A 144179-nucleotide genomic window follows, 5' to 3' on the forward strand; every position below is an offset into this window, starting at 1 on the left:
CTTTTGTTAAGAATGTTACCAGGCAAGTTGATATGACGTCAATTTGCAAATTCTTCCAATTTGCCAACATATTTTGTTTTAGTTCAATGCAAAAACATTTTCTTTAGCTATGTCTTTGAATATTAGTTCTGTTCATTTTTTCTTACTTGATCTCCACATATTTATCTTCCCTTTCATTGTGCTCATTTGTATTTATCTCTGCATAATGGATTTTAACATTAATATATTATTTTAACATTATAGAATTCTTTCTTTTTTTAAAACATGCTTTCTGTTTTTCTCATCCTGTTATCCTTAAATATATTTTTAAAATGGTTTTCTGGTCCTTTTTTGTTTGTTTGTTTTTATGGAATCTGACTTTTTTTTTTTTTTTTTTTTTTTTTTGCAAAGGACATGTAATAGTCTCCAGACTGAATTTTCTTCTCTTAATAAATCAATCTGAAAAGTGTATTATTCTACTGAGTCCTCTAGCCCTTGTATTAATAAAACTAGGCTAGGCTATACTGCAGAAAAAAATGATGTCCATATTTAAGTGGCTCATTAAAAACAAAGTTTGCCTGTTGTAACCATCACAGTCAAGTGATAAGAGCTCTGTGTCTCTTCTCTCTCTGACTTACATAGTCAGAATGTCTTCTATCTAAAATTAACATATCAGTGGCAGAGGCAAAGAAAGGGCCCAGGAAATCATAAAGTGGTTACTTGCTATGTTTCATTGTTTCAAGAGTCATATTCCCAGACCCAATTTCAAGGAAACAGTGTCATAAAGAAGATAGAGACAAAATTTTTCCTGAACAGAAAAATATTAAAAAATTACCACTATTGTGTCTTGTTTTCTTCTTCAAAATATTGTTTAGACTATATATATATATATATATATATATATATATATATTTTTTTTTTTTTTTCTATTGTGGTATATTTGTAAATGGATATAGTATAAGCAAATAAATTTTTATGAGAAAAGGAAATGAAATGTAAATATTAAAGACCTTTAAATGGGAATACTAAAAGAGAACCACTATGATAGGTATTAATTGTTTGCCTCTGCAGTTTTAAGATTTACTCACAGGTTTACATACATACATGCCAGTGTACATTTTCTACAAACACATACGAAGGATTCTATCTTATTTTCATTCATGGCCCACACATCATTCTAATTGATCTCTTAGCATCTGGCCTCTCCGTCCTGCAACCCAGCCTACACACCAGTACTGTACTAAACTTCCTCAAGTTCTAGGTTGCCCATTTACTCTTGTTCAGACTTTGATTGTCTCCTTTTGCTTCAGATTTCCAAAAATTTGAGTCTGATAATCAATAGCTTTTTATAACATAACCTTAATTGACCCAAAGACCTTGAAGTTCATCCAGCTGACTTGTTTTCCTATTCTCACTATTCCTGACCCCAGGACACTGGTCTCTTTTATTCAGCGATCCCACCCGCTTCCTCTCTATTGGTGAGCTTCTCTATTCCATGAAGTCTCTCTGATCACCACAGCCCCAAACAGCCCCTCACATTCAGAGCTATGACTTCCCTAAAGTGGATGCAAGTGTGGGTCCCAAGCTACCAGCCATCGAGTGATCAAACAAAAATGGTCCTTGGCTGCTGCCAGATGAAAGACATCTTTCCCAGAAGGCTTTGGGATAATCATGTTTTATGCAAAGGAAGAAGCTGATTTCACTGAAGAATCCAAATAGAAAACAAATCTTCCATTCTCATTGCAATTCCCCTCACCTAGGAGAAGAGCAGAACACTGATTCAGGCAGATGCTAAGGGCACCAATTGCAGGCTGAGCACTTGGGTTATAGAGAAAAGAGCTGTGGTGTTAGATAAATTAATTAACAGGAAGGCAGGCAGCCAACATTTCTAAAACATATTAAAAGGGGATGAAACCTTCTATTGAGGGTTGTGTGTATGTATGAACATGCTTTAATAATCCCATTTTTTTTTGCCAAGTCAAAGACAAAAATAAAAAATATCTCCTGAGTGGGGAATAGGCACATCCAGGTTGAACTATGGAAAAGGAATGAGACAGCTAATATAGAAGAAAAGACTCAGATGGCCCTGAAATTTTTTTTTTTTTTTTTTGTGGCTACACTGATACAGAATTATCCAACTCGAATTTCTAACTGAGGCAAAATTGAAAATAGGTGTCAGAATCTCTGGTAAATCATTTTAGTTTTTATTATTTAAACACAGAGGGTAAGCTGTATCTACTTCTCCTAGTAAGTATGTGTTAAATCTCATATCTTTTGTATTAGTTGGGTAAACTGTAGACTAATTGCTCCTAGACCCAGGTTCTTTTTTTTTTTTTTTTTAAATTAAAGTCTTATTAGAACCCAGTCATGTCCATTTGTTTACAAATTGTCTCTGGTTGTTTTCATCCTACAAGGACAGAATGGATTAATTGCAATAGAATCTGTGTGGTACATAAAGCTAAAAATAATCACTATCTGGGTTTTTCCAGAAAACAAACAAACAAACAATTATTCTACCTCAAGAATCTCTCTTGCTATTGACTTTTCAGTAATGATTCTCAATGATGTAATGATGATGTTACTAGGTGGCACTCAATCAGTATACTATAGGTTTATGTTTCAGTGGCTTAACACAGTTTAATTTTTATTTAAGCAAAATTTGCTGAGGTAGCATGTTTCTCCAGGGTGCCTGTCCTCCAAGTGATCCAGGCTGCTTTGATCTTACGTCTCCACTGTCTCAGGTCACTTCTGCCAACAGTCCCATTGGCCAGAACCAATCATATGACCCTGCCTGACCATGTAACTAGACTGGGAAATGTGCTCTTCTTGGAAGAGGAGAGAGAGAAATTGATGATCATCAACAATACTTATCATAGTGATAGAGAAAAAAAAAGATTACTGTCAAAAGATATTGAGTTAACCAGAATTCTATAGGTCTCAAGTTATGATTTCTCAGTGACTTTGCTCTGTTTACATTGTTGTGAATGACCAAAATGGAGACATGTATTGCAGGCCACCATATGTCTTACTTATAATTGTATAAACATTTCTTGTGCAAGGACCACAGCTCTGTGGAGCATACTTGGAAGATGCTGTTCTCTCTCTCTGCCCTTTTCTTCTTCTCTCCCTCTCTCCCTTTCTCTGAGGATCAGGTATTTCCTGCATAGTATTGAAGATTCAGATACCTTTGTGTGGGTGAAAATACAAACAACAACAATAAAACACAACACATGAAGCTAAAAACCCCCCACCCTCCAAACAAAGAGGATTTCTTCCTAAAGAGGTTTACCTCTAAGTGTACCTAAGATTAAATTAACAGTGTACAAGGCCCCAAAACCATGGTGCCTGCTTATACACATCTGGATAGAAAACAAAGGGTGCTGACTTCAGAGTGAAGTTCATGAAGATTACCTTCAAAAACTGGAGTTTTTGTACCCTTCATGATTTTATGATATCTATCTCATTAAATACATTCAATGTTGTGCTTGATTCTTTTCTCCACTAGTAAAACCTGGAGGGATTGGATTTCAGCTGTTCCTACTCATTTGTTAATTTGAACAATTGTAGCTTTCAAGCAAGGGGCTTCAGGCCCTCAGAACATTTTGCCAGGCTGGTATGGAAAGGAGAGCAGAGAGAGAGAGATGCTGGGCAGTGAAGAAAAAGGGGCTGAAGTTGATGAAAAGCTACCCAAGGCTTGCCTTGGAGGTTGCTAAGATTAAATGGGTCTTCTCCAGATCCATGTTGAAATCCTCACCCTGATGCAATTGTGTTTTGAGATAGCCCTTTAGGAGCTAATGAAGGTTAAATGAGGTCATGAGCATGGGGCTCTAACTGACTGTCATTAGTGGGTTTATAACAAGGGGAAGACAAACCAAGCTCTCTTTCTTTCTGTCCACATCCCCAGCAGGGCAAGAGTCTAAGAGGAGCTGAGGTTGGGGCTCCAAGTGGAGGGACTTCCCAAGAAAACTGCATGTTAATGTAACAATGGAAAAAGATGGCCAGGAAGAAGAGCACTCCTTAAATGTTGGGTAATAACACCCACACCCTGCTGTAAAATAAAGCACATGAGGTGTTTGGGGTGCCAGCATGCATAGCTGAGCTCTGAGAGAATTGTGAACATTGGTTATAGATGTTAAATAATGCAGAAATACAGAAGATAAAATGGGCTAAAGTTTTGTTTGGTTATATACAAGTAACACAGAGAACAGTCACTTATGTGTTTACTTAGCATTTATGCCTTTTTTTTAACCATGTAGCAAAATAAATATCATGCATTTCATTAAATTGATGTTGAATTAACTGGGTAAACTGCCTTCAACTAAACATCACAGTTAGTGTTTTATAGCTCACAATTTCAGAAAACTACAGGGAACATTGCTGCATATCCTTTTTTTTTTTTTTGTCACTGACTTGGTGTTTATCTTGCAAGTTTTGCATGTGCAGTAGTTATTTTGTCTTCTCAAACATAGAAGAAACAGATGAAAGACATGGTTATATCCTTGTTTTGATCTTTTCCTAATAACTAACTCTTAGCAGATCCTCAATAAATATATATATTTAATGAACACAATCTGTATAACAAAGATTAATTTATTTTTTTGTGCTTAGTTTTTTTCATAAATATTTTAAACTAATCTTTAAATGCAAAATAGAATTTTTTAAAATATATGTTTTGAATCAGATGTACTTTAGATATTATTCGATTCAGCCTCTCAATTCTGGATCAAATTGTGCTTTTAAGGCAATTGGCTGGCTAAGTTGAAAAGCAAACAATTTAGTAATATTATTTTCAGGCCTTGTAATTCTTACCAGAAACGGATATATTCTCAAGAGGTCATTCACCATGGGCTTTGAATAGTACCATATTAAATATATTTGTTTTAAATGCCTTTGTTATTTCTTTTGGAATGAATCATTATATCCTGAAATTTTTTAGCAGCCTTTCTTGTGGTAATTATATCTTGCCTTTACTAACTTTTTGTTTTTTAATAATAATAATAATAAAAATTGAACTCCTGAAAGACAAAGATCATGTTTATGCTTATACTTCAGTAAAATATCTGCTGACTTCTGGGAGTTTGTTCTTTTTTAAAAAAAATTAATTAATTCTTTATATTGACAAATGAAAATTGAATATATTGTATACAATTGTACACATAGTATATTACAAAATTGTATATACTGTGGTATAAAACTTGATGTGTGTATACATATGTATGTGTGTACAACTTTGATGTTTGTATATACATTATGGAAAGGCTCAATCAAGCTAATTAACATCATCACCTCGTGTGCTTATTTTTTTTGTATGGTGGTAACATTTAAAACCTACTCAACAATTTTTAAATATACAGCATGTTGTTATTAGGTATAGTTAACATGTTGCTCAATAGATCTCTTGAATTTGTTTCTCCTATCTAGCTGAAGTATTGTTTCCTTTGGCTGTCATATCCTCAACCTGGCACACTCAAGAGAACCTCAGGTGTTAGAGATTTTAATTTACTGACGGTCTCACTTCATTTTCCTGACATCTTTAATAAAAGAGGTTAAGAGAAGTAGACCATGGAACAAAATTCATTTTTGCTGAAAAAAACCCATAATTTTTGGTAAAAGATATTTTATGCTTATATGTTTTATGTATATGATATTTTCATAATTGTATATTTTAATCAAATTTAAATTCAATTTTTAGTTCCATCTTAATTATCCTATTTCTTGTAACCTCCAACTTAGTCCTTGTCCCCCTCCCATATGTTTGCTGACTGGTGTCTATCATTGACATCCAAGTTCAAAGGTCATCTTTACATTTACAAGACCATTTCTGATAGCTCAGCCAAGAAAAAAAAAATTAAAACAAAATGACAACAGAGTAAGTCCTCATCCTTATTCTAGTCCCTCCATGGTGAAGCTGTGTGTTGCTTTCTTAATTGAAAAGTATAAAAAATTACTTTAGTAGTATTTTTCCTTATTCTATACCATAGATTCTCTTTATCTGCCATTCGCTTTTCATGGTTTCAGTTACTCATGGTGAATTGTAGCTGGAAAATATTAAATGGAAAATTTTAGAAATAAACAATTCATAAGTTTCAAACTCTATGCTGTTCTGAGCAGCATGACAGAATCTGATGTCTTCCCACTCCATCTGGCCTGGTGCATGAACTATCTATCCCTCATGCAGCCTGTCCACACTGTACTATATGCATGTGTAGGAAAGAAGTAGTGTATGTAGGGTTAGACACTATGTGGTTTCAGGCATCCACTGGGGTAAGGGGAAATTACTGTCTCTCCCTATCCCCCACAAGCTCACACACTAGAATGGAAAGGTGCATGCAAGCCAAGTCCTTGTCTTTCTGGTTTCAAGGCTGGAGTTCAGAGTGTGGACAAGTGCCTGCCACATTGTAAGCCTTTAATAAGGTTTGTTGAATGAAGGGAGTATAAGATCACACTCCCCAAATGTCAATGAATCTGAAGGGATGTGTTTGAATTTATGATGAAGGATGGGTTATCGTAAGTGATAAACCAACTTAAGACCAGGGCAAGCCTTTGCTAAAATCCTATTAAAATAAATGAAGGCCTCAGGGCTTTTGTGGGATGGCAGCTGCTCTCCTTTTAGCACCGGCCTAGTTTCTTATTCAGCCAGGGGCCTTAGACACAATCTCTTCCCCCATAGCTCATTCCTTCTATAATCCTTTTTGACTGGGTTCCCTGCAACATTTCTTTCATGGCTGGGCTGACTGCCAGTGGCCCAGGTAAAGGTAAAAACTTCCATGGAATATTCTGTTCTGGGTTAGCTTTAACCTTCTGGCTGTTAAAGTTTGCATTATCTTCTAGGACAATGATGGGTCTGTTCTTGTGGTGGGCATGGAGGGGTGTTAATGCATCCGAATAGCCTAACTGGTGCAAGAAACAGATCCTTGAGCAGCCAGGGGGAAGATCTGGTCTTCCCGAAACCCTGGAAATGCGACAAGTCTTCCCAATTGTGCTATTCTTCCTTCAGCTGCTCAGAAACAAAGCTTTTATACTCCTGTGTAAATTGCATTTCCTGGCCAAGACTGACTTCCGGGATTCTCTGAGTAATAAGTACAGAAAGACAGTTTTCTTTAAACTCTCACTTAGGCATCTGAGTAAAGCAGTAGTCAGAGGCAACAAATTTCTCTGACCTCAGCAAAGCTGAAATAAGGGCCATTTGAAGTCATTCAATTGGAAAAATAACATTAAAGCTCCTCTGAGAATATATAAGAATTATGAATGGTGAAACTCTGGGACTGTAATTTCTGCAAATGGCCTGGTCATTTTAAGAAAGGTTCTCTCTGGGGGCTTCTCCAAGGGCCCTGCATGAGGATGGGAAAAGGTGGGGGAATGGAAGGGGTGTGGGGAGGATGCGGGAGGATCATCTGGGCATAGGCACTTGGCCTCTGATGCATGAAGAGCATCTTTAATATTGAGTCATTTAACTTAGTGATTCAGCCTCTCTCCATCTTTATGAGATTTTAAAATCATGTTTTAAAGGAAATGAACTATGAGCATTAAAAATTCTATTTTGTAGGGACTAGGGGAAACAAAACAAAACAAAACCTAAGGTAGATTTTTCCCATCCCATGTTTTAAGAGTGGTCATTTATGATTTCAGACTTTCCCATGGACTGTTTCATACATTTTATATTTTGGTCAAGCTTCCTGACATTCTCACAGTACTATTCTGGAGGGGATAAAAAGTTAATTTGAGTTTTCTGCTATTTGAGGCATTTTCCCCCCTTATAGAATTACTTTGTATCTCCCCTTCTCACAAAATGCTAGCAATCCAGATATTGTGGCGATCCTTTTTGGAGAATTGACCTTTCTAGGTTGTTAAATGCTTTCAGCTCCTGGAAAAATAGATTACTTTAGATGAGGGGTAAAGGGCTGATGGAAGTCTTAAACCTACTACAATTCCCATGACTAATGATATTTGTAGATGTCTTTCTCTGGCTTCATTGTTTGAATGAATAAGGAAGGGACAGAAGAATAGACTTGGTTGTTTGTCCTCGTGCATATTAATTCATAAATCTGAAGAACTGAAGGAACAGTCTCAGATAAAACCTTTCAAGCCCCTGCCTCTAGGGAAGAATTCATTTGGATAATTCTAGACAGAAAGTCAACTGCAGGGAATAGTCTCTGTAAGAAACTCTAACACTTCCTTTAGTAATATGCCCCAGAGTCTTATGAATCCTTGCAGACAGGTGATTCTTCATCAACTCTAACCTAAGTAATTCTAAAACCGGGTTTAAAAAAAAGATGGTTTTGCCCGTTTAGTTCACCTATGTGTCCTCAATTTCTTGAGAAAATAACTGGCATCTAGTAGGACCTAATTAAATACTTTTTGAATAAATGAATAAATAGTTGAATAAATAATTTATACAACAGAAAAAGTGGAGTAATCATTCACATTATCAAAAATTATTTGAGAACTTATTTTGTGCATAGTAGTGTTTTGGTGCCATATAGAATTCAAAGATGTAAAAGGGAAAGAGTCTGTTAATTCCAGATTTGACTCCTTAACCACATCCAAAGCAGATTGTAAGAGGTATAATCCAAAGTATACTGATATAGCATGAAAAGAGCACCTGCATTTGTATTAGGACAAATAATAGTGACCTAGAAATAAAATTAGCAGGGGTTTTGAGTTACTGGTGGGACTCAGAGGATGGAGGTGGTCCTTTGTAGGTAGAAGTCACACAGCAAAGGCATGGGGATTGGACCCAGAACCTTCATCAGGTGCCTTGAGAGCTGTGCACATCTGTAGATGTGTTTGGCAGTGGTGACAGAATTGGCAGGAGCAGGTGAGAAAAGGCTGGGAAAATTTGCTAGAGCCCCCAGGGACAGTTGCCACAGAGTTCAGAGTGGCAAAATTATTTGTGCCCTGTACATGCTATGGGCAAGAGGAAATCTGGAGATTGTATCCATTTTTTTTTTTTTTTTTTTTTGCTAGTATTTGTGGTCCCTGGAATGGTTCCTAGAACATGGCGGCACTGAATAAAAATTTGCTACAAAGAACAAGAAATATTACTCTGAGGATGCAAACATAGGTCATGTCTTTGTGGGATTATTTAACTCTTATTTTGTTTACATTTTCTCTGCCAGAGAGTCAAAATTCAAATAGAAAAGGTGGAATAGTCATCAATAAAGGGTATTTAATGCAAAGACAATAAAATCATAATTAGCCTTTTGGAATAATTTCAATAGTTTGGGTTATTGAAAAGTATTTATTTGAGTATTGAAATAATTTCAGATATAATTGCACACTACTATCAATATTTTTTGAGAACATTTGAAGAATAACAAAGGTGATAACAAAATGTATTGATCAATGTTGGCCCAAGTCTTAAAAACAAATTCTATAAAATAATGTACAAATCCCAATTAAAGTTTAGAATTCTAAATCATTATAAAAAGGCTTATTTGTAACCACTTGGGGATGATAATTGTGATAGGTACCCTATGCTACCCTTAGCAGCTGGAAGGTGCCTAGGGCAAAAAGTTACAGATGAGGTTATGTTTTGGTATTGGGGATTGAATCCAGGGGCTCTTTAATACTGAGCCATATCCCCAAACCTTTTTATTTTTATTTTTAAATTTTGAGACAGAGTCTTAATAAGTTGCTTAAGACCTTGCTAAATTGCTGAGGCTGCCTTTGAACTTGTGATCCTCCTGGCTCAGCCTCACAAATCACTGGGATTATATCCGTGCACCCAATACCTGGGAAAAGGAGCAAAGATTTAAGTGTGCTTTGGCTATGAACTTTAAGAAGAACATAACAGTAAAATCATCATGGTGTACAGTCATTGATCGGAATTGCATTAAATCTGTATAGTGCTTTTGGAAGTATGGTCATTTTGATAATACTAATTCTGCCTATCCAAGAGTAAGGTAGATCTTTCCAAATGGGATAGACTCAAACTAAAAGGTTTCTTCTCAACAAAAGAAATAATCTGTGAGGTGCATAGAGAGCCTACAGCTTGGGAGTAAATCTTTACCCTTCACACATCAGATAGAGCAGTAATCTTTAAGGTATATAAAGAACTCAAAAAGTTAAACACACACACACACACACACACACACACACAACCAACCCAATCAATAAATGGGCCGAGGACCTGAACAGACATTTCTCAGAAGATGATATACAATCAATCAATAAACATATGAAAAAATGTCCATCATCACTAGCAATTAAAGAAATGCAAATCAAAACCACTCTAAGATTTCATCTCACTCCAATCAGAATAGCAACTATTATGAAAACAAACAGCAATAAGTGTTGGCAAGGATGTGGAGAAAAATGTACACTCATACACTGCTGGTGGGACTGCAAATTGGTGCTATCAATATGGAAAGCAGTATGGAGATTTCTTGGAAAATTGGAAATGGAACCACCATTTGACCAGCTCTCCCTCTCCTCGGTCTAAACCCAAAGTACTTAAAAACAGCATATTACAGGGACACTGCCACATCAATGTTTATAGCAGCACAATTCTCAGTAGCTAAACTATGGAACCAACCTAGATGCCCTTCAATAGATGAATGGATTAAAAAAATGTGGCATATATACACAATGGAATAATTATTACTCAGCAATAAAAGAGAATAAAATCATGGCATTTGAAGGTAAATGGATGGAGTTAGAGAAGATAATGCTAAGTAAAGTTAGCCAATCCCAAAAAAAACAAATGCTGAATGTTTTCTCTGATGTAGGGAGGATGATTCATAGTGGGGTAGTGAGAGGGAGCATGGGAGGAATAGACAAACTCTAGATAGGGAAGAGGGATTGGAGAGGAAGGGAGGGGGCATGGGGTTAGAAATGATGGTGGAATGTGATCAGCATTATTATCCAAAGTACATGTATGAAGTCATGTATGAAGATGTTGATGTGAACATACTTTGTATACAACCAGAGATATGAAAAATGGTGCTCTATATGTGCAATAAGAATTGTAATGCATTCCGCTGTCATATATAAATAAAAAATTAATTTAAAAAACTAAAAATAAAAGTTAATTTAACTTATAAAAATAAATAAATGCTTATTGAGCTTGAAAGAGAAGTGAAATTCCACAGTTGTGAAGATGGAATGTGGATTGGAAAACCAGAGCTGTAAGCTGATGAATTGGTGCCCCAGTGACTGGCTGATGGTGCTGGTCTTAACACCATGAGGCCTTGAAGTGAATAACTAAACAATGAACTTCATAAGAAAGAAAGTCAACACCAGAGGAATGATTGGGAGGTAAGAAACAATCGTAAGTCAGAAACTTCATAAAGATTGGCCAATATAAATAACCACTGACTGCACAAAATATGATTTATACATTTGTCAGAGGGACAAAGTAGTGAGATGAATCAAAATATGAACAAAAATAGCATTTAAGAGGGGAGGAAAAGTGTTCTGAAAAAGAAGTGAATGATCAAATTTCGACTTTGTTAGGTCAAGCACACAATCTGAAAATTTAAACATAACCTTTAATAAAACTTTCAAACCAGTAGAGTTTAAAAAAAAAGGAATGAGATAAAAATAATCAATAGAAGGCAGGAAAGAAGGAAAAACAGGGAAAAAAAGTATGGTAAGTAGAAAATACTAAATAAGGTTGTAGAAATAAATCCCAATTGCACTTTTTAAACCAAACAAGTGCAGATGGCTTAAATTTGCAATTAAAAATAGAGAATTTTGAGATTGGATTTCAAAAAGCTAGGGTATATTATTTAAAGATATACTTAAAACAAAAGAGCTTGGAAAAGATGTGGAAATTTTAAAAAAAGAGATAACAAGCAAATTCTAAATAAAAGATTATATATATGTATATATATGTGTGTGTACATATATAAATATATGTACATATATAAATATATATATGCACACATATATATTTACACACATATCTCAGAAAAAAACATGCATTAAATTTTAAGTGTATGTAAAATGTTATGAGGTCAATTATAGTTTGAGTCTCATGTAAGTTACACTTGTAACATAAGTATATTATTAGTGGGAATTACTGTTTTTCAGAGCAAAGAACTTGGACTTTTACATGATTTAGACTCTGAGTATGAAATACAATCAAATGTGCTAATATTAATAATTTTACACAAACTATAATTTATCTTTTGGTTACTATATTGGTACATTCTGCAACTTAAACTTTAAACAATCCTCAGAGAAAGGCATTCCTACTAATTCCCATTTTATTTTTTCCCTTCTATTTTATAAAATCATTTTTTTCTATTTTTAAAAATTTTTAAATCTATTTTCTTCTAATTAGTTGTACATGACAGTAGAATGCATTTTGGCACATTGTACACAAATGGAGCACAACTTCTCATTCCTCTGGCTGTACATGGTGCTGAGTCACTCCAGTAGTGTAATCATACATGTAGGTAGGGTAATAATGTCTGTCTCATTTCACTGTCCTTTCCATCCCACAGCCCTACCCCTCAGCTCACTCCCCTCTGCACAATCCAAAGTTCCTTCATTCTTCCCTACCCCACTCCCACTATGGATCAGTATCCACTTATCAGAGAAAACATTTGGCCTGTTTTTCGGGATTGACTTATTTCACTTAGCATGATGTTCTCTAGTTCCATCCATTTACTTGCAAATGCCATGATTTCGTTTTTCTTTAAGGCTGACTAGCTCTTATTTGAAGGTGAAGAAACTGAGGCTGATGGAAATGAAAAGACGTGCTCAATGACAGGAGCCAACTCTGCTGAAATCTATGCTTGTCTGGTTGTCTTCACAGTGACCCTCACCATGATGCTCCTGTGGCCTCAGTTGGCACATAAACTTCTTGGCAGATAAAAAGCCTTGGAGACAGGTGGGGGCAGTGGAAAGTGGATAGGATGACTTCAAACACCAGGTGATTTGACTGAGTCCACCTATGGGTTATCCAAGCACTGTAGGAGGAGCTGGGGAAGAAGGACCTTTGTCGCTGTTAAGAGTCCTTTATTCAGTCTGGGGAACTCAAAACAGCTGGAATCTCAGAGGTGTGGATATCTCTGGAAATAGAAGTTGCCAGGGCCTGCAACAGATTCATTCTCTTCTGAAATATCCCTGCTACCTAGGGCCATACTCACAGCTGTCCTCTGTATAAGGGTTACTGGAAAACAGACCAAGTAAGTACCTGAGTCCAGAACTCCATCTTCCTGGGAGGAAGGCTGCCTCTTTCTGACTTCACACTAAGGGTTGGATGGGCTAGTAGCATTTCTGAATGTTCGTTTTAATCCCGAGAGCACAAGCACCAGAGAGCTGTATGTATCTCTGTCCTGTCCATGTAGACAGCCTTTGGTATTCTGTAAACTCTATTTGGAAGATTTGTCTCAGTAGGATGCATACAAAAGTCTGCTTTAGTTGTAATATCTTAAAAATGGATGCCTTCTGATTGGCATAAATCCATTCGGGCCCTTCCGGATTTCCCAGTGTAAATGTCTAACATGCTTGAAATTATGGTTGCCTCAGACAGCAGTGGGAGCTGCTGGAAGCATCATTACCATCAATCACTGGATAGGGGAGGGATTTTAAATGCCTCATGCATCTGGCCTCCTCTCCTGTCCCCATTTTTCAGGCAGGGATCTAATATAAGCCACACCACTGACACTTGGGAACACATTCAGCATTTCAATTTCTAACTTTAAGCTTGTCTTGTTTCATACTGAGCCCATGCGCAACCCTTCCCTCTGGTTCCACTTCTCTTGGAACAAGGCTTCGTCTTCATTATTTATTTGTCTTGGAGGCAAGAGAGGGTAACTTCATTCACTAATTCAGCAATTTTTTCCTTGGCACCTATTATGCACCTGGCCCTCCTCTAGGTTCTAAGCATATAGTGGCAAATTTATTATTGAGCTTCCCTTTCAGAGGACAGATACAGAGGACAGACATGTAGTCAAGCAAATACTATGTGAGCTGCTGATAAATGCTATGTAGGAAAATAGAGTTGGGTAAAGAATAGAGGCAACTCCTGGGGAGGGCAATGCTATTTTACACTGGGTACCTGGGAAGGTATTACTGACATTTTAGGGATGGGAAGGGGGTAGGGGGGTGAGGAGGAGAGGGTGGTGAGGGGAGGGGAGAAGAGGGGAGAGTAAAGAGCAAGAGAGAGAGAAGAGGAGAGGAAAGAGAAGAAATCAATCAATCAATCAATCAATCAATCCAAGCAGAAATACAGAATTACTGGGGTCCTAAGACAGAAGGATGGGCGGGCTGCTATACCTAAAAGAGAAGGAGAAATGGAAGAGAGATTGAAGTATGAGAAGGCGCTAGACTGTGCCGGAAAGATGCTTGATGTGAGAGAGTCATTTCAGCATTTTGATTTCCAACTTTATTGTTGTCTCCAGGTCAATTTCTATAAACCTTAGTTTCTTCACCTTTGATTTTCACCCTTTAACGAGAGGTAAAACCACCAGGATATTTGAGCAGAAGAAAGACAAGACCTGACTTAGCTCTAAGAGATCCCTCTGGCCATAGCTCAGCAACGTTTAAATCCTCCCCTGGATGAAGCATACTACATTACACAGAAGAGACTTATTAAATAAATACATTAAGTTAAAAGGAGAGTCTAATTTTCCACAGTCATTTCTATGCACCCTTATTCTGGATTTACCAGTGACATGTGCACTGATATTTAAAATGGCTCCTAATACTAATGATTGGCATGAAATAAGTAAACCCACCAAAACAATGTAGTCGGTCTGATTCTCCATTTTTAGGTTTTCATCCTTTATTTTATAATGCAATCAAACTTTCCTTTAAGAGAGTAAAATATATTTGAGCTGAATAACAGGTATGGTACCAAATTATGAGGGTATCAAATTATGTGTTCAGTTATTTCTGAAAGAGGCTGTTAAAATATAGGATGAATTACAATTAAGTCAAGGATAAAAGCTGGAACTTGAACAAATACCTGAAAATCTATGAAATTTATGAAACTCTCAGTGTTCATCAGTTTGAGAAATATTGGTTATTTAGAGTTAGACCCAATTTGAAACTCAAACAGAAAATTCTTTCTTTTCCTTTGGAGCTTGATCAAAGTTGATATTTCAAAATACCAAAAACATTCTTCTCTCTCTTTTTTTTTTTGGATTTTTGAGAATTATCTACGTCCTTATATTTAGGGAGTTAATTGAAATGGAAAGTCAAAGTATGTGGCCCCAAAAGGTTATTAATAATTGTGACAATGCTTTCATTGAACTGCACTGTAGGGAAATTATATTTTTATGCCTGAACATTTTTTCCATGTTACTATTTTCTCAAAATGTTTTCTTTGTAATTAATTTAATTCTGTGCAGATTGATATTCACATTTTGAATTCTGACTGTTTTATATTATAGCATGGATACTGGTAGAAGATTGAGGAAAAGGGAAAGGGTCTGTGGAAAAGCAGCTGTCTAGTGCTCCCGTGAGAAAGAAATTTTAAAACAAGAAACATTCATTTAGATTTTAAGATGTCTTGTCAAAAAAACTGCTGCCAATAAACTGTGGAAGTGCCAACAACAGACTCTGGGAGACCAGAGGAAAGAGAGAAGGTTGGCAAAATTGCTGACGGTGCTAAAAAGAGCAAAAGGGATTTAAAGGAATGAAAGCTTTTTCAAATATATTGAAAAAAAGAGATACACCAGAAAGTAAGTGCAAATGAATAGGGAGGGAGAAATCCATGTTAGCTAAAGTGGCTCAAGACTGAACTGCTTTTAAAAATCTGTGTCTGACAAGGCGAACACACTTTGGGCGACTGGGGTGTAATGAAGACCTGGTTTATTAGAAAATGATTTAGGCAGCTGATGGCATGTCTGCATACTAATGGGCAGAACTTAGAATCCTCCAACATGCCTGCTGCTACCTGTACTAAAATGTCTATGAAGTAATTTGCCATCTAAGCTACTACCTCTTTATCCGGGACGGGAGCCTGATTCTGCCTTCAGCTCCTGAACACCTCCATGAAATTAAAAAATCAAGTGGAACATGTGAAGTCTTGGAGGCTGATGAACATACCTGGTTACCAAGGCTGTGAATTTTAACCCCATTCTTGCCCTTGACTTCCTCAGTGTCGCTGCAGCCTATGTATACATCTGTTTTCTGGTTCATCATAAAAATGATTATCTCACTTACCATCAATATGTGGCTCAAGTGAGTTTAGTGTCATGAACATAATAAACATAAAGTTTTTATAAAATGTACAATTACATTTTGGAGATCAAGAGAAGTCAGCTACTGGGTACAAGGTAATCCATGCCAATTTGTCACAATTAGGAAATGTAATGGGTTTAAGTTCATAAGAATTTCTTTTCTTTTTCTTTTTTTTTAACTGATTCTTTTTAGTTATACATGACAGTAGAGTTTTGTTATTTGTTCAGTAGTCCAGAAAGGCAACATAGTTAAGTGGGTAAGTACATAGACCATGGAGATGAATGAATGCCTCAGTTTGAACTCCTTTCTTGCTGGCTGTGTGACTCAAGACAAATTACTTTTCTGGATCTTATTTTCCCCATTTGTAAAGTTAGATATATCTACTATAAGGATTATAAAAGATAAAACATGCTTTGCTCCATAATGCCAGTTACTATTATCAGAACAAAATCTTCTTTGACTCAAGAGAATGCTGAAATTCCATCACTACATTTGTATAAGTGAAAAGAAAGTGAGTTTATGTGAGTTGGGCGTAAAACATACTTAAGAACATGCTCACTCTAAAGAGAAGTGGAATCTCTCTAATCAAAACCAGGAGTGTTTCACAGCTTGGTGTATGTCTGTAGCCCTCAAAGGTGAAGATTAAGCACTGAGATTTGCCTTAGGGTTCAGAAAGATGACTGGGAAGTGTAATAACACTGAAGAGTTACAATTATGTTTGGGAACCAAAAAGATAGACCATGAATGCACACAGCTGATGGAGATCATGAGAAGTCAGCTACTGGGTACATGGTAATCCATGCCAATTTGTCACCCCTACACTCGCACACTTGGGAAGATTGCACTGGATGCCTTCCATAATGGACAATTTACTTGCACCAAGTTACCCAGGGTCTGGGTCAGAGCAAAGTTCTGGACCCAGGGCCCCAACTCTCTGTTGGCCACAGCCCATATAGTCCATAATTGAGGAACCTCTCATACAATACTTCAAAGAGGACTCACATTTCCACTAAGAACAGGATCCAGTGGTGACCCTAGAACTTAAGGGGCTACCTTAAGAACTCTAGGAATTCTGTGGACAAACTTACATGAATCAGATTAAAGAATTCTTGAGCTTTTAATTGAATGACAGTGAGCAAGAGCCAAGGAACATGCAGGAGAATGAGAAAACTTCTGTCTCAAGACATCTCAAAGTCTGAAATAATGTGTCAGAATGAGGAGCAAGACTCATTCATTCAACATTTATTTATTAAAATCTAGCTGTATTCCAGCCAGTATTGGGCACCTGAAATTAAGGGACAACACAAACACAGGCCTCTGCCTTCATGAGGTTTGCTTGCCATTCATGGTGGTGTGGGGGTCACCAAATGATAAACATGATTGTCTCCAATGTACTTGTAGAATTTTACCATATTTTAATGAATAGCAGTGAGTGTGTGATGGCATGCAGAGGCTAATGTTATTGAAAGATTTCCCTTACATTTTCCAAGAGGGGGTGCATACCATATCATGCAAGTCCACACCAGAAAGCCCCAGTGTCCAACAGGGGGCAGAAAGGAGTGAAAGAGTATACAACAAACTTTATTGGGTTTTGTGTGGGCAAGGCAAGGCAGGACAGGAATTTAGACCATATGGTCTGACTTAGCTCTGAGAATGGATATTGGTAAAACAGTGAGAAGTCTGGAGTTCAAATGAGAGATGATGATGGCTGGGATCGGGAAGATTGTGGTGCAGAGAAAGAACAGGAAGGATTTTGGTGATGGATCAGACATGAGGTGAAGAAAAATGCGTCATCATGGGTAACTTCCTGGTGTCTGATGTGTGCAAATGGGAATGTGGTACCATTCGCTAAGATGAGGAACAATGAAAGACAATTGAGTCTTACAGGGAAGATCCATGGGACTGATTTTGCATATGATATGGTTGAGATTCTTTAGAGTCATGTATTTAGAGGACTCAAATAGGAGGTTGTTCATGTGGGTCTGTACTTCTGAGGAGAGATGCAGCCTAGAGACCCCTCCCAAAAAAAGGGGGGAGGAGTTACTAGTATCTCTGTGAGTGTCTGTGTGTCTGTTTGTATATAGATAAGATTTGAATGTGTCTCCTACACTTTATGTTTGGGAACTTATTCTCCAAATTCACATGGTATTTGGAGGTGGAACTTTGGGGAGGTAACTGGGTCATCAGGCTGTGTCCTCATAAATGGATTAAAAGATTAATGGGTTGTACAGAGGGTGGCTTTGGTATAAAGGTGAGCTCTCTCTGCCATGATTGCTCTGTCTTACCGTGTGATGTCCTCCACAATACTATGCCACAACAAGAAGGCCCTGAGCCAGATGCCAGGAAGATTCTGGGTTCTTGGATTTCCTAACCTCCAGAACCATGAGCTAACAAATCTCCATTGCTCATAGATTTTTTTTTTTGTGGTATTCAGGTATAGCAATAGAAAAAAGAGATTAAGGAAAAAACTATATATCTGATGAAAAGGTTTGGGGTCAGATTCCCATGAGGGAAACCACAGAGAGAGAGAAAAGGGACTCTTTGGATCCTGGGGCATCTAATACTTCACATGAGTAGAGAAAGGCAACTCTGCAAAAGAAACCCGTGTCCAATATCACAAGCCTGTCTTGTTCTGGTTCTGCGAACTTCACAGCCCAGGAGAAAGCTTGGACACATCAAAAGTATCTGTCCCTGGAGCAAAACCAAGTCTAGTAGACTAGAGCAAGGAGAAGGGGGAGGGGGAGGATGGGAGAGAAAAGGGGGAGGGAAAAAAGGGGATCATAAACTGAAGTTGATTTCCGTGCATGTGTGAGTATGTCAAGATGAACCCAACTACTCTATATGCCCATAAAGCTCTAATAAAAAATGTAAATGAGTAAATTCAGAATGCATAGCTTCTAATCCCAAAGAGGAAGAAAAGGAAACCACAGGCATTTTTATGAAATTAATAGGAAAGGGCTGGCAAATACAAATTTCAAAATCCCCTTGAAAAATTCACCTTTTCATAGACAGAAATTTTCAGATAATACAAGGAAAAAAATTGACAAAATCCAGCTACCATAGATCCCCCCATCTTACCCCACACTTACACTTCCCACAATTCTGTGGCTCATGGCTAACTGATTTTTTCACTCAGAATAATTGTTTTGAAATTCACCTTTCTTGTTTCATGTATCAGTCATTTGTTCCTTTTCATTATCAAGTAGTACTCCATTGTGTGGCCCTTCTGCCACAACACAAAAGTCATTTTTCCAGTAACTTTTAAAAATCTGAGAAAAGATTTTGGTGTTATGTTTTGAAGAAAATGCAACACAAAACTACTTACTGGGTGTTTCTCACTTATTGAGATGGACTATAGAACTAAAATTATTAACATCCATAGATGGTAGTTTTGAAAGAGGTAGAGGTGTGTGTGTGTGTGTGTGTGTTTTCTCAAGGTTTTTTGCAGTGAATGTGTCTTATGATGAAAATGAAAGTGCTATGTAGAACTGTTGTTAATTTTACTTCTCTTTAAAACCACTTTTATATTTCACCACACAGCAACAAATGTCTTCTTTAAGCATTAAAAAGAGCCAGGTATGGTGGTGTATGCCTGTAATCCCAGTGGCTCTGGAGGCTGAGGCAGGAGGATCATGAGTTCAAAGCCAGTCTCAGCAAAAGTGAGGCACTGAACAACTCAGAGAGATCCTGTCTTTAAATGAAATACAAAATAGGGCTGGGGATGTGGCTCAGTGGTCAAGTGCCCCAAGTTCAATCCACGGTACACTCTCTCCCTCTGGAAAAAAAAAGGATTAAAAGTATATCTCCTGAGGAAACTGATTCGACCTGGTTAAACTCTTCTAGATCGGAACCCTGAGCCTCATATGCTTATACAGGAAACCCCACAGAATTCTAGACTTTCTGTCCACTGACTGCCTTAAATACTCCATTGTTTGTAAACTAGCTACTTAAAAGGACTTTCTTGCCACTGAGACAAGAGCAATTCTTGGTGCCCTAGAGTGATCCCTCACTTCTCTTATCTGCCATGTTCAGATAAGAGAAATGAGGACTATCTTCTCTTCCCCACTATGAGGTAATGGTGTACCCCTTGAACACTCTCACTTCTTGGCCCATTATGATGCTCACTGTCTGACTGTTGACATCCTACTGGGAGCTTCCCACAGGTTGGACATCCAAAACAAAACATAGGCCTTGTAGGTAGACAAGACTTGGTTTAAATCTCAGATCTGCCATCAATTTAATTACTTGAAGCTTTAATTTCTTCATCAATAAGATGGAACAGATCATAGTCACCTAATAGTTTTGTTTTGAGGATTAAAGAAGATAATACAAAGTGCTTTAGTGTGAAAATGCTAAAGCATGACGTGTTCAACAAGGTGAAAATCATGCCTTCTTAATCATGCATTCTCATTCTGTGCAATGTTCATCGAATCTAAAAATTGCCATCCCATTGTAGAATTGAAACAATGGAGTGAAATAGAAAGTCAATATTCTCACAAAGTATAAAATTTTATGGAAAAAAGAATGCATGCTTGAAGATTGAATTTTTATTTATTGCAGTTTATCTCAGAGTTTTATCCATAGACTCACATGCATACAAACGTACCTGGGCCCATGCTTATGTTTGTCTTTTCATATAAGAGGTTTGTGGGAGCATAATGATCCTTAAGGTACCAGCTCTGACACAGGATTTATTACCAGAATCCTAGGCCAGAGGCCTGATTCCAGGGGTTCCAACAAACCAGGTCCAGCACTGGTCCCTAGAACCACACAGAAAGGGTAATGGTGAAAAGCAGGAAAGAAGCTTTAATCAACATGGCCATATTGGGAAGGCAAAGAGAGATCAAGTAATTCAGCCCTGTCTTTGGGATTAAATAGAAAAAAAATGGGGGTGGGGTGAGAGATATGAAAATTAAGCAGTCTTGGTCAAACTATGGTCTGGTTGATCAGATCTGTTTCTGAGAGGTGGTTCCGAAGAAGTTCTTTATTACTTGAGAGGGTGCTCTCCATTTGCTGCTCAGCATGTTCATCTATTGGACTTGTGATCTTGGAAGGAGGCAATTCAGTTCTCATGATTTGATTACTACTGTTTGGGGCGGGGGCAGTCTTATCATGGAGCCAAGCGCCTGCAATCTCTACTGTTCCTAGAAAGTTTAGGACAATGACTAGAGACTCTCAGGCATCAATCCAAGGGCTGGAACAGGATACTGTCAATGCTGACAGTTGGATGCCCCTGTAAATCTTGCCTCAGTCTTGAAGGGACACAAGGTAGGTCAGATGAATTTAGGACTAATAACCTTTGTATTGCCAGTTTTTAGATAAACGATCCTTATATTATTAACATTTCTATGTGAAAAGCTGAGCTGCTCAAAAAATTTAAGGTAATAAAGGAGACATAAAATGAAGGCAGAGACACCAACCTTCATCCTGCTTTTAGTTGCCCCTTGGGCACGCAGGCCTAAGTAAAGAGTCACTGCTATTAGCAAAGGCAGCCTCTCTAAGTCCCTGTTATAGTCTCCGAGAAGAACCTGCCTTGGGATTTTGATTGGAAGATCTCCAAACCCTAGATCCTTTTGATGCCTTTTTCTTTATGACATTTAAGGATTTTTCCCAGATCTCTCCATTTAGCTTATTTTCCATTTTATGGATGATAATTTTACCAGCTCATTGTAAGATGATAAGCTTACCAGTTGTATCAGAATCTATTCAATCTCACATCACTCTTATTAACCTGTGCTTAGCTAATGCTGACATACAATTGATCTTTGATAATCTTTTGACTCTAGGACAATATGGCCCCAATGTTTGTTATCCATTCTTTCCTAGTCAAATTTCAATCTCAGAATCCATATGCTAAGTAATGTTTTCAGGCAGTGTCTGAAAAACCATTCATTAATTATGTTTCCAATCTTTCATGATGAATTATTAGTAACGGTAAGACTATTAAATCATTATTCTCTAACCACTATTAATACTCAGTAACATGTTTTACAAGGGTAATTGCTGTTCTTAACTTTCATGATTTATCATCAGTGATAACTGCTACTATTGCATTTGAAAAGTTAGCATTAGAAGGGCCTCTGTAATGATTTGATGATTTTTTCCTTTGTTCCAGACTTTTTATGTAAGCTCCAACTAATCTGATATAATCTTTGTCAGTGGAAGACACACAAGGTAGTGTTCAATTGATTCAAATTTCAATTTAAGCCAACCCCCCAAAACAAACAAGAGCCACAATGACAACAAAAAACCCTTCTCTTCCCCACGTACTGACCTATTATAAAACAGATATTTTAATCCTCCTGCTCATTCATAACCAAGCAGCCTTCAGGTAGTGACAAAATCTTTAAGTGGGTCCTCAAAGGCATGCTAATCTTTTAAAATCTGTAGGCCCTAGTTCTGGGATCAGAACTGCTAGGATGTAACCTTGCACAAATCATTTAGCCACTCCAATCCCCTACAATCCATAAGAACTAGATCACCTCTTCTCCAATTGCTCAGATTTATAGAGTACGGACCTTCTATAAGTTACTATTAGTAGATGTTCTTTTTAATAAATATGTCAGGAATTTAGCTCACATATGCACATACATATATGCAAATCATTGTTATCTCTCTGCAGTTTTTACTGTCTTTCTCTAATTACCTCTGTTGTCACCCTTAACCATTTCCTTCCATTGCTTCTGGTGACCCCACATATAAATTGGTGGACCATGAGGCTCTTCCTAGCATTCTCTCCAGCACAGCTACCCATCAAAATCTCATTATAAAGGAATCTGAATATCTAGCCTAGATTTCTATTTATCCCACTGCCTTGTGTTGGTTATTGTTACCTTCATTTCTGGACAACTTGAGCCTTGGGTTTAGAATTTTCCTCAGCGATTACTTTTCCAAATGCAATCATTTTTCTGTTGTGAAAGAAACTAAAACCAAGAAAATGCTCAAATTTTTCAATGATTTCTTTCTTTCTTTTATTACTTTCCCTTTCATCATCTCTCATGCACTTTACACTTCATCTCTTAAGAATTTCTCATATTTGGGTAATACTCAATATACTCTTTCTGGCACAGAATCAGAACTTCGAAATGGCAACCTAATGTAAGAAAGTGAGGAATGACTAAATTTTTAGTTATTTTGGTGAGCAGAGAGTGTCAGTTTTGCTCCTTGGTCAGTTATTTTCAGAATATGGATTAGAATCCTCTTGACCAGAGTTAATGTTTTTAACTGGGTATAACATTGGGCAAACTACTTCATCTCTCTTATTCACTTTCTTCATTTGCAAACATAATAGATGATGTCCAAGATCATTTCAGTGCTTTTATCTTTAAATCTGAGTTGTATTTGCCATGTTCTGTGGGTAGTGATTCTATTTCTAGAGATACAAAGAATTCTAAGGGACCCTCCCTGTCTTCTAATAGTTTATAATGCCGCTAGAGGACAGCAGGTAATGAGAAGATAAAGGAGGTTCAAGGTCTAACTTGCTAATGTCCTATTCAACTGAGACACAAAAGTAAGTGGTATAGGAGAGAAGGAAGGTCATTATTTCTCCAGGCTATTGGCAAATGAATTGACATCTAGACACTGGAGTTTCAAAGAAAATGAGAAGCCCCTGGCCTTGATATTGGCTACAGGCCAATAATAAGAAGAGAAAAAATTGCATCCACTGATAAAAGAAGATAGTTCTCATATAAAAAGTCAATAGAAGAAAAAAATGTATTTGTGGGTGGTGGGAACTGTGCTCATTCAGTTTGAAAGCTAGTATAAAGCGCATCATAAAAAAAAAAGCTTTAATAAAGAACCTCTAACCAATTTTTCACCTGTTTCAGAGTTCTGTTTTCCTTGAGCATTGGAATGAAAACAAAAATTGGAAACCAAACTTTAAGGGAACAGAGATATACAAGTTGATGGACAATTTATCTGGGGGAAACAGCTTTTAGGGCTGAAATCTCTCTCTCTGTATATTTTTCCTGAGTTTGGTGCATTTAAAGATGGCGCCCTTTGAGTTACCATGGCAACCTGTAGGAATCATGTTTAGAAGTCTAAAGCTACAGATCTCAGCCCAAAGTATTTTGTCTATATGCCTTTAGACATAGCCTGTTGATGCATTTTAGATGAACTGAACAAAACAGGGGGTTCTTGTTGCTATTACAATTTCTTTGAAATATTATTAGTATGGCCAAAGCTGCTTCTCCAATATTGAAGGACACTCTCTCCCTCTCATTTAATCATTACCTTTAAAATCTGGTGCATACTTTATTTTCAGCTCTTTATTGAGCCTCTCTCAAGGTGAGGTGAAAAAATAAAGGCTAAAGCTCATTTCCTATTTTCATGGTTCTTTTAAAAGGGAGAAAGATTTAAGAGATGGTCATACTTCAATTTTTGAATTTTTCTCTGTTCTTGCACTGTGTTGTCTCAGGGTAATATCTTTAGAAACAAAACGGGACAAAAGACTGACAACTAACTTCCTGTTTTAAAGAAAAGACTAGAAACTATAGATAAGGCTAAAGGTCCCCAGAGCATAGTTGGTTTTTTGTCAGGGTTGTAATGAAAGGTGGAAACCTGGGGCACCAACACTTAGGGTAGCTGCTAAATAGTCACCTATTACAGTCATTCAAACTGCAAATTTCCTAGATGCAGTAATCATTCTAATGTGTTGTCTAGTGTTTGTGCTGATTAAACAATGGACTGGGAGATTGAGATTCTTTGTTGAGTAATGGGAAACAAATAAATTCAACAAATTCAGACAGATGAAATATTAAAATGTTACTATTTCAAAAGGCATTCATAATGCTAATTGTTCAGTATGATTATCAGGTAAGCAATCTAAAATTCACACTGAGGAATTAATATAGAATGGAGTGACAGGAATTTTATTTTATTTTTCAAAGTATCATTATATGCACTTTTATGTTAGGAGACTGCTCTGTACATTTAGGATGACAGATTTTGATTTCAGATTTCAAATAGGCTTCTGAACTGTGCTGGATAGGAAGCACATGGCCATGTTCACCAGCACTGATGGATTGTGATGCATTAAATTGCCTTAGCAGCCCAGTATTTTGTAGTTTATAGCAGTGGTAATCTCATATCCCAAGAATGTAAAGTTATTTATTGAATGCATAATAATTTTCCCTTGTTTTCAGTTAAAAATTTATTTTTGGCTATTACTGTTCCTATTGCCTTGAAGATTGAATTACGCACAGCTTGAGTACCCAATATTGGTTATTTGTAAGAATAATCTTAAGTATACATTGCATAATAGCTCTGCAAAGAGTTAATGAGATCAGGTAAATGGTCATATAATTAATGCAGAGAAAAGCCCTTGTTAGATTGTTTAACTAATGTGGATGTTGAAGTAATTGAACCAATTTTAATGGGCTTTCATATTTTCTTAGCATAAATCAATGTTCATAAAAGTTAATGGTAATTATATTTTTACTTATGAGAATTCATTTAACAAGTGGTTTTTACAAAATAAACTCCTTTCACAAGGCAGAGCAGGACTGTATTCATGAAGATCATTTACATAGGTAAGAAAACTTAAAAATGAGTCTATATTCCATTTGAAAACTTATTGCTACTAAAAACATGTACAGACCTTAAGTTACATAAAAAGATTCTATTTGAAATAATTTCCAAAGTTCAACCTAGTAAAAGTTAAAACACCAAATTGTTATAAGGCAAAAATAGCATCAGGCAAGATGAAACTAAGAGCCCAGAGTTATTCTCCTCCTCTCTTTTTATGTCTCTGCCTCTCTAATGATACTTGAAAATAAGCACTTGATATAATAGAATCACTTTATGTAAGTGACCTGACATAACAGTTGAAAAATAAGGCATGAGTGAGATTTTGACAATAATAGTTTTTAATTCATTCAGTCAAAATTTTACTTTGAATTCTAACAGGGAACCTGATTTTTACCTTGTCCCTTTTTCTCTAAATATTCACAGAAGAGATCACTCTCAGTCAAGAAGGGTATAAGCAATACATTACCACTAGCAAACTGGACAGTTCTATCCTTGCAAGGATGCTCATAGATTAACACATGCCAATGACAGGAAAGAGGAATAGATTAAGAACTAATGGATGAGAATAGTAGCATTGGTTTTGAAAAAACTTAAGCTTTTCTTCTAACAATATGTATTGAATATTTGTTCTTTACTTCCATGCTGCTTGATGATAGCCTAAAATTTTGTTTGAAAATCTGTCATTCAACTAGACCAGTAGGGCTCTATAATAGGAGTAGATAGAACACATCATCAAAGTGAATTAGTATTTTCCTGCCATATGATTGGTTAATTTTGAGCACATGACTCAAGACAGACCAATCAGAGTGAATCTGTTTTGCTGTGCATGTGCACTTGAACTTGGGAATATAGATCATTAGCACTGTGACTCCCAAGGAAAGACCATTAGTGAGAAGAGTCAACACAGAAAGTGAAATTTAGAAGAGAAAGAGAATCCTGATAAACTCGTTGGACTCCAGTGTTTAGACACTCTTGAGGCAATGTATAACCCAGCATCTGGGATAGAAAGCCAATAAATTTCTGATATTTCTTACATTTGTGTAGTTGAGCTGCAGTCAGATAAATATTAATTAATACATTACTAAGAAGCAAATTAGAAAATAAAGATACAAAAATTCTATAATCACCTTTGATCTGATTTTGATGCCTTTATTTCCCATTCTTTATATTGTCTCTACATGAACAAAGGTTACTTGGATCAAAAGTCTATTGTATTTTCCAATTATTTTTCTTATCTAAGAATAGAAATATGAATTTTAATTTTGATCAATTTGGGATTATTTTTTACCAATATATGTGGATATGTTTTTTTTAAGTGGAATCAAATTATATTAATAATTTTAAATTCTTCTTTCCATCCAACATTGTGGCATGAACATTTACCTATTTTATTAACACAATTTTTAATAGCAGAATATTATTCTATATTATGGGCAAACCAGGACTAATTTAACATTTCCATTATTGTTCCACATTTAGTCTATTTGAAATTTATAAGCCTGTTGTTTATGTCCAGTTTTCTGGTTTTTTAGATTTTCTTTCTAGTAGAGGCTTTGTTGGACTAAATTGGATGTATTTTTAAGGGCTCTTGATATATATGTATATCAAATTATTTTAAAAAATGTTTATGTTAATTTTACATTCCCAACAACCTTGTCAAATGCCACAGTCTGGCTGGGCACAAATGCCGCAGTCTGGCTGGGCACACAATCACGAGCCACCACACAGCTTGTAGATTCAAACAGCAACTCTTTATTCCCGAACTCACACCAGCCGTCTACAATCACGTTCTGGGGAAATCCACGTTCTCTGCCCAAATCCACGTTCTCTGCCCAAATCCACGTTCTCTGCCCAAATCCACCTCCACTGGGCTTCTATCTCCAAAAAAATATACTGTCTGAATCCCGTGAGAACTCAAGGGGAACTCAGGCAGCAGGATACGCCCTATTCCCAGCAGGAATAATCTTAAACCTTAAACCTGGAACCTAAACCGGGAACGCCCTAATCCGCCTTGGTCCTTGAGCAAGGTCACCTACATTCAATGTCACTGCAACATGGGGTACACTGGCAAGGAAATTGTCATACCTACTTGGCTAATGGCTCCCAGCATCTCCCCGCTTCTGATTAATTAAACAACAAGCAATGTGGCTTAAGGACCGTGCCTGGTAGGTTGTCCAATTCAACATATGGTTCTTACCCATCATCGGAAAACTGACCTTTAGGCGTCAGCCTCCTGTCTTAGGTTGATACCACTGCAATTGAATCATACCCGTCACTGACTACCGGTCCAGCATACAGCCATACTTGTGGATAGGTCTATGCACCAGTGGGGGGGTGAGGTTCTTTGCCTCACCTCTGTTGGCCCCCAAATTTGGCCTTGGTGCCAGTGGGGGAGTGAGGTTAATGTGGCTTAAGGACCATGCCTGGTAGGTTGTCCAATTCAACATATGGTTCTTACCCGTCATCGGAAAACTGACCTTTAGGCGTCAGCCTCCTGTCTTAGGTTGATACCACTGCAATTGGATCATACCCGTCACTGACTACCGGTCCAGCATATAGCCATTGGCCCCCAAATTTTAGACCATCACTAGCAGAAGGGAGGAGGATACAGAAATGCCATGACACCAAGCCAATTGACGGCTCCTTGGGAAAAATTGCATCACTGGTGACACCATCAGCAAAGATATGCCAGCACTACCACAATTAACATGGGGTGCGCGGGCAAGGAAATAAAAATTGCATCACTGGTTAATCACTGTCGCAGATGTAAGAATGGCCAAGCTGGAGCTCTGGATATCAGCAGTTATGGATTTGAGTCAAATCATCTTCTTTTCGATCTGTAGAAATTGTTTTAGTTAATCTCTCTGGAATCCAAATCGGCTGCTGTTCTCCCTGTGGAAACACACAAACAAAACCCCGACTCCAGACAATCACTGGGTCAGGACCTTTCCATTGTCCTGTTAGAATATCTTTCCAAAGTACCTTAGGCTTATGTACATTTTTTGGATACATATGTCTTTCCGCAGCACTAAGTCCTGATGAATCCAAATTTAAAAAGTTTAGAGTAAAAAAGGGTTATTTTAAGTTTATCTTTGGGGGATATATACCCCTTTCCAATTCCCTCTTTTTGCTTTAATAAGTATATGTCTGTATCTAATAGTTGTCTTAGCTTTTTGCATTTTCTATCTGAAATAACTTTACTTGATATTTTTAACCATTTTCTATCTTATTTCTATCTTCTAGTTTTTTTTTTTTTCCTAAGGTTTGTATTTTTACCCTTAGTTGCTTATTTTCCTCCTAGTTTTTTTTTTCTTCCTATTTTGTGGGTTTAAAATTCTTGTCTTCCTACATTTTTTCTTTCTACATCTTTTTTCTTTTTAAGTTTCTATACTTCTGTCTTTAAAGTTTTTCACTTCAAATTTTTAATCTTCTTTATCTAAATATCGTTTATCCTATTATCTTCCCATTTTTTTTTAAGTAATGCCTTTAAGATTAACTAGGCTTCGAATGATGCAATAAAGCAATCTTTTTTCCGCCATGAAGGTATCTCGACCACCTTCAATTTAACCTTTTAAAGCCTTTTAATTATCATCTATACTGTACTTTTAAATGTACTTTTTCACCACCTACAACTTCACTCTTAAATGAGGCTTAGATTTTGTTTAAATCTGTTTAAATCGCTTCAATGTTAGTTTACATGGCTGCCCTTCAACCAAAGGCTTTTTTTTTTTTAAACTCCATTGAGAAGCTTTGTCTCAATCTGCCATGTACAAATATCTTTTTCTTCTTTCTTCCTTTCTCAAGCTTTTAAAGTAAGTCTAGTTTCCTCAAAATCTTTTTAAATGGCATTTTACACCTTTTTACTTTACCACACACAGATTATCTCATCTAGAAACATTTCTTTTTCCTTTAACCTTTTATATTAAAATATATTTCCACATCTTGAATCTTTTTCTATCTCTTTTTTAACCGTTAACCCTTTTTATAAATTCACATTTTGAAACAACTCTTATAAAATTTCTGATTTAGACAAATTACTCCACTTTAGTAAGATGAAAGACTTTCATGTTTTTTATAATACTATAATACTATAATTGAAACCCAACTGAAAATTTTTCTACTCTTTGTATATAAATTACACATGATAGAATCTTAACACTTAGTAACCTTGTTTTAGCAAAGACACAGACCAAAGCAATATTAAACATTTTTCCATTTACCAACTTATGAAAACACACATGTTTAAATATATTACCTTATGGGACTTAATAAGTAAAGAGTGGTTGCTGTTTCAACATTTTAGCTTTGTAAATTAATCAGAACTTTGTAGAAACCAAGATCTCAGACAAGTGTAGCAAACAGAACTAGCCCTCTCTTTCTTGTTGAAGAAAAATCTTTCTACAGGATACCATGATGGTCCCATTGATATACTTAATAACTCGTCTTTAAAAAGCCATGGGCTACATTTTTGTATTGTATCAACATATGTCCTAACTGTTCTTGGTCTTACTGGGGTGCCTCCTTTCTCTAACAATTTCTCTTCCTCGGAGGCGAACAACTTCAAACCTTGAGTCAACCATTTTCCCCAGTTTGCCTGAGAAAGTTCTAGGAACAGGCAACTTGAAATAAAAACAAAATAAATCAAAACAATAACACATTGTTTTTTGAAATGTTCACCCATTTTTTTTCTCTTCCTCAAGGGTGAGAAATTTCACTTACCTCTAAGCTTCAGAAGTTCCCCGTAGGGGCCACCAAATGCCACAGTCTGGCTGGGCACAAATGCCACAGTCTGGCTGGGCACACAATCACGAGCCACCACACAGCTTGTAGATTCAAACAGCAACTCTTTATTCCCGAACTCACACCAGCCGTCTACAATCACGTTCTGGGGAAATCCACGTTCTCTGCCCAAATCCACGTTCTCTGCCCAAATCCACGTTCTCTGCCCAAATCCACCTCCACTGGGCTTCTATCTCCAAAAAAATATACTGTCTGAATCCCGTGAGAACTCAAGGGGAACTCAGGCAGCAGGATACGCCCTATTCCCAGCAGGAATAATCTTAAACCTTAAACCTGGAACCTAAACCGGGAACGCCCTAATCCGCCTTGGTCCTTGAGCAAGGTCACCTACATTCAATGTCACTGCAACATGGGGTACACTGGCAAGGAAATTGTCATACCTACTTGGCTAATGGCTCCCAGCAGTCAAACTCAGGTCTCATCAATTCTCACCATATCTAATAATTTAGTAGCAAGTGTTACCATATTGTTATATTAGAATGTATTTATTTTACTATTAGGATATTGAATAATTTCTCATGTGCTTATTGGTGATTTCCATTTCTCCTGTGAATTGTTATTTATGTCAGTTTTCTATTTTTCTATTGGCATTTTATTGCTTTCTTTTTCTTATTTATTTGAGGCTTTTCTTTTTAAAAATCAGTAATTGTAATAAGCAATGCTGCATGGATAACTGTTCTAGCATTCACTGGTACATCACAAATAGTCCTGGGACTGTTAACTGTGCTTATTCCAAACACACCATGCAATAGATTTACCTTTTCTCAAAGTAGCTCCTGAATGGACTCATGAAAATCAAAACTCCAAATCAACTCTCTATGTAAAACTGGGGGTCAGTGGAGGTAAATTTAGAAACAAAAGTTTAAAACATACAATTTTAACATTGCCTGTTATTATTGATTTAACTGCAAGAAGGAAACTTGTGTGCTCTTTGTTATATGACATTGTATCTCACAGATGTGATTTTTATTTAAGGCATTTATTCAGTGTAAAATCCTGCTGGAGGGTTTGAAACAACTCTTTTTTCCCCATAAACTGTCATCTATTAGCCTGCAACTTTATTTACCAGAAAGAACACATTCTGCTTTCTGAGCATAGTGTTGATTTTTCCCAGAATCGCAGCATAACACCTTGTCAATTCTTACTCAAAAGGTTGTTTCCTCATATTTCGATGCCAGATCATTTCCCAGAGATGAGAGATGGGGAAACAACTTCTAAGTTCAAGTCTACAAAATCTCCACTTTCAAAACCTACTTTTATTGACCGAGTAAGTAACTTGGCAGTGTATTTTATTGCCGTGTAGTAAAGAAATATCAATCTACGGGTAGAAAAAAAGAAGAAAGAAAATGCTTGCTCAGTTAAATCTTCATGAAAGGTAAAAATAGTCTCAGTTCTATTTTTCTTCTAATGATGAAATCCCAATTTCCAACAAATACTTGCTAATTTCATGGTGAAAACTCATCTCATATGGAATGTAGAATCTCCTAGTAAAATACTTCTCTTTTATGACTTTATTATTAACCTTGCCTAATAAATTGCTAATCTATACTGGTCAGAAAAGGTGACATAAGTCATTTAAAAATAATATTTAAGGGCTGGGGTTGTGGCTTAGTGGTAGAGCACTTATCTAGCATGTGTGAGACACTGGGTTTGAGTCTCAGCACCACATATAAATAAATAAAATAAAGGTCCACAACTAAAAAAAAAATAAAAACAAAAAAAATTTAGTGTGTTTCCCCATATGTTGGCACATTAATAGTGTAATAACCCTGTCTCTTAGTGTTAATTACCACAAACCTGAGCAGTCTTTGTTACATTTTCCTCCCCATTCACATGTCTTTGATATCTTAGTTTTATTTATCATCATACCCATTAAAAGTTCCTCTCTGGAAAATGAAGATGTGTTAGGGAGAAATATAAAATCTTTCCTTTTTCATAGTTTGTCTATTTTGGCCCTGCCTGGACTCACTAGAGTTGACTACTTTCTGTCATAAACACACACACACTTTTGTATGAATATTTGCAATTTAAAATTTCCTGAGAAGATGGGTAAGCAGGCAAACAATTATAATAGAGCGTGAGAACTATTTACTGATTTATTGAAGGAGAAGGATATTGGTTTATGTGAAGTCAAAGGAAGGAGAAAAGAATGCTCACTCCCTTATCCGTTTATTATGTCCCCAGAGCTCTATGTTTTTTTCTGTCTCCCTTACTTCTGCATCCAGAAACACATCAGCATTTAATATGCCCTGAACAACCAGGAAAGAAACAGGAATTTTGAAAGGATACAGAGTATGTATATCTGATATGGACAGAGGTGTAGAGGAATGAATTCATGGCCAGGTAAAGAGAAAGAAAGAAAGAAAATGGGTAGGGTGATCTGTTAGGAAGAAGAGGGAGAAACCCCATGGAAAATCCAGAGGTGGAAGAGAGGGTTCAAAGTTCTGGCAATATGCTACCCAGAGTTGGACAAAACCTGTACCCAGAGACACTGGTGTAGTTCTAGCCTCATCCTGCCTGTCCTGGACAACTTCCAACCTCTTCCTAAAGGATTTTTTTTTCTGTACCAGAGGCATTTTTTCCCCCCAGAAACACAAATCAGATCATATCAGCCCTGCATTAAGATCATTTTTGGTGAGCAAAGGACTTGAATGGACATTACTCTATGTGTGTGGCAAATATGCACATAAAGATGTAATCAACATCACTAATAAATGGTGAAATAAAAATCAAAATTGCAATGAGATACCACCCATCAGGATGGTTTACTATTGGAAAAAAAGAAAAATGGGAAATAACAAGTGTTGGGGAAAGTTGGAACCCTTATGCTTTGGTGATGGGAATGTAAAATGAAGCCAAATGATGGTTGTGCAAAACACATGGTCATTCCTCCAACAATCAAACAGAAAGACCCCCAAAGCCTGGTGCTTTCTTGTCATACAAGACTCAGCTCATGCTCATCACCTTCCCTGGGAAACCTTCCTTGATCCCCCTCACCTCCCTCTTCTACTCCCATGACTAGGTACTATCCTTATCTTGGTCAGGTTTTCCTCCTTTTTTTTTTTTTTAAATCATAGCACTTTGTGTACGCTTTTCAACCAGCATATTGAATTCAAAATTTCAAAATGTATTTATAGTCATAAATCTCTTTTAGGCTACAAGCTGCTTGAGGTTAGAGTTTATGTCCTTTATCTCCATTGCTCTGCAGCTTAGAACATGTCCTTAAACCTTGAAGATCCTTAATACATATTTGATATCTGATTAAAGGAAGGAAGATAACTGGGGAGAAGAGGGACATTTTCCAGGTTGAGTTAAACAGCTTATCGCACTTACTAATGTGAACACTAATAAGTATCTTTTTTTGAGATTGTTGTATAATTATATTGACAATATTTTTAAGACACTTAGACCAATTACTGACACATAGCAAGTAACCAAAAGTGCTTAATATTGTGAATTTTAAATAACAAATTATCCATAAAAACAGAATTTCCATATTTCCATTCACAATAAGTGTTGGCTAAGAAGAAAAGAAATGAAAAGATAATATCAGAGATAGACATTGTTCCCTCCAGATTTCCAGGATCCCCTGAAGTTTATCTTCAGAGTTGGTAAGAGGCATGCATGTTTGACATAAGCAGCGAGGCGGTGGTATGGCAAGGCTGTTCTGAACCAGCCCATTAAGATGTGACTTGGATCAGACCACACCCCTGCAGCATGTGGACCCTTATGGCACTCAACCTCCCCCAGAGATGGCTCCTCCCTTGGGTGGAGTGGGAACCTTCCTTAGGAGAATGATCCTGGAAGCAAATTGCCTTTCCATCTGCTGGTAACTGTGCCAGGAATTCTGAGGTTTGTCTAACCCCACTGTCACATTCCAACTCCCTCAGGAACTGCTAAAGTAAATATTTGGTCTTCTTTACCCTCTTTGAGGTAGTTTCTTGGGTCTAATTATGAAGAAAAGATACGCTCAGGATTATGTTTACTATCAGAACACTCCTGAACTTGCAAAAATGAAAATTTATTTTTCTCATTTCTCCAAAATATGTAGCGAAAATATATATCAAAGCCATAAATCTATATCAAAGAATGTTTCTGAAATTACATTTTAACTTAATCTAGTGGCCTTTTCTATTTGTTCAGTTACAGCTCAAGGAAAGTATGAGGCTATATCCAAAATCTGTTTTCTGTGTGGGTCAGGGGATGTTTATTAGCCTAGAAAAAAATAAGCAAAGATCTTGGAAGAAGACCTCTGTGGTTTGGACATGGTTTGAGTTATGTCCTCTCTTTTTGGGAAGCTTTGTCCCCTCTGTGGTGATTCTGAGGAGATGAACCTTTAAGAGGTGGGGTCTGGTGGAAGGTCAATGGGGGCTCCATCCTCATGAATGGATTGTTGTTATTTTTGCAGAGTTTTTTGGATCTTGTAGGAGTGAATTACCAGCCACGCCCCAACCCCCAATGTTTTGTTTTGAAGAGGTTCACCTGGAGTCTCCCCAGCTGCTTGCTTGCTGTCTTTCCGTGGTCTCTCTCCCTGTTACATAGGCTTGCATCATGGTGTGCACTTTCTGTAAAGTACCTCAGGAATCTTTGTTGCTGTTGTTATATTGTCATTGTCTTTGTCTTCTACTTGTCCTTGTCCTCCTCCTCCTCCTCCTCCTCCTCCTCCTCCTCCTCCTTCTTCTTTTTTTTTTTTTTTAGATAAGGTCTTGTCACTGTGTTGTCCAGGCTGGTCTTGGGCTCCTGGGCTCAAGCAGTCCTCTTGCCTCAGCCTTACAAGTAGCCTAGGCTACAGGAATGTGCCACCATGTCTAGTTCAGGCATTTTGTCATAGTAACAGAAAATGGGTGAAATCAAACATCTTGGAAGAGGAGAAAACTACCTAGAAGAAAGGAGACTCTGGAAAGCAGAATCAACAGCCAAGAAGTTAAACGTTTTTACGATTCTGTGGCATTACTGATTTCTCAAAGACTGCTTTGTTTTTTTTCAAATCACTTACAATAAAAGTCCTAAAACAGAAAGGACTACGTGCTTGACTTTGACATTGCAAAGAGCACGGAAGCTGCAGAGACTTTAACCCTTTGCATGTGTGGGGGAGTCCCAATGTCAGTTAAAAAGTGAAAAGAAGAATAGACTGAGTTCTGGAGCCATGACAAAGGGAAAGACAGCAAATCTTAAGTGGCCTCAGGGCTTAACCTTTCATGGTTCTGGGGTGTGCACTGATAGATAGTTTGCTTAAATGCAGACCGTGGCTCTGGAAGAAGGCAAGAATGTACCCGTGGACATTTATTAAATTTCCGGTGCTAAGTATCTTTCATTGTTTTCCCCGAAGACTATGATTGGATGGAAATGTGCTTGGCTTTCCCCATATTTCCCAATCAAACTTTTTATGGTGTCAAAGGTCACAGGTCTCTCTTTCTCCTAACAGAACACCATTGGAAGTGGTGAGGTTCTGATGTCACTTGGGCAGGCAATCAAAGGTTGTTGGGAGTAGCAGGGACAATTCTCCCTCTCTGTAGGGTATGTGGAAGATGGAGTTGAAAAGACAATGAAACAGGAGAGGAGAGCAATGGTGTAGAAATTTAAACATGATGTCTCCCCGTGCCTTTAGCACAAGGATATTCAGCCAGGGGCAGGGAGCATGGGCCAGCACCCATCCAACCCCTCACTTATTTCACTCTGACAGCTGTCATCTCCATTCAACCTGAGACAACTGAGGGCATTACATGCGTCATTATATTATCCAGGCCATTGTTCCCCTCTATTAGTGAGGACATTGACCATAGTTACATCTGGTGCTGTATCTAATATAGTTTAGATTCTGCCTACATGAATAAAGAAGTATTAGGTCAGACTGAAATTCCATAAGCCCTGCAACCATGGTTTTAGCACAGTAGTATGGGAGTTAAAGGTAAGAAAATAAGTCAGTGAAATGCAAAGCAATTGGAAATACCTAGTTTTCTGGTATTTGTCAAAATTAAATATATACATAGTCCATGATGTTCTGGGTTTCATGGGGCTCAAAGTTTAAATTTCTTTAGCTTCATTCTTTTTAGTTGTTTATTCATTCTTTAAGAGAAATGATTAAAAATTACAAATACAAAACAATGTCTGTGACTGTCTAAAGGGGGCTTTTACAACTAGGGTTTTAAAACTGATGCTTTGTTGGTGTTCTGAAAAATTCTGCTCCATTACACATGCCCTTTGACCTGCAGTACCACTTCTGGGAATGTCTGATGTAGAAGTTAGAGGCTGGCACATAAAAGATGCATGTACGAGGCTACTTACCAGATCATTGTGAAGAGTGAAATAGGAACTGCTGGAGGTAATCTTAGTGTTTGTCAATAATAAGGAGGTCAAATAACTATAGTACACCCATTCTATGAATCATTATTCAGCTATTAAAATAATATCTGTGATATTAATACAAAATAAAACTCTAATGTGAATAATATTGTTCCTTTTGATAAAAGTAGAAGAATAAGCAAGAACAAAATCAAGAGCAATGCTATCTTTGTGAGTGTGTGTGTATGTATGTGTATGTGTATGACAGAGACAGCAATGCCTTATTTATACTGGGTATCTCAGGATTGGAGCTGGAGGTAGGAATAGATGGGGTTATGAGTGGGTAATGTTTCTTTACATATCCTTGAATTATTTGACTAGTATTAGTGAATTCATTCATACTTTTGTGTTTGTGTGTGCATATGATACTCTATATTGAACCCGGGGCTTCACACATGCAGGCGAGTGCTCTAGCACTGAGCTATATCCCCAGCCACAATTCATGCTTTTCTAATTGAAATAGGAATAAAAATTTTAAGATAAAAAAGGAAGATTCATCCTCTCATTAAATATAGTGATCGTATTACAGAGAAGATGATGATGAGAAAACATTTTTTATTTGTTGCTCGCTGGCATGAGCTAGGGAAAGTTTTCTTACTATTCTCTGGAAGCCAATTACTCAGACAAGAGAAATGATGAGAAAAGACATAATTAGAGTGATTATCAAAGAAATATAAAATGTAATCTATGTTCCAAAAGAATGGGTGATGAAGTAGAGTTATATAACATTATAATGGCATCATCCTCAATAGCAAACACATTGATGTGCATGAGGCACTTCAGAAGCAATGTACTTAGGAAGGATAAATACCCAGAGTCTAAGGTCAATTTCAAGACAGACCAGATTGAGTCACTATGGTACAGTACTGATGTTAGTGAGGGCCTACCACATGTCAGGTACTTTGATGTCTGTGGTCTGGTTCATCTCGTTTTCATATGACCTATGAAGGGAACACTCTTATGATGCCCCTTTTACAGACAAGTCAACTGGTTCAAATAAGTTCATGACAGGAAAGTTGCTTAAAGACTGCATCCCTGACTGATCCAAAGCCTTTATGCTTTATTATTATGATCCTGGCCTCCAGCCTCCTAGGAATGTGATGCTAATGGATATAGGCATTGTCCATTGTCCATTAGATGTTCCATACAGGGCATCTTTCAGGAAGGAAGTGTTAAACAGAGTTCCTAAGAAGTCAAGTGGGCCTAAGAAAGTACTTGCCAATAATAACTTGCAGCATTGATGATATTAAATGTGTAATTTCGTTGTAAAAGATGAAACTAATCTGGTTCATCATTTGTCCTACACCAGGTTCTGATGAATTCCACCACAGCATGGAGTATAGATTAAGAAATAAGTTTTCTTGGACAAAGGGAAACTTACAGAAACAAAGGGTTAGCAAAAGATGGGAAGGATCTTCTTATCTATCCACAGAAAAGTGTATCAGGGTGTGAGTGCTCTGGGCCTACAATATATCTGGAGAGATGGCACCTGTGCTCTCTGTTTTTATGGGATGGACATGAAACAGCAATTGGGTCCTTTTTGTGTGTGTGTTGAGGGGGAGGTAGGGTGGCCATATAAAATGCAGAACATCCAGTTAAATTTGAACTTGTGACATAAGGGCTGTGACAAAGGAAGATACTGGATTCTTGAGGTGCAAAAGTATCAGATTCAATTTTATGCAGTTCAAGAAAGGCTTCGTAAAGGAGGTCTTTCCCAAGGTGATTCTGGATCTCATTTATTGGAAGTTGGGAACTGGACCAAATGATGTCTTTCGTCCTTCCCCAGAGTTATATGACACTGAGCAAGACAAATGGATCTTATGAGAAGGAAGACTTTATCTCAGCCGCTAGGTCTACCTGTAAAAGATTTTTTTAAAAAAGGAAAGAAAAAAACTTAAAGAATTCAAAGCCATGAGAGAGATTTAACTAGGGTGACCAATCTCTCAGCATTTGCTGAGGTTTTAAAACCCTTCCAGGTTAGTCAGTGCTGATGAACTTTTTACCTGTAGTTATAATTAACTGTTGGGGCCTACAGGAGCTCCAAAATGGTTCGATCATCTAGAATCGATAGTATGGCTATATCTAGATTTGAAGTGACTCTTGATCTGAAGAGAAGAATAGAAAATGAGGCATCAAGTTAGGTATTGTGGAGATCCTTTTAGTCCTGGCCACTCGGGGCACTGAGTGGGAGGATCACATGAGCTTAAGACCAACCTGAGTAATGTAGTGGGACCTGTCTCCAAAAAGAAGAAAGAAAAAAAAAAGGAAAATGAGGCCCTCTTGCAGTCCTCCTTGAACTGCCAATTTTCTTTTCCCCGGGCCACAAGTTTCTGTTTAGAGAATAGGAAAACAAAGAGCCTTCTGGACCACCAGAATGAGCTAGTAGTGGTTATTGCAAAGTCATTGGCTATGAAAATGAGATTGTTTATAGATTCTTTCTGTGCTATTGCTTTCAAATCTGTTGATTTAGAAAGAAGTGGGGGAAATCATGACCTAAGTGAACACAAGAGGAGGATGGGGAGGGTAGAACAGATGATATTTATGACCGACTGAGATTTTCAATCTCAGCAGCTAAAATGATGAACTTGGGATCACTGGAAATGGAAATAGTTGACTTAACAGATGGTGGGCGGCTCTTGTCAGAGAAGACTGTTCTGAGCATGAGCCTAATTGAGTAGTTCATATCTGTATAAATTAACATTTTTTAAAGCTGTAATATTCTCAGGAGAATTTTTGAGGTAAACATTTGAAGTCTTCCAGGTCTTTCGAGTGGAAAACTTATCATTGGACAAAGGTTAATTTTATCTGTTCAAAAGTTATACACTGCAAATTTAAATGGGTAATGATCTGTCTTAAAATTTTGCAAAAATTTGGTAGTGGAAGATGTACTCTTTTTCTGGCTCTCATGATGTTTTTCTGTCATTTCTGTTGTTTGAACAGCTCCTTGGAGCAAACATCTGCCTACTTGAAATCTTATTAGAAGAATAACTTCATTTAAATCTTTACTCATAGCCCCCTCATGCAAATTTCAGTATATAGCTAACCAGGCTAGGGGAAAGTGAAGTAATAAGGTATGTCTAATTTTACCTGTTTTTAAATGTGTGGGTATACTCTCTAGTAGTACTTTTTACATGCATCTACATGTTTACCACTGAATATATGCCATTTTGTTCTTTAGATTCATTAGGACTGCTCCAATAATATCTAAAGCTTGTGTGGTATTGTATTGCGCCCAGTGGTTCCTGGGAACTGTAAAACTAGATACTACTAATTAAACTGACACCTGTAAGTTCAAGTGTAGGGCACACACAGTAGAAAGGAAATACCTTTTCATTTTTAAAAGAAGAAATGATGAAAGGAAGGGGATAAGAAAAATCATCTGGGGCAGGTAAGATAAGAGAAGGAAGATTAATTCACAGTGGGTGTGATTCTTGCAGTTATCCTAAGAACTCTTGGGGTCAACAAGGAAATTATTAGTAGTGCTTGTCACCTGGGTAATGAAGTAAAATTAAAATGTTCTTTTAAAATCTCAAAAGTAAATATTTATTCATAGTTAAAACCCTTCAAAACAGAATAAAAGGATACAAATTTTTTTTTAAAAAATGTCTTTCCCTAACCTTTATGGTCTCTACCTCAACAAAGTTTCATTCCCCAGAAGGCATAATTTCCTATCTTTGCTGTTTTGATTCTTTCAGTGGCTACCTCCATATATAGATATATAAATCATATGATTATAGCATTTCCTATGTACTTTACAAAATGTAAATGCATCTAGTAACTTCCCATTATGAAAGATGAGGGATTCGGCTTTGCTCCACTTCATTTCCCACTTCTCACTTTTTGCTATTTATGTTATAAATTTTGGGTCTTGTTTTGGTTACCTTTATACTTCTAAATAATGTACTGTAGCCTCTCTTAATCCATCAACTTTGGACAGTATCTCCAGACGCCCATTAGGAGAGGAAATATGGCTTCATCCATTCCTCCTGATAGCAGTTCCATTTCTTTTACACTGTCAGAATTTCTAGTGTTTATATTCTATTCCACTCAAATGCAGAGGACCTTAGCCACCCACAGGCTAGTAGTACCCCCAGCCCTCCCTTTGTGGATTATGACTTTTTTTAGAGAGAGAGCAGTTTCCCTGTTTAGCTTGGAGGTAAATACCACAGCTGGTAGGACCTTGAGAAAGCAGAGGTTGGGTATGTGGGGAGTGGGATGGGAAACCATTGGCACAGTTGGTTCATAGATAAACCTTCAACTACCACCTGTTTTTTGCCTGATGTTTTTACTCTTCTCTTTTCTTGCTCATCATGAACTTTGACATCTCTTGGGTTTACCACTTCTGATATGGAACAGGGACTTTCTGCATTCTTTTAATCCATTAATGTGTCTCATTGATTTTCAATCTGTTTTAGAAAATTACCAAAATCCCTGGCTGTCATAGACTCCCTCTTATTCTTAGTGTTATTGTAGATCTATTGATATTTGTACTTCATTACTGCCATTTTCCATTTTAGTGGGGTATTTGAGAGGGAGGGGAATAATGTATGTACTTGGCCCACCATCTTGAACAGGAAGTCTTTGCTCTTTCCTTCTAATTCTTGCTTTTCAACTACAACATCTCACTGTTTTGTTTATGTAGAAGTTGGAATGAATGTACCTCAGACCAATCATTCCCTGTTCAAAGACATGTGAGGTCTTCGCCCCTTCCTAGTGTCTTAGGGCCTCTCTGGGCACCCACACTGTCCAACCACAGCCTTGCTTCCCACAGCTTTTTCATAAACACTTTGTTCTAATCAGAGTGGCTCAGTATTTCCTGAAAATAACATTAATTCCCTATGTTTATACTTTTGTCCTAAAGCTCACTGGAATGCTCCCCCACTCACATACCTGCTATTTGAAGTACCATCTAGCCTACAACATGCAGATAATAATCAGTTGTTTCTCTGAGCTTTTTCTGACCTCTGCCAGAGGTTCTCTCTTGCTCCTGTGAGATCTCAGAGCATTTACTTCTGTCTATGGGATTTATCACATTCACTTGGAATTGCGATCATTGTGCAATATCTTATCTTCCTTTACCCAAAGCCTCCTGGAGGGCAGGGTGTGTGTTAAGCATATTTATATTATCTATAATTCCTAGAACAGAGGGGGATCAAGAATGGTTTGTAGATTTCTCACTGGAGCAAAATGCCTTCCTTTCTACTCATAAATATTTGCTAGACATATTTCTTAGAATTCTTTCTGTATCAAAAGCATTGTTTCTTCAACAATTTGTCTTAAGAATTCTTAGTATCAACTCCTTTCTGCACTTGAAGATGTTCCAGTTAAGTGTTCTCTGTGAACATAAGGTGGATAAAGATTTCAGTGTGGGATGAGTGGGGCAGATGAGAAGTGATTGAGAAATGGAAACAAGTTGTAAAGATATTTCATTGTTTTATCACAGTGGCATTTTCAAGATTCTGCACCACTGAATTTTAATCTAATGGGAAGCTTGGAGCAAAACTTTTAGAGGTAGGTGGGATCGTAGCTGAAAACCTTGCCACTTCAAATGACCCCAACCATGGAAGTCCCATGTACTCAAACCAAGTTCTTGATTCTGTTGAGCTATAAACAGCTCTCGGTAACTTACCATACAAGTTTCATCCTGATTCATTTTGCATGTCAAGTGCAGGTTGGCCACAGCTCTGTTCTGTGTGCCTTTGTCATTCTGGGATGCAAGAATAACAGTCACCATATCTGGGATGTGCTGGCCTCCTGACATCAGCAAAGGAACCATGATGACACTGTGTGATGACTTGATGATCTTCTCCACTAAAGGAGCACATTCTATTGGGAGGGGAGAAAATAAGTGAGAAAATAATATGAACTTCTTCAATCCAGAAAATGCATCAATGGTAATAATAATACTAACAATAATAAAGAACAAGGAAATAAGATCCAAATGGACAGCCGATGGGCCAGCTACTCATCATATTGTACTTTGTCGTCAAGAGACCTCTGGGAAGTACCTGGTGGAAAAACACTCAGGTTAATTAATTAGCCTAAGGGCACTCAACTAAGTCAGGTGGAGAACCAATATTCTAAATCAAGGGCCCCTGGAACTCAGTAAGAAGTAAACGAATTCCCTTGCTTTGTCAAAGTAAAGCCATTGAGGCTATGAGTAAGAAATTACAAGGCAACAGGTAAAGCTATGCTCCCTAAATAATGCATTATTGACAATTTTGGCTCCAACCCTTTGTCTGAAGCTGCCTTGGCAGTCCCCAGCATCCCAGGTCCTGACTTTTTTTTTTTTTTACCTCCGTTTACTCATCAGACATGGGGCTTGTCATCATGTATTTGACATCACCACCCGTCTTTTCCACTAGAACTGTCTTCTGTTTCTCTCAGTAAACTTGCCAGGGCCTAACCAGATATCTGGAAATCTTGCTCCCACGCATGGTGATGGAAAATGTAAGAGTCAAACGCAACCAAACACATAGGTGACTCATTTTGAAACAGTTTGGGTAAAGTCAAGCTACTCTTAGTGACCTTCTATCAGTATTCATAGGCAGGAATCTTTATGGTAATTTATTATGAATTGAAATTGTTCCCCCTTAGTTTCAAGTTGTCATCTTCTAGGCAGTCCTGGTATTTCATCATAATGTATAAAAGATCACTTAGTGTTATACTCTGATAATTCCTGAAATCTGTCAGCTATCGTAAATAACGTTGGCTCTCCTCCAACACCTTCAGGAAGCAAAGCACAATGGGGCAAGGAGGCAAATATTCAAAGTCCGGGAGGCTGGTTTTGCAGCAAACAACACTGAATCCTACATTGCAAAATGTCAATATAATTAGCAGCCTGTTTATCTACTTATCTGTATTATGGGGGTGTGGAGGGGCATTGACAATGAAAGACCTTGTTTATCTTCATGAGGTAAATTGCCTGTATAATTCATGAGTGAAAAGCAAAGCAGGGCCCAGAGCTGAGACACAAGTTGCTTATACAAGTCATGTCTAATGCATTTAAATGCCTTCTTTCTCCCAGCCTCTGGCCTACCTGCTTGTCAGGCAAATAGTGTCCATTTGCTTAGAGTTCACTTTAGCCCCAATTTTACATCAAAAGTGGAACGTCACTGTTGCAAGCAATAAGTGTTTGGCTAAGATATTAAATATTAAAGTTCCTCTGATTGCTCAGCCCACAAGTAAGAGAGGAAGGAATCCCATAGTGTTACAGATGTTTTTCCATTTGGTAATCATGTGGCAAGAGCAATCAGGAGTATATATGCAGTACTTCTGTACAAATGGGAATCACTGAGGAGACTCTGAGACAATAAAATAAGGCAACTGAGGTGTGTGGTTGTAATGCCAAAGGGAAGGGGAAAGTCAGGGAATTTTGGAAGTGGGGTACAGGGTCCATGGTTGAATCTTGATTACCCCCCAACCCTGTAGTGGGTGGAAACGGCATCAGTCAAAGATCCAGTCCTGATTACTGGGGAGCCACAGATATGCCGTTCACAGCGTCAATTTTCTCACTTGCAAAATAGGGACATTTCTGCCTCTCTCACAAAATTCATGTGAGAATTAAAGGAGGAAGTGGTGTCAAGATTTCAGCACTTGATAATTGTTGCTAGGATTAGCCCCAGTCCACCAACTCTGTCTTATAGAGATCTCGTCTATATTATTCACTACCATATCTATGGCTCAAGGATGGTTTCTGGCTTACCATGGACCCCTCAACAAACATTTGTTGAAAGAATGATTAAATAACAGTAATAAATGAATAAAAAATGAGGAGCTTGAAAGAAAATTGTGTATCCGAGACATTCCTGAGCAAAAAGAAAAAGAAATCTGGTTAGGTATAGAAAACATGTATGTGAAGAAGTAAATGCCAAAGCAGGGCAAACCTGTTTCAGATATTATAGAATTAGCAGAAATAGGGTCTTGAAAGAAAGTAAGATTTCTGTATTATCTCAGGAAATTGTTTTGTATATTATGCTTTATTAGTCTATACAGTGATTCCCCAATAAAGAAAAGAGATTACTTATGTGGGAAAAATAGAGTTTAGAGATGTGTAATGAGGCAATATGGCACTGGGCTTGGCTTTGCAGAGACAAATGGACTGTGACATCTTGCTTTGTGTTTCTTACTCCAGTTATCTGACAACTTATAGCAAAAGTACAGACCCTTTCCAAAGCCCCAGGTATGTAGAATCTATGAGTTCCTCAGGCATATACTTACACAGTCTTGTTTGAAAGCAAGACATGGTCTTACTTTATTACGATGTGTTTGGACAGTTATACATGGCTGTTATTGGAAAAAATCTCTAAGATTTTGCTGCTGGGTTTATACTCTGAGCATTTAAGGTGCCCTGAACGTTCAGTCTTTATAATTTGACTGTTCTAGACTTTTAAGATAATGAGTTAGATTTTAGAGGAATGGAAGTGAGAATTAAACAACTTAAAACTTACCTAATGTGAAGTTATGGCATTTTAAGCTATTGCCAACAATATATGTGATAGAAAAAGAATTGTTGAAGGTATGCAAATCAACATGGTAGTTTTGAACAGTGTTCTAGGATGTAAATTTTCACAAAAACAAGATTTCTTTAAGAGGGTTAAGATGTGATTGTGATCAAAGTCAAAGTGATACAATATTCTGGGATATCTGCAGTCTGCTTTTTGATGGGGCACACATAATATTACTCAGTGTACATTAAATATTAGGTTATATAGAGCTTAAGGCCAAGCAAAGTGAAATTACTTGCATTTTGCTGAAAAATGAGTCACTAAAGGCTCCAGAAATTGAAGTCTAGACAGCGTGAGTGAATAAACCAGGCAACAGCAAAGCCAGTAATTGCAATCGATCCAGACAGCTTTGACTGCATGGCTCAGTGCTGCTCATGGAGGCCAGCTAAAGGACCAGCTCAGAAGGGCAGTTTCCCTTCTTTCTCCAGGGGGGCCCTAGGCTCCTTCATCTTTGAGAAACTACCAGAGGAAGAAATGAAGCATAAACAGTATAATGGGACCTTGAATAGTGATGCTGTTGGAGCAGGACTGAAGTGCGGAATTTCTGTGTGTTGTCTTCGTATGGGAGTTGATCTTCCTGCGGACTAACTGGCATTTGTTCACTTTGAACTTCCCCCAATTTCACTGGGGACCTCTTTGTAGTTTTTCTTGTCATGTAAATTTGGGTTCCTTTCCATAGCAAGTTATGAAGACTTTCAAAGGAAAAATTGAAGTTTTTACTTAGGAATATAATATTCCTTTATGAGGACCAAAAGAAAGGGAAATCCCCAAGCTCTTACCATTTAGGAGGCCTCTTCCTTAGAATTGAGAGGCAGAAGCTGTGTCTTATTTTGTTCACTGTGCACACACGCCTTCTACAGAGTGTCGGCACATCACAGGTACTCACTAATGTTGGTTGAACTCATCTTACTGAAATTCCTGTAGAGAGAGTAATTCTGGAATGTAGCTGTTTCTTTACAGTTACTTCATTAGGTCTTCCTTTAGGAGTAAATGCCATATTCTTTGTTTTCTCGGCTTTACTTTATAGAATTTGCTTTTCTTTTTGTGCCATGTTCCTCATAAAATACAAAAACCACTCATTCCAGTCTTTTTGGATGGTGCATCAAAAACAAAAGAAGGCAAATATCCACATCAGGTCGATAAAACCAGGCCAGAGAATATTATCAGGGAAGAGGCCTCCTTTGTCAAGCAAACCCAGCAGCTCCAAGGAGATAGGAGACCCACAGGTGGGGTGGGGCTCCTGATCCAGTCCAGAGCCCTGGGTTCTGCTTTCCTCTGGAACATTTTGATGCTGCTCTGACAGTTACTCATCAGACTCTTGTTTAAAATCTCCCACTTCTTAACCCACCCTTCTCATCTCAAGAGATGGGTTGTAACTTTCCTCAAGTCCCATAAATACTAAAGGGAAGAAAGGAAAGGAGCATAAAATATGATACCCTGGTACACATCTAACCACAGTGTCTTTATTTTATACTAAATTTTTCACCTAGTCAATAAGAGAGAGAGCCTTGAAGCTTGGGGAGGATGTGTATGTGGGAGGTACCTTTCATCCTCAGAGAAGGCACCTTCTAGAATGTTCTAAGGAAATGTAGCAGTTGATTTAAAACTGAGGGCTCCTGATACATAATGACTTCCTCTCCAGGGCCTTGTCTGCTGTCTCCTGGTTTGGGTTGTGCTGTGGCAGCTGAGTCTTCCTTCTTGGGGCCTTTGTAACTCTTAGGTACCGTGCATACTCTCAGGCCAACCCTGAGCTCCTGATCCAGAGGGCACGCTCCTGGCTTGGTCTGGCCTCTTTTATTTCATTTTGCTCCTTGTCTTTCTGCAACGATCTGTAGCCTTCCAAAATGCTGAGTTGCAGTGTTCTAATCAGGCTCCAATTAGAGTGCCAGACTGGGTCATCCTAATTCCTGCTCCAAGTAACATTTTCCATCTCATCCATAGCAGGAGTCAGAAACTTGCTGGATTCTGATACACTATTGGTTTTGGTCTCAGGACTGCCAGGCTGGACCACTGATGGGCTGAAGACATAAAGCTAGGTTCTGTTTCTCTTTCTTTCCATTACCAAGCTGATGGAAAAAAAAAAAAAAAAAAAGACTTGCCAATGGTTATTTGCCTCGGCTGCTTCCTGCCCTTGGATACAGTCAGTGGCTTTTTGAGGAGTATTTATTGAACAGTTTCAATCCTTAGAACCCTGCTGTAGGTCTTAGAGATGAGGAAATGGTGGAGTAGGGGCTGCAGGGACTGGGAGGTTCCAGTACTCCAGGAACAAATGAAGTCACTCACTGTGCTGGCTCAGAGAAAGACTGAACAGTCATCCTGGAACTTAATGCTAAAAGGTCTTCTTTTTTATGACTTAAATATTTTGGCAAATGAAGAAATTCATCTTTTTGTCACTAATAGAAGTTATGCTCAGATGTCCAGATTTTTCTCTTCTTTATTCTATAACCAGTCCCCAATTATCAACCATCTGAAGATCAAGAGCACCCCAGGTCTGCTCTGTGTGTCTCCTCTTCCTTCCAGCAGAGGCCCTGGCACTGCCATAGGAGGTAGGGAGGATGTATCAAACCTTTTTTTTTTTTTTTCCTCAAAAGACCGTTGTTATTTCAGAAATAAAGAAGCCACAGGGAATAGGATCGTCTCAGGGGAGCTGATGCCAAGGATGGAATCCTGGAAGACCAGTCTGTTCTGAACAGCCTACCACTCGATAATGAATAAGGAGTTGAACAAACTCTTTGGCCTATTTGCCTCTTGGTCCTCTGAAATCTTTACATCACTGTTACACAATGAATCCCTAGACAGCTTGGTCTACAGAAGTCGTTCATGAGAGGTGTCATGCCCTGGAATAATCCCTTAGGACACCTGTATATTAACAAAGTCTCTTGTTTTGATTTGGATATGAAGTATCCCCCCAAAGTTCCTGCGTTAGACAATGCAAGAATGTTCAAAGGTAAAATGATCAGGTTATGAGAACCTTGACTTAATCAGTTGATTAATCCAATGGTATGCATTAACTGGGTGGTAATTCTAGGCAGGGACGGTGTGGCTGGAAGAAGTAGGTCACTGGGGATGTGACTTGGGCATTTATATTTTGTCCTTGGTGAGCAGAGCTCCCTCTCTGATTCCTGGTGCCATATCCTGAGCTTCTGTCCTCTACTGTGCCTTCTACCACGTTGTTCTGCCTCATCTTCAACCAGAGCTATGAAGTTGACCAACTGTGTGCTGAACCTCTGAAACCAGGAGCTCAAATAAACTTTTCTTCCCTAAGTGTCAGGTCTTTGGTTATAGTGACCCAAAAACTGACTAAAACATCTTATATTAACAAACATTTGTATAAAATCAGACTTTTTAAACAGGTCTCAACGGCTGGCAGTGTGATGGTGGGAGACTGGTCAGTCCCACATCCATGTGAATGAACTGGGCACACTGTACCATCCTAAGCATCTGAGAAGAGACACGTCCTGTGACTCAGAGAGATGAGGTGGAGGACCTTATGGGACAGTGGCTGGCATTTGAGGGTTCACTGTGGATGAGATCCTGTGAGAGGATAAAAGGCAGGAAAGTGCTGAAGAAAGGAAAGTGAGAGGAATCCAAAGCCAAGTCATCCTTTACAAAAGGTGTTGTAACATGGTTTTGGGACAATAAAGCTAAAGGAAGTTCATTTCTCTTTTTCTTTTTCTTCCTTTCACCCAAATGATCCCAGAGTTAGGATTCAAGTACATAATGGGTTGAGTAGGCAATGGGGAATTGTCTTGGTCACCTAATCACCGTGGGGAATACTGCTTCCTTGTGAAATAGGTTCCAACTTCCAAACAATTAACTAAGATATGCTTCTTATTCCTGTGTTCACTTTCATATAAACTTGAAACTAAATATAAAGCATTCAAATTGTGAAGGTTTACAAATGAGATCATATTTGTATTCCTGGACTCTCTGACCATACCGATAGAAAGGAAGAACGGAGAGGAAGTTTTAACACAACACATCCAACAACACCTGTCCACAACACCTGTCCTTGTAATTCAGGATGTGCGGGCAGCCACCCGTGAAATGTGCATGAACCAGACCAACATTGAAGCCCTTGAGTGGGAAGATCCGGTATTTGGGAACTCACAGTGGCACGCCTGCTGGTGAGATGGCCCAATACAGGTGAACTCCCACCCAGCTCTGCCAAAATGTCCTGTGCAACACGGAAGATGGGAGTGACCCGTTAAGAGCCACACAGCCTGCCTACCTCCACCTATATCTGTTTTTTTGTGAAGAAGCAAGCACTGGGACAAGATTCCTCCCACACTGAAACCTTATACCTACCAATCCCCTTTGATCTGTACTGCTATAAATAAAGCAAGCACAGGCTCTATCTTTTTATTTTTTAAAATTTATTCTAGTTTGTTATATATGACAGCAGAATGCATTTCAATTCATATTACACATATAGAGCACAATTCCTCATATTTCTGGTTGTACACAATGCAGAGTCACACCATTTGTGTCTTCATATATGTACTTAGGGTAATGATGTCCATCTTATTCCACCATCTTTCCTACCCCCATCCCCCTCTCTCCCCTCCCTTCCATTTGCCCTATCTAAAGTTCTCTGTTCCTATCATGCTCCCCCCATCTCCATTATGAATCAGCTGTACCCATCCTTCTGTGGTTATTTCCTAGTACTGTTTTCTTAGCTTTCATTTCTCAGCCAGCCCATCCCTCTGGAGGGGAACCCTTTCCTTCACCCACGAGGGATGTGTACAAGGAGGAGGAAATGAGCCGATGCATGTGAACACACATTGTACATCATAAAACACATTTAAAGCCCACCTATCAGCAGGGACCAGATGATTAAATCTCAAAACTCAATCCACTCAGAGACAAATTCTTTTATTGTTGTTGATCTTTTTAGTCATACATAACTGTAGAGTATATTTTGACATATGTACATGGACAAATTCTCACTATGTGACATAGGAAATAAGAGTGAACAATAGAACAATTTTTGTTATTGTTTTGTTTCACTGCTTTTATTTATTTATTTGTAGCTCTCTGCCTGAAAGTTATTTCCTTTTTCTCTTTAAAACTAAGTGTGTGTGTGTGTGTGTATATATATATATATATATATATATATATATATATATATATATATATATATATAAAACCTTGGTGTCTGATTCCCCAGCCTAAATTAAACTTTTGTGCCAACATGATTTTAAGGAGTGAATCCCAAGGAAGAGGAGGGAAGCAGCCAAGGAGAGTGAGCAAATACAGGTTCCCAAGATGACTGCCTGTCCTAGTCACCTGATGACTTGGTATCACAGGAAGCTTTGGGGAGGGACACACGATGTCACTGTATCTCTCAACAATCTGTCTAGAGGAAAAAGGGAGAATTATTAGTTCATTGGCCTCCATCTCCTATTGATTAAAATGTTCTTGCACAGTATGATAATACCCTTCACCTCTCAGTCATGTACTTTACACACTGAGCAGCAACAGGGAAGCATGAGGGTGTTGATAGGGCCTGGGTGCACTTTTGAAAAGGAAGGATATTTCTTATTATAGCATTGCAGGGAGCTGTACAGAAGCCAACAGTAATGGAGATAATTAGAGGTATGGAGTTGATCAAAACTTGACTTGTAATGAACATGTTGAATAGTGCAGATAGAGTAAGAACTTTCTGCATATTGATATTTCAGCTATATTACAAGGGAACATCTTGAAATATGTCAGTGTGGGAGGGGGCAAGAATGCACAAAAGAAGACAAGCTGATGATGGAGACAGACAGGTCCCCTAAAGCTGTGGCAAGACTTTCCAGTCTAACCTGGAAAGCTTCACCAAGCCTAACAATCACAATTGACCAAAATGTCTGTTGTTCTGATTTTTTGATTGAATGTTCATGTTTATTCTGGCAACAGATATTTATTGAGAGTCTCCTGATGACCAGGCTCTGTTCTAGGATATGGCCACATGGCAGTTTCTACCCTATAGTTCTAGTGCAGGAATATGGGCAATAGCATGTCACAGAGCGCGGCAGCATAGAGAGAAATGAAGCAGGATGGATAGAAATGAAGCCCGTGTATGGCACAGGGACAGGACTGAGGTTTGATAAATAATGGTCAAAGGCAGCCTATGAGATGAGACAACTTCCAAGAAGAGAGCCTGGAAGAAGAAGAAGTAAGCTGAGTATTTGGGGGAAGAGGCATCAGTGCAGAGAAAACAGAGAATGCCTACTTGGCATTGTGGAGGAGATTTATATTCATGTGATAAGAACATACACAGGTACAAGTGTTCCAGAGTAAAACATTAGTAGATTGCATATAGTTCACTTCACATAATCTACATATTATTAGTTTTACTGTCAACATAGATGTCACAACTCTAGATAACTCTTTGTGCTATTATTCAAAAGATATAACTGAACATGGTAGACCAATGGATAAGGGTAGTCAAAGCCCCAGCTTTTCTGGCCCACTAACAATAGATATACAAATGTGATCCATCTGGGCAGGTAGAAAGGACTTGGCCATGGATGTATATGACAACCAGTTGCATGCAGAAAGCACAGGTTCCTGAAAGTTATTTCAGGTAGGCACTGGACAGGTAGAGTTTAAAGTTGAAGGAGGACCGTTGTTTGACAGCAACAGGGATGAGACTATTTTTTTTCCTGGTACCAGGGATTGAATCTAGGGGTGCTTAACCACGGCTCAAAATCTCCAGCTCTTGGTATTATTTTTATTTTGAGACAGAATCTCACTAAGTTGCTTAGTACCTTGCTAAGTTGCTGAGGTTGGCTTTGAACTCGTGATCCTCCTGCCTCAGCCTCCCAAGCTGCTGAGATTACAGGTATGTGCTATTTGTGTCCAGCCTGAGGACTTTTTAAGAATGATTTGAAAATAAAGATTTAAAATTATTCAGAGAGAGAGAGAGAGAGAGAGAGAGAGAGAGAGAGAGAAATGAGTTAGAATTCTGTATGGCATGTATTGTGTTGCTTCCAATTAAAGTGGAGCTGCAGACTCCTGGTCTTCCAGCTTGGTAGAGGTAGTAGTATGGCAAGATAATGAGAACCACTGTAGATGAAGAAGGCATTAAAGATTATCACATGGAATCAGGCATGGTGGTGCATACCTGTAATCCCAGCAGCTCTGGAGGCTGAGGCAAGAGGATCACAAGTTCAAAGCCAGCCTCAGCAACTTGGTGAGTCCCTAAGTACTTAGCAAGATGCTTTCTCAAAAGTAAGTAAGTAAGTAAGTAAATAAATAAATAAAGGGATGGCAATGTTGCTCTGTGGTTAAGCACCCCTGCATTCAATCTCTGGTTCAAAAAAAAAAAGTATCATATGATCACATGAACTTGAGTAAAACACTCCCAAATGTGACCACTACACACTGACTCAACCTCTCTTAACATACCCTATTGCCCTGATACATGACTGCTTTGCTCATTTCTTATTGCCTGAGACTTGAAGCTGTGTCTGATGTGGCCTTTAGGAAGGTAAAGAGGACATGCTCACAATGGCGGAGCAGCCCGGGGACTGATGGAAGCAGGAGAGCTCTAAAACAGACATTTTGCATCATGCCAAACCTGGACCTCTCAACCTAAGAATGAATGTTAAACATGTGGAAATAAGTAATAAGGCGAAAATACAGATAGAGCATACACATGGGGATGTGCACATGATGAGACCTCAAATGGGTATTTTGACAGCACTGAAGAACCTCTGCTGTGCATCTGTATTTGCTTGGAGGTCTAGGTTATTTTTCAAGGTTTATAACTTGGCTATAAAAAATATATTTGTGACATTTTAAGTCCCAGTCTGAGAGCAAATTTTGATTTTTAAATACAAATTTATCATTCCAAAACTCACCCTGGCACCTTTTTAAGGCTTGATGAATTGTTTCAAAGATGTTTATTGCTTTTAAGTCTCCATTTTATTGCCAAGCTTGTAAAATGTAAACTGCTTTGAATTTTGTTAAGATGGTGAGTGATTAGGCAGTGACATGACTTTAAAACAGAAAACAGCAAAGAGATTTAACTGGATTAAGAGAGAATAGTACATTTTATGTAGTTACACTGCTTCTAAGAATTAAAATATGCCTCCTCTGGATATGTTTTTCCATCATGTAATATAATAAGGGAGCTCCAAAAATATCACTGTGTTCTTTAGAAAAAAAGGGTAACAATTTGTTCTGTGTCAATTGCAATATTGTGTATTTCAAATAGCTTTCAGCTGGGATCTCTAAGTTCTGAACAAATATTATCCAAATCATCTAATGTCAAATACATATTGCCATGGCTGATCATTGACTACAGCAGTGAGTTGTGAGTCAGTACCCTTGAAATTGGCTCAGTTCCTTAGGACCCAGCGTCAAGTGGCTCAGAACATCTGGGTGCTTCTCAGGCCAAGAGCTTCTTTAAGCTGCCAAACTCAATGTCAAGTGTCTGACTGCCTTCAAAAAGTGCACCTGTACAACTTGATACATCCTAGGTTTTCATGATTCTGATTGCAAGTTCCAGAAATCAGCTCAGGTATATAAAAATAAATGAAGGTGATTTATTATAAAGTATCTGAGATTTTACAGAACACAAAGATGGTAACACTGTCAAACCTCAGGGAAGATTGGAAAGGGGTTTTAACAAGTCTCTAGGAACCCAGAGAGTATCGCCATTGAGGACCTGAACTCTAGTTCTCCTCATTCCTGTCCTTAGATGTTTACTTTTCCTGAGAGCCCATTCTTCTGACCCTCCAGTGCCATGGCATAATGTGAACATCCTCAAATGCCTTGTTTATGTGTTTTAATTGTAGCCTTTCTAAAGCACCACTTCTGTTCCTCTCTACTAGTAATATATTGATTTGTAACAAGTTAAACCAAAATTTTCTTAAAGCAACAAATATCTATCATCTCACACCTTTTTAGGGCTATGGACCCAGGTATAGTTTATGCTGTGATTTAGATATGCAGGGTCATATGCAAAAATGTAAATGATTAGATTATGAAAACTTTAAGATGATTGGTGGATTGATCCATTTCTATGGATTAACTAGGTGGTAACTATGGCAAGTAGGATATGGCTGGAGAATTAAGAGATCACTGGGACCATGTCTTTGGGGTTTATATTTTGTCCTTGGTGAGCAGAACTCTCTCTGCTTCCTGGTTGCCATGACCTGAGCTGCTGTCCTCCTCTATGCTCTCCTGCTATGATGTTCTGCTTCATCTCAGGTCTAGAGCTATGGAGGTGGCTAATCATGGGCCAAACTTCTGAAATAGACAACATAAATTTTTTATCCTCTCCATTGTTCTTGGCAGGTATATTGGTCACAGTGATGCAAAAGCTGACTAAAACAACAACTAGTACCAAGAAGTGGAGTTGTTGCTGTGATTAATCTGACCATGTGGTTCAGAAACCTTTGAAGCTGGTTTGTGGGGTTTGGAATTTGCAATTTGGAAAAGTTTAGAGCAAAAATTAGAAAAGCTGTAGAATGTTGTGAGCAGAGCTTAATGGGCAATTCTGATAGGAGAAAAGAATACCAGACTGCCTGTAGGACTGTGGACAGTAAAGACTAGGCTCATGAGGTTTCAGAAGAGGAGTATTCTATTAGAAATTGAATAATAGACAATTCATTTTACTTTCTGGCAAATAAATTGTCTACATTTTGTCCATGTTCTGAGACTTTTCATGATGCTCAATTTAAAGGCTTGGGAGAGCCTAAGAAATTTGTTTGCCATGCTCAGCTACCCAGGTACTCAAAGACTGCTGCAGCCATTGTCCCAGCAAGGTTGGCTACCACTTGAGATGGTGGAAGATGTTGGCATGAACCAGGTGATGCTGGTTCTGAAGGAATGCAGGATGCAGGAGTTATGGGGCATGGAGAATTCCATGGAGATTTAAAAGAAAGACCTGGGAGACCAGGCAAAGTGTAGCACAATTGGAGTCCCTTTGAGCTGCCCCTGAGAGGGTAATTCATGAAGATGTGAGAAAGAAGCCAAAGTTGCAGTGTAGAACCCTGAGATTAAGAGATTCAAGGAATGTTGAACACCTGCTAAGAAAAGTTGCAAGAATCAAGCAGAAACAAGCTGAGAGACACAATGTGGTCTAAAGCCAGCAAGACCATAGGGGCAGAACTGCACAAGCCCTTTGGAGAGAACATCATAATGTGATGTGACTCAGATGCTGATTTTGTAACCACAGAACTTGTTTTCCCAGCTGGGTTTTGGTCTTGCATTGGTCCTATTTCTTCTTTCTATGCCCCCTCTCCCTTTTAGAATGGAATGTTTACTCTATGCTATTATTACTCTATGCTATTATGTATTGGATTCACATAACCGTCTTTTGATCTTGTTTCTCACAGCTAAGAGTTTGCCTCAACCCTTGGATGAGATTATGGTCTTGGATTTGGACAATGCTATAACTGTTAAGACTGTGGGGACTCTTAGAAATGGACTAAATTCATTTTGAATTGTGACATGGGCATGAGTTTTGGGGGGCCAGAGGTAGAATGGTATTATATAGATATTAGGGGTCCCACAAAAGCTCATGTGAGACAATGCAAGAATTTTGAGAGGTGAAATGATTAGATTATGAAGTATTTAAGATAATCAGTGGATTAATTCACTAATATAAAGGTGGTAATCATAGACAGACAGTGACTGAAGGAAGTAGGTCACTGGGAGTGTGCCTTTGGAATTTATATTTAGTGTTTGGTGAGCAGAGCTCTCTGTTTCTTGGTTTCCATGCCCTGAGCTGATTTTCTAAGCCATGCCCTTCTGCCATGATGCTCTGTCTTACCTTGAACCAGATTTATAGAGTCGTCAACTATAGACTAAACCTCTGAAGCCACAAGCCAAAATAAACTTCCTTCTCTACACTGTATTTTTCAAGTTATTGGCCATGGTGAAGCAGAAGCTGACTATAACAGCTTATCTTGTGGCTTTTCCTCAAAATCTCATTCAAGCTTCATTGAGGGAACATGCTCCCAACATTACTCCCTTGGGTATTGGTGGGATTCAGTTCCTTGAGGCTTATTAGGCTCATTGGTGGTTAATCTCCTTCAATTCCTTATAATGTGATTCTTTCCATAGAGTCACTCATCAGATGATTGAGGAAGTGACAGAGAGTAAGAAAGGAAAGCAAAACAGGTCTCTTCTTGAAACATAATCTCAGAAGTGACATCTCATCACTTTCAACTTTTCTAGTTGTTAAGAGTGATATATTAGGTACAACCCACATTTTAGGGCATAAATTCCAGTAGATGAAGGTCATTGGAACCTTTTTCAAAGGCTGCCAATCGTATATATTCTGTCTTTGTTCTCTCCCTGTGTTTTCTACTCTCCCCCCCCCCACTTTCAGATCCATGTACAAAGGACTCTGACCTACTCAGGTTGGGTGAGCCAACCTGAGTTGTTCTTATTGTTGTTTCATTAATCGGTTATGGGATCTGAGAATTACAGTGTACATGGCATGCATGGTGGTGTTAGTAGTAGGGGAAGGCAAAGGGGAACATCATAGAAGGTATTTGAAGAGCATGGATCAGAGCAAGACACCCCAAAATGTAACTACAACTACTTCACTCAACCTCTCACTTTCCCAGAAGTTTGTTTACTTCTCTGAAAGGCTGGTGATATATGGACAAAGTTTCTGGATAATTCAAGTACTTAATGTCCTTAATTCTAAAGTATATGTTTATGCGTGTGTGTATGTGTTTATGTGTGTGTGTGTGTGTGTGTGTGTGTGTGCGCGTATGTGTGTGAGCTTTCTGTTACTGTAACAAAATTCCTGGTATAATTGCCTTTCAAGATGATTGATCTTAGATCACAGTTTGGGGGGGTTCAGTCCATATTTGGTTGACTCATTACTTTTGGGGATGTGGTGAGGAACATTTGATGGAGGAGGCCTATTTATGGCAGCTTGGATGCAAAGAAAAAAGCAGGAAGGGACTGGGATCCCAATATCCTCTTTAAGGGCATGCCCTCAAGAACCTAAATTTCTGGTACATATAGGATCATATCATCAGCAAAAAGTGCTACTTTAAGTTCTTCTTTTCCTATAGTTATACCTTTAATTTCTTTCATCTGTCTAATTGCTCTCGCTAGTGCTTCCAGAACTATGTTGAATAGAAGTGGTGAGAGAGGGCATCCCTGTCTTGTTCCAGATTTTAGAGGGAATGCCTTCAATTTTTCTCCATTGAGAATGATCCTGGCCTGAGGCTTAGCACAAATAGCTTTTACAATGTTGAGGTAAGTTCCTGTTATCCCCAGTTTTTCTAAGGTTTTGAACATAAAGAGATGCTGTATTTTTGTTGAATGCTTTTTCTGCATCTATTGAGATGATCATATGGTTCTTATCTTTAAGTCTATTGATGTGGTGAATTACATTTATTGATTTCTGTATATTGAGCCAGGCTTGCATCCTGGGGATGAATCCCACTTGATCAGGGTGCACGTTCTTTTTGATATATTTTTGTATCCAATTTGCCAGAATTTTATTGAGGATTTTTACATCTATATTCATTAGAGATATTGGCCTGAAGTTTTCTTTCTTTGAAGTGTCTTTGTCTGCTTTTGGAATCAGGGTGATGTTGGCCTCCTAGAATGAATTTGGAAGTACTCCCTCTTTTTCTATTTCCTGAAATAGATTGAAGAGTATTGGTATTAGTTCTTCTTTAAAGGTCTTGTAAAACTCTGCTGTATATCCATCCGGTCCTGGGCTTTTCTTGGTTGTTAATCTTTTGATGGCTTCTTCTAGGTTCTACCAAGAAACTTCTAGAACTAGTAAATGAATTCAGCAAAGTGGAAGGATATAAAATCAACACCCATAAATCGAAGGCATTCCTGTATATCAGTACAAATCCTCTGAAATGGAAATGAGGAAAACTACCCCATTCACAATATCCTCAAAAAAAAAAAAAAAAAAACAAACAAAAAAAAACCTTGGGAATCAACTTAACAAAAGAGGTGAAAGATCTATACAATGAAAACTACAGAACCCTAAAGAGAGAAATAGAAGAAGACCTTAGAAGATGGAAAGATATACTTTGCTCATGGATAGGCAGAATTAATATTATTAAAATGGCCATATTACCAAAAGCACTTTACAGATTCAATGTGATTCCAATCAAAATCCCAATGGCATTCCTTGCAGAAATAGAAAAATCAATTATGAAATTCATCTGGAAAATTAAGAGACCCAGAATAGCTAAAGAAATTCTAAGCAGGAAGAGTGAAACAGGTGGTATGGCTATACCAGATCTTAAACTATACTACAGAGCAATAGTAACAAAAACAGCATGATACTGGCACCAAAATAGGCTGGTAGACCAATGGTACAGAATAGAAGATACAGAGACCAACCCACAAAATTACAACTACCTTATATTAGACAAAGTTGCTAAAAGCATGCAATGGAGAAAGGATAGCATCTTCAACAAATGGTGCTGGGAAATTGGAAATCCATATGCAACAAAATGAAATTGAATCCCTTTCTCTCACCATGCACAAAAGTTAACTCAAAATGGATCAAGGGTCTATGAATAAACCAGAGACTCTGCGTCTAATAGAAGAAAAAGTTGGCCCTAATCTCCATCACGTGGGGTCAGGCCCCAAATTCCTTAATAAGACACTGATAGCACAAGAGTTAAAATCAAGAATCAACAAATGAGACGAATTCAAACTAAAAAGTTTTTCTCAGCAAGAGAAATAATATGTGAGGTGAATAGAGAGCCTACATCCCGGGAACAAATTTTTACCCCTCACATATCAGATAGAGCTCTAATCTCTAGGGATTACAAAGAACTCAAAAAGTTAAATAACAACAACAACAAAAAATAACCCAATCAACAAATGGGTCAAAGACCTGAACAGACACTTCTCAGAAAAGGATGTACAATCAATCAACAAATACACAAAAAAATTGCTCACCATCTCTAGCAATCAGAGAAATGCAAGTTAAAACTTCTCTAAGATATCATCTCACTCCAGTAAGAATGGCAACCATTATGAAGTGAAACAACAACAAGTGCTGGCGAGGATGCGGGGAAAAAGGTACACTCATACATTGCTGGTGGGACTGCAAATTGGTGCAGCCAATTTGGAAAGCAGTATGGAGATTCCTTGGAAAGCTGGGAATGGAACCACCATTTGACCCAGCTATTCCTCTTCTTGGACTATACCCAAAAGACCTAAAAAGAGCATACTACAGGGACACAGCCACATCAATGTTTATAGCAGCACAATTCACAATAGCTAGACTGTGGAACCAACCTAGATGCCCTTCAATGGATGAATGGATTAAAAAAATGTGGTATATATAACAATGGAATATTACTCACCACTAAAAAATAACAAGATCATGGCATTTGCAGGGAAATGGATGGCATTAGAACAGATTATGCTAAGTCAAGTTAGCCAATCCCTAAAAAACAAATGCCAAATGTATTCTCTGATATAAGGGGGGGTGACTCAAAATGGGGTAGGGAGGAAGAGCATGAGAAGAAGATTATCACTAAATAATGAAGAGAGGTGAGAGGGAAAGGGAGGGAGAAGGGGAATTGCACGGAAGATGGAAGGAGACCCTCATCGTTATGCAGAATACATGTATAACGAAGTGAGGAAAAAGAAAAAAAAAAGAAATGTGTCACATTAGATTGGGTAGAGAGAAGTGATGGGAGGGGAAGGGAGGGGAGGGGAAGCGGGGAAAGGAAGGACAGCAGAATAAAATAGACATTATTATTGCTGTATATATATACGTGACTGCATGACCAATGTGATTCTGCAACCTGTACACTCAGAAAAATGAGAAATTATACCCCATCTGATTCAAATGTATGATATGTCAAGATCATTGTACTGTCATGTGTATCTAATTAAAACAAATAGAAAAAAATAATATAAAAAACAGTTTAGCTATAAAGTTGACAAATTATATGGGTTATGCTGGGCAAGCAATAATATTTCATTAATTTTTATTATGTTATTATTTTACTTTAAAAATAAAGGTTTTTTCCAAATAAAAAAAAAGAACCTAATTTCTTCAAGTAGACTCCAACTCTTGAAGATTCCACCACCTGCCAATAGTGCCACAACTGGGAACAAAGCCTTTAGCACATAGGCTTTGGGGGACATTTCAGATCCAAACTAAAGCAGTTATTATGGTACTGGGGATTGAACTTAGGGCCACTTGACCATTGGGGCCATATCTCCAGCCATATTTTATATTTTATTTTGACACAGGGTCTCACTGAGTTGCATAGCACCTCACTTTTGATGAGGCTGGCTTTGAACTTGCCTGCCTCAGCCTCCCACACTGCTGGGAATACCTGTGTGCTCCACTGTGCCCGGTAGATAAAGTGGTCTTTAAGGAATTCATTCCATGTGCCATTATTCTTTCTTTTGTTAAATTGTTTTTCAGTTTTTAAAATTATTGTCAAATATACATAACATATTATTTGATCATTTGAAACCTTTAACTGTACAGTTCATCAACATTAGTTACATTCATACTGTTGTAAAACCATCATCAACATGCATCTCTAGATGGATGTTTTTAATAAAGATAGAAATGTGGACAATGCTATTTCTATGTCTTGAAATAAATATGGTGAAAAAAACCACCTTTTTAAAACTTTCCAGAATTGAAACACTACCATTAAACTGTACTTTCTCATTCCACTATCTTCTACCCCCTAATAACTACCATTCTATTTTGTATTTGACAAATCTAGGTACTTTCAAGTAAGTAGAGGAGTCACTATATTTTCCTTTAATGACTAGCTCATCTCACTTAATTTAATGTCTTTATGGTTCACCCATGCAATATCATGTGTCAGAATTTCCTTCCTTTTAAATGTCAAAATATTTCATTGCATGTACACATCAAATTTTGTTCTTCCATTTAATCAGCCAATGGTTGTGGGTTGGTTCCACCCTTTGGCTATTGTGAATAATGATACCATGGCTGTGTGTGTTCAAATATCTTTCTGAGTTCCTGCTTTTAATACTTTTTGTTATATACTTATAGGTGGTAATGATGATTCACATGGCAATTCTATGTTTAATTTTTTGAGGAACTGTTAACCTGTATTCCATAGTGACTATATCGTTTTTACATGACCCCCAGCAGTACACAAGGATTTCGATTCCTCTGCATTTTTAATAGTACTTATTTTATGGTTTGTGCAAGCATCTGTGTGTGTGTGTGTGTGTGTGTGAGTGAGTGAGAGAGAGAGAAATAATACTCTAGATTGGTGTACATTTGTCTCATTATGATTTTAATATCCATTTCCTAATTATTCATGATATCAGGCATATTTTCATGTTATTATTGTCCATGTATCTTTGAAGTAATATGTACTAAACCCTGTTAAAAACTTTTTTTTGTTATTATTGAGTTTTAGGAATTCTTCTTCATATGTCTGGATATTAATTTCTGATCAGATGTGTGACTTGCAAATGTTTCTTTTTTCCTATTTGGTGGATCACCTTTCCACTCTGTTGCTAATGTTATTTGATATACAGGTGTGTGTAATTTTGATGTGGTCCAATTTATCTACTTTTTCTTTTACTACCAGTGTTTTTGTTGTGATATCCAAGAAATCATTCCCAGAAGTGATGAATATTTCTCCCTATTTTTCTTCTGAGTTTATTTTTACCTTCTACATTCAGGTGGGTATGATGATAAATGTATCTTTTGTAGACATAATGCAAGTATTCTTGAACAATGGTATTAAATGAGGTTGATGTCCCCTTTTGTGGTTAAGTGGGAAAGGCATTCACCACATTTATTTTAAGACATAGAAATAGCATTGTCCACATTTCTATCTTTATTAAGATTCTTGAGAATCCCAAACATTTTCAAACAATTAAGAGCCATTTAATTTTCTAGTCATCTCTCTCCATGTCTCAGTTTATTAAGTGGCCACTGGGTTAATACAGAAAGTATGAACTCTGCAGCAAACTAGTGGGTACATTTTAAAAGCTTTTGAAAAGGCTTGTTAAAATAAGTATCATTTATAGAAGATGATTCCTCAGATGTTTGTGATACTTTAAGTGTGTTTTATCAATTCAGTTGACCATGATAGTTTCAGTGTTCTATTTGTTATCCAGTGAGTATCTGCAATAAGTGAATCATTGACCATTCCATTTGTGTTCCTCTTGCCAGCTGTAGGTTTGTAATCAGGATGCAGTTATTCTCATCTACTCTGTAGGTGTCCCTTACATCTAAATAGCATACACCTGATTTATACTCACCAGAAAGGAAAGAAAAACATTTACCCATAAAACAAAATGTTCATTGCACAGGTTAGTCAGAAGAGCCCCTCAGAAAAGTTCTATATTTAATCATCCCTCTTGAAGCACCTTGGGGCTCTGTTGCTGCTGTTGTCAGTAGAAAGTGCATAAGTGAATGAGTGGATAGGTATAAAGATATAAGGTATAAAATTTCTGGCTTTTCTTTAATAATTGATACCTTGGTATATCCCAGTTCAGTCCAAATCAATGCAGGTTATTTGGCTTCAGTAAAAAAATTGGGAACATTCCCAGAATGAATTTAGAGTTCTAATCTTCTAGCGGTTCACCCAGGGCTAGAATAATATATTATTCTTCATGTTTGTCTAGGGTGATTCTTTAACTTTTGTTGGGGCTGAGAGGGGTCAAGGTGTACAATGTCCTATAGGAGCTATGTTTTGGTATGTAACAGAACTAGTAGTGGAAGGTGACCTAGGTCTCTGTCCCATCCTATCCCATTGTGTCCCAAGCCATACTCTTACAATGTGAGCTGACTTGACAAATAGACCCAAAGTATAACAGCTCAACACAAAAGAAATTTTCTACTTTTTACAAGCCCAGATACAACCCAAATGAAAATATCTCCTGTCTTCCAGAATATTTTCATGAAAACCTTAGAGGTCACTTGGTATTGATATGAAATAAGTAAAAGAAAATGTTTTTGAAAATGGGCCAGAATTATTTCTTTTTCCTGAGATATGGGGCAAAGGTTTGACAACTCAGGCTGGCACTAAGCATGGGAGAGGAGACTTCACCTACATTTCTATAAATGGTATTTCCAGTTTTATATTATATTTGTATCCATTAACTTATTTTGTAAACCCACACTTATAGAAATAGAAATACTTAAGCTTTTCAGCCTAAATAGCTCATTAGGGTTTTAGCCTACAACATTTCTCCAGACAGCTCATTATTTCTGATGATTTCACAGTGTTCTATACAGCTGCATTGTGATGCTGTAGGGGTACTGAAATATTGGGGTTAAGCTGGATCATCCATTATGAATTTCTGCTTTAGCTGCTTATTAGCGCGTTCCCTCAAATACATGAGTAAAAATATGACGTTTCATTGTTTGAGATCATAATCAAATTTTTCTTTAGAGAAACTGGAATAGTTGCTCATTTTTATTCAGTTATTATTAGTCTCCTTTAAGACCAAAAAGTTAGTAGAAATGAGTACAAATATGACACATGTACAACCCTAAAATATTGGAACGTGGAGATGGATTAATAAAATAGGCTGAAATACAGGTCATTGCATAGTGCCTCTAAGGCCTACTTTTAAATCCAGACAGATGGTCCTCGTTCCCAAGCCAGTGAGAACAGGGATGTTACATGCAATTGACTGCCTAGGTGGCCATAAGATGATTGCTGGAACTGGCAGATGTGATAATCCTGCCTATCTCATAATTATTGTGAGAATTAAATGAAAATGGTTCTACATAAGACTTCATGCAACCCAGAATATGCTAAGCACCTCTCCAAATCTTTATTTGTGCATTATCATCATTATTTGAAGCTAGATTGGTAAGCTGGGATAACTGGGGGGGGGGGAATTTATCAATAGATATTAAGTAGACATGAAAATTAAATGACAGGAAAAAGTAAAAACCCGAAAACAATTTTTAAAATAAAACGAGAAACAGCTTTAATCTTAACATTAAACAGATTAGTTTTTATTTTTATTTACTTGTTTGTTATAATTAGGTATATATGACAGCAGAATGCATTTCAATTCATTGTACACATATGGAGCACAACTTTTCATTTCTCTGGTTTTAGAGGATGTAGAGTCACGCCATATGTGCAATCATACATGTACTTAGGGTAATGATGTTCATCTCATTCCACCATATTTCCTGCTCTCATGACCCCTCCCCTCTTCTCCCTCACCTTTGCCTAATACAAGTTAATCCATTCTTCTCTCTCACACACATACACACACACACTCACACATATACACCATTATGGATCAGCATCCACTTCTCAGAGAGAACATTTGGCATTTGGTTTTTGAGAATTGGCTTACTTCTCTTAGCATTATATTCTCCAACTCCATCCATTTACCTGCAAAGCCCAAAATTTTATTCTCTTTTATTGCTGAGTAGCACACATACCACAGTTTCTTTATCCATTCATCTATTTAAGGGCATCTAGTTTGGCTCCACCATTTAGCTATTGTGAATTGAGCCACTATAAACATCGATGTGGCTGCGTCACTTTAGTATGTTGATTTTAAATCTTTTTGTTATAGACTGAGGAGTGGGATAGCTGGGTCAAATGGGGGTTCCATTCCAAGTTTTCTAAGGAATCTCCATACTGCTTCCCAGAGTGGTTGCCCGAGTTTGCAGTGCTACCAGCAATGTATGAGTGTGCTTTTCCCCCAACATCCTTGCAACACGTATTATTGCTTGTATTCTTGATAATTGCTATTCTGACTGGAGTGAGATGAAATCTTAGAGTAGTTTTGATTTGCATTTCTCTAATTGCTAGAGAAGTTGAACATTTTTTCATATATTTATTGGTCAACTGTATATCTTATTCTGATGAGTGTCTGGTTCCTTAGACCACTTATTGATTGGGTTATTTATTTTTTTGGTGTTAACTTTTTTGGGGTTTTTATATATCCTGAAAATCAGTGTTTTGATGTGCGTGTAGTAAAGATGTTCTCTCACTCTGTGGGCTCTCTCTTCACATTATTGATTGTTTTCTTTGTTGAAAAGAATCTTTTTAGTTTGAACCCATCCTATTTATTAATTCTTGATTTTATTCCTTGTGCTTTAGGAGTCTGGCTAAGGAAGTCAAGACCTATTCTGACTTGATGAAGATTTGGGTCTACTTTTTCTTCTATTGGGTACAGGGTCTCTGGTCTAGTTCCTAGGTCCTTGATACTCTTTGAGTTGAGTTTTGTGCATGGTGAGATATATTAATTTAATTTCATTTTGATGCATATGGATTTCCAGGTTAAACAGAATTTTTCAAAAGGTGGATTTACATCTTGACAAAATAAGTGACTATCTAGAAGATTCCACTGATCCCCCATATAAATCACATTGTCTTGAATAGAGCCAGAAAATTCCACCATTGATAGCTCTCAGTGGGCTATAGGTAGGAAGGTACCTTGAAACCAAGAAGCCCATTTTAAGAAGAATGAGAGGAGAAAGGACATTGTCCTGACCTATTAAAAAAATCCAAGGGTCATCTGAGTCATGGAATCTTTGAGTTCCTTTTAAGGGGAGTCTTGGTGGTGATGTTGGGTAAAGAGAGAGTAGTCTAAGTTGATCAACTCTGCTTTCTAACAGGTAGGCTATATTACTCCTGCTATTAAAAGGGTTGCCTTGTCTAAGAGTGGGGAGAGATGTATAATCAATATACACCCTGTGGTACTTGCACTGAGCCTGCTTATGCCCTTCCTCCAAGCCTGCCTTCCATATTGGCCAATAGTATGAAACCTGCCAATGAACTTTGTCATCCTTTTGCTCCAACTGGTAATCACCATCATCAATAATCATCAGATCAATCAACCCCAGTCAAGCTTGTCAGAGAAGAATAGTCCAGCAAATCCACAGACGCATGAGGATTGGTAATGGCTTTAAGCTCACTAAGTTGTGATATAGTTTGTTATACAGTTAAAGGTAACTGATAGAGAACCCAACTTTTCCTTAGCACTGAAGAAGGGGCTGAGCTATTGCGTTATCTCTCTTTCTCACCAATTACAGATAACTCTATCCTTTTTGTTTTGCTATGAAAAGATAAACCAAATGCCTGAGTTAGGACCTAAATTCTTAACAGCTGCCTTTGTTGAAGCTGATACTTGAAATAACAGTTATTTTTAAAAGGTATTTTTAATCTTCTCTCTAAAGGTGTTTTTATCTTCTCTTGCTGGACCCATGGAGAAATATAAGCTAGCTTTATCAGAGCTGAGTTTTAATCCCCCAGGAACCATAACTAAGCTAGTAGATACTAAGCCCCAAGAGCTAAAAGGGAAACCTGTATGTGGATGCTAACACATAATAAGGGGGAGGGAAGAATAGAAGTTCATTAGATTAGACAAAAGGGAACGTACAGGAGGGAGGGAAGATGTGAATAGGAAAAACAGTAGAATGAATCTGACATAACTTTCCTATGTTCATATATAAACACACAGCCAGTGAAACTCCATATCATGTACAACTGCAAGAATGGGATCCTAATTAAAATGAGTTATACTCCATGTAGGTATAAAGTGTCAAAATATACTCTACTGTCATGCATATTTATAAAGAACAAATTAAAAAATTAGAAAAAAATAACCTGGGAGAAAAAAGAAACAAGAGGGGCAACCTGTATTTATGTCACCTTTTGGAGGACTTGATATCATAGACATTCAGGTGGGACCTTGGGGGGCACCATGGATGCATTCAAGAGGTCTGAGTCTCTATCAATAGAATGAAGGTTGAGCAAGAACTCTCCCATTCTTAAAGAGTGCGTGGACTGAGATTTAGATAATTATAGATAATGAGAGTGTCCAATGGGCAGAATGGATTTTAGACCACAGGTCAAGTATAAAGGAATGGATTTAGAGATGTTTAAAACAAAGTAAAACAGATTAGCTTTGTGAATGTGGAAGTTCCCTGTAAAGCAAAATGCAAGAAAGATAGATCAGAGTGCCCTCAAATTGTGAAGAGTGTGGAATCTTTACAGAAAGGAAGAATGAAGTGATCAAAACACCTCGTTAGGCTTTCCTAAGGAAAAGTCCCATATCTTACTCAGTGTCTCCAAATCTTTCCCCTCATATGGAACTGAGCTAAGAAAAGAATTAAATGGAATAAAGAGAATAGAGGAACATGTTATCTTAGAAGGCAAGGGATAGAAGTGTTAAGACTCATAAAATAATAGCAAGTAACATTAATGTCTACCATGGCCTGATTCTGTGCTAAGCTGTTAAGAATTATTTCAGATATTATTCTTACTTTGCTTTATCAATGGGGAAACTGAAGCATGAGGAATTCAAAGAAATTGCCACAGCTGTTATAATGATTATGGTAGTGAATCTGGGATTCTCTATGAAAAACTCAATTGCAGAGTTCATTGTTCAACCTCCCAAGATGGGAGTGGTCAAAAATGTCAAGATCAGTGGTAATTTAAGGAAAAAAAAAAGAGAACAAGGAAGAGGCAATTCTATCTGGGCCAAAAAGATTGTTAGTTACCTGAAGACAAAGTGGAGGAAGCCAGAATGCAGAACTTTAGTCGCAGAAATAGAAATCAGGTCATGAGGCATTAGTAGTCAGGAAATATAGGCAGCAAGTTTAAGCTGAGTTCAGAGAGTTAAGTGATAGAGGGAAGGACAGAATTCAAATATAAATTGGAAACTAGGGTGATATGTAATGGAGCATGGTTATATATTTTGGGGGTTTGGGACAACTTGATTATATCAGTCAGAAAAATGCAGTTCAGTGGTGAAGGCAGCAAAAGAGAGAGAAAAGTAAACCTGGCTATCAGTGGGAGAATGGAAACATTTGAAAATGCTGTTGCAAGGAGTAAGATAACCAAGGAAGATAACACAGCAGACTTATCTGGTATAGGTTAGCATGAAATAATGACCCTAAATATCTAAAGAGTGGAGTCTTCTCTGTTGCAAACCTTTTCCCCAAACCCAGATCATTTCAGATTTCAAAATAATAAGAAGAGATAGCAAGGAGAGAGTGGCCTTGTATATTCTGCTTATCATACCAGTCAACTTGTTAGTCCTCAATACAATGAGTGCCCTCCAGCCTCAGGGTTTCACATGCATCTTTTTATCTTCTTCCTGTGTCTGCATTGTACTTCTCCCAGATTTCATCAGGGCTGATTCCTCATTTTATTTAAATGTCTATTCAAATATCTCCTCTTGGGAGGTTTCTCTAGCCACCTTACCTAAAAACTACCCTTCTTACAAAGTCTTATTTTTCCCCAAATCTTATCACCATCTACCATACATTTATTTACTGATTTTGTAATCAAGTGTCTCCCATCACAGGAAGTCGCTCTCCATTAAAATTGAAAAAATGGCTAATTTTAATGTTTTAGCTCCAGAACCTGGAACAGTGTCTTGAACGGAATTATGTTCAATAGGTCTTTTGCTGAACGAGTGAATATATAAAGCTGTAAGTTTGGTAAATGAGTTGTGAGGAAAGTGGAAAAGAATCCTGATCATAATTTTAACCAAACCAAACAACATTGTGTATTCCTTTACATTTTTTTCAATGTGTTCTCCAAGAGTAGATGGTTAGGAAAAAAAACATACTTACGATAGCACTGGAAGTTAGGAAAAGCAATAAACCACTTGGAAGGTCTTTAGAATTTTTATGATCTACAGCATTGATGAAGTTGGATTCAAATTACAACTGGTGGTCAATTCACACGTCACTGCCTGGTAAAGAAGAACAAGTTGCTTCTTCCCATTTCACCTCCCATAAGTGCACAGATGCAGGATCAACAGCATCAAGAAGAACCAAGTGGTGTCTCTTGTGCCCATGAGCTACTACTTGTCAAGTGATCAGATTCCTTGTAGTAGCTCCCTCTAACACTAGATCCTGAGTAATCGTTTTCCTCAGCACTTCTCTGTTTATTCATCAGTAAACTACTATGGTTCAGGGAACTAGACATAAGTGTCCCTTTGTAAAAAATGCCCCAGGAAACTTTCAATGATCTTCCATGCGCTAGACATAATTATGGAAAAGAATTACAGAAATCCCAGATGAGAAGTAGGAGTTGGTATGTCCAGGATGTCTATGATCAGACAAGCCTCCTATAAATCCTAATGACCACTATTCCTTAATTGCACAACATGGGAGAGATTTCCTAACCTCTATGCTTTATTATCCTTGTCTTTAGTATGAAAAAAATCGTGGCACTTCTTTCTTAGGGCTGGTTTAAGAAATACAGAATACAATTTATTTTATACAATGACTAGGCATGGTAGTCTCTGTTCAATAAATGAACACAAAGACTTACTTCTAAGAACATAAGTACTTTTTTCGTAAATAGGCAGCTGGGTCATGGAGGCAAAAGGTCATCCACTTTTAATTTAACCAAACTGCAGCAAGCAATAGGCATTGGTCTAGTGCAATAACTATTCAGGGGTTTCAGACAGGGATTTTGCCTAAATGGTAAGTGAAAAGGTCCAGAAAAATCAAGACAACAGTAAAAAAAAAAGGATTTAGAAGAAACCATTACCTTGCCTTACATAGTGTTTGGGAAACTCTCTCAAGGGTCCAGAAACAGACAAAATTAAAATGGAGTCTGGAAATAGATAGGAACATTATCCTGAAAATTCAGAATAAAGGCATAGTTTTGAAATTAAAAAATATTAGAAAATTTCTCTTTGATTTCCTCTTAAACAATAGGAAAACTCATGGAACAAGAGCATGTGGTTACAAGGATGCGATGAATACTGGATATTGAAATGTCTCTCCAAGACAAATTTGATTTTAGGCACCAGATCCAAGCAGTGGTTTCTGGATGTCTGGCCAGATTTGAAGGAGAAACGTGGTTGGTCTACCAGGCTTGGAGCATGAGTTGATAGAGGGCCAATAAGAGTTAAGTCTACTTGTCTAAAGAAGTCAGCCTGGAGAAGGTCAGATGTCAGATGCCTGCAACAAGGGTTCAGGCAGAACACAGGAAGAAGAGTGAGCTGAGGCACTTGATGCTGATGATTCTCCAAGACACTTCTGGGGGCTGGGGTTGAGGGGGCAATCTGACCTCATGCACAGTCTGTAAGAAGCCACTCTGAACTGGTTGAGAGAATTAAAATGTAAAGTGAGGTAACAAATAAAATGATTCTAAAAAAATATAACAGCAGAATTATGACTAAATCCACTTAACATACAGCAAAATAGTCATTGCTTAGCTCTACTTTTGGAGAGATCATTAACTCTTTTTCTGATTCTCAGTTTCTTCTTCTGTAAAATGGAAACCAGACATCAGTGGAAGCCCTTGTGTCTGACACAATTGGGGCCAGTAGTTGACTGTTGTTATGGTTTGGATGTGAGGTGTGCTCCAGAAGTTCCTGTGTAAGACAGTGCAAGAACATTCACAGGTGAAATGTTTGGGTTATAAGAGTCATAACCCAATTAGTCAATCCATCTCCTGATGGGATTAACTGAGTGGTGACTGAAGTTGAATATGGTGTGGCTGGAGGAGGTAGTCACTCGGGGAATGCTGTGGGGTATATATTTTGTACCTGGTGAGAGGAGTCTCTCTGCTTTCTAATAATTATGTGAGCTGCTTCCCTCTACTACCTTCTTCTGCCGTGATGTTCTACCTCACTTAAAGCCCCAAGGAACAGAGCTGTGGACCGAAACCATGAGCCCCCAAATAAACTTTTCATCCTCTAAAATTGTTCTCCTCAGGTCTTTTAGTCACAGCAGTGAAAAATCTGACTAAAATGGTTGTTAATCAAAAACTCAGCTTAAGTGGGGAGTCTAAAGAAATACCATGTATCACACCTGAAATATTTTCTTACACAAAAGTGAAGTTATTGGGCTGGGGTAGTGGCTCAGTGGTATAGTGCTTGCCTAGCATGTCTGAGACACTAGGTTCAATTCTCAGCAGCGCATATAAATAAATGAATAAAATAAAGGTCCATCAACATCTTAAAAAAAGAAGTGAATTTATTACCCAGTAGCTTTTTTCTTATGAATGCAGGGTTTAGGCCTTGCCTTGGCATATGGGTCCACTGGTTAGAGTCCTTTGTCTTTCTTACAAAACTAGCAACCAAAATGATTGTCAATTATTTCTTATTTTTGTTTTGCTTTTAAATGGACTGGTATGAGCTCAAGTACAGAATCCTCCTAGATCTTTATTCCCATTCCCATTACCCCTGATCCTGTTCTCTTAGTCTGGCCCATAATTAATTCAATTAAAGTTTTTTCTTCCCCTTTTTTAATTTTAGTTATTTGCTTTCCAAATGAGTCCTTCCAAATCATTCAACTTAGTCTTCATAGAAAGTCTTCTTTCCTTTTTCCTCTGTTTCATTGATATGCTAATTACTACTCCATTAAATTACCTAATTATATTTGCAACTGGTTTGTGAGCAAAAACAACTGGTGTGTTTGGCAAGCAAAGAACTCAAATGGGGAGAGGAGAAGCCAGTGAACATGCTCTCAGCTGGCTGTGGACATCCCACCCTACATATAGCAGAGAATGTAGGTCATTTTGTAAGTCTACTCACCTGAAGGAATGTTGAGAATGTGTCCAGTGAATCTCATAAAATGATCATGGAAATTTGAAGAAAAGGAAAGTTTAAAAGGCTCATTAAAAGATATATGTGTGGTGAAAACTGTTTCTTCCCCTTTCTTTAGAAGTTTCCCAGTCCAGCTCAGTTCCTTCCAATCTTATGGCCTCTATACAATGATGTTATCTTTTTTAAAAAATATTTATTTGTTTTTAGCTGTAGTTGGACAATAATACCTTTATTTATTTTTATGTGGTGCTGAGGATCGAACCCAGGGCCTCACACGTGCTAGGCATGCATTCTACCGCTAAGCCATGACCCCAGCCCCCAAAAGATGTCATCTTGATAATTATATACTCAAGTCTGTAATTTAAATTTTCAATTCCTTTGTGCCTGCTTCCCTATTGCTTTAAGATTGTTTCTCCCTATGTCAATCTCTCGCAGTTCTGCACAGTAAGTTTTTCTGTCCTGTGTTCTAAGGCTATCTTGTTCATGCTTAATACCCATGACCTTGACAATGCCCTACTTTCTGTGCAGACTGGAGGAGCACTAATGTCAGACTTTCTAGAACAAATTGCTGGAGAGTTTGCTCTTTAAAGGCTAACAGCAATTGGAGCTTCAAGAGATTTAGTTTCAGGCCTATGAGGATATTTATAGATGATCTTGATGTTTTATGATATTTAACAGTAGAATTTTCAAAAGAATAAATAAGATGAAGTGTCCATCAATGAGTTGAGTGTGCAAAGATAACAGTGGGGAGAAGTCATGGTCTTCATTTGTAAATCATTTTATTTAAAAATCACTTTTCCTACTGGAACAAGAAAAGAAATGTGAGGTAGGTTATTTCTGAGAAGTCTGATTTTTCTTTTTCTGGCTCAACAGGGTATGAATTGCATGCACTATTGAATGCACTCTTCTATTCTGCCAGAGCTTGCTTTCTGATAGTTTGTCTGAACAGAGAGAAGAAATATTGACATCCCCATACAGTAGTCTACCACTTGTCTTGGTGCTTAGAGAAAAATTTTGTTCCTCCAGCTAAGTGAATTGTATTGGATAAGTTGCTACTATGAGAAAGCTCCTTCTTTTCTATGCCTATCTTTTGTCACTACCCTTCCCTGGTCATGCAAAAATTGAGGGCTACTGTTTTTCAGATTCTTTATGCAAGAGGGCTTGATACTCTATGAAGAGTAAAACTCAGTGTGAGACCCTTCCAATTGCCCACCAAAGTCACAGAGAGATTCACTATGATTCACTATGAAAGGGGGAGTGATTACCTGTTCTTCCTCTTCTAAGCCATTGAAGGAACAGTGAGCAAGCTTAGATGAAATTATCATCTCTTCTAGAGTGGGAAAGAACATCTTTCACCCAGAGTCTCTTGAGATGTGCTTGTGTATGAATAAAGAGTAGAGGAATTTCTGGCAAATTGTTGTTTCCATGTGTGTTTACAGAAGAATTTGATACGTCTCTAGGCATTAGGAAATCATTGCAAGACACTTCAGAGATTTTTATGGAAAAAGAAGTAAGATGGCTGAGCAAAGAAAGGGAAGAGGAGCAAAGACCTTCTAGGCTCCATATGCAAATTTCATTTCTGACATCATTTGCATGTATTTGGCTGGGGTTAATCTCCATATGGAGCCTGATAGGATAAATTCCACATTCTCTCCACAGACCTGACCTCAAAGCTCCCAAGGGGAACTTTGTCACAGGATGGAACTCCTAGAGTATCACTTCACAAAATCTGTGATATTTAAAACATCAAAAACACACCTGGTAGTTTTGTGAAGAATGTGGCTTATGAATAAAATGACAAAATCTACTGAGTAATCCTTAACTTCAGGGAGAAAAAACCTATCACGTATTAGCCCAAGTTTGTTTGTTTATGTGTATGTTTAGTTTTGGTGATACCACAAAACACTTGGGAGCTACATCATCTTAAACAGAGAACACTGTAGCGATGAAATCAAGCAAATAAGGATTGCCCAAAAGAAAGGAAAGTTTTATGGATATGGTAAAAACTACTACGGTCTTAGCTTTATGTAGTCTAATCATCTTCTTTATAGACTTCTCTCAGCTATCTTTTAGTTTGAAAGCACTTCATAAATTAAAGTGTATTTACTGTTCTCTGAAGCTCATGTAACTAGGGACATAAGGGAACCTGCTAATGACCTCGGCATGGTTTGGGTTTAACAATTAGTTAACTCCTTTCTCAGTTAAGTCATCTTTGTTTTCTTTTACCATTAGTTAGCAAGCAAATTATTATACTTGTGGCAATGGACACAAGTTGCATTTGCATGTCTACCATTTGCAATTAGAAATTTGAAGTGCAGGACTGACATTTTGAATCCTAAATCTGCCAGGTAACCATGATTCTCACTTCTTTGAGAACAACTGGCAGAAGGGACCTCTGTTCCACAGATCTCCCTGCATGCACTCCAAGTTAGACAGAAAATCTCCAGCCTAATTTTTAACAAAACATATAGCCAATGTGAAACACGTCTAATTTTGGATGACCTAAAATTAAAAAAAGATGGTTAATACTTCTATTTTCAACCTGCTATCCTAAAATAGGAGTTCTTTTATTTCAAAAGATTATTTTTAAATTTGTCTTTGGAACTGTGAGATTTGCAGTGTTTTGAAGTTGTAGTTTTTAAGTGACTGCTCATTTTTTCTTAGATACTTTTCTTGTAATAAAATAATATGTATCTTGGGGGCAGCTAAGACCTAGTTGTTACTTCATTTTCTGATGATGACAGGAAATGTTGACCATATTAGTAGTTTTCTCTCTCCATTATGTTAAAAGTATAAAGACTTTATCTCTATTGTTAAATGTATATAAATCTTAAACATAGAATAACTTTCTATGATCACTTGTTTAAGCCTATTGCTTTGGCATCCTGTTTACCATTCATTATGAATGTATCATTTTCAAATAAAACATTATTGCTTATGGTTGCATTAAAATAGACCTGGATGTGTTAATAGTTTATCACTTTGATTTTCCAGCTGGTCTCACCTTTTAGAGTGTGAGATGCATGTACAATAAACAAAATTCTCACTTCAACACATGACCAAATGAGCAACATGGTTTATGATATTCTTTTCTTATTTCCTCACTTTTTCAAATATGTTAAAACAAACTCTTCAATTTTACAGATAGAAATCAGAGCACTTATTGATGAAGTGAACTGTACCTAGATGTTGGTGTTACTTGGATGATGGTGTGAAAGGCCAGTTATATTGTAGCCTGTAAAATGTCTTGTGAGATGCATGGAAACCCAGACTGTCAGTTAGCTGAAGCAAGTTGAAGTCAGTGGGAAACCTGATGTACATGAAATATATCTGAGAAATAGAAGTTTAGAAGCTCAGTAGGGTGTATCAGCAGTGGTGAATACTTGTTTCAGTGGTTTTATCTATAATTTTAAGGATTAATTCTATAATCACTTTTTATTATTTGGCAATCCTACCTCCCTGCCCACCCGCTGCAATAAGAATTTAGTAAAGAACTAAAATAAAAATGAAAGTACATGTTTGGTTAAATACTCATTTTCTATTTCCCAAGGATATTGATAATAAATATATCAATTGCACAGAATATTTATGAATATTGATTAGACATTATGGGATCCATAGTGATATTACTAACCACACAAAAATAAGAAGATACAAATTTACTAAAGAAGCAGCAATATATACTTTAAAAATGGCAGTTATTAAAAAATGGCCAAAGATGCAATTTAATATGAATAGTAGCAGGAATTATATTTAATTTTCAGTATGAGACTTTTTATTTAGATCAAATGATTGTTCCTCTAAACTTATTTGCTCATTTTAGAGTCTATGATTTCCTATATATGTATTAAAAGTGAATTATAGCCATTAGTAAGTTGGTCTTATTGTTAGAAGAACTTGGTAAATAATGGAAGGATGCCAGTTGATTCTGGTGTCATCAGATGATTCACATAGAAAACCAGTTAAATTACTTCCAAGCATTGCTCAATTTATGCAACCAAAATAAAGCTTTGAAGGTATAGCACCTACCATTACTATAAATTGTATTGTAAACTTAAGAAAAGAACACTGAAGATAAAATTATATGAATTTAAATATTGCTGGAATACAGTGTCACAATTTAAAATGATTAAATTAAGAGAGCTATCCAGCTGAATTCAGTATTTGAAATTGGTTGTAATGAATGCTTAACTCACAGAGGCTAGTCCAAATATACTTGGATACTACTTGTTAAAGTAGAAATCAAGAGTTATTAAAATTTATTAATACATTTTATTTACATGAGTAAATAAGTTATACCACATTCATGTTGAATTTTGAAAGGGAAACAACTGAACATGACAGCATATGCCTTTTCTCTTTACGGTTTATGAGTTCAATTTTGGAAACATTGAGTTTGAAGAGTCATTATGTAATGTCACTTTGTAAAATTTCTACAATCTTGGTATCCCACAAGAAAATAAAACTTTTTTTTTGTTTGCTTGTTTTGGTTAATGAATTCATTAGAATTTGATTGCATTTTACTCAAAATTATCTGAAAATCTTTAATCAACGTACTGAACATATTGAATATTCTTTTGAACCAGATATTGTCTTGTACAAATATTTGTCAAAGAAAGGCCCTTTGAAGGAATCAAAGAATGTGAAAAAATACTTGGGATAAATATTCATACATTTCAAGATGTTAAAAAAATAGGAATTGAAAGTATCTTTCATTAGTAGAATTTTTTTTAAGTCTACAAAAATTTTTAGGTTTACCTTACCATTTGTGAATCTCTTATTTTCTCACTTAAATCTCAAGAGTATTAAAACAGGGACTCTAATTCTCTAATTCAGGGATGGAGGTTTCATATTCATTGGATTTTTTTGTTTCCTTGTTGGTCTTGTATTTCTCTCTGGAAGATTTTTGGGTTTTCTCTTTGTCTCTCATATCCTAATATGTCACTATAATGTGTCCACAAATTGTTTCTCCTTACAAGTACTTAAACCCATTTAACCCTGAGATTTTTCATTCTAGAGGATTTATTTTTTATTATTTATTCAAATATTTCCTCCTCTCTATTTTTTCCCTCTTTTTTAAGCTCTTCTGTTCTCTAGGATTTGGTATTTTCGTTACTATTCTCTAAATCTTTAAGCTTTTATTTTTAGTTTTTATTTATTTTTTTGACCAATGTGATTCTGCAACCTGTATAATAAGCTTTTATTTTGATATGTGTTTGTTCTTTCCTGATGATTTCCATGATAAAACTATCTTTTTACCTATGAATTCTTTTTTTTCACAGAATTACTTATACCATCTAATATATTCCTATTTCAACTATTATTTTGTTCACATTTAATATTTTCTTTGAGCTTTTTAATATTTTCTGTGAATGTAACAATGAATAAGATACAGCCCTTTTCTAAAAGATTATGTGACTGTGATATACAAAGAAATATGTCATTGGTCTCCATTGTAGGTTGTTGGCATAGAGCACCTAAAACCTTTGTAATTTCCTGAGCAAGGGGCCTACTAAATGTATCTTTGATCTGATATTTGGTCTTTGGCCCTGATTTCTGATACAGAGACAGCAAACCTTTGGGATTCCTGAGTGATAGGAATGTCTTTTGTTCAAATGTGGCAATTGTTGATGGGTTCCTGGATGGTGACAGATTTCCAGAAGGATGAAGCTGTGATTAGAAGCTTGGAACTAACAGTCCTTTTCTTTTATGCTCAGGAAGTGGAGAGGACTAGAAATTTAATTAATAATTGCTTATGCCTATGTGATGCAGCCTTCATAAAAATCCCTGAACCACAGGGTTCAGAGAACTTCCAGGATGGTGAACGTTGGGATCTTATGGGATGGTGGTTCATCCTGAGAGGGCAGAGATGCTCTGTGCCTTTTCCCCCTACTTTACCTATGTGTCTCTTTTGTCTTACTGTTCACTTGAATCTTTTTATATTAAACAGATAAACAAAAGTAAAGTGATTTCCTGAGTTCTGTGACTTATTCTAGTATATAATCAGCCCAAAGAAGGTGTTGTAGGGCCTTTTTTTTTCTGATTTATAGTACAGGTAAAGCAATCTGAGAATTGCAATTGGCATCTTAAGGGGAGCAGTCGTGCAGGACTGAGCCCTCGAGTTGTAGATTCTTCACTAATTCTGGTTAGTATCAGAGTTGAATTGCATTTGTAGATATTTGACTGGTATTGGACAATTGATCAGTATGGGGAACAAAAATTGCACCCAGCTGGTCATAGAAGTGTTTGGTGTTTAGTCTGAAATATAAGTAGTTTTTCTTACATTACAGATTGTACATTTAAAGTTAGACTTCAAGAAGCACACATAGGTCTAATGTAGAACTTCAGTCATTTACTTTTAATTCATATCATCTTTCTGCCCCTATCATCTATTTCAGACTTGAGTAGATTCCTCCTTTTATTTACTGTGTGCAATAGATTGATTGATTTATGTGTCTCCAAAAGATATATCCAAATATTAGTTCTTGGTACATGTGAATTTCTATTTAGAAATAGTCTTTGCAGATGTGATCAAGTTAAGGTCATACTGGATTAAGTGTGGACCTTAAAGGCAATGGCTGGCATCTTTTTGAGATAAAGGAGAGGGAGGTGTGGTTATAGAGAGAGGAGACACAAAGGAAGAAAACTACACAAAGATGGAGGTGGAGATTGGAGTAATGTATTTATAAATCAAATAATGCTAAATATTTCCAGGAGTTACCAGAAACTAGAATATGAGAAGAGAGAATTTGTTCCTAATGCCTTCAGTGGGAGCATGACCCTTCCAAGATCTTGATTTTTGACTTCTATCCTTCAGCACTCTGGAATAAGAGATTTTTGTTATTTTAAATCACTGTGTTAATCTATATTTTGTCACTGGGACCAAAATATCTGACAGGGACAATTTAGAGGAGGAAGAGTTTATTTTGGCTCATGGTTCCGGAGGCTACAGGCTAAAGTCAGCCAACTCCATAGCTCTAGGCCTAAAGTGAGGCAGAACATCATGGCAGAAGGTAGAAGGGCATGGTGGAGGAAAGATTCTCAGCTCATGAAAGTCAAGAAGCAGAGTGAGAATGTGAGAAGCCCAGGACAAAATATATAATCCTGGAGGCATGCCCCAGTGATGTACTTCCTCCAGCCATAGTCTCCCTACCCATAGTTACCACCTAGTACAGAGTCCTTTCAAATTATTAATGCATTAAATGGATTAATCCACTGATTAGGTTATGATTCCCATAATCTATCATTTCACCTCTGAACATTCTTGCATCATCTATCACATGAGTTTTTGGGGAACATCTCATATACAAACCATATGAGAGCCAACCAATATGATTTGTTATAGAAGTTTTTAATAGTCAGAAGCCCTTCCAAGCCATAAACAATTCTTGAATTTCAGAAAGTTTGCAGATGATCAGTGTTCCCTCAGGTTTTGTTCATTTCTCCTTTCTCTAAGAAGAGGAATTTAACCTGCTTAAATCTCATCAAAATATAGGCTTTGCACCCCTAATTTCTCCTATATTAATGGGATTTTTTTTGTTTCGTTTTGTTTATTAAGTGCTCTCATGGCTTTTTGTAACTTTTCTGGCACTGTATCCAAAGGAAGTAGATGAGTGTGAGCTCCTTGGCCAGGGTTAGGCAGTGGAGCAGGTGGGAATTGACATGGTATCTGATTTAGGTGAATTCCCTCAGGATCCAGCATAGTGCCTTTCAGAGACATGGTGCTAGAAAGCAGTTGTTGAATTGACTTATAAAACCAATAGGATGTCTCTATATTTTCCAGAGTGTAAAAATACGTGAGTATTTTTCTAATTACCTAAAAGTGATTTTCCTCTTTCAAATATCATTCTGCAGTGAGAATTTGTGTTCTTCACTGTGTGCACCATAGAGACCCTGAGTACTCCCCAGACAAGTTTAGGTACAAGTCTGTTTTTGTTTCAGTGTGGAGTTAGCTACATAGTCATCAATAATAATGACAGAACTTCTGTAACAGCTTCAATAACTTTATAATTTCCTAACATTTGTACACATACTATTCACTCTCTTGAATAATATTATGGATTATTTATCATCTCCTCTTATTATCTACTGCCTGTCTATGTGTGGAAACCAAGATTCAAAAAAAGATTAAATACTGAACCTGAGTCACCAAGTTCAAATTCAAGGTCCTTTGTAATACAGAATTTCAACAAAATATTAGGAGCTCTGAGAGACACCAAGAGAGTCATCCGCACCCTTTTGGCACATTGCTGTCATATATCATGTACCATTATTAATGATGAAAAAAATTGTTTTTTTCAAGCTCAAAGTCTGTCCTCTTAGTTTGGTGTTACACAAAGGAGTATTACTGACAGTGGACTAACTGGAAGAACTCAAAGTGGGTGAAGAAGCCAAGAATTTTTTTTCAGAAAGTGATAAAAAAAAATCTTTTCAAAAATTTTTTGACTGGGTATCCAAGATGAGAGAACCCCTTCAGCAATGATGGGTAACACAGACTTAAAAGAGGTCTCTTTTTATTGATAATGTAGGTAAACTGCTTTTTGTAGCTTTAAAGGAATTTAAGAGAGGGGAAACCATGGTGGGAAGAAATATTGGGTTATCATTTATTTTGGAAAATACTTCCTAGAAAAAATTCTCACCTCATCATGCATTCAGTAACAACAGTCACTTGTTGGACCCCAACTGATTTTGAAGTATTATACTACATCCTAGGAAATTATTCAATCAAAAATTGGTTTCCATTTAATTTTGTATATATTGAAATATTTTCATACTTGTAATTTTTAGAATTTTCTATCCTAAATATTTTTTTTTTTTGCTAAAGACTGCACCTATGTCCTTGCTAGTCATTGTTCTTAGTGATGACCAGATTAGAAAAGAGATAAAATATCAAAGAGAGTATCAGTACTTTATGAACTGATGCAGTGACAATGTATAGGAGGGGATGAATGGAGCGACAAGAAGATCAAATAGTGTTTTATTTGCTGTGGCTCTAATTGACTGCATCCCTGTATCATATACCTGTGTAATGCCGAAATCTTGGTCAAAATTGCCATATCAAAGTATTTTCTAGGATTATGTTTTGGTACAGAGGGAGAATAAACTTGCAAGTGTAGGATATTTCTACATTACACTGATGACCTTATTCAAGGAAACCTTCAATTTCTTGTCCTATTCTGGAATTTGAGAATATCAGTGTTAAATTATTATACTATAACACTGAACATACTAACCTTATTGCTTCTAAGTTTGAAAATAATGTAATAAAAATAATTTTTGTGTAAGAAGATATTCTCATAAACTTAATAAAACTCTAATCAAAAGGTTTATTTTTAATCAATATCATTTGTCAAAGAAATAGCATTATTCTAATTAAAAATATTTACCATAAGTATTTTTTATTTAAATATTTAGTAACAAATCTATTGATTATCTCTTTTTATTTTTATACATTGCATTTAAAACTTGGATAATGTATCTATATTTTTTAGTCATTCCTACCTGAATCTCTTGCAAATCACTGAGGAAAATTCAAATGAAAACATTCTCTCATCATCTCTTCAGGGCTAAATATATAAGCATTATGAATTGGCAATAAAAAATTGGGTTTTATTTAGTAAATATACAGGATTGTTATTTAGGAAATCAATGTCTTCCTGAAATGGGTAAACAAATAATATGGTATTGCTTTAAAAATGTTTGTTGAATAGTATTTACAGATGTCAAAGGGAATGTTCAGAGCATTTTTAAAAATACTACTTATTTTTGTCAAGTTGCTCTTTTATGAATCCAATTTGTATAATAAATATACATTATATAATTTAGTAAAGACCTTGATTTTGTCCAGTTTTACTTAAGAAGAAAAATGTTCTATGTGTTTTCATTACTTTTCTCATTCGCACTCTCCCATCCATCCCTAGAACTTCCATCCTGGGCGTGAGTCATGGAGAGCAACCCTGGATTCTTAGTGCTTCTGTGACATATTCAGCATTTGCAAAAGGACAGAGTAAAGGCAAGACATAATTCTCATGTGCACTCATCCAGAGTAGCATGAGAAATCAGGGAAGGCCTCACCCCAGGATCTTGTGTCCTTATCAGAAGAAATGGAAGAGAAAATGAGTCAGAGGCGAACCATATTCTCTATAAAGCACTTTTGTCCCTTTGGTATAAGACATGACATTTTCTTTCAAGTAATAACACAGTGCATAAGAGCATGAGCTTTGTGATGAGACAGCTCGAAGTGCAGACCTCACACTTACAGCTGTTTGACTTTGGGTAATTTGCTTAACCTTTCTTCAGCCTTCATTCCTTATCTGTAATAGAGCCCTGAAATAATACCTACCTCCCAGGGTTGTTCTGAGAGTTAATGAGATAATACACGAAATCGCTTAAAATACCACAGTATAGGAACTGGATAAAGGGTGTCGAGTTGTTGCTTTATTATCATCCATGAAAAAATACAGAAGAAGCTATAGGAAAATATAATTGTGATTAGAAACACATTATTATTGTCAAGAAGCATTATTCAATATATTATGAATTAAAACACTGAAAATAAGGTGCTATTGAAGTACTTTTCCTAGTAGAGCCCCTTCATACTTATATTTATCTATTTAATTTATATCGTGTAGAAAATTAGATGATTTTTATTGGGGTAATAAAGATAAAACCAGTTTACAGTGAGTAGACCAGACTGAAATATGTAGTTTGCTTATTTTCTTATCAGTTCAAAGTAGTGTAGCTCAAAGTGGGAGATATTTGATACAAGGAAATGGTTGTTGGTTTCTGAACAGTCATTGTCTACAGTATCTTGTTTCTTTGGGTTTCTATGTAGTGAATTATCTCTCAGAGGACACCTTTGCCACTTATGAAGTCTTCCTCTAGTCTAAATTTCCAATGTATTTGATTTATTTTCGATTAGCTGAGGCAGTTCTTCATTTTATTTTTGGTTTTCATTGCATTTTAAAGAAATAATTTAATAGAGAAAATTGGGAGGAGGCTGTTAAAAATATTTTAGATATTCATAGTTTCTAATCATTCAATATGCATTTCCTATTATAATTTGAGTGTCTCTACAGGAGGTCATTTTGGTTAATGATTTTATGTTCCAAGATTCATCATCTCTGCTCTAATAAGGGTATGAAAATGCCTATGAAAAAATGTATAACTTTTGAGGAATAGAGGGACATAGGGTAAAGTATCTCTATATTAAATTATGACTTAAAAATGTGGTTTAGGTAAAAATAGATCTGTTCTTTCTCTTCAGCAATTCCAATTTCATTTTTAAGAAAATAAGAAAGGCTGTTGAAAGTACTATACCCAGTATTATTATTTTTTTGCATTACTCGCACTGTCTCAATACATTACTATTAGGTGATTTATCCCTCTCAGAGAAGCTCTCTGGCCTTGTCTAATGTTCATTGGTGAAACTGATTTAATATTAAAGAACTTTAAGTCCTTCCCAGAATTACTTTTATAGAAATCGTCTTCAGATGTTGTTACATCTATCACAAGACCATGGGATGTTGAACAGGACTTGGAAATATTAGTCTTCAAGATTAAACTGCTTTGTTTAATGAGAAGTGTCTTATTTATTTGGAAATCTTGCTGGAACCTTAATGCATGATTTGAAGTGTGTGTAATGAGCTCCACTTTGCCCTTTCTGGCCCACAGTTCATCATATCTATTACATACATCTTTCAAATCTTTTTGAAGGAGAACGTTGATAAATTTTTTCATACCTTAATATCCTTGTCACAGTTGTGGTTTCCAGAATCATTGACCTGGCGAATCGAAATAAATGACTTTGGAAATGCATAAGTGAGCAAAAATATGTTCATGTCCAATAAAAGGCTTTAAAATTGAGCCATTGGCATTGAATAGTTGAATAATGAGAACTTTCAGAAATTTATATGTGTGTGTATATATATATATACACACACATGTGCAAATTTTGATTGATTTCTAAACTATAATATCCTGTACATTATTTGGGGCTTATTTTTCTGTCTCCTGGATCAGTGGTATTCAAATTTGACTTTGGTTGGCACTCTCAATCAATTTTTAAAACAAACATCCTTTCTTTTACATTTATAAATTATTTGTACTTCACTAATGTGGATTATGAAACAGATTGTATTTTAGAAAGGATATTTTGTTAACACTTCAGAAAACTTTTTTACCTTTTCCTCTTTGTGACTTGAAAATATTTGAGAACACAGTTTTATATTTTATGATAAAATATTTCAAAGTTATGGATCTCAGATCAGTTTATTTGGATAATTGGCTTTAATGGCTACTGTATTAGATATACTTGATGATTTGCATTTATTCTGCCTTTCTTTAGATCTTACAAAGGTACTTGGTCTGGTCTGTGTGAATGTAGTTGGGATCTGGGAAACATAATTTTTAATTTACTAGGTTTATTAGTACAATAAAATACACTTGATATAAACAGGAAATGGGTTTGTGGGCCCTGAGATCTCACTGTGAGATAGAATTGGGCCCACACTCTACCTTTTTATGTGTCCTGTTAGTTTCAGTGATGTCTACATTAAAGGATATTGAGAATCAAAAATCCCTTAGATAAGGTAGAGGAGTAAAACAAAGACATAAGGAGATATGACTTGTTAATTTATTTTTTCTGGGAGACTTTTTCATCTTCACCTTTATCATGAAACCAGAGCAGATCCCAAGGACACTTTCTTAACCCAGAACTGAAAAATACATTGGCTATGTAGGTATAAAATGCTATGAGTAAATGTTACCTCTGATAGGCTGAAGATGAAGGGTTTTTTAAAAATCCTGTTTTTACTGCTAGTAAATGACCACCAAGAAAAGAGGTTATGCTGTTGAATTAAATGGTAGGCTAGAAGAATTATCACAAGTTTGACCCATAGGGATCTTTTATTGGTTACTTGATCCTGGGATCCCCAGGGCTCTAGTAAATGGAAAGACTTGTAAAGTCTTAATTTATATAACACAAAACAACAACGAAAACAAAGTTAGATTTGGAAATGAAATTATGATTTTAGTCACATAATTAGCCATTCTTCTAATTGCTAGACATGAATCAATTTACACATTCTTTCTGAACCAGATCCCAAAATATTAAACAAGTATGTATTGTACAAGTTTTCTTCTATGATTCCCAAAGATATCTGCAGTTATTTATTAGTATTCTGCATTGGGGAAAAGACTCTGAATAATTACCAAGAAATTATGAGGATTGCTGAACTATGTGAATCTCTGAAGACACAGAAGTCAACTGCAGGTCCGGGTGTGGTGGCACAAGCCTGTAATCCCAGCAGCTCTGGAGGCTGAAGCAGAAGGACTGTGAGTTTCAAAGGTAGCTTCAGCAAAAGTGAGGTGCTAAGCAACTCAGTGAGACCCTGTTTCTAAATAAATTGCAGAATAGGGCTGGGAATGTGGCTCAGTGGTCGAGTGCCTCTGAGTTCAATTCCTAGTACTCCCTCCCCCCCAAAAAAGAAGTCAACTGCAGGGGCTGAAGGAGATCATTGGTGAAGTGGAGTTTGGACCTAACTCTATTTCACAGTGGATTCTACTGTCTACAAAACTACCATGGTTATTTCTCTGGTTTCTGAAGGGATGGCTGAAACAGATGAACCGGTCTATTTGCAGGTTCCCTATACTAATTCTATGACAAGAGGCTGAAGACTTATGGCAGGAGTGACCGAGCTTAAGACTGAAACCACACCTGTAACTTTAAAAATTCACATTTCAGCAGCATTGCACACCAACATGGATTGAATCCACATCCAAAATCATGAACAATTTAAAGATGTCCATTTCATTCCCAAATGAGGTAGGTGTTTCTCCATGCAGAGGATGAAGGGTCCTAGGGGGCTGATGGGGAGTATTGTAAAGCAATCAGGTAGTGATTGAAATCATACCCATTGTTCCAGGTGTAGTCTCTTTTCTCAAGCAAAACACCCCTGCTGTGCACCTGCTGTGCACAAGTTATTTTCCTGGAAAATGTTTTTTATAAGTATTCTGATAAACACTGAGTACTAGAAACTAGCTTCACCTGAAAGGCACGACAGTATGCTTTTGCCAGTTTACCCTAGGGCATAGCCAACTCTCCTGCAGACTGTCATAATCTAGACCATGACTGCCTCATCATTCTGCCTCACTCTGGTCCTCTATGGTTAGATCACATCACAACATCTGTTCAACATAGACGCCCTTGTTATCTAGTTTGTCAGATTGTATTTTCTCCCAATAACCTCAGCAATGTCTCCCATTTACATACTTTCTTTACCATATGATTTTGACATTTCTTCTCCTTAGAGGGGAGGCACTGTGTTTCATTCTCTGAAACTGGTGGGTTTTTCTTACTGCAAGTCAGAGGGTGGTGCTATGTGTCCTACTTGGTTTAGATCACAAGAGATGAAATGACTTCCGCTTTAGGCAGTACGATACTTGTACTAAAGTCTTCACAGGTCACATAAACGGAAAGATGCTCCTGCTGGAAGGACATGGAAAGGCCACACAGATGCTCTGTAACAAAAAGAGATGCCTGGCCTTCCTCTAGTTGCGTCAGTCAGCCACCCATCTTTACCCACATCAGCCACAATCTGACAGCAACTACATGAGAGATCCTGAATCAAAACTGCCCAGCCAAGTCTTTCCCACAACCCTCATAGAAACCATGGGAGATAAATTGATTGTTGTTCTTTTAAGTCACTAAGTTTTGGAGTGATTTGTTACATAACAATAGATAACCCAAACACCTGGTGAGATACGTGCCTGTCTGAGGTGGAATATAAGCACAATGAAAATTTAAGTGCCTATCATCTCAGAGAAATTTCTGGTACTCCTATAGTTCAAGACATGTCAGGATATTATATTCAAAGTGAAAACCAAGTTTCTATATATGGCACAATTCCTACCATTTAAGAAAGGGACTTTTGAAGGAAACAGTATATCACATTTGGGAATATCTAAATCAGGCTGCAGTTGAAGGAATCCTGTCTACTATTTGGATTTCATGTCATAGCAAATCTGATGCTTTTTACGTTCTCTGTGGTAGACTGCAGTACTCTAAGGGTCTTGTGGGAAGGTCTATTGGGTTAATGATGGTGCAGGATGTTTGGGTTTGGGAGCAGAGTTGTACATTATTTACTCTCTTTTTTAAAAATGACTTGCTGTTGAGACCCAGAGATACTAAGTGGCCATGCAAATTGAGTACCTATTATAAGCAGAGTGTTCAATGACACATTGGACCATAAATGTGGGTAGTCAATCATTATCAGTTATAAAATTAGGTTTGGATAGTGCCAAGGGAACCAGGATGCTGCCTGATTGGTTGGTACCTACTCCCAGTGCAGCCACTTTTGCTATACTGACCTCACCTTACAATTGTGGTCTCACAGAGATTGAGGAAAACATCAAAACAGGATTTATATGTGTTTTTGCACAATATGGTGGAACTAGTCTGAAGTGGATTAACACAGATTTATACCTTACTTGGGAGATACCCTGAGGTGCAATGAGAAAGGAAAATTCTCCCAGGGGTCAGAATTTCAAGTGATATATCAGGTTCTCCACTTTGCTTTTAGAAGAGGAGATAATCTGAAGTGTGGGGCTTTATACACAGTCATGAGAAATTGTTAATAATTCTGTTGGATGGACTGAAAGTGGTAAAGACAGGTTGAAGGATTGGTAATGTGAGGGTCTATGGAAAAAATATGTCAGTGGAAGTGGAAGTGATCCAGAGTGTGAAAATATATATTCAATTCCTCATGAATTCTCTGTAAAGGGGGTTCCTGAGGATTCACAAAACCATTTCAGATGGTCTACAAGGTCAAAACTATTTTCATAACAATACCAAGATTTTCCTTCTCATTTTTTCGTGAGTATAGAGGGGAATTTTCCAGAGTTTACATGATATGTGATATTTCAACATACGGAATGTAGAAAGAGATATGAGAATCCAGCTGTCTTCCAGAAAGCCAGGCCTTAAGAGATTTGCAAAAAAATGTGAAATAATGCCATGCTTACTAGCCACTATTTTATTTTTTTATAAAATATTATTGATATTGATATTATTATATTTAAATGAATTCATAAAATATATTTTAAATTATCCAATTTTAATTTCTAATGTTAAATATCAATAAATATAATTCATACAAATTAGTTCTTTGAAGTTCACAATAGTTTTTAAGATAATGAAGGAATTCTGAGAATGAAAGCTGAAGTAGTACTGTTGCAGTCTATTACCTACTTTGTTGTATTTATTAATGTTTCCTGGTCCTCTTTCCTAAGCAATTGTCTACTAAATTGCCTTCTATTAAATTCTAACCACTTCTTCAATTTATCAAGGCCGCATGAATCTGGATCTGGATGATTAAAGATTCATCATTTCTCTTTCCCTATTTTGGTCACTGTACAAATGAAAAGAGCGGCTCCCTCTTTCACCAGATCACATGTTGATGAAAATACTTTATCAACCTTAGCACAGGTCGATCATGGCTGGGAATCTATGGGTAATTATTCTTCATCACAGTCCACAAAATGCTGGGGCATGAATCCTACACTAAGGTTGTCGAGACCACATTTGCACACTTTGTTTCTGACCTAGTCTTCAGGGACATAAACAAAAGCCATGACAAAACAGTTATATTGTCTATACTAGTTTGCAATCTTTAATGATCCCAGGTTGCTCCTTCTGTTTAGGAAGGTTATTGGCAGGACTCAAACTCCAAATTCTTTTTCTTCTTCAATGGGTAGCAGCTGGGACATCAGCTCAATACTTTCTGTGGATTCTTACAGTTTACTTGGAACTTGCATAGTTCAGAGTTCAGCCAAAGGTCGAACGTAGTTTATATGTAGATCTAGGGAACCTCCCCCACATTACTATAGACAGCTTTTTCCAGAAATTTCTCCTTAGTTTCTAGTTCCTCTGATGTCCTCAAATGCCACTCACTGAAACCTCAACCTATTCAAATGTTGCTTTCTGTGAGTTCATCATCCATCCTGTGATTCACAAATAAAAAGAGTATCCTCAGGAGGAAAGCTTTATAAATGGGGGATCTCACCCAGTACAGTTCCTTCCTTCATGTGACATCTCTTCTCCAACCCCTGTGTTCATCTGCTGTCAGGTTGTCTTAATGTTCTGAACAAGATTTATTTTGGAATACAATTCATAATAATTATCTATGAGGAGCTTAGTAGATGATAAATCACCATTAGAAGACTACCATTTGAATTTTTTAATTATTTAGTTCATATGTATATGTTATTTCTGTGCTAAAAAATTCAAGAAACACAAAGATATTTCCTTGAATCATGAAATAAAAATTATAAGTGAAATTCATTATCAATTATTATTTTGATAGTTCCCTTTTATAAATACACACACACACACACACACACACATTCTTATATGAAGGTAGAAATCTTTTTGCATGTGGACTGGATTAATAATGCATAGTGCCTCTGTGGAAATAACAATATGTAACTCTGACTTACTACCTATATTTAAGATCATAATGGTTAATTTTATCAACTTGCCAATGCTATGGTGTCTGGTTGTTTGGCCAAACACCAGTCTAGATACTGCTATGAAAGTATTTTTTGGATGTGATTAATGTTTACAATCCATAGACCTTAAGTAGATTACCCTCTACATGTAGGCAAACCCATCCAATCAAATGAAGACCTTAAGTGCAGACACTGAGGTTTCCAGAGGGAATGCTGTATCAAGACCCCAGAATGGAACCCCTGTGGGAGTTTCAAGCCCTATGCTTTTCATTTCTGTGAGCCAGTTCCTTAACATATTTCTACCTTTACATCTTCTATTGGTTCTGTTTCATAGGAGAATACGCAGTGACTCCTGCTATTTTTCAGAAAATGAGGTGCTAATGCTCATTTTGACAAATTTTACACTCTTTCATCCCCATTCTAGAAAGGCCTTCCTAATTCTTTTTGAACATAGCAATTACTTTCAGTGAACATTTTTTTTATAACAGCAAACAAAGAACTTACAAAAATAAAAATATCAACCATTTTAACACTTATCAACACCATTGTTTGCTTTTGAAAGAATCAGAATAAATGGGACAATTTCAGGAATAATCATTTGTTACTTTGCATTTAAATGATTCAAAGGAAACATTCAAGATACTAAAGAAATTAAATGTTTAAAGATTGATTTTTAATATTAAGGAATTAGAAAGAAATACACATTGGGGACTGAGGGTGTCGCTCAAGGGAAGAACATGTGCCTACCATGCATGAAGTCCTGTGCTCAATTCCCAAGAACCCCTGATAGAAAGAGCGAAGAAAAGAAATAAATTGTATTTTCACAAAAAGTTCCAAATTATCCGTAAACCTGGCTTTTTGTTGTAATTTTCAATGCCTAAACCAATACATCCCATAAACCCACACAGTTAGCTTTTATATACCAGATGAACTGAAATAGAAGGTAATGACATTGATTCAGTGTTCTGTCATTTTGTTTTCTTGTTTTATCTTTTCTAAAAAATAATTTACAAGATGAAGTATTGTTAGCTTATTCACAAGAAACAACACTAAAGTTTTTTTTTTTTTTAACCTAAGTTTGTAGTTAAGTAACATTAGTGGTATTAAGTCTTCTTTATGTGTATGGTAGAGGAAACTTCCATTAGCTCAAAATGGCTATCCATGTCTACCAATTAATTCATGGGGCTTCAGGGTGTGGTTGGATCTTGTGCTCACTTCCAGTCCAGGCTGATAATGCTTGGTCTTTTGACCATGGAATATTCAGTTTATGAGCATTTGCACAGATTGAAACTTATAGGTAAAATTAATTTTTTTTTCTGTGTGTTTGAAAAATCAGGAAAAATGAAGAGGAGATTATGACTTGTTCAAGGGAGAGGTTCCACAGCATTTGTATTTGTGGCTCCCTCTAGTGAGTTAACTGCAAGGGAATATCCATGTCTTAGAACATAGATTACCCGACATAATGCCCCCAGCGTCCCTGTGCCTGGCATGAAGTGAAGACAGGCAGTACAGCAGAAAATATGGGGCTGAGAATAGCAGTTCCTCTTAGGAGCATTCCACAGAGGCTATTGCCTGAGCTGTTCCCTCCATTGTGATGCTCAGGATGGCAGGGCATCCTGATCTTTTATTTCTCATCAAAGGCAAAATGATTGAGAGTCATTCTTTACTGATTGAGTAGGTTATTGCACAAATGTCCCCTTGTCAAAGAAAAGCAACCAGGAAATAAGCAGAGCTGAGCCAAACATGCCGAGTGTGCTGCGCGGGTGACGCAGAGGCCAGGGATGCTGTGGAAAATAACCGGGTGTGTGGTACCACTAATCATAATCCAAGTGTGATTATGGCTGGTTTCTTTGAAGCTGGAGAATATATTTTATCTCCTTCCTGTTTTTGCACATCCTGTTTGCTTTCTTCCTGCAGTTGATTCACCAGAGTCACTACTGAAAGTATAATAAAGCTTTCAAGAAATCTGAGATCCAATCTATTTATGGCTTATAAAATAGTAAGGGTTGTTCTACGGTCATGTGAGGGCATGCTTTCTGGTAACAGGTATTTTATGAGTTGCTTTAAACCGAATGGCAAGAAGCAGGGGAAAAAGATGTTGGCTTCTCATTTGTCCTTTCCAATCCCATCCCCAGGGTCTGGCTGCAAGACCTATGGAACCCAGCCAGCCTTCCAATTCTGGAATCTGACGGTGTGACCCCAGTCTGCCTAGGACGTCCAGGCTCTCCAAAGGCTATGTAACTTTTTTTTTTTATTGTTGGTTGTTCAAAACATTACATAGTTCTTGATATATCATCTTTCACACTTTGCTTCAAGTGGGTTATGAACTCCCATTTTTAGCCCATATACAGATTGCAGAATCACATCAATTACACATCCATTGATTTACATATTGCCATACTAGTGACTGTCGTGTTCTGCTACCTTTCCTATCCTCTACTATCCCCCCTCCCCTCCCCTCCACTCCCCTCTTCTCTCTCTACCCCCTCTACTGACCTTCATTTCTCCCCCTTGTATTATTTTTCCCTTTCCCCTCATTTCCTCTTGTATGTTCTTTTGTATAACCCTGAGGGTCTCCTTCCATTTCCATGCAATTTCCCTTTTCTCTCCCTTTCCCTCCCACCTCTCATCTCTGTTTAATGTTAATCTTCTTCTCATGCTCTTCGTCCCTACTCTGTTCTTAGCTACTCTCCTTATATCAAAGAAGACATTTGGCATTTGTTTTTTAGGGATTGGCTAGCTTCACTTAGCATAATCTGCTCTAGTGCCATCCATTTCCCTGCAAATTCTATGATTTTGTCATTTTTTAATGCAGAGTAATACTCCATTGTGTATAAATGCCACATTTTTTTAATCCATTCGTCTATTGAAGGGCATCTGGGTTGGTTCCACAAAGGCTATGTAACTTTGAGGCATGGAGAAATCATTCTCTGGATGCTAAAACTATGTTCCCCAAGAAGGCCTCTTCTTTAGGAGCTAGTGTGTGGTGAATATGAACAAGTAGGCTGTGGCAGAAAAATATAAAATAATCATGAGCAAATGTGAAATACCCCAGGGATTCTCAGACTAATTGGAGAAGTCTGCCAAGGGCCTGTATTTAGATAGGGGGTCTGAAGTCACGTAGGCCAAAAGAATCTACAAATTCAAGGCAATGTGATCTCTGTTGAACCCATAGTTTGTAAGGCCTGGGGACTTTTAAGTTATATGTATTAATGAAATTCATGAATATTTACTTCTTCCCATTACTTCACTCAGATGATATTGAGAGAACGTTCCCTGAATTGCCTTGTAACTTAATGTCACTCATTACCGCTTATGCATTAACCAAACACACTCGATTGACTAATCTTACACTTGACTTAGTTCTATTTATTTTCTTCACGGTTACCAGCCTTCACATTTCTTTCTACTTCTCTGTCGCATACAAAGAGTTATTTATGAACATACAATGAAATAAAGTTAGCTTTCTATTTGAGCATTCTGGGAAAAGAATACCGGTCATAGTGATGACTTTGAATATATATATTGTATTTCGGGAGAGGGGATTTGGAAAGTCATAAAAAATTACAACTTGCATTTATATTGCAGTTCCTGTTTTATACAATTTTGATCTCTGTTTACCTGTTCCAAACCCTGACATTAGGCTGAGACAGATGTTATTATCCCCACTATATTAATAAGAGGTTATTAATTGTCTACTAATTGGTTGTCCTGGGCAAGAAAGTTATTGAGCAAACTCAGGTTTTGAAACCAGTGTTTGGGGGAATTGATTTTATGGATTCATTCAAGAAATATTTATCACTATGTGTTCCAAATACTGTTTTGGATAGTGGATACCCTGAAGTGAATGAACTAGACTAGAATCCTTGCTTTCATAAAGAGAGATGTCAATGAGAAAAAAACCAAAGGACATGAGGAAGGTAGTCTCGCCATAAGGGGAAGGAAGATTCTTCCAGGGAGAGGGAACAGCCAGTGTGAGTCAGAGGCCTGCCTGGTTTGTTAGGTGAATAGCTTGGAAACTAGGCTAGAAAACATGAGAGGAGAGTGTGTGGACACAGAGATGTGCAGAGATCACAGAGATGTGCAGAAGTCACTAAATTTGGATTTCTAACTCATCAATAACCCTCTTTCTCTCTCTCTTTCTTGGTACTAGGGATTGAACCCAAAGGCATGGATCCACTGAGCCATTCCTTTTTATTTTGGAACTGGGTCTCACCAACTTGCTGAAGCTGGCCTTAAACTTGTGACCCCCCGATCAGCCTCTGAGTTTCTGGTATCACAGGCATGTGCCACCATGCCCTACCAGACAGCATTTTCATTGTCTTTGCAAAAGATTTTCAGACCCTGGATGGAACATGGGTTATTTACAGAAGGGTGGTGATTTTGTTCCCAGCAGTTTCCTGGAGGAAAAACTGAACGGAGGCACTTTTACTTACAGCAGCAATGACATATACCAGAAACCACTAGCAAGCGAGTACTTTGGACTGGGGTAGGGTGTTGGGGGGGGGGGCGTCAGTGACTTAAAGCCTGCAGATATCATTGGGACATAGACTGGAGCTTGATTTTGCAGAAAGCACAACATCAGAAATCACTCAGGGTTGCTGCTGAGCAACACAGGGCGCTCTGTTTTTACCCCAATCTGGAGTGCAGCCCAGAGGAAACAGTGGACTGGGAGGAGGAACTGAGCATGCCCACTGGTTCTCACAGAGCTTTCCCTGGGGAAACTCACAGTGCCTTAATTTAAAGTGCTAACATTTTCCATATAGTTCCCCATTAATGGCTTCCCACTGTGTATGTGGTAGTTTTAAAGTGTGACCCTAGGAGAAGCAGCTTCAGTGTATTTGGGAATGCTGAAAATGTAAATTCTCAGTCTCTACCCCATATGGAATCTAAAACTCTGGAGGTAGGGTCCAGAAATCTGCTCTTTATGAAGACCTCAGTTGATTCTGATGCAGGCTAAAATATGAGAACCCTTAGCTGACAGGAGAAAATAACGCTGTGTCTACATAGCAGTCATTCAAGGACCTGCCCACATGGACTCTACCTAGATCTTCAGCCACACTCCATCACGCACCCTCAGGCCCCTGTGCTGGCCCATACCTTCCATGATTACTCAAGGTCACACCTACTCCATTGCCTGTCACTCATTCTTTTCCAAAATACTTCTCACGCATCCTCCTGATGAAATCTGACTCAAATCCTCTAGACCCAGCCAAGAATCCTCACTTTGCTACTCCCACAGCTCATCATTCATAAACATTAGCCCAGCTCGTACTCATTTTCCTTAGAGTGTGAGGGTTAATTATCTCCCTTTCTTTTTTCCTTTCTAGACCAGAGACTCCAAACACTGTGAGGACCAGGGCCACATCCAACAAGCTTTGATTGTATCAGCAGTGCCAACTCAGTGCCTGGCCAACAGTGACTTGCTATACAGTCCTCTCCTGGTATCTGCAGGGCATTTGTGTCCAGCCTCCCTCAAACCTGCAGATACCAAAATCTATGGTGCTGAGAGCCATTGCCAAGTAGGAATATGACACATGGCAATTTCCTTGTCAGCCTACCCAATGTTGCTTAGAGGGAGGACTCTCCATTGTGGAAATGGGCTTGCCTTGGACCCAGGTCATTTGCAATGACATTGCATGAATGTTTGAGAAAGGTGACCCTGCTCAAGGACTAGGGCGGATCCGGGTTTAGGGAGGATCCTGCTGGATTAGGGTGGGTCCAGGTTTAGGGTGTATCCTGCTGGGAATAGGGAGTATCCTGCTGCCTCAGGCGCCCGCCCGCTCCTGGAGTTCCTGTTGAGTTCTCGCGGGATTCAGAGAGTATTTTGGGATGCAGAGCCGAGTGGAGGTGGATTTCCCCCAGCACGTGCATGTAGAGTGCTGGTGAGAGTTTCGGGAATAAAGAATTGCTGTTTGAATCTACAAGGCTGTGAGTGGCTCGTGATTTTGTGCCCAGCCAGACTGCAGCACTATGGTCCTTTATATCAAATGCCATTGTAGTCACATTTGTTTATAACACATTGTCCCTTATACTTTTGTTAAATAAAAGTTACAGTAGACTGTTGTTTTGTACTAAGTTCCTGCACTAGGCCCAAACAGGCCAGGCTAAAAATCACAATGGAGTCACTCTAAAGTTCCATGTCACCAAGCCAAAACTAAGCTGTTTATCTGACCTTCTTAGAAATCAGGATTAGAGACACAACAGCCAGAATTTCACAAATAGGCCAGTTTCAATTGTCATGATAATAAAGTTCCCTTTGCTTTAATCCTTATACAAAAGAAGCAACCTGAAATAACCTGTCATTAACTGAGCTGTTTTTATTTATTTTTTTTATTGTTATCTTTCCCTGTCCCACTTTACAAAAAAAGTAACTTTGAAATGACCCATCAGGTTTTTGTAGTTTTCTGTTTTCTTCAGTGCTTCTGTCTTTAAAAAAGTTAAACTTTTCTGTTGAGCCCATGGAAAAACTTGTTCTATTTTATGAAATAAAATGATACCTGATTCCAGAAGTGAAAATAAAGCCAATTATGATAATTATACCAAATTATTGTAATTTTGTTCTTTGATCTTCAATATCACTAGATTCTTAATAATACCAAATAAATGAAATGCTATGCAAAAGCAGTTATGTGTATTCTTTAGAAAATAATGTGCTATATGTTCGGGTCTTGTATTGAAGGCTTGGGTCCTCCAGTGATAGAGAAATTGGGAGGTGGTGGAACCTTTAGAAAGGGAGTCTAATGGGAGGAAGCTAGGTCATTGGGGTCATGCCCTTGAAGGAGGTATTCCTGTTGCTCTATTTTTTGCTTTTCCGCCATCTGGAAGTAAAGAGGACTCCTCTGTCACACTCTTGCTACTCTATGTTCTGCTTTACCACAGGCTGAAAAGCAACTGGGTCAAACATGGATAGAAACCTTTGAAACTATGAGTCAAAATAAACCTGTGCTCTTGTTAAGCTTATTACCTCAGGTGTTTTGTCACAGTATAGAAAGCTAACACACAATGACAAGGAAAAAAAGTCTATAGATTCAGTAGAGACCCAGTATTAAAAAAAAAATACATTTTATCTATGATCATTTGAATCCATTTGGATCCATGGGCTGCAGAACCCATGTATATGGAGGGCCAATTGTACTTTCTTTTGTACTATTATTGAATAAAATATAAAGAATTAAACCAGCACAAGTTGTTGATATTATGCCAGTGAGTGGCCACTGTCCCTTTAGAAAGCCATGGACAGTGCTGACAGAAGGATCCTGAGGAGAGCATCTTGGTGCGGTAGGAGGTGTGATCTGAACTACCATATGCTCTCTGAGAAAGCTGGTTCTCTAAACAGAAGGAGAAACCATGAGGGTTCTGGATTCCAGGAGGAAACTGAAAGGCAGAAGTCGGAACTGCAAGCGGAGGTCAGAGATCCTTCAAGGCAATGTTAGCTCAAATTCTTAGGCAGTGGTCATGCCTAGTAGTCAATGCTGTGCAGGCAAGAGCTTCCATTCTGATATCTTGGGTTGGATTCTGTTCCTCAAGTAAGTTGTATGAACAGAGCATGCTGTTTCGTTTTTCTTTATCAAAGATACCTTTGTATAAAATGAGGACACTTATAATACCTAACAATAGGAGCTGACACGTATTGAGCATTGCTATAGGTCATCTCTTTTAATTTTCACAGCCACTCCATGACAATGGAATTGGGTTCTCCCATTTTAGAGCAAAGAGACTTGCTGATTTGCCTCGAGTCAAATCATATAAGGAGAAAAATATGGCAGAAAGGACTTGAGTGTAATCATTAGATTTTGGAGCCTGAGTTATTTGTCCTTATGCTATACGACCTCCTTAGGAGTCTGCAAAAATTAAATGAGATATGTATGCAAAACAAAATCAGCAAGTGACTCAGTGATAGTCACAATTTTTCTAGGACTTAGTTGGCTTTAGGATGGGGGAGAAATAATCCCAGAATGTGGGAAAGAACTTTGGGATGGACATAAAATCTCTGCTTGTTTTTATCTTCTTTTTGTGACTGTGGGAATCGTGTTCTTCTAACTCTGCTTCATTCATCCAATAACCTTTTTTTTTTTCATCTGAAGTTAACTGAATCCTTATTTTCAGAAAGCAAATTGTGAATTCAGTGTCATCGGCCTCAATCCAGTTGTTAAGGGTGATGTTTCAAAGTACACAGCATTAGCTTCTGGCAAAGATCTTTGGAGTCTCCTCTCTGCACTCCTTGGAGAAAGCCTTCAGCCCTTTCATGTTTCTGAGGCTGGATGGTCTACCCTGTTGCTTCGGTTCACAAGAATACTTTTCCAAAGAATTCTGGCCGGCTCCTGACATTAAGACAATGCCAAAGCTCTGTGCTAACTCCACGCCTATTGAAAGAGAGCAAAGGCAGGCTCCTCGCACCAGGAACATTTTCTCCTGGGCTGCTCAGGCTGAATGAGTCACTGGGTGGGAAATCTTTGCTGGGCTTAAAGGTCTTGGAGAGGAACACTGTACAGAAAGCCAGGATGCTATTCTGTATCTCCATTTAAGAGAGGAAAAAATATCCTTTCCCTCTACCTATCTTAGGTCCTTTGGTGAGGGCCCTATTGTTTTAGTCAGCCCTGTGACAAAAGGACCTGACCAGCACAATTATAGAGGAGGAAGAGTTTATTTGAGGGCTCATGGTTTCAGAGGACTTAGTCCATAGAAAGCCAGCTTTAATCCAGTTGTACTTGAGGTGAGGCTGAACATCATGACAGGAGGGGGTGGCAGAGGGAAGCAGCTCACATCACGGTGACCAGGAGGCAGAGAGAGACTCCACTCTTCAGACACAAATCTATACCTAAGCCATGCCCCAATTCTCACCTCTTCCAGCCACACCCCACCACTTCATTTAATCCTATCAGGGATTAAGTCACTGATTAGACTAAGGCAGTAACCCAATCATTTGTCCTCCAAACATTCTTGCATTGTCTCACACGTGAGCTTTTTTTGGGAGACACCTCATATCCAAACCATAACACCTGTGAATTAGATTGACAACCATTTAAAAGGGAGAAAGAGAAGTTTATAATCATGTGCTTCTTTCATACACACGGTAGTACCTAGAGATGAGTAACTCAAAGGGGTGGTTAGACTTGAGCTTTTATAACCTCTTAGTAAAAACATTGAACTTTGGGGGTGGTAAATTTTGTGGGCAAGTAAAGAAACGGGGAGACCTATTGGAAGACAAGGTTTGATTAAGGGTGGTTATGTACATTCCTCTGGACTGATCTCCTGGGAAATCGCCCTGCATTTTCTTGTAGAAAAGGAGAGGACAGAGAGTTTTTCTTGAGTCTGCTTTTCCATTGCCTTTAGCTCAAAATAATTCTCTGTTAAAGTGGTATATTTTGGGGTGATTTTGCCACCCTTTGCCAGCAAGGGGAGCCCCTTCCAGCTGACTTATAAATAAACACCTTGTCCTACAAACTTTCCTTCAGTGGCAGGACAGGGGACAGGGACCATGATGGAAGCTATTGGCAGACTCGAAATCTCTAAGCACACTTGATTTCCAAGGCCTCAGAGGTGATCTTCATTTCTTCAAAGGGTTCTGTTTTAACAGCTTGGCTTTGGTTTGGGTTTGTACTTTATGTTCATCAGGACTATTCCTTATTTCAGCTGGGGCATGTCCTCTGGCAGCCTAGGATAAGTCCCACATGTACCTATCTTTGTGCAGAGTGAAAAATGGGCCTGTTGCAAATTGAATTACGTACCCCCCCAAAAAAAAAAAAAAAAAAGATAGGTTGAGTCCCTAAGACTTGGAACCTGTGAAGAATATCTTATTTGGAAATAGAGTCTTTGTAGATGTAGTCAATTTAAGATGAGGTCATCGACTAGGTCCTAATCTAATATTGTTACTGAAAACCTAGGTTTTGTCCCTGATGCCAATACAATAAGGAGGACATGGTTTTGAGACAAAGAAGCTTTATTGCTTTGCTAGCAAAGGAGAAGCACAGGGGACTCCTGTCCTGGAGGCTGTGACTCTGCCCATCTGGGAAAACAGGGATTTTTTTTCAGAGGTGATCGGAAGGCTACCTCCCACATGTTCTCTGTTGGAGTTGTAATTCACTTGTTAATTTGGGAGATATTAATTTCTAAGATCTTCTAGTGCCATCCCTGAAGTCTGAATTACTCCATTCCTGTGGTGGGTGTGTGTTCAAGGACAGATAACTGGGCCTAGGATGGGGAAGAAAGGTAATTCTGTTTCCCCTGAGATTGGTGGTGGGGGTGGGGGTTAGGAGGAGGAAAGAGGAAGAGAAAGAAACATGTTCTTTTAAAAATAAGTCACAGTGGCAGAGCAGCAAGTATAAAGTGGGCCACTGTTACAACATGATTGGTGTCCATATAAGAAGAAGTAAATTCAGATATAACACATATAGAGAGGAGAATGTCTCATGAAAATGGATTTTGCTACAAACCTGAGGAGTACCTGGGGCTAGAAGGATGCTCCCCTAGAGGTTTTGGAGGGAACAAGGTCCTGATGACACTTTAAATCTCAGATTTCTTCCTTCCAGAAATATGAATGAATACAATTCTATGATTGAAAGCCCCCCAGTTTATGGTGCTTTGTTGTGTAGACCTAGAAAACTAACACAGGGTCCCATTGTAAAAGGACAAGGAAGTGGCATTTGGTGCTCTCTGGAAGTCAAAGTTGCCCTGTGTATGCGTCATAGCCTCTTTCAAGTGATGGCACAGAGGAAATGTATTTTGGAAGTCTTGACAATTGGATATTCAGTTTTGTCTCAAGATAGACAGTGAGGGTTGATGGACTGCAGGGGTCTCACAGCATGATCCAGCCCAGCAACTATATCCCAGCATGAATGTCACCTTTCTGAGTGTAGGGACTGCTAACGGTCATACCTCAGGCTGCAGGCCATTCCTCTATACTCTCCTTGGTGTGACTCAGTCCTTGTCTAGAAGAACTGTCATCGTGGACCACAGGAGTGCAGAGAGGCAGGCTGGCCAGTTACCTTGACAACCTGATGATGTAATGTTTTAAACTACTCTCTGGCTGCAGGTCTACTGTGATTCTTGATGCTGTCAGCTCCTCCCTACCCGGGTGGCATGCAGCTAAAACAAGAACAGTACAATGCACTTTTAATGATCCCCTTAGTGGCATCTGTAGGATACATTTGCATTAGCAATGAGAGGTGAGTCTGCTATGGTTAAACTGCATGGAATGTTTGCCCAGGGGACCCTATGCCTACTGCTGGCAGATGAGCTTCTGCGGTGGGCACCCCTTGTCTGGCTTTGCTGCTGCAGGCTTTCCTCATTCTTCTTGTTATGCTTTAGTTCGGATTCCCTGCAGCAGTTCAGTAACAAACAATGAACGTGACCCTCAGTCAAATGGATTTCTGGGAACTTCCCTACCCTGAGCTGGACTCAGAGTAGGTTATAAAAATCTCATCCCTGGAGATTTCTTAACAAAGCAATTTCTCTGTCTTCAGTCATTCCCCCGCCCCCCCCCCCACACACACACCAAAATCTTCAGGGTTTTGAAAATCTGTTTTTACAAAGCAAGACCTCTGAAGCAAGTCAACATCAGCATGTGTTCAACAGGGCTTCATGGTGCTTTCTTTCTAGTCCTTATGAAAAATACCCCCAGGCAACATCCTGATTAGTGAGGACAGAGCAGGCAGGGGCATTCTCCATGGAGAGGGGTGGCTGCAGCTGTGCTTTGACAGAAACTTAAAGTGGGTGCATGCTCAGCTGTGTGTATGAGAGATTTGATTTGCTTGTCTCTTTCAATGAGTAAGTGGACACTCATCTAACAGCAGGCAAGGAAAGGGACAAGCAGCAAGACCCCATGCGCTATGCCTCTCCAGAGCTGGCATTGGTGTCAGCTGCAGTAAACCTAAAAGAAAGAGTTATAAAAGTCAATGCCAGAGCCTCTCCCAGGCTTTGTGAGCGGTAGACAAGGGACCTACGGCACCAGGGGCGAGCCATTTTGTAAGAAGGATTCTTTTATCTGCTCACATGGGTAAGGAGTCCTGATATGCTATTAGAAACACAATGGTTCTGAGTGCCAGTCCAGATGTCTGGGGTCAGGGGCTTACCATTGTCTTGAAAGCCATGCTCAGTGTCAAAGCCAGGGAATTCTTTGTTCAGAAGCCATCAAGCCAGAGATAATTTTCTGGATGGTAGAATGAAGGGAAGTGCCAAGTTGTTAGAAAAGTTTCCTCAAACATATGGATACTATTTTCCAATGCCAAGACAACTTTATGGTGGCCACAGCTTTCTAATGCCTACTGTCATTCTGTCCCTTTGGTTAGGCCTTTGAAATGGTGACTTTCCATTTGGCTAGAACCAAAGGTCTCATAACCTAGACAGCAAAAATAATGAGAGAAGAAGTGGGTCAAAAGAGAGGACCCCCAACTCACCCTAGGACAGAGACGTGTGTTACTGACAGGGACCCACTTATATCTCTATATTATAACTCTGTGCCCCTCTTTGGGTAACATGGATAATATTATATATAAATAAACACTCATCCTTTTTCATTTGGTTGAGAATCCCAGCATAAACTGAGACCTCATGATATAACTACCCATTGGAAAAACATTTGTATTAGTATGACATGAGTTGGTGCCACTTTTTTATTTCTATATCAATATATAATTAATATATGCATGTTGTATATCCCCTAGAGATTCGTCTTTAAATTGAGCATTGCCACATGATTTCAGTAACTGTTTCGCATTTTCATTGATGATCTCTTTGATGCCAACTGAAGGCAAATGATATCATAGCATTCTGAAAAGGAAGATTATACAGTGGTTTGAATTGGAAAGGGGATAGGAGAAATGAATCATTTTGGGGTTTATAGAATATAGGCATGTCAAAATCCAAAGAATTTGTGCTGTGGCAGCCAGTACCATATTTATGTTGGGAGCAGATGCATTATGCAGATTCCATTTTTTGCACAGACCAACTTGCAACCATTCATCAGCAGAAAGTATAGCAGTAAAAAAGCAGTGCAGAATTTTCTGTTGATTCTAGCAGTAAGTGGATTAGATATCTATTTAATTCAGGTTTCAATAACACTGCAATGTGAAACTTATCTTCAACTGAATAAACAAGACAGTTGTAGAGTTATCAAGGGACATCTTATTAAAATTTGCATCCCAGGATTGACAAAATTTTGTATTTCATGAGACCTGATTATTCTGAACTAGCAAACAAAGCTTTAAAGTAATAGTTTGCTTTTGTGCAACCTATTTAAGCCAAAGAGTTTGTATTTAGTTTCATGCTTTTTTGAAAATTTGAATAATACAAATAATTTTTACCAATACTGGAAATCTGTTAAATTTAATTTTATTTTAAAAAGAATTGTGGTAGGTAGTCTCCAAGATGCCCAAATATAGCTCCCAGCTTCTGGCATCCAGAGTCTGTTAATCCCCTCCCACCTGGGTTAGTGTTTTTGGTATGGCCAATAGAATACTGCAGAAATGGTGGATGTTTCTTTTGAGACAAAGTAAAAAAATACAATATGACCCTCCCTTTTTTTTTCTCTCTCTGTCTCATCACTTTCTCTGATAAAGCTGGCTGCCATGTCATTATCATTAAGACCTTCTGGCCATCAAATAAAGAGACTTACTTGATGAGGAACTGAGCTGTCCTGCCAGTGGCCATGTCAGTGCGCCATCTTGGAGATGGATCTTCCAGTTCCAGTCAAGCCTTCAGATGACTATAGCTCACTGATGGACAGTTTAAGTACATCATCATGAAAGACCTAAACTAGAACTCCCCCACTAAGTCATACTTGAATTCTTGACCCTCAGACACTGAGATAAATGTGTATTATATTAAGCATTAGTTTTGGAGAGAATATGCAGCAGCATATATCTGATGCAGGACTATGTGCATAATCAATGACTGAGATACACCATTCAATGTCACTTCCTGAATTTAGCCCATGAGTCAGGTAGTAGACATATTCATTGCTTAGTCACTGCTTTAGATTTCAGCATGAACATTTTTTTTATTGCTATCAGGCTTGCCTCTTAGCGTAAGTTAATTAGTGACATCCATTCAATATTGATATATTCTTTCAAAAAATACATATTGGAGCAGATTCAACATTTAACCTTGTCACTCCTCATTACTACTATAAATCACTCCATTTGGGGGTTCATCTTGATGGGGCAAAAATATCCAGTATTTCGATTTGTTCATATACCCGTTTTCTAATTCTCAGATGATTTAGTTATAGAATAGTACTGCAAACTTCACTCTCATATTTTATAGTTGAAATATGCAGAGTACATGTAGATCTTTTATTTTTTTTTTTCTATAATCAATCTGGTTTTCCTGCTACAGGTTACCTGGGGAAAAAAAAACAAACAAGCAATCTAAAACAATTGACAAGTGATTTTCATACTTTGGTTAAAATGTAATCTGATTTTCAATTTAAGAAGCATTTTTCACTCAGTCCTTTAGGAAAAAGGCAAACATTGTTTATCTCATTGTTTATTTGCAGGTCTTTTGCTCAGCACATAATTTCATCTCAAGAAATTAACTTGTATGTGGCAAGAAGGGAGAGACTTACAAGATCTCAAGGTGGGAGCAAAATAAAGGTTCTCAGACACGGTGCCCTTTGGCTGCTGGCTTCTGGAGTACTGTCGCTTGTCCTGTGTGTTTTCATAACGGCTGGCTGCTGCTGCTTCTCCCTTTTCTTCTTGATGAATGTTGTACTCTGTGGTGACTTAGCCCCCAACTCCACTCCCATGGGTATTGGGAAGACTTAGGAGTCCTGAAAGTATGTCCTAGTTGGATCATGCCCTCTACCACCATCCATGAAGATTAATCCATATCAGTGGATTAATCCTCCAATTAGGTGGCCAGTCTGATTCTGAAGTGTGCCTTGGTCCTTTGGGTGGTGTTACTTGAAACTATAGGTAGTCAAGGGAAGCTAAAACTGAGGGCTGTCTTCACCATGCAACCAACTTGATTTAGGTATGGTTGTGAATAAGGCAGGAAAGGCAAAGTTACAAGACAGTTTTCTTCTGTAGTCCTGGAAGCCCTCATCTGCCCTTAGTCCCAACATCAATAATCTGGTACATATACCAGTATATTCTAGGCTGAAGCCCCTGGAACAACAAGTCATATTATGTAATGTGATGGCTTTCCCCACTCCTTACCTTTGCTCTGGTTTCTTCTTCTATCTCCTAGGTCCCCATGCCACTTCCACTATGTGCTGTCATTTGTCTTACCAAAGAACTTCCTGGCCTATATTACTCCTATAGTCAGAACTTGGCCAGAAGCAGCATTTTCTTTGAATTGTGGAGGAAGAAAAGGAGTGGAATCTTCCAGCAAAATAATAAAAGGATTCAGTTATTTCTATGTCACTAAAAGTTTCCAATTTCGAATGTCAAAAGCCAAATCTAACCTCCATTTTTCCCTGTTCATTCTCTCTGGGACAAATCTTAATTTCCTATGCAAATGATTGCCTTAGGCCAAGCTGGGTGTAGATCATGAAGTAAAAGGAAATAAAGAAAAATTCACATTCATAATTTTCAAAATATTACTCCATTCTGTGTGCCTCTGTTATTATTTTTCATCATTGTTTTTCTGGTCATAGATTATCATTTGCAAAATGGAGACAAGAGCACTTTAATTCAACTCTATTCAGTTTGCCAATAACTATCTCAGAAAAGGCTCTCTGCAGCTCCTCCTTGTGGCCCCTCTATCTACTTTCTACCCACACAGGGAACCCAGTTTTCCACAGGGCCTAGGGAGTCCGTGTGTGATGTTCAGGTGAGCTGATGAGTAGCCAAGTGGGCTTCAGTGTTCTCAGGATGCTGGGAGCGCCTGCATAATGCATGCAGCATCTTTAGAAGTACAGAATGGCTTTTCATCTGACTGCTCCCTGGGGACCTTCAATGAGACTATAGAGCCTGTGGACATTTCTTCCACGTCCCTGACCATTTCACCCTGATTATCTTCAGCGGATGAAGTGGACCCAGCCAAGCCAATAAGATGCATCTCAGAGAGTCCTTGTGGTGTTAGTGAATTGTTTCCCTCCACCTAGGCACAACACCACAGAGACACCAGCCACCCCACAGCCCACAAGATGATAGACAACACACTCTTTAACTCCCTTTGTGTTGAACATGACTCTATTATAGTTCTTGACTTTAAATGAGACCAGCTTATGCCTTCCAGATGTAACTAGAGTTCTTCCTCTTGCTTTTCCTTTAAGTCAAAGTGTATAAAAGACTTGAAAAAAAGCATTTATAGCCCCTTTTCATTTCTTCCATATCAGTTGCTCCAGCTGAAGCCCAAGTTGGACTCCTATAGGCTTTTTCTGTCAGAGTCCCCAGCCCTCAGGCTACATGCTGCCATGCCTACAGCATCTATCTTTCCTTTTTTGCAGATGATCATATTTAGTGACTGCTATAACTTCCATTTAAAAACAACTTTTAGAGAACATATACTCTAAAGGAGGTGTTAACATTTGTGTGCTGTCTGGAAGTCTACAGTATTGGTAATGATAGCCAATGGTTAATGACCATTTGCTGTCTCAGGAAAACCCGGTCATAAGCATTATTTCACTTATACTTCATCCATGGCTCTAGTCATTATTTTCTCCCCATTGTATAGATGCAGAAACAGAGGCTTGGATAAACTCAGGGAGCAAACTATCATACAGAGTTCTAGTCAGCTTTTTTGTTGCTGTGACCAAAAGACGTGACAGAACAGAGAAAGTTTATTTTGGCTCATATTTCAGAGGATTAACCCATGGGTTAACTGACTCTATAGCTCTGGTCCCAAGTGAGGCAAACATCATGGCAGAAGGTCATGGCTGAGGAAAGCAGCTCAAGACATGGCAACAGGAAACAGAGAGAGAACATATCCCCAGTGACCTACTTCCTCTAGCCACATCCACATACTACCTGCCTATAGTTACTGTCCAGTTAATCCATATCAGTGGATTAATCCATATAGGTCACACCTCTCATAATCCAATCATTTCACCTCTGAAAATCCTTGCATTGTCTCACACATGAGCTCTTGTATCTAAGTCATAATACATGCTGAATCATGGTAGAGGCAGTATTTACCTATAGGACTCTGTCTCCAGAGCTCTTCCTCTGCCCTGGTCTGCCTGGTTCATATGGAAATCTCAAGTTTTATCAGTTACATGCCTTTTAAAAACATAACAAAGGAAAGGAGCCATCTTTCTGGAGACCTCCAATTGGATGATTTCTAGGATCCTCTGATCAGTGACTGAGGGTGAAATCATCACTGTCCATCTGTTGTCTATACCTCTCCTTGGTGGTAAGCAACAATGTCACTCTTTCTCTGAAAGTCCTTATCTTGGGACAGAACTCCATCAAAGCTTCTGTGACAAGCTTCTAGAAACACTCAGCATATACTTGGTCATAGATGGGCATCTTGCTTTTCTGAAATTAATATCCATTAGGAATCATGTTTCCAAAGTAATTTCTTCATAATACCCATAGCATAATTAACATTATACGTGATTGGGTTGGGTGGGCTGTGGTTCTTCACAACTCCTGGATGGCCACTGTTGCTCATGACAGCTTTTTCTGATTTGTTTCCTATCTTCTGGAAAAGATACTTTACTAGGGGTTTGGTGAGGGGTGAGGGAGATTGGAGTGTTGAATAGAAAGAGATGGTGAGTAGGGACAGGAGGGAAAGAAAAGCTGTTTTTGACTCCTAAGTAACCATAGGGATTGTTTGACAGGAGTCCTCAAGCAACTATTAATGCATTAACACCCAATGTTGCAGAATTTGTGGGAAGGACATTGTTTCTGCTTCTGTGCTGAATGCAGGACTGCAACTTCAGGGCTCTGGTAGGCCATCAGAGGTGGAGGTTCTGGCCACACCCACTGAAGCTAGAGGGAAGCAGAATTCATTTGTATAGACTAGCAACTGCCAGAGCAGCTCTGAGAAGGTGATTCCCTCAAAAACCTGTGGGCAGCGGCCCAAATTATGAGACCAGAAAGTAAGAGAGTGAATGTATGTGGAATTTCCTAAAAACAACTAGAGGCTTGATGAAGGACAGGGGTAGATATCCTAATTATGCTGGGAGGGAGGACTTTGAGCTAGCTAAATATTAATATAGTGGTTGCTGAAACTGTAATTTTGCCGCAAAACTGGAGTGGCATGTGGTTATTCAAGTTTACGTATCTTCAGAGCAACAATAAATATCATGCAGGTAAAACTGTGATGCCAATAACCTCTTCTCAGTTGGGTATTGATGAAACTGTGTTATGATGGCTTGATTAGCATCTTTCAGCAGATCCCTCTGTCCCTTTAGCGCCCCACTTTGTATATCATCTTTTGCTTCCAAGATAATACGCATACTGTGCTGAACGTCGAGGTTGGGAGCTCATACACTACTGGAGAGGATTTTTCTTTTCCCTTTCTGTGATTGTATAAACTTTATTCCTGCATGCTGGGAGCCACAGCCAAGTGGGAATGGCCCCTGGCATTTTGCCAATAGTATTGGTTGAGAGGCGAGCCATTAAGATGATGCTAGATTGATTCAATTGTATATTAGACCTTTACTGTCTGCCTCGGCTGGCTACTTTGGAGTTCCCGCGGGGATTCCTGGAGAGTTCACATTGGTTGGGGAAGTGCCGGAGGAGGGATTTCCGGTTGGTGGTTCCTGGAGGAGCCACTTGGGTGGCGTTCGAGAGAGTTCCTGGGGAGCGTGTGTGGAGTGTGCTGGTGGAGTTCAGAAATAAAGTTTGTTCCTGCTTGAGTGGCTCGTGATTTGTGCCCAGCCAGACTGTGGCACCTGCGTATAGAAAATTTCTGTCTTGTGATCTATCATGCAAATCTCACCTGCTCCATTTTTATTGTTACCTTGATTGTGTTTTTAATCCTAATCTCCAAGATCTGAATCCATGATGGAAAGACCAGCAATGTGCCTCTACTTCACATGAAATAGGGTGTGTTCACCCTATTTGTGAATATTTTTCACGGCTACTGTGAAAAAATTCTCCTACACATTTTTGACTTTGATGGGGAAAAAATGAAATAAGTGATATTGCTTGTATAGCATACTTTTTGTTAAACATGTACACTAAAATAAATAATAAATGAATGGATAAATGAAAAAAAAATGAACTGACCGGTTATGAATTAGCTGAAAATCAGCTGTATTTCAAAAGTCCATTTATCTGTGGTTGGTTTTGTATCATACAATCCTCCTTTCTCTTCCTCCTATCTTTCAGGTTCTATGAAATGTGTATGCTCTATTAAAAGAAGGGGATAAAACTTAATCATTTCACATAATATATGTGTTATAATACAAGTGTGCATGGAAAATAAAATCCCAATTCTAGGTAACAGGTTTACAACTGTCATCAAAGAGGACAGTTTCTCTACAAGCACCTTAAACTAGTTGGTATCATTTGTTTATTAACTTAGTCTGTATGTGTTCTAAGCAAATTTGATAGGAAAGGGGTTTAAATTAAACAAAAGCAACAACAAAATTTCTCACTTATCTTAATTATAGAATTTTTTTATGATAGGAATGGCTTATCAGCAAATGCAGTTTGGTTATCTTTTTTTTTCCAGTCTTGAAAATTGGATCACATAAACCATGAAGGTCTCAGATTGATTTTGCAGCTATTGGATTATTTTAAACAAAAAAGGAAACAGCCACAGAATAATTGAATCTGGCTTGTTATATAGACATAGCTTCAGGCCAAAGCCCTAGGCATTTTTTTCATTCTACATTCTTGTTGTAGAAAAGACTCCATGGCTTTTCCAGTCACTATTTCAAATTTATTTTTTCCTGTTTCCAAATTCATTGCATAGCCAAGATAGTCTTCTTTATGGTTACATTCTACATTCTGAGAATTCATGTTTAAGCAACATACTGCCTTTAGAAAAAAATCGAATGCATTCAGCTTCACTATTTCCCTTTTACAAAGATTCCTTTCAGCCTTGAGATTGTTATTCAGTGAAGTCAAGTGGTAAATCTGTCCTCATCTGTGGTATGTTCAGACTACTGACTGGAACGCTTTCAGCTGACATGATTAAAAAAAGACCTCCAACTCCAATCTATTTAGCTTTCCTTTCCTTTGTTTTCAATGATGTATGAAATTTCTTTTAGAATAATATAAAATTTTATCCAAATTTTTCTTCTCTTGTCAACAGGAAGGACACTCCTTTGCATTGTCGTTCTACAGGGTACAGTTCATGATGTGCAGCTTTATTTAACAAACACCCCAAAACATGTGTCTGACATCTGTCTTGTAAACCTGCATCAGCCAGCTTTCAAACTTCACTCTAAAAGAACCAGGACAGAAATAGGATACGTTTTCTGTCACATTAATCTTAAGTAATGTGGCTTTGTTACCAGAAAAAAATATTCTTCTAAAAACCTTGTGTTGAATTTATGTCATAACTATTAACTTGGCTATAACTTTCTAATTGTGGTTTGAAAAACAGTTCCATCAAAACACATTTTTAGAAGGGTAGTTCTTTACTTATAATTTCATTTTATGGGATCTTGGGTCATTTTTCAAGACAGGCAGAGTAAAGTCAATTTTTTTTTATTTTTGACTTCTTATTAATCAAATACTCATTCATTAAGAGGCATTTGTGAAATTTGAAAAGGATGATGAGAGAATATCCAGTATAATAAAAAGACCATTGTTCTTCTGTTTCCACCTAGGTTTTCTACATTTTATTTTTCTAAATCATTCATACAAGAGTTCATGGTTGGAAAATTCCAAATATAGTTGGTACCTGGTTTCTCTTTTTGTGAAGGGGAAAGATGTTCTAATTTTTGTGAATGTGTCTTGATATTGCTTTTGCAGAGAAGGGCCATGACCAGAACAATAGAACTTCTTTTGAGATCTACAGTAGAGATCCTAAGGCTAAATTGGCAAAACTAAAGATCCTGCTTCCAAATATAGTAACTACCTTCTAACTGGTACTGAATCTCACACTATAAAATTTACAGTTCCATTTATCACAATAATTTTTCTTTTTGAGGTAAAGATTCTTGAGTTTTGGCTGTCAGAGCAGACAGACATTGGGGCTCAGTCAATATTCCAGGCTAATGGTCCAAATTTTATCTATGGCACTTGAACAGCTACAGATTTTGCACAACAGGACTTGAAATCTGACGTACTCTCTTTCCATCTCAGCAGCAATCAAACCTCAGGCCTGGGCAGAAACCTCAGAAGAATACATTAAACACAGTGCTTTAGTCTAAACTAAAATCATGTGTGGGGAAAACAAACAAAACAAAACAAAAACAAACACACAAACAAAAAGATACACGTTTAGGAGTTATAAGAATATTGTGATTCCAAAAGGAAGCTTTTGTCTTCAGTTACTAGACTGCATGCAGAAATAGCTCATTACTTTAAGATTACACAGAATGTGGTGGAAGAAATGAGGCAGTTCTCTGATTAATATAAATAAAACCCAAGCTACTTATAATTCACTCTATAGTTGCTTCCAGGGGTGGGATTGTTCCTAGAACATTTATGTAGAATTATTCAGAAGACTTCAGTTATTTACTTGACATCTTTAAAGTAAATTTGCATAACATGTATTTGCAAAAAAAAGGCATATATGAAAGGACTTAAGTTCTATGTACATGACTAGATTAATTATCATACACTCATGTGACCACTTCCTAGGTCAGAATAAAATATTCTGAACATTCAGATGCACTGTTCATGACATTCCCTTTTAGGAGTACCTGTTATGAGGAGCAGAGTCATGGGACAGGCTCTGGGTGCTGTATTTCCAGGACCACTAAGTATTCACAATGAAACTCCCTCTCTGAGCCGCTCTTAGCCACTGCCTACACATGCCTGGTGCTCTAGAGCAGCCCATTCCTGCTCAGCACACGACTTCTCCATTGGACAGTACCTGCTCTGGGGCCTCCTACACAGCTGGCCAAGAGCTTTATAGAACTGCCTTGTGGGCTAGAGCTCTTCCATTTAAATATTCCTTCTGTGTCTCTCTCCCCTCAAGAGGGCCAGAACTCACTGTGGTTTCAGGTTCTCTCACTTACTCCTGCTCCCTTTCTCCTTTCCCTTTCACTGGTAATTTTTTCTTTTTCTAATTCCTCTCTTGCATTTCTAAATCTACCATGGTGTCTGCTTTCCGAGGACTCTAACTGACACAGTTGGTGCCAGGAAAGCCATTAGGAAGATGGAGTTTGGGAATTATGTTGCGTGCCACCTGGCTTCCAAGTTCTCTGAGATACACGTGGGCACAGAGAGTTCCTGGCACAAGGTGGTAGCCCAGCTGCTAAGACTTTCAAGGGTGGTAACCCAGAAAACCTCCAGGTGGAGGGGAATACTCTTACAGCCATAGTGAATCCAGCATTTGAAAGGTGCTGGGAGAAAGATGCTAATGGACAGTGGAGTAGTCTGATTATTACTAAATGGTGTTGACAGCCTATAGAGGGATAATGGGGAACTGAGGGCAGTTTATGAAGAGCTAAAGGATAATAATGAAACTGAAGGTCTCTTTGTAAGCTACCGAAGCTTCTCCTACAAACACAGATGGGCTGACTGCACAAGATTGAGTGGTAGAGCTCCAGACATTTAAATGTTCATCCCAGGAAGGCCTGTTACACAGAGGTTAGAGCCCTGCTTGAAAAAAAACTTCAGATTCTAAAATATGGGTTAGAAACATCTAGATGGATGCTCCTGAAGACTGTGTCTCTGTAGACTCCATGCACCCTAAGAGAATAAAGGGATGGCTCTATCTCTATCAAGATCTAACATTTCCCCAATGTAGAAGGCACCGCAGAGGCCTCTTCCCCCAAAGGCAACAGGTGCCCCTCTCAAGAATTACCCTATTACTTCTCCTGTACGCAAGTTCAATAAATAGGGTTAAATCCCATTGCAATCTGATGGGAATGTGTTGGACAAGGTAAAGGAAGAAAGATATTATGCTCCAAAGGAGCTTTAATAGTTAGCTCAAATTTCATGAGCCAGAACAATATCCTTGAGAACTGGATTTCGAGAGTGCTTGATCAAGGGTTTGGAAAATAAGACTGGATCAGCAAGAGCTCATTGACTTGGGAGCTTTGTTTTGACACCGATAATTTAACATTCTGGCAAAAGACTCAATGCTACGGTGGGTCTAAGAAGCCTGGGAAGATTGGCAACCTTTGCTACTGAAGATGAAACATCTGAGTGTCATGGCAGATGAGAGAGAAAGAGGTAAAAATGCTTAGCAATATCAGTATGCTAAAATATGCATGTAGGGCATATGTAAGGCTGAAAGACTCACCACAGGCTTATTTCCATAATATTCAGAATATGTCATTCACCAAGGCCATCGGGAATGTGTTTATGGGAGCAGCAGTAGTAGTGCTGAAATTCAGTGGTAGCGCTCTTCTGTGAGCAGGTAGGAGAGAGAGAGAGAGAGAGAGAGAGAGAGAGAGAGAGAGAGAGAGAGAGAGACAGAACTGGGCTTGCTACCATTCCTGGAGGTGATCAGACCCTGAAGCAATGGAGAATACTAGAAGATGGCCATTTCTATAATTATAGGTTAAACCTGAAGGACTCTCTATAAAATGTTAATTGCAGGGAGTTGTGGTTATAGTTAAAAGAACATGGTGGTCCTAGGGGCAAAAGTGATGACAGCCATTAAGAAATTTGCATCACTCTACAATCAGAAGAAGAGATGACGGAATTGTGAAAGGCTGATGGAAGTCTCCCCCAACCCCGCCAAAATAAATAAATAAATAAATAATAATAATCAGGATTCCCTGCTTGGTGTTGAACACAAGCCAATTTCTATGTCTAGAACAGATTGGCTTAAGAGATGACCAGGTCTCCAGGATGAAGGACACTATAATATTGCAGCAAATATATACTGTGATGATTCCTGCAGTTCTTCCTTAAAGGTTCTGATAATGGACATTTATTTGAGTGACTATATATTGAGAAAAGGGGATTATCCATATGTTTTTAAGTATTATTGAATGAAAGTTACAAATTAACATTGACACCCAGAGACATGAAATGTCATCATGGTCCCTTCTAAAGTTGGGGAACACACTGGCCAGTAGAATCCTGTCTCAAGTCTGACTTAAAAATGGGACTACTTGGTCCATAAGCCCACTGATAGTAACTTCCTTAACCTTCAAGTACACATTTGGGATTGATTTGCTTGGCAGTTGGAGTAACTCTTATTATTATTTGGCTCTTTGAACTATTAGGTAAGAGCTATATTATTGTGGTGAAAGAAAATAGAAGTCTCTGAAATTGCTCTCTCACTTAGTTAAAATGGCAAATAAACATAACTATTGAACACTAGGGTGAATAGTAGAGATTATTATTCCCATTAAAATATGAAAGATGTAAAGCTGGTGCTCTATATCGTGTCTCCATTTAATTCCATTAGTCTTTTCTCTGCTGGAACCATCTGGAAATGCAAGCTCAACCAGCTAGTAGCCATGATCACGGACGCCATGCTAGACAATAGCATTGCTAGAGTAGAGTAATAATAATGGTACAGGGTAAGGTGCCATTAATTTGGTGAATGTGTTCTTTAGATAATGTGTTCATTAATAAATATGCATAAGCTGGAATGACTTTTTGGAATGACCTTTCAAATGCTGGATTCACTATGGCAGTAAGAGTATTACCCTTCACCTGGAGGTTTTCTGGGTTACCACCCTTGAAAGTCTTAGCAGCTGGGCTACCACCTTGTGCCAGGAACTCTCTGTGCCCACGTGTATCTCAGAGAACTTGGAAGCCAGGTGGCACGCAACACAATTCCCAAACTCCATCTTCCAAAAAGTCATTCCAGCTTATGCATATTCATTAATGAACACATTAATGAACACATTTGTTTCTTCAGAAACAGTGCTTATTCATATTGTGCCATTAAATTGATGATATTATGCTGATTAGGCAGAACAAGCCAGAGATGGCTTGAAATCATGATAAGATATATAAGCTCCAAAGTGTAGGAAACAAATCCTAAAAAGACACAGGGATGCACAATTTTAGCAAAGTCCGTAGAGGTCCCAAGTCAAAGTGCTGCAAGTTGTATCCTCTACTACAAAGAAAAGATATTTAAAAGGACAGCTTGGGATTGTTAGGCAACACATTATTTGCCAAAGAATACCATTCAGGCCCATATACCATGTGGCACTTTGTTGTGCTTGACCATGGGGAACTGAGTCTCAGTGCCTATGGAATACCCATTTTGTACTGGTTACAGTTTACCAAGTCTACCAAGTCATAAAGTTGGATGGGCTGAGTAGAAGTCTATCATAGTATAGAAATTATGTACATCTGATGACTCTGAGAAGGACCACAAGACATGGATAAGATGCATGAGCTGGCAATCCAGACATCCCTGTCATGAACTGTGGTTTCATAAATGTATCTCCCTCAGATTGTATGCATGACTGGAGAAGATATTTCATAGAACTATTGGAAAAAGATAGAAACAACCAATCTTGGCTTATGGATGGACTCAAGCAAAAAAAAAAATACATGGTGGATGCATGATAGAAATTTTCTGGGTGGACCCCAAAGACAGAAAAGAAGGAAAATCTTCCAAGTGGGAAGAACCATGAGGAGGGTGTCTGGTCATACACTTTGTATGGAAAGAAAAGTGTCCTGAAGTGGTACTTCTATGGCAATTATTATAGTTAACATTATTTTAGCCATCAGTTCTCATTCTTTTAGTTCAATCCCAAGGAGTAGAATTATTGTATTATAGGAGATATTAATGTGGAGCTTAAGTAGACACTGCCACAGTATTTTCCAAAGTACCTATATGCCCAAAATCAATGTATAAAATTACCTATTGTGCTACAAAATATGTTATTAAATATATGGTAATACCTCCTCAATATATGACATTAAAATATTTTAAATGTTAGCCATTCTAAGATATATATATATATATACATATTGATATATCATTTTAATTTTAATTTACATTTTCCTGAGAACTACTGATGTTAAAATTTTTTTCATATGTTAATTGATAATTTGAATATTTTGTTTTTTATTCTATAACTGATCAACAGTCTTTCCTATTTTTAAAAATTTGGTTTATCTTATTTTTTGGAGATTTTAAAATATATTCTAGATGTGAGTCCTTTGCTGAATCCATGTAATACAAATATCTTCTCTCATTCTGTGATTTGCCTTTCTGCTATTTTAATGCGTTAAAATTCTTAATTTTAATGTAGACCATTTTATACATTTCTTCTTTTTAAGGGGGGATACTGGGGATTAAACTCAGGGGCACTGGGCCACTGAGCAACATCCCCATCCCTATTTTGTATTTTATTTAGAGACAGGGTCTCACTGAGTTGCTTAGTGCCTCACTTTTGCTGAGGCTGGCTTTGAACTCGCAATCCTCCTGCCTCAGCCTCCCCAGCTGTTGGGATTACAGGCCTGGGCCACCATGCCCAGCTACATTTCTTCTTTATTGTTAGTGATTGTCTGGTTTGTTTCCAAAACTTATGCCTATCTCAAAGTCTTGAATAAGTTCTGTCATTTTCTTCTAGAAGTATTTTACTTTGTAAATGTAGGTCTATTTACTATCTAAAATTAATTTTTGTGTATTGTATGAGATAGAGTTTATAGTTAATATTTTTGCTATAAATATATAAAAGACTCAGTATCATTCACTGAAACTGTAAAACCTATTTCACTGAATTGCAGTGGCAACTTTATTATATATCAGGGAATGATGTATTTGGATCTATTCCATTCATCTATTTCTTGATCTTTGCTCTTAATTGCACAATGACCTTTGTAGAAACATACTTTTAATTTACATTTTACATCCATGATGCTGGATTCTGAGACTGTTAATTTGCTTATTATTTCTTATAGTTTATTTAGACGTGTGTTTTTAAACATATACAATTATATCATCAAAGAATAATGACTGTTTTTGTCCCTCTTTACAATTTTTATAAGGTTGATTTTTTTCCTGACTTCTTGCACTGGTTAAGTACTCAAGTAAAATGTTCACATGCTTATTTTGTTGTAAACTTCAAGGAAGAATCATTCATTAATTTACCTTAGGGCTGAAGTTACAGGTATCTTTTTTAAAGCTATCATTGATCAAACTAAGAAAACTCTCTACTGTTCCTACTTTGGTGAGAGATTTTATATTAAAAAAGGATTGAAATTTATCAAATGATATATCTCCATTTATTAAGTTGATCATATGCTTTTCTCTCTTAGTTTAATAATGTGATGAATTATGTTTGATTTTCTAATTATTAAACTTACCTTGTAGATCTACAATAAATTTCACTTGATCATGATTTATTATCCTTCTTATATGTCACTGTATTTCATTAACTATTTTCTCCTGCAGTGTTTTTGTAAATTTTGTTTATGAATGACATTAGTCCCAAATTTTTCTTTTTTTGTCTAGTTTAGTGTCACAATTATACCATCTTGTAAATTGGGTTAAAAAAAATTTCTGTTTTCCTTTATTCTTTGGCAATATTTGTGTTCTATTGATATTATTCCTTCTTTAAACATTTGGAGAAATTCATAAGCAAAGCTACATTAGCCTACAATTAAAAATTATTTTGGAGGGCAAGGTGAAGCTTTTAAATTAAAGTTCTTATTTATTTGTCAAGTATGGAACTGTTCAAATTTTCTGTTTTGTCCTTGATTCAACTTTTTAATTATAATTTTTGGTTAATCTGTCTATTTTAACTAAATTTTTAAATATATTGACATAAAATTATATAAGATGTATTTTTATTATTCTTTTGATGAATGCAGAAACTCTACTCATATCTCCCTTTTATTCATATTACTGATAAATTATTTTATCTTTTAAAGATTAAAAAATAAAGTTTTTTATTTGCATTTTATTAGTGTTTTCAAAGAATTAACTTTTGACTATATTGACTTTTTCATTTTACTTCTAAATTTTTTCTAATTATCTAATTAATGCTTTATCCATATTCATTTATCCTTACTTCCTTTCTTTTACTTTCTTTGCATTTAATTTTTCACCCTTTTTGTAACTTCTTATAGTAGATACTTAGATCAAGGATCTAAGATCTGTAAAACAAGATTATGTTTTCTAATAGATATACCTAAAGGTATACAATTTTCTTGAACTATGGCTTTACATGGCATCCTACAAATTTGGTACATACTTTTTATTTAATTTTAAATATTTTAATTATTATTTAATTTAAAGATTTTAATCTCTTATTATTTCTTCTTTATATCTGAATGAATTATTCAAATGATTAGGTTGAAAGATGGAGATTCTTTTTCATGATTAAGAAGGTGAATTCAAATTTGTTGTAAAATATTTAAACTGAGATCCTTAGTTTTATGTATCTATAGCAAGACAAAATTTATAACAAAGGAATCCAAGGTAGAAAAAAATCATTCTGATACTTCAGGTCACTAGTAGCAGTTTAGGTTACTGCATACTTGATTAGAAAATGTGATTATCATCGAGGATGGCTGTCAAAACACTTGTTAATTTGATGTCAAATGTGGATATAATAATAATTGTTATTATTTGCAATCTGAAGTGCAACACTTAGTTATTCCAATTTAATTCAATTAACCTTTGGAAAGCTAAATGTTGTAGGGAGAGGACCAATTATTTTGTTTTGGCATTTTAAATTTGACTATACATCTGGGTACCAAAGCAATTTTTTATATCAAATGTCTAAATTAATAAATTAATGTATATTTTCAGAAAAAACATAATTATGCATTTAATATATACCATATACTCTGTTAGTATTTGAAGATCCAGAATGAGAGACAGATTTTACTTTCAAAGACCTCCTGGATAGTTGGTATGCTGGACATTTAATTTCAGACATATAAGAATGAATCTCAGCTCCAATTCTCTCTCAAAGTGTTGATGGCTTAATGTATAATATTCCTTGGTTTTTCAAACTAAGAATGAAACAATCAAAATTAAGGATGGATCTGATACTGCTCAGGTATCAGAGTTTAGTGATACCTTAAAGCCAAAATTTATCCTTTGGTCATTTAGGCCCCTATTATGTCAGAGAAACAGCTAGATCAGTTCATATGCAGTGGATACAACTACCATTATTGAAGCCGAAATGACACATAAGGAGGTACATTGGCATTCTTAGTATTTTTATACACTAGAAAAAACATATAATTGCCACACTGTGAGATATTTGGTTTTATCCTCAGTTCCTGGCATGAACTTCAAAAATCTCTTGGAATTTCCTCAGCAATAGGAATTTATTTTTATATTTATAGTGATGCAGTTAATCCCTTCCAGTTAACTTGAGTTTATGCCAACAAGGGAGGCTATATATCTTGAATATGGGGGCTGGTTGCCTCATGATTGTAGTGTTGGAATCTTTTAGCCCTCCACCCAAACCTCTAGGGAGGGAGAAAGGCTAGTGGCATGGTTACTGATTTCATCAATCATGCTTAAGTAATGAAACGTTGCAAAAACCTTCAAGGAGGCTTAGGAGCTTTCCAGTTGTTAAACATATTTATGTACCAGAAGGGTTGCATGCCCCAAATCCATGGGGACAGAAGCTCTTCTATTGTCCCCTTCCCCAAGACCCAACTTTTGCGTCTTTGCCTGAGTTTTATCATTTGTAATAAAACTATAATTGTAAGCATTGCACTTTCCTGAATTATTTGATTTATTCTAAGAAACCATGAACCTAAGGGTGTGATGGAAAACTCTGAATTTGTAGCCAACCAGGCAGAAATGCAGGTGGTTTGGTAATTTCCAGAACTTGTGGCTAGCATCTGAAATGAAGGCAGTTTTTGTGACTGAGCCCTTTAACCTGTGGGGGTCTATGCTAAATCTGAATAGTCAAAATCAGAATTGAATTGACTCATAGGACACCCAGTTGGTTTAGGAGTATTGGTGCTGGAACATACACATTAAAAATTATTTAGGATTAGGTTACATATGTAATCTTCTTTTATTTTATTTGTAGGGCTGGGGATTGAACCCAGGGTCACACACATGCTAAGTAAATAATCTACCACTGAGCAATATCTCCAACCCTAGGATCAGGTTATGCAAAAAGAGTGAGTTACTTTAAAGAAAGTACATTAAGTCAATTTTAATGTAGAAAAGAGTCAACAAAGGTCATGAGTGTCACGACAGTGACTAATGGAGGACTTTCTAATTGAGAAAGTCAAAGTAAAAAATGATACCAAAACACCCCTAAGGCAGAGGCAGCTGAAATACTGTGCTCTGGCTACAAGCTGAGAATGTGCAATCCAACCCCAAATTCTCTTATTTTGGAGATATTTTTAACCTTCAATTTGTACATATTGTTTGCTTAAATAAAACGATAAAATGTTTCCCATATCCTCAAGTAATATGGACCTTGTGGGTTGATGCTTCTTATTTATTCTTTTACCTTCTTGCCCTGTATCATCACCTAGCTTCATGGGAAGCTCCTCTGTACCCCACCAACAGGCTACATGTGAAATACAAATGAGCAGGGGAGCAGGGAACACCAGGCTATAGAGAGTGGTTGTGAAAATACAACATGAGTTAGAATTACTCTAGGGAACTAAAAACAAAACAAAACAAAAAATAGGTTTCTTAATGTTATCGTATCTTATTTAAAGGCTTTGGCAGTGGGTCCCACGAATGTGCATTTTATCAAGTACTCAAACATATCTGATATAAATAAGCCTTGTACTAGATTTTGAGCATTACTGTTATGGGTTTTGGTCCCAGCATTCAAAAATGCCTGACCCAACTCAAGCAATTGCTCTCTCTGTTCTTCTATCGCTTTGTTGTAAAATGAGAGTGTCAATTAGTTGTACTTGACCATTTCTTCCTTGATGTGGCTTACATGATGGCAAATAAATCATGAGAAACAACCTTCCTTGTTCATAGGACACAACCATTGAAAGAAAACCTGCTTCATTCATAAATAATACTCAAACTTCCTTAATAAATGCCTGTCCCTTTAAAAAAGCTGTACTTTATCACACCAGTGCATGATGTTCGTGGCTATGAGTCACTGAAATTAAATCTAAAATATGGCAAGAGTATAGCAGTATAATTGATCTCATGTATTTCATTATTGTGGCTGTCAGGGCTGTACCCTAAAATTTTCATCAGCATACTAAGAAATGCCTTAAGGAAATATAATTTATTTATTCACTGGCAGAGAAATGTTTTTATACTAATTATGTTTTTAAAATTCTCTTTACAGCATTTACATTATTCCCAAGGAATTATTTTATTCTTCTTCTCTCCAAAATAAAAACCTATATGCTACTATATATAAGATAATTAGGAAGACACAGACTTTTACATGAAAGCCTAAAACTTTGGTCAGGGAGGAGAGCACTTGAGGAGCAGAGAGGGACTGGTGTGTGGCAGCCACAAGAGGAGAGGTTCCAATTCCACAAATGTCCTTGTTATTTTTTCCTATCCAATGCAGGTGCTAACAATGACATACAAATCACAGGGGAAAGAAGAACAGATAATCTAGTTCTAATTAATAGCTGGCAATAGTAGCCTGTGTGGAAAAAATGCTATACAAATAGACTTGATCACTCCTATTTCTAGCATTTTTAGATCCAGAACACAAGGTTAAAACATTTATTTCCCCTCCAGGAGATTGTTAAAGGATGGGAAGAAGAAAGAAGCCATGTTTTGGAAATGAACATTCTGGCAGAGGCAGAGTAGGGAAGAGTAGAGAGGGATGTCAAGAGGACTTCAGGAAAGTTTGAACCGCATGTGCTTCCAAAGGAATACTGCATCACTGTGGAGGAGTTGGAAGGAGAGCCCTTTCCTCTATGCGCACACATTCCAGAACTTTCTTGGCACCTCAGAAAGGAATAGGCAGGCTTCAGTACTGATGTGCTTTGGCCAGTTTCTGACTGCATCTTGTGCTTCCTTCCCTTGCTTCCTATCCATGAAGGATTTGAAGAGTAAGGTGAGACCTGTCTTTTCTTTAAACAAGGGTGTCAAGGATCGAGATCTGCAAGTTCTAATATTTGTAGATATGCATAAGCGAAGCTACCAATGGGGGAGAGAACAAAGAACCAGAGAAGAAAGCTTTTTTAGAAAAGAATAGGGAAAGGAAAGGTGGAGAGGGAACACTAACAGAAATCTACTGTGGAAATTCTAGAAAGTTTTGCTTTCCTGATCAAACTTAAAGAAACTAATACAGTCTCTACCCCTATTCCTTCTGGGAACACAGACATGATGCCCAGAATGGAAAACATCTTGAAAAAAAAGAAGGTACCAAAAATGAAGGATTCTGGCCCTGATTCTGATAAGCTGTTATTCTGGATATTGACTAAATGCTTATCTCTAAATAACTTAAATAAGAATAATCTTTGTTTGTTTCTGAGTCTTTGTATGTCGAGAGCTTGGTGCTTGATAGGTACAGGGTTGAGTGAAGTAAGGAGGACACCACACTGTTGTCAGGCACAGCACAGTGAAAACACTATTTACTGCCACAAGAAACAACAACGCTGAAGCAGATTTGGGGACCAAAGACAAACATGTAGAGTCTGAGTTGCTAAATTGATATATCACTGAGAAATCTATGAGGAACCATAGAATGGAAGGCTGCTTGTATTTTTCTAAAAGAACGATCTAACCTGTGAATAAAACTATGAAAACATGTTATATGAGGATAAATCAAGCAAGATGATTTATTTAAAGAAGTGTGAAGGGATATGCTCTGCAAACTCCACCATTTATAGATACACCAAAGAAGAGAAGCCCCTAAGGGTAGTGATGGCCAAGAGTCAGGTGAAGACCAAGAGAAGAAAGCATTTTGAGAAAGGAATGGCAACCGTGTTCAGTGCTATGGAGAAGAAAATCAAAGTATTGGTCACTGATCTTCAGGAGAAAACACTAGTTCATGGTGACCCACCGGTGTGATATTTCAAGAAAGAATGTCTAAAATATGCTAAAGAAACACCTGCCCAACGTGCATTTCTTTGTGATAAGAGTGTGCCACTTGTTATTGGCATAAATTAAATATTAACCTATAAAAAAGACAGAGGAAATTCATTTTTTCTATGTGTTTCTCTGCCAGTAGTGTCATGGTTTTTTTAAGGTCAGCTGGCGTATTTTGTAATAAAGAAGCTTACACAAAAGAAGAGGAAAAGGAAGCAGGAGGAGATTATGTAAAAAGTTAATAAATAAATGAACAAAGATTGATTTCTTATTACCAGAATGTCAGATTAAAACAGTGGTCCTAAGTGTTGAGGTAGAAATTTAAAGTAGAAAGTTTTAAACTCACTACTTCTTCCCATTAGAATGTGAGACATGTCAACAACACAGTTAAATATGATTAAAGTAGAGAGGAAAAAAGTCCCCAAAAGGATATCATTAAGATGATTAACTATATAGACAAAGATCTGAAGGTCCATCTGCTGCTTATTAAAGAGCAAGTTTTGGGCAAATTGCTTAATTTCTCTGAGCCTTGAAGTTCTCATTTGTAAGACGGAGACAAGAATGACCACCTTGAAAATTACTTGTGAAGATAAACTACAAATGGAGGTTGTTGAACTAATTCTCAAGACACCCCTCCCCACAACTGCCATAATTGAGCCCAGGGCCTTTGGTACAGTTTCTCCTGTCACTCACCCAACAGCTCATGATTTCTCCCTCATTGTTCTATGGTGAATTTCATTTTCATACTAAGTAAACACTTGATAACCAGAAATGTCCTGGGTGAACAGAAATTAGGAAGGTCTGAAAGAAATATTTCGTATTGGGAATATGATTCTGGCACATACCCCACTTACCTGTGATGTGTTAGCACTTCAAAGTTCTTGCATTTCTTGTCAGCTGCTGCCTTTTCCAGCATTACATAAGAGTTAGCTGTGATAGTCTCCTATTGTTGATTTAGTGCTATTTCTGCCCGTGTATCACCAAACCACACTTAGGTTTAGTTACGGTTATGTTTAATCTTATTCTTCTCAGTAAACCTTTTAAAGCATGACAAAAAATGAATCCTTTTTCTTAGTGAGATGGATTCTTACGGCTGCTGGAAACTTTGGGATTTTTTTCAGGGTTCGATAAGAAGTAAATGTGTTTGGTAACTTCAACTCTAGGACGGTATTTTTGAAACAAGACTCCTATTCCTCTTGGGCCTTTGCTGCAGTTTATCTTGAGCCAATCTGATGGATTCTGATTTTCATTAGGAGAAACATTTGAGGTTACATGTGTTTCAGAGGAATTACCAGGAGCATTATCTCAGTAATCCAGAAGCAAAAAACACCATTTCCTTGACATACTTAATTTTTGATTGTCTACTATTTTTATAGCACTGTACTAAATGTAATGAAGATACAAAAAATAATCAATAGGTCTGCTTTTATGTGTTTATATTCTTTAGAATCAATGAGACAAGCAAATAACTTTGCAACAACAATATAGCAAATAGCACATGATCTGCTAAAGGGATTAGGGTAAATAAGAGATCATTTCTAGTAAAAGACTGAAGCTACAAGATAAAAATCTCAATGCATTGGAATTTTAACACATATAGTTTTTTTCCTATACCACTTCCCACTTCCTTATTTCCCTGAATATTGGTATACAGGTATTGCACTGGTTTTATTCCAAATTAACCATATAGCTTACTTCTGGAAGGCTTTATCCATGCCATTCCCTTCCCTGAAATGCTCTTCTCTACCTACCAAGATCTATTTATTCTTCAAGGCCAATTATTTTGTTGTCTTCTCAGTGATGGTCTCACTAGCACCTCTCTTAATCATTCTGACCTATGGGTCCCTGGGACACCTTATCAAAAACTATTGGAGCACTTATATTTCATGATAAATCATTTTTGTATGCATGACTAATGATTGAGCTATCATTTTTATGTGTGAATCTCTCTCCGTCACAATAATAACCCTTATAAGCAAAGGACTTTGACCTATCTATTGTTAAATCCCCAACAACTAGCATAATTCCTGCACCACAATAAACATACTTAATAAATACTTGTGGAATACATTCACATTTATGCCAAGTTTGAAGGTAGTGTATTGGCCAGACCAAGCAAGGTTTCTTCATTTACTCTACCCTTGCCTGGGGAAATGCCTGCTATACCTAAAGGCTTCCTCTTAAGGATTTCATTCATACAAATTACCATGTGGTCCTTCTTTCTTGCCTTGCATGCTGGACCAAAGTGGAGACAGAGACAAAGATTTTATTTATCAAAGTCTCATAGGTGATTAAACATTGATGTGTCTTTTACTGACTAGGTGAACCATTAAGATCCTCTTGAGCAGGTTGAAACAAGACACAATGGGACACTGTCTTCAATAGAGAAAAAGACAGAGTTGGTTTATCATGTGATGAAGCACAGTGTTGAAACTACAGATTCTGCCCAAATTGGTAGAGATAACCCCAAGTCATTTTTTCTGTTCCTTCTCCCCATAGAAGCCTAAATGAGTAGAGACAAGAAGGTATCAATATAAACAAACTGAATTTTATTGCTGTTATGGACTGAATGCTTCTATTCCTCTCCTTGTGAAATTCATTCATTAAAACACTGCATCCCAAAGATGGCTATATTTGGAGATGGGGCCTCTAAGGAAGCAATTAAGACTAACTAAGGTCATAAGGGTGAGTCCCTGATCTGATAGGATTAGTGTCCCTGTGTTGTGAGATTCTTGCACAGAGAGATGGACACTGAGGTTTTAGCCAGGAAGCAGAGTTTATTAGTGCTGACACTGACCCAGTGGGTTTGCATTCAAAGGCTGAGCCTTGGGCACAGCAAGGCATTGTCTTATATAACCTCTGTTAGTTTCCCCTTTACATGTTAGTCCTGTTGCCTCCCCTATATGGTAACGTACATTCTGATTGGGTATTCTACATTACACAGTGGCAACCAAATTGTGCATGTGCACAGAAGTATTGAGTGTGCCATGATGCCTTCCCTTTCTTCTGGGAGAGCCATTACCATACTTGTAAGAAGACACCAGAGAGCATACTTGTGTTCTCTCTCTCTCACTCTTTCTCTCCTAACTCTCCCCTCCCCACCTTCAGGTTTTGTGAGGCACAATGAGGTGGCCATATATGTAAACCAGAAAGAAATTCTTCTGTCAAATCTTGATGTGGAACTTCCAACCTCTAGAACTGATAACAAAAAATACATTTTTGTTATTTAAGCTACCAAGCTGATGGTATTTAGTTATGGCAGCCTGAACTAAGACATCTGTTTAAAAAAAAGAAAGAAATACCATATTATTTTTGGAAGATTTAAGAACTATAGAAATACACGAAGAAGAAAAAAATATTAATGATCTATATAGCTTCAAGTGGCAAACATTCTTAGGAAAGTGGGTCCCCCATAAATTTTCCTGGATAATTCCATCTCTATTTCTGTTTTCTGCTGAAATAATTATGTGGCTCTATGAGTCACACACCTAATGTCTTCAGCACTGGAACACGTGATTACATTCCTTTCTCCTCTAAGTGACAAATATCACTCTTAGAAGGACATCTATGATTGAATTTAGGTCCCCCTCTGGTAATCCAGGATAACTTTTTTACCTTGAGATTCTGAACCTTATTATGTCTGCAAAGACCTCTTTTCAAAATAAAGTAACATTCATAGGGTCCCCTTGATTTTTCTGGAAAGCAAATATTTTCCTATCAGAAAGTCTTATAGTATCTTTTCCACTCATAAGTGGTTCAAAATTTCCTAAATTATCAACTGCTGCTTCCTTTTTGGTTAATAGTTCCTTTATTAATTTATCTCTTCCCTTGTGTGTGTGTGTGTGTGTGTGTATATATATATATATATATATATATATATATATATATATGATACTGGAATTTAACAAGAAACTAGGCTGTAGCTTCAACACATTTCTTGGAAATCTTGGCAAAATATCAAAATTTGTCACTTGCAAGTTTTCTTTCAACTAACTGTAGAACACAATTCAGTCAAGTTATTTTGCCAAGACTTGCTTTTCCTTCAGTTTTCTAATTTCCTTTTAAGCCTTAACAGAAACATGTTCAACACTCATATTCCTACCAACATTCTCATTGTGATTCTTCTAATCATGCATTTCTAAGATGATAGAAGCTCTCCCTACCATGATCATTTCCTTCTAAGCCCTCTCCGGAAGTATCTTTAATATGTATTTGGCCAATGTCTCTCTGAGTTGTCTAGACTTTCTCTATCATTATTCTCAAATTTTTCTATCCTCTACCTTTTTTTCTAATACGATTTCTAGGTATTATTTTTTTAATTTAATTTTTGTTCTAATTTGTTAATATGACAGCAGAATACATTACATAATGTGTTGAAGCTACAGCCTAGTAATTCTGCTGTCATATAAATCTTACACATATAAATCTTACACACATATATCTTACACATAGAGCACAATTTTTCATATCTCTGGTTGTATATAAAGTATATTCACACCATTCGTGTCTTCATACATGTACTTAGGGTAATGATGTCCATCTCATTCCACAATCTTTTCTACTCCCACGTCGGCTCCCTTCCCCTCCAACCCCTTTGCCCTACCTAGAGTTTATCTAATCCTCCCATGCTTCTGCTCTCAACTGCACTATGAATCAACTTCCTTATATCAGAGAAAACATTTGGCATTTGGTTTTTTTGGGATTGGTTAACTTCACTTAGCATTATATTCTCCAACTCCATCTATAACCCGCAAATGCCATGATTTTATTCTCTTTTATTGCTGAATAATATTCTATTGTGTATGTATACCACATTTTTTTTTATCCATTCATCTACTGAAGGGCACTTAGATTAGTTCCACAGTTTAGTTATTGTGAATTCTGCTGCTGTAAACATTGATGTGGCTGTGACCCTGTAGTATGCTGTTTTTAAGTCCTTTGGGTATAGACTGAGGAGTGAGATAGCTGGGTCAAATGGTGGTTCCATTCCCAGTTTTCCTAGGAATTCCATACTGCTTTCCAGATTGGCTGCACCAATTTCTAGTTCTACCAGCAAGTATGAGTGTGCCTTTCCCCCCACATTCTTGCCAATACTTATTGTTGTTTTTATTCTTAATAGCTGCCTTTCTGAGTGGAGTGAGATGAAATCTTAGAATAGTTTTTATTTGCATTTCTCTAATTGCTAGAGATGTTGAACTTTTTTTATATATTTGTTCATTGATTATATATTCTTTTCTGAGAAATGTCTGTTCAGGTCCTTGGCCCATTTATTGATTGTGTTATTGTGTGTGTGTGTGTGTGTGTGTGTGTGTGTGTGTGTGTGTTTAGCTTTTTGAGTTCTTTTTATACCCTAGAGACTAGTGCTCTAGCTGATGTTCAAGTGGTAAAAATTTTCTCCCAAGATGTAGGCTCTCTATTCACTTCACTGATTGTTTCTTTTGCTGAGAAGAAGCTTTTTAGTTTGAATCCATCCCATTTATTGATTCTTGATTTTAATTCTTGTGCTATAGGAGTCTTGTTAAGGAAGTTGGGGCCTAATCCAACATGACTGAGATTGGGGCCAACTTTTTCTTCTATTAGATGCCGAGTCTCTGGTTTATCTCCTAGGTCCTTGATCCACTTTGAGTTGAGTTTTGTGCATGGTGAGAGATAGGGGTTTAATTCCATTTTGTTATGTATGGATTTCCAGTTTTCCCAGCACCATTTGTTGATGAGGTTATCTTTTCTCCAATGTATGTTTTTGGTGCCTTTGTCTTATATTAGATAACTGTATTTATGTGAGTTAGTCTCTGTGTCCTCTATTCTGTACCATTTGTCTACCCATCTATTTTGGTGCCAATACCATGCTGTTTCTTTGTTAAGAACTCTACAACAAAAAACTACAGAACTAAAGAAAGAAATCAAAGAAGATCTTAGAAGATGGAAAGATCTGCCTTGCTCTTGGATAAGCAGAATTTTGTCAAAATGTCCATACTACCAAAAGCACTATACAGATTTAATGCTATTCCAATAAAAATCCCAGTGACATTCCTCATAGAAATAGGAAAAAAACAGTCATGAAATTCATCTTGAAAACTAAAAGACCCAGAGTAACTAAAGCAATCCTTAGCAAGAAGAGTGAAGTAAATGGTATCACTATACCAGACCTTAAACTATGCCTTTTTTTTTTTTTTGTACCAGGGATTGAACTCAGAGCACTTGGCCACTGAGCCAGGTCCCCAGCCCTATTTTGTATTTTATTTAGAGACAGGATCTCACTGAGTTGCTTAGTGCCTTGACGTTGCTGAGGCTCCTGCCTCACCCTCCCGAGCCACTGGGATTACAGGTGTGCACCACTGTGCCTGGATCATCCTCTACCCTTAATCTTAGTCCAAAACTCCTGTCATATATTTAGGCATTTGTTAGAAGAGCATCCCACTTTAAAAAAAAATATGTATTTTTTTTTTTTTAGTCGTAGGAGGACACAATATCTTTATTTTATTTTTAAGTGGTGCTGAGGATGGAACCCAGGGCCTCATGCCTGCCAGGTGAACACTCTACCACTTAACCCCAGCCCCAGCCCAAGAGCATCCCACTTTCTGGAAACAAAATCTGTGTGCGTTTCCTGTGGATGCCATAAAAAATAGTCACAAACTGGGTGGCTTAAAGCAGAGGAAATTTATCCTCTCAATTCTGGAGGTTACAAGTTTGAAATTAAGGGCTTTTCTTTCTCAGGAGGCTCTGAGGGACACTTTCTTACTTGACGCTTTTCATTCCTTGTGGCTGCCTGGCATTCCCTGGCTTTCCTTGGTTGTGTGGCCTCATCTCTCCAGTCTCTGCCTCCATGCACACTAGGGCTTCTCCTTTGAGTGTGTCCAACTCCTCTCTGCCTCTATCTTATAAGTGCATTTGTGAGGCAATACAGGGCCCATTCATATAATTCAGGATGATCTCCCAACCTCAAGATAGTTAATTATCTTTGCAAAGATCCTTTTTCCAAATAGGGTAATATTCATAGATTTGGGGGTAAGGAGGACATGTCTTTGAGAGTCGTTAGTAGCTTACATGCTAATTATATCTAATTGACCGGAAGTTGGTCATATTTTATAACCAGCATAAAGGATGGCTCCGATATACAGTCTTCACCGATGGAGCCATGTACCAAGCTAACACTTAAGGGTTCTATTGCTGAGGAAGAAGGGGAGAATGGATATCATGAGACAATCAACTACTTCTTTCCTAGCTATTTCCTAGTATTTTTTTTAAAAAGTGTTCTTTGTTCTCTGGGTTGTTAAAAAATTCATTCCTCTTCTGGGGGAGTTATCATCTTGTGCAAAGAGAAGGTGTCTGCCAAGTTACATCTACTAGGTAATATTGACTTAAAGTCAAATGGTGGTCCAGTCATAAATAACTCATTTTCAGAAAATGTCATGATTTAGGTGGGTTGAAGCATTTCAACTGGTCTTCTGAAGTAAAAAGTTTGAAGAAGTCTTAGAGGAAAAGCAGAGTTCTAATCAGATAAGTGGCCCTCCTAACAGAGTTGGTTGAGATGCCCCTGTGGGAAAATATAATCTTCTATAGAAGACTACTTAAAATTGGAAAGATCCAGACTTGCTATATCTCAGTCAGGAACTAATTATTTTTTCTGGTTAGATGTAATAAATTATGAAAAATATCACAGGTAACAAAATGGGTAATGTGTGCTTGGTGAACAGGAAGAGATAATACTACATTTGGGTCTCAAGAACAGGCATGGTTTCTGAAACCATCAAAGGTTTCATGAAAAACATCCTGATCAGATTTTTAGATTAGAAATATGGGTTTCATATTTGCAATTGATAAAAAACAATTGATTGATCTTCAGAATGTATTCCAAGTATATACATTCTTCTTCTACCTCATTTTATCTAACATTTGAAGGATAATGTAGTCAAGAGAGACAGAAGGCTTGAGAATCTTGGACATTTTCGTATGCAATCTCTTTACCTTTCCTAGAACAGTTCACTTGGGAAGAAGGAACTGATGCTAGGGGCTTTGGAGCATTTTCCTAGTTTACAGGATTGTACCATTGCCAATTGATCTTTGTACGTGCACATCCTGCATCCGATGTATGAGTTTCCTATACAGAGGGGCAAGAGCAAGTGGGGCTGAATAAAGGGAAGGCAAAGGAATGAGTGCAGTCAAGGTGTGAGGATAAAAATTGCATGGAGTTGTCTATGTTGGATTTTTCTTCTCTGTATCTGAGGAGATCACATAATAAACAACTGCCAACTCACATAGTGATCAAGGTAGTAAAGTAGCAATAATCAGCTGCCAATTGTTTGTGTGATTAAAAAATCAGCAAAGGTTGGAAAAAGAGGGATACATGTACAAGGGCTAGCAAAAGAGTATCATCTTTACCAATGACATTTAAAAAAATATTTTGAAACTCTACGTTTAAAAGGACATAATGTCTTTGTTAAACTTAAGTTGTACAAAGGCTAAATCGTACTTTATTTTTACAAACTTTCTGAAAATACAAGTCCCAAGCATTTCTTTTCCCCCAAGATGTAGAGGAAGAAATCCGCAATGGTTCTTTAGAAGACTCTTTGAAGCCCTGGGATGAGCTGCCTAAGGTGAGAATGGGTATAGTTGTTGTACCATTCATCAGGTGACACAGGACAAGACCTTGCCTTCTGGGGTAAGAATAGGATCACTACAAGACATAGACACCTAGAAATCTACAGCCTCAGCTTATAGAGCCAGCTTCTAATTAAGTTTAAGAGATGTTTGTTCCTTTGAAAGAGATGTTTGTTCCTTTGAAAGAGATGTTTGTTCCATTGGGAAGCAAGGGTTGGTCTGCTAGTGTATGCAAACTGCACAACCCAGTATTGTGTGTGAGTCTCAGAGCTTGCCACTGGAGATGGATTTCCCTCTGAAGGACCATTAATAAAGGTTTGTGGCAGGGCCCAGGAGCTGTAAAAAGAGGGAAAAAAGAATAGATGTGCTGGAAGACTTTTGTGCATTATAATAGGAAGAAGACAATGACCAATGGATACAAAGAGAATCTGAAGAAATCGGGTCCAAAACTTGAGCACTGTGAAAAGTAGAATCTACCAAAGGTGATGAAAATAAAGTACAGTGACCCGCTGTATCTGAAGGCTCTGCATCTGCAAAATCAACCAGCTGAAGATGGATAATATAATTTTAAAAATTGCTGATGCACTGATCATGTACAGACTTTTTTCCTTGTCATTATTCCCCAAACAATACACTATAAAAGACATTTACATAGTGTGTACATTGATTTAAATATTGTAAGTAGCCTACAGACTATTTAAAGTATATAAGATGATGTGCATTGATTATATGCAAATACTACACATTTTGTATGAGGAACTTGAGCATCTATAGAGTTTGGTATCTGTAGAAGGTTCTGGAACCAATTGCCCATGGTTGACAAGGAATGGTTGTATGAACACACATACACACACACACACAAAGTTATAGATCCATATACATATATATGTTATTAATATGTCTATAAGTTCATATAGTTTATTATTTAAAATTTCAAATAATATAATATTATATAATATTACACAATTTAATCTGTATTCACTTTAGTTTTTAATAGAGTTAAATTGCATCTCATTTCTAAAGGAAATGCAGAAAAAATTTTTAAGCGTAAAATTACTTAAGTGGTATCTGTCGCTGTTAGATATCAGAAAGTGTTGGAAAATGATATAAAAATACTACTCTTTAGGTAACATTAACACCTTCCAACAGAAAATTATGATTGAATAAATAGAAGACAATGAATGAATACATTATCTGGGAATAGAGGAAAGAAGTAGTACAATCCTTCGACAGCCTGTGCCAGTATGCTCTGTCTAGCCCAGTTTCCCACTGTTGGACTTTGTAAATAGGGTCCTAAGAGGTCTCCGTGCCCGCAGTCTCCCACTGTCACCAAGTGTCCCTAATAAGCACACTTTTCTTCATTCCTAGTTCATTCCCATAGGAGCCTTCTACTTCATTTTGAATCATGTCTGCCCTCCTCAATTTGCGGCATAAAGCCATCTATACTGCTGCTCAGTCTGTCTTCACTGTTACTTTCATGCCCTTTTCTCACAGAGAAGTTCGAACCTCCCTAGGCATCATTATTCTTGTGCTCTTCTTTCAATTCGTTCCTCCGCTTGCTCTTTTTACTTCCATTCTTCTTCCTCCTGTCCTGAAGCAAGATTCTCAGTGCTCCTATTTCTCCCTTGCCTTCTGTGATGGCTTTTATTTTAGCACTCCCCAGAATTTCTCTTGAAATTAGAAGCATTCATCATCATTTTTTTACCTTTCACCAACTGAGTTCATGGAGTACAGATTCTGTTATTTATTTTCTAGGCATCATGTCCCCATAAGTCCTATAAATTGTACCTTACAGATAGATGCTCACTATTTCTTGAAACGCAACATCTGTTGAACTATTGTCTTGTTATTATTATTTAACTTTCACCCATGCATGTCTTTTCTACCCACCTAAACTGCAATCTCTTTGAATATTGCTCTTCCTTCTATACTGTAGGAGTTGAAAGTATTATGATTGAAATTTGGGTACTATGGTAAGAAATAATACATTCAAGTTTGACTTCTCTCTTCTGAAAAATATATTTTTATTTTTAAGTGAATGCCTTTTATAAAAACTAATGTGTGTATGTGTGTGTGCACCGAGACTTTGTGTATGTGGCTTATAAAGAGAGAATTACTAAATTGTTTCTACCACTACTGGATTAGGCAATATAGAGAATGATTTATTTTACTTATCTTAATTATCAGGATTTCAATAGATAATAAATATTTTAAGGAAAAATGAAACAAATATTTTGCTTGACAATGATATTTTTTCAAGATTCTTGCATTTTTGGAAAATAGCATCTGGAATTTACTAGAAGATATAAGTTTCATCATGCTACCAAAGTGTAGGCTACTGAAACTCTTAGGGGGAATATTCTTTAGAGCTCTCACATATTAACACCAAGGGATTATATGTCAATCAATTTTCTAAGAGCTCAACCCATGATATTTAATTCTTGCAGCAACTTAAGAAGTTTATCATTAGTTTTTCCATTGTTTTCCAGATGAGGAAACAGACAGACACACAACATTGATGTAACTTGCTCAGAGTCACACTGCCACTAAATGGCAGAGCTGGGATTTGAGTCTATCCAACTTGATTCCAGAGGTTGCACACTGGTTCACTAGTCTACAAAACAGGAAAGAAGGATGTTTTCCTTCTGCATTTGTAGGCAAGGCCAAATTCCCAAAGGTCATGGCTGTGTCATCTCCACACTTCTAGGGTGGTACCAGGCAGCAAAAAGGCCATGTGGGCTGACTCTCTCATAGAGCTTGCTCCTACTTAATTACTCTGCAAAAACTAGTTTCTAGAAATCATTGCTGGGAAGCCAAACAGTTCCTTGAGAGCATATGAATTTAATAGGAAAGTGATTCAATCTTCAGGTGAAGCCCTAAATTGACTAGAATTGATTCAGTGTAATGAGGTGTCAAGGTGTCATCCAGGATATTAATCACACTTTGTCCCTCCAGCCATAACTGCCACTCCTTCCTGGAGCTGGAGTCTCAGTGCCCAGGGAGGAGTGCTCCTGTTCCTGGAGGCTGCTTTGCAGGCTACCCATTGCTCTCCCCACTCTCACTGGTTCTTTGCCTGCTGTGCCCCCATTCTGTAATCCTACTACACTCTTCAGCCCCAAAATGTTTGCCAGCAAGACTTAAAACTGTGCCCAGGGAAATAGAGCCTTAGGGAGAAATTATACTGCTTCCATTTCCAATCTGGTTCCCTAATGTCAAATAATGGCAATGCGTGTCATTTTTTGTTGTGATGGCTGGTAATTTTTAAGATACTTCTTGGTTATACATGTGATTTTATTTTATAATTGGTTTTAAGATATAAAATATATATGATGTGAAAAAAGTATGATGTGTTTATAATACAGGGGACTTATATTATGGTGTATTTATACATGACATGATTGATATAAAGGATGGACAAAAGATAGCAGATGCATAAATTGTTTTGATTGATTATTCTGATTATTTGCATCCAATCTACTATAGTTAGATCTCAGCTCTGCCATTTACTAGCTCAGTGTTTACTTTTTAAAGAACTTTGAGTTCTTTAAAACTTGAACTCTGAAATGAAGGCAGCACACCTTCCTCATAAGATTATTCCATCAGTAATTTATAATCTTTTTCTTTCCTGAATAGTAATTTTTCTGGCCTTAAGAAAATTTGATTGAAGGAAATCCAGTATCTCTGACTTTCAAATCAAAACCCTGCCCTCCTAGGGAGAAGCACAGATGTCAATGGAAGAGGTACCCATTCACCTGCAATCCCCCTACGACTTCTTTGACAAATTTCCTATGTAAATCTGGCATCTGCATGACAGATTGTTGGTGCCAAAGGCTAACAAACTCCGTCTACAGGAAGTATGGTACTTTTGACAAACAAGTAAATCTAATTAAAGAATACCCAGAAAGAGAAAGGCAAGTAATTTGGGTTCTTTGTGTATTACGCTAGATTAACTAGAATGCAAGAATTAGAAAGTCTATATTTAGATATGTTAGCAAGAAATACATATATGTAGCTATATCTCTTAAGTTTTGCTCTCCTTATTCACTGGCCTGCTTGCCCAATTTGTCCCTTCCTTCAGGTCAGTAGATTCTCTTCTTTCTCTTTTTTATTCTTTCTTTATTGTAAGAACATGGAAACATAATCCAAAATAGCAGGAGCATAATTCTAATTTATTTCCATTTTAGATTTTTATACCTGTAATTATGTTTGTGTTAAATTGGATTAAAATGTCAATCTACCAATTTGCTTCTTCCTTTGTAACCTTTTGCATAGGAAGTTTATCATCCTGACAAATAAAAGGCCTCTCCAACTTTGACACCTAAGAAGAAATGCAAATTATATTTTTTCCAAATTAGAAAACAATCATCAATCATGTCATTTAAAAATTAGGTGAGATACTCAGAGCAGTTTGAATTCTTTAGCTGTTTGGAGTTTATAATTTAAAATGTGAATTATTTGAAAATTAAAAGAGCAAAATTAGTGTGAGTAGATGTTACATTATTACTTCTTACAACTCAAATACGAATAGAGGGCCTGAATAAAACACAGATTTCATTTTAGGGGGAATATTTTGAATCTTTTGCTTAGTTTCTAAAGTATACAAATAACTCCTCAAATAGAGAATTCTAGATTCATTGCAATGAAATAAATGCCAGCATTTTCCAATATAACCTTACCCTAGCTTTCTCCCTTCCCAGACTCTACCTCATTTCTTATTTATATATAATATTACATTTCACAAATTGCTATATCAACTCTGGCCTTTAAAATATGAGAACTGGTTGTTGTGCGTTAGATCGGAGGTGTCCCCCAAGAGCTCATGTGTGAGACAATGCAAGAAAGTTCAAGGGTGAAATGATATGGTTATGAGAGCCTTAACTTAATCAGTGTGCTTATCCATGGGTAGAGGTGAACTGTGGTAACTGTGGGCAGGTAGAGTGTGCCTGGAGGAGGTGGGTTCCTGGGGGTTTGCCTGGGGCTTTATAGTTTGTCCAGTAGTGAGGTGAGCTCTTTTTTGGCTTCCTGATTATCATGTCCTGAGCTGCTTTTCTCCACCACCAGCCCCTGCCATGGTGTTCTGCCTCATTTTGGGCCCAGAGCAAAGGAATTGGCCATCTATGGGCTGAGACCTCTGAAACTGAGTGCCAACTAAACTTTTCCTTCTCTAAATTGTTCATGTCAGATCTTCTGATCACAGCAACCCTGGTTTTCTTGGCTTCCAGCTGTGTAAGATGAGGTGCTCTTGAAGTGTTAAGCCCAGCCAATGCAAGTGTCAAGGCCTGGGGAGCTCATCCCTCCTCTCCATAGTGGAACGTGGGCTGGGACCCTAGAGATGTCAAGGTGTCAATTCTCTCCCATTCTATCTATCATTTCTATCAATTCTCTTCCATTTTGTCTATCATTTCTCTGCCATCAGATGCCTTTCCTTTTCTCTCCCTGCTCCTGTACTATCAAAAGATTTGGGGAAAGAAAAAAAGACTCAAGTGGACTACCTTTATGGGAATTAACACCAATATCTCCAATATTATCACCCTCTCTGAATTCCCTGTTGGAAGATATTATGATTCCTATTTTCTGAGTCCTTAAACTAAATACAAAAGAGATTAAATGACCGAGCCAAGCCCATAATGGAGAGGCGGGGGCAGAGGGAAGCCTAGAAGACACATATTGAGACTGATCCTAGGGTCTTAATTTTTTTTTTATTTCTCGAAGGTAAAACATGTATCTGTTTCTGCTGCTTCATCTGGTTCCTATAAAGCACCACTCACACATGGGTTTTTCTTAAATGTTGATGCTGCACCTTAGTGTAGGCAGTGTTGACAGCTGTCTCCATGGTGGATTGGAAAGGACCTTCCCATCTGTCACCCCAACTCCCTTCCAATCCTAAGAAGGTACATTTTCATTAAGTTTTGGCTTCAGTGTATCTGTGCTCAAATGCAAATAAGTTTCTCTGGAAGGATAACAAATTATTCCCCTTTAAATTTAGCACATGTCATTTAATCATATTGTCAGAGAAAAAAGCTGGTTCTAAATCATATCTTCTTATCTTGAATCCATGCTTCCAAAATGGATGTGGGCGAGACAGATGTGTGGATGTATTTGTTCAGAAAACCCTGCTTTGGAACAGTTTCAAGTTTATCAGCATTTTTTTTTTCCTGGGGGAGATGATCTATTGTTTTCACTAGATTCTTGAAGGGTATGTGATGCTACAAAATTTAAAAGTATAATATACGGGCTAGCCATAAGCACTGGGTCTAAACCACACCTCACCTAGGCCTTCTTACCTTTGGAAGGGACAAGGGATCCTTGAAACCCACTTCTTCCTACTCCCTCAGCACTGTCTGCCTTGATTCTTTATTCCTGTTTATGTCATCCACCATAATAGCCTCAGGGTCCTGGGTTACCCTTCATTCTCCACATCCTTCATTTTGTTTCCTTCTCTCACCTTGCCACCCATCCTCAGTTCTTGATCCCTTCCAGGGGGCTCTCTAGAAGTCAGGTCCATGAAAATAAAAATGCTCTATATCTTTCATAAAATGTCTGTGTGCCCCAACAGTTAACATGGTAAAATCCAGGTGGGACATTTGCTTGGTGATTAGTTAATGAGGGTGGAGCCTCATGGTAAGATTAGAGAATCTGTAAAAGGCACCACAGAGAGCATTCTTGTCTCTTACCCTCATATGAAGATAGAACAAGAACATGGCACTTTGCAACACAGAAGAGGACCTCATAGAACTCAACTCTGCTGGCAGCATAGTATTGGACTTCCAGCCTCCAGAACTGTCAGAAATGGATTTTTGTGGGTTATATGCCACAGTGTATGGTTCTTGGTTATAGTAATCTGAACTAGGTACTCCAGTTTTAAATATTATCTATACCTTCTGGCTAAAGGACCATGTTCCCCTGCTGCCTCTTAAATGATGACTGTTTATCTTTTCCCTATTGTTATCAACTTTCATTATCATGGTGGATCTGTCAAAATGAAGAAAACACTACTATACTTTACTCTTCACCAAACCTCAGCTTTCTCTGCATTTTTTTAGTTTATTCACAAATGATCTTTTTCTGTTCCCAGATCCAGTTTAGGGTAACATATTGCATTTAATTGTCCCATTTTCAAGGGCAACTCTGCTCTGTGACAGTTTCTCCATATCATGTTGAGGAATACTGGTTAGGTGTGTTGTAGCATGCTTCCCAGTTTGGGTTTGTTTGCTGCTTTGCTTTTTTGGTTTTATTTTATTTGGGTTTTGGATTTGTATTTTTTGGGGATGGGATTTTGAAAAGTGGCTCGGTTGGCTTAGAACATGAGATGCTCCTGCCTCAGCCTCTGAGTAGCAGGAGTTACAGGCTTGTTCTCTGCTTTTGCCGTCATCACATGGAAATGATGGGTTTAGAGAAGAATACCACAGGGGTGCAGTACCCTGCTCATCACGTCATATCCAAGGTGTGTCAGATGCACATGACATCAAAGGTGATGTGAACCTTCATCACTTGGTTGGGGTTTCATACATTTTTGTTATAGTAGTAACTAATGTATTGCCCTCCCACTCTCCTTTGCCTTACACCAAATACCATCCACCTTATAGAATCCTTGACCCCTTTCAAGATATTAGGGGGTCTTATTAAGGACTGAAACTTTCTTCCTTCAGAGCCCAGGCACACCTTTGTTAAGTATTTAGAGTTTGCAAACTGTTGCTGTGATGTGGAGAACAGGCCAAATGCTAATCTAGAAAGACTTGACTCCTTCATAACCTTCAATCATGATAATAAAGTTTCTATGAGTTTTCAGAGATATAAATTGTAAAATTAAGAGAATATATTGCAAAATTTAAAGTGGATCATGGATTCACCTCAGACATTGCTTAACTGACATCTGCCGGGGTTTGATTTGAGCCCAATGAAGCCAGCTCTCAGAGTGACTCTTTCCAATGCATATTTCAATGACTACAGTACAGGTAGGATCTTACATTTTCCTGGCCCATCAGATCCAGTTTGGGCATGCATAATTTACTGCTAGCAATGTCTCTTTTCTGCCTTCAAAATGAAAAGAAAATGGGAAATATCAAATACATTAATGCAATTAGTTCATCAACTTAAAACACATTGGAAAACAGAAAGGTAAGGTTGGTAAGACATATCTACCCATATTAAAAACATCAGAATAAAAAGCACCAGCTTTGGTAGCTCAGTGGAAAATAAGATACTCTTTGGAAGGATAATGTTTGTATTAGTCCTGCTTATTTTTCTGGGTTAAAAATGGTAATCTACAATAATAATAGTGCATATTTTTATGGAACTCAAAAGCCTCCAGATGCTTTTGCATTTGCTACCTCATGGGCTCACGTATCCTCTTTGAGGCATGGGTTCTTGTGCCTGTTTTACAAAGGGGGAAACTGAGGCTCTGAAAACTTAATGGTGTCCAAGGTCATAGATCTTGCAAATGATGTCTGTAATAGTTCATCAAATTGCTCTTTCTTCCTATATAAGAATGTGACCATGTTTTTGCTTTCATAAATATGAATTATTTTCCTCCCAATGAGGGCACATGATTTATTCACTGACTATTAGAGAGTCTAACAAAGATAGATAGATAGATAGATAGATAGATAGATAGATAGATAGATAGAATCTAAATAAATCGACAACCAACAATTTAGCTCACTATGTATTTTGCCATTGTTGTGTGCCAGACTCTATTGTTTATTTTTAAATTACTCTGTAAGTTAGATAGAATTCATTCCTTTTTAATCAAAATATCTTTTGGGGTAATTAATTTTTCTATAACATAGTTCATTTTCAACAATCACTAGTAAGATTATTAATGATGTATATTTTCTTTCTGAGGCACAAAATGTCTCTTTGTTTCCCTTTTGATGATGTTGAATGCCTAGACTCCAAAATTCATTGAAATTTGCAAAACAGTGATTTTAAAAGTTATTTAATTCAATTAGTCAAAAGAAGTATAAAAAGACATTTCAGGTGGCCGAGTTAATGTAAATGATGTTAATTGCTATATCATATAAATACTGATCTCAGTGGTTTAAGAAAATAAGAGCCAATTTTCAGTTCCTGCGGAGTCTAATACATGTGTTCCCAGCTGACAAATGGGCTTTTGTTGGTCAGTCAGGGCTCTAGGCTTTGCCACCCTTAAGAGGGCTTTCCATTTTCAGTTGGATACTGTTTGTTCCTGTTAGAAATACTACTTATAGAATTAATCAAGATGTTACAGGTAACACAAAAGTAGGTCTTAGCCTTCTGAATTCTATCAATTTCAGATTGATGTTCAAATTAATGCAAGCTTCCTGGGCATAAGCAGTTTTAATAGCCTGGTCATGGAGATGGCATATATCACTTCTGTTCACTCCTGCATTTGTCAGAGATCAGTCACGTGGGTGCTCTCAGCTGCCAGAGAGGATGGAAGAAGAAAGTGAGCTAGGTGCTTATGAGGTAGGGGGAATGAGTTCAGGTGAACACAAACATGAAGCAACCTGCCCAAAGTCAGACAGGTACTTGGCAGAGTAAGAGTTTGAATTAAAATGGAAAGTCTATTTGGTTTGTTTGTTTGTTTTTACTGTATTATGACTCAAAGCTTGCTTCATTCATTCATTTCTTTATTTTTTTTTTTTTTTGTACCAGGGATGCTTAAACACTGAGAAACATCCCTAGCCTTTTCTTTTTAAATTTTAAGACAGGGTCTTGCTAAATTGATTGGAGTCTTGCTAAGTGGCAGAGGCTAGCTTTGAACTTAGGATCTTCCTGTCTCAGCCTCCAAAGCAGTTGAAATTATAGGTGAGAGCCACCAAAACTAGCTCTTCCAAACATTTTAAAAAGAACTTTAATTTTATTATTTTTAGGGATAGCTCAGATTTTCATTGGCAAATCAGCTTATGAATACAGACTTCCCTGTTTGTTTGACCCTGAAGCCTACTATACTGTACAGTTGGGTGCTTGGTCTAATGCCTAAATTGTCCCTTTTCTATCATTTTATGTGGGAGTCCCACATGCATGAGGCCCATGGACTTACTTGCACACATCCTGACTACCACCAAATGCAACTATGTTTTCTTGCTCACACCCCCTGGTTCTTCCCTCATTGGTGATGTGAAATCATGGGCTGCTTCAGGAAGAAGGAAAACTTTTCTCCTTACCCTTCCCTCCATTTTGTCACCTAATGAGTCACTCAGCAAGACAAGAGTCAAATACCGCATACAATCACTACTGAAAAATGTCTCCTTCAGGTATTTTTTTTTAGATAAACTCCATGAAGCTGCCAGAGAAGCAGATTCTAAAACTCTGCCCATACTGTCAATCACTGTGCAAGTGTGGATCTCTTCCAACTAACTTGCCAAAGAGTCAAGTTAATAAATTCCTGGTGGCCTCCTCACCAGTCCAGCTCACGTACCCACACAGTTGCTAGTCCAAGCTGTAGACTGAGTCTAGCCTTACACTGGGTTTTCCATTGTCCAAAGACAAAGCACTAGATCCTGGATAACCAGGTGTGTTCAGTAAACATTCTTAGGACATTTGTTTTGATAATGTAATTGGAATCACTTGTTTGAATAAAAACTTTCTTCATAATTGGTATATCCATCATTTGAAATTGGAATCTTGAAGTTACTTAAAACGATTTTCTCCTCATATGCAATTTGCATATTCACTCTGAAATACTATTCAATTAATACAGGCTTTATAGGTAATCTAAAAACAAGATTTCACTGTGGCTCCTTCTGTGAATTTCCAGATTGATGCAAACTTCCTGTACACTCTCATTTTAATATGTATTATGTTTTAGTGCTGTGCTCTGCTTTTCTAAATGTCTCATACAAAGCTATATTCTCAGCTCATTCTGTTATATGCATGGGCTTGGTCACTGCTGTCAGAAAACTTGGGCATCTTTGGTGATTACAGCACAAGTATATGCTCTCTCACATGGAAAGTCCCACCAGGAATCACAAGGTAGTACACAGTGGTGGGAGATCGAAGTCCGAGGTTCCCCGCGGACTCATAGTCTATGGCAATGCACATTAAATGAATAGATCTTCAACTGGCTAATCTATTAATTTAAGCTATTTAATGATCAATGAAGATTTCTGAATGGGTGATCTATGATGGTGATCAATATTCATTATGAAGATAGCTGAAATGGACACCAGCCACATATCGATGTGGCCTAAATCACAAAAGAGTATGTGGAAACTCAGGCCTAGCCCAATACTTATGTGCAGTGTTCAAGACAAGTCTACCTTCTAGAAGAACCATTACCAGGCATTCTCCCTCCAAACCTGATGAAGCTTCTATGTGGTGACTCAACCTGAATCTCCTCTTTATAATTCTGGATCACCGGCCCAACTTCCCATTCAGTGAAATGTTATTGTCCCAGCATTTTAAAGTTAGAGATATGCTTTCTAATGTAATTCTCCTGATCTATCAACATAGTTTTGGTCTCTCTTGAATATTGTTCTCTTTGGTACCTATCACGTCTCAATTCAGAAAGGAATTAATGCTTGCAGATATATGCCTCAAACCCAAGGAGTAGGAGTTCACAGCATGTCAGTCTGGGAGAGATGACACATTTGAGTGGATGGTCCTTATTTCTGCAGCCAGATCACCACATTGTAGGCCCCATCTGTCAACAGAATCCACATAAAATCCTAGCTCTAGCCCAGAGTTTAATGTTTCACCTTAGCTCTGAGAGAGGGTTGCTATGGGTCTCATCCTAACACCCACCCCTACAAAAATTTATTATTTATCTTAATAAAAGTTTAAGAATTCAGGAATTTCTGGGTCCCTAGAGTAAGCCTCAAGCCCAGGCTGATTTGGCAATTACAAATAGGCTGGATAGCTCTGAAATGCAAGGCACTTACTTGACTGTGCTCCTTTTTTTCTATAAAGTAAATGAGGTTTTGTCTCTCAACTATGTAACGATTACATTCTGATTGCCAGAGCCTCTGAACATTCTGAGAGCCTCTGAATTAGGGCCAGAGAAATGAGGAGAGAAGCAGGAGGCAGAACTTCCAGCAGCAGAATTGTGTTTGGAAAAACTCAGGAAGTAGAGGAGGTTTGCCCCACAGAAAGAAATGGTGACCGAGGCCAGTCTAACAGGCCGGCTGTGCCCGTAAACAAAGCCTAGCGTGGTCCCGGGCACTGGCTGCTCCACGGCCTTGTGTGTTGAGGGTCTTTCCCACTTACTCTCATTTGTTTCAGAGCTGCTCTCCTGGTGACAAAGAGCACTGACAAGAAAAGGCCACTTGAGTTTTCCTGCCTCTCATAATATAAGAGGCTCTCTAGTCAAATATGTTTCTAAACTAGTTACCATGGAAATATGTTTTAAAGATAGCTCATCCCAGGGAACTCTGACTGGCAGAGAGAGCAAATCAGGCTTTGATTCACCCTCCTAATACAGCCTGTCGAGCAATTTCAGAACAAGTGCTCACACAACACTGAGGTTTCGGAGTCTTTGCTTGGGAGAGTGGAGGAAGCACTTTTGTGAGGAGCTGCTGTCAATTGCTGATTATCAAGGATGCGATTATGAAGCTGGAGGGTTTTCAAGGCCCTTGCTTATCCTTCTCTTCCTCCTGTGTGCTGTGCTTCAGCTGTTTCATGGCTTATTAACGCTTTCACCAGAGGGTGGAGAGGACAGAAAGTTCTAATCAGTGTCAGTGGCTCCCATAAGAGATCTGCAGAGGGGAGAAACTAAAATCATTGGTGGAAACAAGGTTTGCAGATTATCATTGGATTTCACTTTTGATTTCTGTGTGAGTGATCAGATCATTTGGTGTTGGCTGCATGTGGTTTGGTTGGAAACAGCAGCTTCGATGAAATCAGTCTTCCGCCCACAGGTTTCTGTGTACATTGGAATAAGAAAATAAACATACATCTCGAGGCCCTGAATTTTAAAAATAGATGTGGGCAAGAAATGCAGATCATCCAAACCCTAGAATGTTCATTGTGATACAAATCATCAGTTTGATTTTTCCCTGTTGATCAAATTTATCTAATAATTGTCAAATTATACGCAAAATCATCATACCTAAATAGATTTAACAAACAAAAAATCAGATGAAAAACTTTTACACTTCATTTGAGGCTTTGACTATACAGATGTGCCTCTGTGTGTGTGTGTGTTTATGTTGTTAACACACACATACGTATATATATATATATATATATATATATATATATATATATATATATATATACACCGTCATACATATAATTATATGTGTACATATATTATGTGTCATTATGTATATAAGTTTATATAGAATGGAAGAGCCTTTTTACTACTTCATATATACACATGTGCATACATATTGACATACATTTAAATTACGTATATGATGGTAGGATTTTTCTATTATTGTGATGAATCTTTCTTATGAGTGAAATAATAAACGTCTTTCTTAT

This window comes from Marmota flaviventris, chromosome 4 (assembly GCF_047511675.1).
Source record: "Marmota flaviventris isolate mMarFla1 chromosome 4, mMarFla1.hap1, whole genome shotgun sequence".
NCBI lineage: Eukaryota > Metazoa > Chordata > Mammalia > Rodentia > Sciuridae > Marmota > Marmota flaviventris.